The sequence below is a fragment of the Dendrobates tinctorius genome, unplaced genomic scaffold, assembly GCF_039654945.1.
Source record: "Dendrobates tinctorius isolate UK_male_01 unplaced genomic scaffold, ASM3965494v1 ptg000205l, whole genome shotgun sequence".
In the NCBI taxonomy this organism is placed as follows: domain Eukaryota; kingdom Metazoa; phylum Chordata; class Amphibia; order Anura; family Dendrobatidae; genus Dendrobates; species Dendrobates tinctorius.
Window position 1 is genome coordinate 1,970,721 of NW_027361872.1, and position 144,179 is coordinate 2,114,899.

At 43.1% G+C, this 144,179-nt stretch overlaps 2 protein-coding genes across 2 annotated transcripts; both read right to left on the bottom strand.

Annotated features, from left to right (window-relative positions):
* Nucleotides 1–2,589: 2,589 nt before the first annotated feature.
* On the bottom strand, nt 2,590–75,881 carry STPG4 (sperm-tail PG-rich repeat containing 4). The gene is made up of 7 exons (XM_073554058.1): nt 75,867–75,881; nt 61,541–61,606; nt 59,740–59,991; nt 55,791–55,855; nt 49,070–49,124; nt 25,096–25,200; nt 2,590–2,770 (listed from the first exon to the last, which is right to left on the bottom strand). The coding sequence occupies exons 1-7, from the start codon at nt 75,879–75,881 to the stop codon at nt 2,654–2,656; spliced, it is 675 nt and encodes a 224-aa protein (XP_073410159.1). The 3' UTR covers nt 2,590–2,653.
* A 7,036-nt stretch (nt 75,882–82,917) lies between these two features.
* CALM2 (calmodulin 2) lies at nt 82,918–104,078 on the bottom strand. Its single transcript, XM_073554005.1, has 6 exons — nt 103,930–104,078; nt 90,832–90,862; nt 90,371–90,514; nt 90,184–90,290; nt 87,097–87,232; nt 82,918–83,694 (listed from the first exon to the last, which is right to left on the bottom strand). Exons 1-6 carry the CDS (start codon nt 103,930–103,932, stop codon nt 83,666–83,668), a joined length of 450 nt encoding a protein of 149 aa, XP_073410106.1. The 5' UTR covers nt 103,933–104,078; the 3' UTR covers nt 82,918–83,665.
* Between the last annotated feature and the right edge of the window lie 40,101 nt (nt 104,079–144,179).

A 144,179-nucleotide genomic window follows, 5' to 3' on the forward strand; every position in this document is an offset into this window, starting at 1 on the left:
AACACTGCACACAGATACAGGGATATAGCCTTATTATGTATAGCACAGCCCCTTAGTATATAGTGTGCAGTACTCACTTATTATGTATAACCCAGTCCCTTAGTATATAGTGTACTCACACAGTCCCTTAGTATACAGTGTACAGTCATGGCCAAAAGTTTAGAGATTGACACAAATATTATATTTTCACATGATCTGCTGCCCTCTGGTTTTTATGTGTGTTTGTCAGATGTTTTTATCACATACAGAAATATAATTGCAATCATTATGAGTAACAAAAGGTTATATTGACAGTTAGAATGAGTTAATGCAGCAAGTCAATATTTGCAGTGTTGACCCTTCTTCTTCAGGACCTCAGCACTTCTCCCTGGCATGCTCTCAATCAACTTCTGGATCAAATCCTGACTGATAGCAGTCCATTCTTGCAAAATCAATGCTTTTATTTTGTCTGAATTTGAAGGTTTATGTTTGTCCACCCGTCTCTTGATGATTGACCACAAGTTCTCAATGGGATTAAGATCTGGGGAGTTTCCAGGCCATGGTCCCAAAATCTCTATGTTTTGTTCCCTGAGCCATTTAGTTATCACCTTTGCTTTATGGCAAGGTGCTCCATCATGTTGAAAAAGGCATTGTTGATCGCCAAACTGCTCTTGGACGGTTGGGAGAAGTTGCTCTCGGAGGACATTCTGGTACCATTCTTTATTCATGGCTGTGTTTTTTTGGCAAGACTGAGAGAGAGCCCATTCCCTTGGCTGAGAAGCAACCCCACACATGAATGGTTTCAGGATGCTTGACAGTTGGCATGAGACAAGACTGGTGGTAGCGCTCACCTGGTCTTCTCCGAATAAGCCGTTTTCCAGATGTCCCAAACAATCGAAAAGGGGATTCATCAGAGAAAATGACTTTACCCCAGTCCTCAGCAGTCCACTCCCTGTACCTCTTGCAGAATATCAGTCTGTCCATGATGTTTTTTCTGGAGAGAAGTGGCTTCTTTGCTGCCCTCCTTGAGACCAGGCCTTGCTCCAAGAGTCTCTGCCTCACAGTGCATGCAGATGCACTCACACCTGCCTGCTACCATTCCTGAGCAAGCTCTGCACTGCTGGTAGCCCGATCCTGCAGCTGAAACACTTTTAAGAGACGTCCTGGCGCTTGTTGGTCTTTCTTGGCCGCCCTGGAGCCTTTTTGGCAACAAGGGAACCTCTCTCCTTGAAGTTCTTGATGATGCGATAGATTGTTGACTGAGGTGCAATCTTTCTTGCTGCGATACTCTTCCCTGTTAGGCCATTTTTGTGCAGTGCAATGATGACTGCACGTGTTTCTTTAGAGATAACCATGGTTAACAGAAGAGAAACAATGATGCCAAGCACCAGCCTTCTTTTAAAGTGTCCAGTGGTGTCATTCTTACTTAATCATGACAGATTGATCTTCAGCCCTGTCCTCATCAACACCCACACCTGTGTTAATGGAGCAATCACTGAAATGATGTTAGCTGGTCCTTTTAAGGCAGGGCTGCAATGATGTTGAAATGTGTTTTGGGGGATAAAGTTAATTTTCTAGGCAAATATTGACTTTGCAAGTAATTGCTGTTAAGCTGATCACTCTTTATAACATTCTGTAGTATATGCAAATTGCCATTAGAAAAAATGAAGCAGTAGACTCTGTAAAAATTAATATTTGTGTCATTCTCTAAACTTTTGGCCATGACTGTACTCACTTATGTACAACACTGTCCTTAGTTACATAGTTTCCTCTTTTATTATGTATCACACCATCCCATCCCTTATTGCATACTGTCCTCTCTTGTTATATATGATGCCGTCCCTAATTATATATTTTCCTCTGCTGTTATGTACAGTGTTGTCACTTACATAGTTTATTGTTTTTTTTGTTATTCACAGTGCCCTCTCTTATTAGATATAAAATGACTGCTGATGGAGCAGTTGGTGACCAGATGACCAGTCCATCAGCTCCTCCATTAGAAAAGAAGCTTTCCCACGCTCTATCAGCCATCATTGCATTATACATCTAAGAAGAAAGGACGGTGAATATAGTCCGATATGTAAAGGACAGTGCTGTACATAACAAGAGGGGCACTGTGTAATAAGGGACGACAATATACATAACAAAGCAGACCATGTAATATATATATATATATATATATATATATATATATATATAGCTTTGTCGCCATAAAAGGATAAAGGGGGGGCGGACACATTTCTTGCACAGGGGCCCCAAGCTGTTAGTGTCCACCCCTGGTGTATGGCCATGTTCGCACATTCTGTATTTGGTCAGTATTTCACATCAGTATTTGTAGCCAAAACCAGGAGTGGGTGATAAATACAGAAGTGGTGACGTGTTTCTATTATACTTTTCCTCTGATTGTTCCTCTCCTGGTTTTATCTTACAAATACCGATGTAACATACTGACCAAATACTGAACAAGTGAGCGTTGCTGAAGGCCATGAGTTGCATCCATAATACAGGTACACAAATGCACCCACAATACATTTATGTGACCAAATACATTAGAAATGACTTGTGTGCTGCTGCCAGCTATAGGCTGGTATATACAAAGCATCTTAGCATTTTAGAAGCAAAATCCGTTTAATAGAAAGAAGCAGATCTCTAATTATGTTCCATGATTCACAGTTTAAAAGTCAAATGAATTACGGAAGAAGATGCCGTGCATACGACCCATTTTGGCAACGGTGGGTGGCTGTTTTGGTAACTGTCTCGTCGGATCATATGTTCCTGGGCCGGGAGTTTTCTAAAATAAGAAGAAAGAAAATTGGAGTTAAGTGATCCGAACCGAAGCACAAACGCTTGAGAAAGCACAGGGATCTGAAGAACATGTGGCTCTATCCAGGCTAAATTAAGTGACTGGAGATGAGTTTCATTAGTTTCCATGATAGAATACATTGTTTCCTCTCTGGCTTTTAACGTTTTGCTGCAGGCTTGGCAGCAGTGGTCCTCGCCTTATGTACTCTTAGGCAGGAACACCTAGACAGAAGCTTTTCCATCATGTTATATAATCCAGATTTTTGCTGTGTGTCAGGGTTTGTGGAGAAAGAATAGATTATATATCAATATTTTTCAGTTATTTCCATTTTGTATTTTTCCAATAGTACGATATATTCCATAGTAAATAGTAAGCATATTTAATATTTGCTTATATATTACACACTCAGGCTGGTTTCACACTTGTGTTTTTTAGCGCTGCGCCTGGTGCGCTATCGTGCGCATGCGCATTGCTCCCCTATCTTTAACATGGCGGGCCCATGGTATAGCGCTTGTACACGTTCATGTGCGCTTTCGTGCGTTGCGCTTTTTCCAGGTGTGCGCCCAGGCGCGCCAGATGCAACATGTTGCATTTTTCTGTGCGCACAACTGCTGCCAAAATCGCATGCGCACGTTAGCGCACGGAATGTGCAAAAAAACATTACAGTCTATGGGATCGCACGCATGCGTTTAAAATCGCATGCGTTTTTAGAGTTAACATGGCGACAAACTGGTTAAAATCGCATGTGCAAAAAAAAACAGCAAACGCATGCAGAACGCTAAATGCGTTTTTTGCATGCGTTTGGAATGCGCACGAGGCGCTACGCAAAAAAACGCTAGTGTGAAAGTCGCCTTACACAGATGGAAAGTGAACCAGGCAGCTCTCCTCACATGCCCGTCTTAAGAATTCCAGATGACTCAACTATGGTGGCCTTTTCTCTGCTCTTCCTCTTGGAAATGTATAAATCAGTTGAATTAGTTGACAACTGGGCATTACCATACCCCAAGGAAGTCTAGGAATCAGTATTGACAGCGTTTTTTTTCGCGTTTTTTTGTGGATTTACCAAAAAATCTGCTTAAAATAAGCTTCCCATTCATTTTAATGCATTTTGCACTTTTTGTGCATATTGATGCGTTTTTTTCCGCGAAAAAAAATGCTTTGCGGTAAAAAACGCAGCATGCTCATTAATTTCAGGGAAAATTCCGCATTTCTGGCTATTTTCTATGTGTCTGGGGACACGCGGAAAAAATCGCGGCAAAAACGTGCAGGAAAAAAACGCGCGTTTTCTGCGAAGGAGTCCTGATTTTATGCAGAAATTTTCTGCCTACGTGTGCGCATAGCCTAAGGGTTGCCAACCTGAAACGTGTCAGTTTAAGGATCCTTAGGCTGTGTGCACACGTAGATTTCGGTCCTGCGGATTTGGAAAAATCCACAGGTAAAATCTCAGGTCAAAAGACCTGCGGTTTATCTGCGGATTAGCCTGTGGTTTAGCCCTGCGGTTTCACACCTCTACAATGGAGAAGGTGTGAAACTGCAGCGGAATCCGCACAAAGAATTGACATGCTGCGGATCTGAACCCGCAGCAAATCCGCACGGAAAAATCCGCAGCATGTGCACTGCGTTTTTCAGTTTACCATTGAAAACAATGGTACTGTACAACACACCTAAATCTGCTGCAGACCCGCAGAGCCTGAAACACAGCAGATCCGCAGCAGAATCCGCACCGTGTGCACATAGCCTTAATCTTTTTTATCTTTTCTGTCACATTTTTAAATTGTATGGTAAAAGTTATGCTTTAACATTTTCTCATTGGTGCTGGAGCTCATTCCTCATGGACCCTTCTTTTATTTGTAGGGACACAAATAAATAGGGTGTGCCCTAGTTACACACCCAGTTGCCATTTTTTTATTTATAGATTTCAAAGAGGCATGGCTTCACGCAGAGTTTATTAGACATGTCAGGAGCGCCTACTGGCCCTCTTTTAGTTGCTTCTCCTTACTAAAGGCTACAACTTACTAGCCCTTTTTATTGTAGCTTCCCCTTACTACAGGCCTCTGGTACAAATTAAAGGGGTTTTCTAGTACTTTTATATCGATCGTGTACTTAGGTCATCAATATCAGATGGGCGGAGGTGCAACACCTGGCACCCCCGCCTATCAGCTGTTTTTCGGTGCCACCGGCAGCTAAACATGATCAGTTGCAGAACTGCACAGCATTGGGTGCGGCCAAGTACTATGCATCCTATGATATTGGAAGGATAAGCAAACAGTCTGACGTGCATGGAGACCATATGGCTGTCTTCCAACAGCAGAGAGAAGGATCCAACCAATGGAATAATTCCTTTGTTTGACGGATGGCTAAGTCTCTACTAAAGATATCTGGCAGTGGCACTCTCACAGAGAACACAGGAGCATTTTGCCGAGCCATGCATTCCTGTACATAGGGACATCAGGAGAGGTAAATGTTGGTCAACAGCTATCTAATGTGTTTGTGGGTCAAAAGGTTCATTTTCATCAATATATGTGAGACCATTAACTGATATTTTTCGTTTTCTCACTTATTTTTTAGTAATCTGTACTTTATAATAATTCTTCCGCCCTTGCAGCGAAATCAGCTGTGCATGCATCAGACCTCATGGTGAGCCTTTGAGGGGCTTGCGCTTATACACCGGAGACAATGTAAAGAGGCAGAGCAGCAGGGAAGAGGAAGATAGCAGGAGCTTGAACCAATGATTAGGCAGGGGGCATGTCTCAGACTACCTCAGGCTTCCTGTAGGCACTGGAGCTAAACTGTAGTCACAGGCTAATAGAAGTGAGATAGAAAGCAACAAGCACAGAAAATAAATATCATGTCCGGTGGGTCTTCAGAATTATTTTGACTGGTGAAGCAAAGAAACCCTAGTCTAAGTTAATTGCCCAAACTGAAATAGCTGGTAACATAATAAAATATTGCATTCAATTTTATTGATCTACAGAAGATAAAGTATTTACTGCCTTATATTGTGGTGTTTAGTTGATAGTCTGTCTAAGAATGCCTATTACTAACATGACTTTCACTAATATATCTGTACACACCCTTGCACTGAAGTTTACATGTTATTCACCATTACTGTTAACATTTTCCTGGCTCTCTCCACATGTTTAATGTGACACATGAAAAGTGGAACTTCAGCTTTCCTATAAGTAACTAATGATACACAGGAGAATGAGTCACCAAAGAAAGAAGTCTATATTTGGCTCTGTCTCTTGTACTACTATGTAATAACAACTAATACTAAGGGCAATGAAGCCGCACGCTGGAAATAAATTCCCTTTGAGAAATCCAGCTCCTTTGCTGACACCGGCGGAGATGATCAGAGGTAAAATAAAAATAGCAACTTTTCCCCTTTGTCTTCATAATGTGATAAAGAGAATGTTGTCACTGGGTTATACGAGTTGCAGTTTGCTACATTTTCTCTCTATATCTATGGAAATGATAATAAAAGCATTGGTAAAATTGTTGTTTTTGGACTTTAGGTCCAAAAATTATTTTTCATATTTATTTATAACTGATATTTTTTTGTATAAATATTTATGTTGTGGATTTTATTCCAATATTTTTTTTATTAGCCTTAAAAGTGGTTGTCCAAGTTCAACTCGTTTCTTCTTCCAAAGGTCCTACACGATAAGCTGATTATAATGGTGCACACTGCTCTATTATCACTTTAAAAGGTATTTGATCATGGATTTTCTAATTCCATTAACCCATTACAACAAAAATACAACATCCCTAGTGACTACAACTATGGATATTCCATATCACTTTATAATACAGAGGTAACAAGTACAAACAATATCAGACATGACAAAGCAACTCATAATTCAGTGTATCAACCAAGAGGAGTGAGGGTCCTGCTCAATAGAGCTCTCAATCTATGACTAAATTGGGATGACACTAATGGTAATAAGTGCCTGTATTGTATGGTTCAATCATTAGTATAATGAATAAGGTTATACAGTATATAAGCTGCATGAACCGGTATCTGTATATGTTCAGATACAAAGTGCATGATATGTGTCTAAGGAACGTTTGGGAACGTTTGGGAACAGATGAAGGAAGGGAACAGATTCTGGGGAAACAGAGTAGTTAGATTAGTAAGGTGATTAAACCAATCTGGGAATTAACTTGATCGTCTTAGGTGGTGCATTCAAGAGAACAGGTACAGTATGACAAAAGTCTTGGCAAACAGGAGTGGGAGGATCGGATTAGGGAAGGTGCTAGTGGGTCGCCCTCCCAGGGCTGTGGGGTACTCGGGACCGGGCTGGTGTCAGGGGAAGGTGTCACAGCAGCGGTGACCCAGTTCGTGGCCCTGGGCGCCCAAATCAATTGTGGTTTGTGATATAGTTTATGTGATAGTTTGTGACGCCACCTGTGGTGTTTGGCAAGTGAGATGTTAAGCCAACACTGCGTGCAGATCCTCTGGGGCTGGTGGTGTGTTGCAGCATAGATGGTGTAGCTCCCCACAGGTGAAGCTGTAACCCAAGGGCAGTGTAATTGCAATAGATGAGGAATGCTGGTACCCAAATGTAGCGGTGCTGACGGTGTTAGCGCACAAATGAATGGAAGACACCAGGGCTTGCAGTTCCAAAGCTTTACTCACAGTCCGTGGTACACACTGGTGCCTGCCTCTGTGCCGTGTCCTCCGGGGCAGAGACTCAATCAACCTCCCGGGCAAGTCAGGATTCTCCTCTCCAACACTCCGCCAACATGTACCTTTCCTGAACGACTCCTCTATTGCGCCTTAAGGTGTGAAGAGCTCCAGTACCGTGGTACTCTGGAGTTCCTCCTGTCAGATGTTCCTAACAACTCTACTCGTATGGCAGACAGCTGTAGCCTCTCTCGGGGACTCCCTTCTCCCGAGTCCTGGCTCTCTATTCAGCTGCTGTTGTGCCCCAAGTCTTAGATGGGAGTAGTGCATTTACAGCCAACTACTCCACCGGTGTCTGCTGCAGAACCATAAGTGTCCATACAACCTCGGGGACCAGGCCCCGGCCTTGCGCTGAGAACCTATAGGCAGGGTTCCTCTTCCAACCCACGTCTCCTCTCTGTTCTCCTACTCCTTCGTTCCGCACTATTCTTTCTCTCTCTTATGGAAGCTTAGGTTGCAGTTCTACATCTTTCTCCTTCTATTCCTTTCCCGTGCCAGCTGGCTCAGATCACTGAGGCAGCTGCAGCACTCCTTCTTCTCTCGGACCCGTCCTCAGACTCTCCTGACTGACTGTCCTTCTCCCGCCTGACCTCCCATCAGACTGACCTCAGACTCATCTCTAGACTGACCTGTAATTCTAAACCTTCCCAACCTTTTATATGGATCTCAACTCCACCTACCTCCCAGCACATCCAGTGTTCCAAGCAGGGAACCACCAGAGGTGCTCTGCTACTCTCTAAGCACTGAGCCGTAATGTGGTTGTGCAGAACTACCCTGTTGTGTGGGGTGCGAGTGCTGGAGTGTGGAAAGGAGCTCCAAACTTACCTAGGTGGTGGGGAACTACACAATAAGAGAAGGTGCAGTACCTCTGTGGCGACTGAGCCTCAGGGACGCCACACTAGTCTTAGAAAATTAGCAAAATGGAGAGGAGGGATAAGTTGGTAGACAGAGATTAAGGACAGTTCAGAGCTGTGGAGAGTTTTATGGGTGACTGTGGTGTTTACGTAGTACTGTGTAGCGGATGGGCAACCAGTGCAATGACTGGCACAGGATGGAAGCGCTAGTGTAACAGCTGGACAAAAATATGATCCTGGCTGCTGCATTCTGCATAAACTGGAGATAGCAGAGTTTAGTGAGAGGAAGACCAATTAGCAGTGAGTTGCAGTAATCAAAATGAGATTGAATCAGAGCAACAGTAAGAGTTTTCTAGCCAGACAAGGACAGATTCTAGCACCAGAGATGATGAAATTATGCATAAGAATCTCATTTGTTAAGAATTTTTTGAAAAATGTCGTACTCTGATGAATATGGACATTTTTGGTATTCAATTTGTACAAATCTAGCAAATTGACAGTCAGCTGGCTGCCAGTTTTTAAGAGCTGGAAGAGGTTAAAATAATATAATACTCACCTGTCCTAAGCTCTCACCTCTCCTTATGTAGACACCACAATTCCCAATCCTTTGCAATGATCTTCTGTTTTTCCAGTGCACAGACCTGTGATTAGCCTCACACAGTCACTGGACTCAGAATCATGACGTGTATTGCCCTCCATATGACCTTGTAAGGCCAATCTTTGGCTTAAGTGCTCGAAGAACGGAAGACCGACATGGAGGACCTCGAAGCTGCAGCTATGTCATTAAGAGAGGTAAGGACTGAAGACAGTTGAGTAAAATGTATTTTATCTTTTATCAACCCTTTCTTTCCTTACTGATTATCATGCTATGGAGGCTGGAAAAATAAACCTCCAGAGTACAATAAACGATTTTTCATGTCAATCATGGCACTATGATTTGAACTGATTTCATTAAGACTGAATGGATTCTGTCAGCCGCATCAAACAAATCTTCCCAAATTGAATTTCGGGAGATTCACTCATCTATAAGTGACACTATTTTGGGTACATATACACTGTCGCCAATATACAAACATATATGTATTCTCTATGCGCAGCGCACTGCAGTCAATGAATGCATGAATTCAAATAATGCTACAAAAAAATATAAATGAGTTAGTCAGATGACTGTTTTTATGGATATGTTCTCTCCTTATTTTTCATAGATAGAAATCCATATCCATTACAGTCTATGTAGCTGTTCAGATGCATGCGTTCTTTTGCGGAACGAGTGGTTCACAAAACAAAATCAAAGACAAGTCCAATTTTTATCAAAGTCATGGATCATGCTCACCAATGCAGGTTATTTAGTCCATAACTGAACAATGATGAAAAATGGATCCAAAGCACTGATGAAAATCGGTCTATTTTTTGTGTATAAAAAAACATCAGTGAACAGCGACAAGGTGACCTCTAGTAGACTGAAACTAAACTCTAATGACTCACCTCGCTATATGCCCAACAAGGTGTAAAATAAACTGGGAAAGCAATATGATCCAGCTTAGTTCTAATTAAAACCTGTTCGGGAAAGATGGGTGGATAAGGGTGTAGGGCCCAGGGAGCCGACTAGACCCCCAATGCACAATGCAATAAAATAGCACATAGAGAGGTGAGTCATTAGAGCTTAGGGTCCGTCCTTTTGAGGTCACCTTGTCGCTGGTGTACTGCTTATAAATTTTTTTTTACCTCACTTTCTACGTGTCTAGTAATAGTGGAATTCCTTAGAAATGAGTGGATCGCTCTGCAGAGGATTGAAATAGAGTTGAATTTTCTGAAATCCAGTTCCACTCGAATTCAAATAATCTACGATACGATTATCAATGATCAGCATAAAAAATTAGGAAAAATACCCAAAGCCATTTTCCTCATGTTGCACACTCAGTGAGCAGGTTAGTGGCATATGGCGTAGCAGTGTGGGTTTCCCCATAATTCCCCGCAGCAATCCGATCACGTGGTAGTAGAATATCGGAGGGGCTTTCACAGTCAGTAAAAAAAAATAGGGGCCAACCAAGGAAAGCCATTTTATGTTTGTACAGTGTAGGGATAGGAGCGCTCAGAGCACACAGAAAAGAGATAGAAAAAGATACAATGTGATTGTGGTGTCCTACTTCAGTGCTAATGTACCAGATTGAAAATGAGGCCGAGATCACACATGTGAGAAACTCGGACGAGTCTCGCATGTTAATGCCCGGCACTGCTGCTGGCACTCGGAACGGAGAATGCGGCCGCATAGCAATACATGCAGCCGCAGGCTCCGCTCCCGAGTGCAAGCGGCAGTGCCGGGTATTAAGGTGCGAGACTCGTCCGAGTTTATTGCATGTGTGATCCCGGCCTGAGAGTGATAGTCTCAGGATGTGATTGTGATACACAGCAACAACAGCACCCTAATATCTATTGTTGTTTTTTTTTTGCTTTCACACAGTGCAAGCGAGCAAAGTTAGTATTAAACCACTCATTGCAGATTTTGCAACTAAATCAAAATTCTGAATTCAAGACTTGTTTCTGTTTGTAAATCAAAGTGTAATCCCTGTTTTAAAATGCTTCACTTTTTTTAAAAACAGAAATCGCCCTAATCTTGAAACTTAAACACAATTGTTGACCTACTACTGTGTGCTCAATGTTTAAACAATTTTTTGAACCGCTTCATAGCTCCAATGGTCTAACATAGACAAGTACACACACTACCTGAATACAGTAGCCAGTGGCAGGTGCTGATGTGCTGCAGCAACGTGCTGGCAAAAATGTATCAAACGCAAGTCACATTTGGTCTATATTGCCTCTGACATGCACAATAGCGAGAAGGAAGAAGGTGTAATGAGGTTTATGTACCATCCCTCAAATCAATCACATCAGGATGGTGTTCACCTCTGACAGCGACACCATGAGTTGGAGTTAGCGTTCTGCTCGGTCCACCTTTTCCACCGCCATAATGGTTAATGCTGCATATAGCATAATTTCCAATCCATCAATGATACCTCTTTCTATTAGCCTGACTGGTGCCAGGCTAACCATTTAGAACTCAACGTAAAGAAAACCAGGGAGCTGGTGTTGAGTTATGGAAGGTGCATGAAGGATTGCTTACCTATCACTATTGATGGTCAGGATGTGGAGATGGTGGAGAATTTCAAATATTTGGGGGTTCACCTGGACAGCAAGCTTGATTGGAGGTGCCATATGGAGAAGGTTTGCAAGAAAGGGATGAGTAGACTTTACTTCCTAAGGAAGTTAAGGTCGTTTAATGTGTGTAGCAAAATGCTTGAAATGTTCTACCAATCCATTGTGGCGAGTGCAATCTTTGATGCAATTATATGCTGGGGTAGTAGTGTGCGCACAGCTGACGCGAATAAGCTGAATAAACTTATCAAGAAGGCTAGTGCGGCGGTGGGTCTACAACTCAGGACTTTCGAGGAGGTATTAGAGGATAGAATTACTAAGAAATGCAAGGCTATAATGAGCAACAATACACACCCGCTCTATGAACTGTTTGCGAAGCAAAAGAGCACATTCAGCAAGCGTCTACTCCAACTAATGTGTAAAAAGGAAAGATATAGAAAATCGTTTGTTCCGACAGCTGTGGGGATGTTTAACAAATGTATAAGTGTAAAGCATCCCAAGACTAAATGAAGTTCAAAGTGTATGGGGGGGAATTGGTGAGTTACAAGTACCAGTCTATCCGCATCTGCTGTCCATATAGACTTATTTTGTAAAGTGTGTATTGTTCTTGTAATGTTCTTGATCTTTGTTCTGCTGCTGTAATACTGTAATTTCCTCCGGGATCAATAAAGTTTATCTAATCTAATCTAATCTAATCTAATCTATTATGCCCAGAAGTCCCCTAACCAACAGCACCCAACAGGAGCCAAGGAACATACTACACCATAAAATTTTCTTCCAGTTGATATTTTGCAAGACATGAACAGTCAGCCTCTGATCTCAGAAAACATCATGCCAGAGGAGATGGACAACACAATTTTTGTTGAAATTATCAAACCAAAATTCTTTGACTTCCATGACCAAAATTGGTAATACATTTTGAGGGTGGGGAATGAATTCACGTATTACCAGGAGAACTTGTGTTCCCTAATTGTTCAAGCCTTTGCCAAATGGACAGTCGCTGAACGCATATTTTACCAAGGGACCAGTATTCACTCCCTTCAGAGTCAACACTATCCCGCGTGTGCAACCCCTGTGCAGAACAGGTCAGAAAGGACTAAATTGTTTAAATCATCAAACCAAACTTAACTTGTCTTCTACAAATGCAATTTTCTTTATCAAAATTTTAATTTTTTTTTCAAAATTGTTAATACATGTTTGGGGTAGGAGAACTGGCATACTACCAGGAAGATTTGTGTTCCCTAATCCGTGAAGCTTGGAAAAAAGCAGTTGCCAGTCACATGAATCATCATGTAACTACTATCTGTTCTTACAGAGTCAACACTTCCCCGCTTCTATGGCTCCTATGCAGGTAAGTAAGGGAAAAGTTGTTTAAAATTATCAACCAAAATTCTTTAAAATTCCATAGGAGAAATTTTCTTTAACAAAATAAAAAAATTAAAATTAACCACAGCAGCAGTACCAAATATAATAGATATGACATGATGGGCGAAATGGTTTATCACAGCAAACAGAGTTGCAGTGTTCAACCAGCTAGGTTAAGTCATACTGGAAGGTGGATACCCTTAACTCTGATCCAATGGACGCCTGGCACAAATGATTGGATCAGTGAAAAGAAGTGAAATGAATCAGGTATGGATGTGTCGACTTTCATTCACCAATGGCTGATGCCAATTATATCAGCCATACCATCTGTGTTCCTGACTGTCCATTTGTCTTCTACACCATTCTGTTTCCGCCAGTGCCTGTGGCCCATGCTCCGATAACCATCTACACTTTGTCCATCAATACAGTACTTCTGCTGCCAGGGCTACTGTTGCTGGCCCTGCACTTCCAGACATCTCCCGGAATGCCCATCATAATTCTCTACAGTAGCCACTGGTCCACCACACACCTCCTGATTGTCCAGTATGTTTTCCAGTGCTAGACTGTACTGCTTCTGCTGAGCCTATAGATGCTGGTCTTAAACTACCAAAATTCACCTTACCTATCCTGTCCCAATTTTCTACCATGCTGCTCCTGCTGCAGCCACTGTTCAGTCACACATCTCCTGACTGCCCACTTTGTATTATAGTGTTAGATGGTATAGTACTACTGATGTTGGGAAACAAGCTCTCATATTTTTGTACCCTCAAAAAGACAGCTCTCAAAACAGGGCAAGTTTTTGAAATAGCTTGGTGACAACAAATCATAACGTCTTCATGTTAAAAACAATTCTCCTGGTTTAACTGCAGAAATTAAAGCAGTATTTTTTGGAAGGCTTGAGAAAAAAATCCTTTGTAATTGCCTAATAATTTTGTACAGTAATTAGCAAACCAGTTGGAGACACCTAAAAAGCGGTAATTTTTTTCCACTTCTTCACACTCAAAACACTACACCTGTTTTGTCTCCCTAATTAAGGGGATAATTTTTGGACAGATTATGAAAACGCTATTGCTTCTTTATTTAGGAAAGTGCAAAGCTCTTTATTCTCCCTAAACAGGAATAACTGTTGCACCCAAATGCCATGGCTTCTGTTTACATGACCAGTCTATAAACATCAGAAATGATTGCATGTGTCCCATGCCCACCAAAAGTGATAATTTTTATACTGTTTTCACAATTTAAGTAGCCTAAAAAGTCTGATATTGCAGTGTTTTGTTCAATATGCTACTGGTTACCTTTGGATACCATCTGTTTTCCTCTAGCTGGATAGGTTATAGTCATTTGGACATTAAAAAGGCTGTGTTTGCATTACAGAGCTCAAAACTCACTGTGTTCTACACATGTTTCAGATAATTAAGGCTTTTTAAATTATGTGATTCATCAGCATTTAATTGCTGCAACTCAAATTTTGGGGGAAAATTTGGTAAAGCCAGTGAATTCGAATTTTAAACAATCAACTCATCTCTAGGAGTCATGCAATCATTGATTGCAGAGTGTTGCTGCATAGTGTATGCATAATGGAGTACTTATTATATATTGGAAAACTTGCTGAAAATGCTGAAAAATAAACACCAATTTGTCAGTTTAATTTTTATGAAATTTACTGTGCGTTATAATTTACATATCAATTTTATTTTGTGGGTCAGTAATGGTGGTGTTGGCAATTTTTTTTTTCAGCAAGCTGACAGTGTGTAATATAGTCAACGCCTGCATGTCTAGATTGTAAGTGCCATCACTGTGATGTACATCAATTAAAGGAAACATCCTACTTACCATGGAGTAAATGGACATCGTGAAGTGGAATGGGTTTTAAAGGGGTTGTCCATTGAAAACAAGTTATCACCTATCTATGGTATTGGTGATAGCTTGCTGATCAAAGGGAATTCCACCTGTGCGACTCAGATGGGTAAAACGTTACTTTTATTCCCAATGGGCAATTTTTATCCTCATTGTAAAATGAAGTGTCAGGTCGGATGCCCAACTGCCGCTCCATTCACTCTCTATGGAGTTGCCAAAAAAAGTTGCGTGCAGACTAGTGATGAGCGAACGTGCTTGGATAACATCCTATCCGAGCATGCTCCTGTGTTTTCTGACTATTTCGGGCGTGCCGGTATATTATGTTTGAGTCCACGAGGCTGCATGATTTGCGGCTGGTAGACAGCCTGAACACGTGGGAATTGACTATTTGTTAGGGAATCCCTACGTGTTCAGGCTGTTTAACAACTGCAAATCATGCAGCCGCGAGGACTTGAACATAATATACCGGCACGCCTGAGATACCCAGATAACACCTGAGCATGCTCGGATAAGACGTTATTCGAGCACGTTCACCCATCACTAGCGCAGACCCATAGAGAATGAACAGAGCAACGTTAGAGCACATAAACTGCTGCCGAACAGGGATAAAAGTTCCCTGCTCTACCGATTGATGCGGGACCCAACAGTGGTAGAAGTGATAACTTATTTTCACCGGACAACCCCTTCAGTGCTCCAATCCAACCAATGTGCCATCATTCTGTTTTTTCTAATGCAAATTCATGGCCGCCCTATTTTCTACTTTGTGTCCTTTTCGAGAATAAAAAAAAAAAAAGCATACATTTCAATTGCTAAGATATTCTGGAAATGTGATTTTTTTTGGAGGATGCTTTATTAATTTTTCCTTTTTTACTTTAGGCTTTTTTATGCTCCTTTTATTTGGGTTCCATTTACTTTTTAGCATAAACCTTTCTCTTATGTTGTTCTCCCAGAACATTTAATAATGATGTCGTTCTCTTGTCAGATTGCTCGTACACATTGCTGCTGGTTGTTGCTAAGATTTTAGACAGCTGAGGGATTAACATGTTGGCCTCTGTGCTGCCTGAATACCCATCTGCTAATGAGGAGGAACTTATTATTGCTGCGCCAGAGTGAAATCACTGGCTGGTTCCATGCCAGCTCGTAAGCAGAAAAATCACTGCCCGGCTCCTCGCTCAATGGAGATGATCGGTACAGAACCTGCATTCAGAGCTCTATTTGGACCGCCCTGGGCAATGTCTCTTTAGAGCAGGCCTTCAGTTATCTTTGTCTCTTAGGACATTTTCTCCAAAGGCTTTATGTTTATGTTTAGTGGCTCAAGAGACATTACGTTCGCAGGTTCAATCTGTGGGTCAAGCGTATTCTGGTTATTTAAGTCACTGTTATCCGCAGCAAGTAGAATCCGTATCTGATGACTAAAGGCCTAAGACTGATTAACTCCTTCCTGTCATAGCCAATTTTAGGGATTTTTTTTACCTTTGTACTTTCCTCCACTTTTCCAAAGAGCTGTAACTTTTTATTTTTGCATCCCAAAAAACTATTTTTAGCTATTTTTTTTAGGGACAAGTCATTATTTTGAATGACACCTTTCATTTTCCACAAAATGTGCAGGAAATCAGGAAAAAAAAATCCAACCATAGTGAAATTGTGGAAAAAGACTACAATTTAGCCATTGTTTTTTGAGTGTTTTTACATTGTTTTTTTCATTGCATTCTAAAAATGCGCTCTATATACATATCATATATATATTATATATATACACTGCTCAAAAAAATAAAGGGAACACTTAAACAACAGAATATAACTCCAAGTAAATCAAACTTCTGTGAAATCAAACTGTCCACTAAAGGTACTGTCACACTTAGCGATGTACCAGCGATCCCGACCAGCGATATGACGCGGTCAGGATCGCTGGTACATCTCTAAGTGGTCGCTAGTGAGCTGCCACATAGGCAGATCTCACTAGCGACATCGCTGGGGACGGGGATCGTTACTTGCCTGTCACACCAGGCGATCCTGCGTCCTCCCGCCCGGCTCCACGCGTCGCTCGTCCTCACAGCAGGAAGCGCCACAGGAAGCTGACGACGAGAAACAGTCCTGAACGTTCTCGCGCGATCAGCGATAACCAGCGGGGGAGCCGGTCGCTGGTAAGTATCAGACACAGAGATATCGCTAGCAATATCGCTATAACGTCACTAGTTATAGCGATATTGCTAGCGATATCTCTTAGTGTGACATGCCCTTTAGGAAGCAACACTGATTGATAATCAATTTCACATGCTGTTGTGCAAATGGAATAGACAACAGATGGAAATTATTGGCAATTATCAAGACACACTCAATAAAGGAGCGGTTCTGCAGGTGGGGACCACAGACCACATCTCAGTACCAATGCTTTATGGCTGATGTTTTGGTCACTTTTGAATGTTGGTTGTGCTTTCACGCGCGTGGTAGCATGAGACGGACTCTACAACCCACACAAGTGGCTCAGGTAGTGCAGCTCATCCAGGATGGCACATCAATGCGAGCTGTGGCAAGAAGGTTTGCTGTGTCTGTCAGCGTAGTGTCCAGAGGCTGGAGGCGCTACCAGGAGACAGGCCAGTACACCAGGAGACGTGGAGGGGGCCGTAGGTGGGCAACAACTCAGCAGCAGGACCGCTACCTCAGCCTTTGTGCAGGGAGGAACAGGAGGAGCACTGCCAGAGCCCTGCAAAATGACCTCCAGCAGGCCACAAATGTGCATGTGTCTGCACAAACAGTTAGAAACCGACTCCATGAGGATGGTCTGAGTGCCCGAAGTCCACAGATGGGGGTTGTGCTTTTATCAGTTTCAAGATATTTTAATGATCGCTGTGTTTTTTTTTCTTACTTTAACAGAAGGGAATTATCACTTTTGTCCATGTGTGTATGGGGCTGTCAAGTTCAGTTTGGGACACAAGCTGCCAGCCAATGCCTTGTGGTCCATACTTGGACCACGTTTGATGGACCTCTGAATAAGGTTTCATTGACATCGGCATAAAAATGGTTAGAAAGCAAAAATCAGTTCACTGCAGGATCCGTCGCATATGGTGAGGGCTTAGCTCCTGAGCCTGCTCCTAACATTCAGACTCTATGGCTGATGTTCAGTGATGTCCATATGGTTTATGTCTCTGAGCATCACCCATCATCATTACAATGATAAATTCTCTGCTTGCTAAGCCTAGTGACCTGCTCAAAACTATTTAATAGCCAGGAAAATTCCCTATTTTCTTATTACATGATGCATATTCATCCAGTGTATATCTCATACCAATTGTGCCAACTCTGAAAACCACTAACAATTATCTGACGCATTAGTATATTCTGTGCACAGCCCCAGGTGACCATTAAAATCCATTGTTTTAAAACCCAGGTAACCCAGGAATCCACCAGCCATTTGTTATAAAAGGTGCAAATTTATCCGACCTGTATAAAAGTAAACTTTCTTTGTTGCCCATAGCAACCAATCACAGTGGAGTTTTCATTTTACTTGAGCTGTTTACAAAATTAAAGCTGAGCTCTGATTGGTTACTTACAACTGTCAACAAAGAGTTTTTGTTTAGCTTTTTTCCCGCTAAATCTGCCCCATATGTTAGGGTAGTAGATGGAGATGATGTGATTTCATTCACAGGACCCAGTCCGTCAGCTGTGTTAGGAATCTGTGGCCGCTAGACTGGAGCCCTGAGAACCACCTCTTACCTGTTGGGATTTGCTGCTTGTCTTTCTATTAGCTAGCCTGGTGTGACGCCACATGTGCATGCGTCATGCCGCATGATGACGTTGCTGCGGGCCTACAAATCAGAAGAGGAGCTGGGGAGTCTGGCAGGTTGGAGGCAGTTCACAGGACCCCAATCTGGCGGCCATGGACTACTGACGTGGACACGGCACCTGGGTCCTGGTAATTGATTTGCTCATCTATAATATATAGTTTTTTTTTAGCCAACTGGGTATGGTCCTCTTCTCATATAGCAGAATTGTGGACCACACCCTCTGGTCTAAATAGACTAGATTTATACACAGGGAAGAAGGAGCGGAGAAAAAAACAACATCAGATCCAGGAGGACAACAGTATTTATACTTGGTTAAGAAAAAATTACCAATCACTTCAAATGGCAGGCTTGTCTCTAATAGCGCAACAAAATCTCACACCTGCGCAGTAGCATCGCCGGCCCGCACAGGTGCACTTTGCTCTGCAAAAGATGATCCTGCGCATGCGCCAAATGACGTTATTTAGTTTCCGGCGAAAATACGCCTGCTCTGGCCTGCTATGCTACTGCGCAGGCTGCAATGGCTATGGGTATGATGCTGGATATGTCAACCACATCAATTAGAGCTGGAGGACGGCGATTGGGGGCAGAGAGAAGTGACACCGCAGCAATGACGCCCATCTGACAAGACCATCCTCATTTAAAGGGAATCTGTCACCATTTTTGGCCTATAAACTGCGGCCACCGCCATCAGGGGCTTATCTTCATTATTCTGTAATGCTGTAGATAAGCCCCCGATGTAACCTGAAAGAGAAGAGAAACACGTTAGATTATATTCACCGGGGGGAGGGGGTGTCGCGGTCCGGTGCCTCCCATCTTCTAGCGATGATGTCCTCCTCCTTACTTCTGCCGCGGCTCCTGCATAGGCGTACTTTATCTGCCCTGTTGAGGGCATCGTAAAGTACTGCAGTGCGCAGGCGACGGGAAAGGTCAGAGAGGTCCGGCGCCTGCGCACTGCAGTACTTTACTGGGCAGAGCAGATAAAGTACGCCTGCGCAGGAGCCGTGGCAGAAGTAAGAAGGACGGCATCACTAGAGGATGGGAGACGCCGGACTGGACCGGAACCCCAGGTGAGTATAATCTAACTTGTTTTTCTTATCTTTCAGGTTACATCGGGGGCTTATCTACAGCATTACAGAATGCAGTAGATAAGCCCCTGGTGGCGGTGGCCGCAGTTTATAGGCCAAAAATTGGGTGACAGATTCCCTTTAAATACAGCTCAGGAGTATTTCACATGTTATTTTTGGGGTATACAGGAGGAGTCAGGAGACGCTATACACGTTGGTAGAAAGCCGTACAGTAACAGATAAAGGTGGTGGCATTTGTTGAGAGAGTCAATAACTGGTAACAGGTTGCCTTTAATTACATGTAATTGGGGCTAACATTTATTGAAAACTTTGCATCTTTTGGCTTTTACAGGCATTTTGTTACACTGCAGATTCAATTTCGTCTATGGCCATAAATCAGCTGAGAGGAACTCAGAAATAGACAGATTAAATAGTTGCAAACGCTTCTATCAGAATGGGTTCACTGACGGATTCTCAGATAACTCATTCTGTAGCCTGCAATAGAAGCTGGAGAAGAAAATCAGTGCAAAAATTTTGATGAAACCCATTGGCAAAAAATTATTTTTAGTTCCATATACATGCATTTAAGTATATACATGTATATAAAAAAAAAAGGCCCCCAAAGGTGGGCAAGCATAACATCATGCTAATAGAATCCCCTGGAGAACAACCAAATGTCCAGGGTAACCTAAAAACAGCAGGTAATACAACGACTACATGACAAACTCAGCTCTGCTGCATCAGTACACATTACAGAGGATAGAAGCGTCAGTCTTGTGTTGCCAAGATCCTTCTCTTAGGACAATAAGAGCCCAGGGCGAACTTCCCACAATTCCTCTTACCAGACCTTCCCTTCCAATAAAGACAACCTATGATTAAAGCTGAATGAAATAGATGTTTCCATTCCCTCACATTCACCGACACTTTACATGCCGCGTAATTAATGTTTTCACTTTTTTGCAGCCATTAAAATGTAAAAAAAAGCCATTTAAAGAGTCATATTGTTCATTCTACACACCAAACAATCCTACACAAAAATATGATACAATAAGCGCCAACTAGAGACAGGTTAATTAACCAGTAATTAGCGCACTGAACAATAATTAACTCACAAATTACCTCTGAGTCCTTCATCTAGAGGTAATGTTTATAGCTGTGGGTAATAATTTGATGCTGCACCTTAGTTTTGCCTCCGCTGACTATTGTGCCAAGTACTGCGGAGAGACGAGAGGAGTAGTAGTGCGCGGCGGCGGCGCTGTGTTTACATTAGTCATATCAGATACATAAATCCATTTGTACTTGACTTTGTGCACACCTCTTGCCCAAATTGCTGCTGCACCTGTCTTTGAATCGTAGATGACTCATGGGGCGTTGGTTTAGGTTTTCTGTTTGCAGGTTGAATAAGATTTTAAGATTAGAATCAATTTTAAATGTTATCTGGATAAAATGACAGCGGCAGCGCCCAAAAGGGACCTGACAATTTGGCCTCAGGCACATGGCATAGAAGCTGGATCATAGGGGACATGCCACATACAACGCTACTCCTCGTGTATGCGATATTTAACACATGTGACATATGACAGAACACAACGATAAACCTTCGCATGTCTCTGTCTGAATATGGAGGCATAGAGAGGTACGATAAGAGCCAGTTCACCAAGGCGCCAAGTCTGGTTGTCATCACTTCTTTGTCACTGTTAATTACCCTGTTGGGCACTTCCAACTAAATCTATGCTAGAACGATGGACATAGCCTATAAGTAGGTCGAACGGGATCCAAAATTTCATATTTTGGCTTCCATTTGCTTAAACGAAGTCAACGGACCCATTGAGCGCACATCTATACTTTGGTATTTGGGGATACAGATTGAAGCTCACAACAAAGCAAACAGGGACAAAGCCAAAACATGAATATGGTCTTACAAAACCAAATGATGTCCAAGTGGATGATCCCACAGGCCTCATGAGATGACTCAATCTGTGCACATGTCAAAAAACGCCATAGTTTCCCGAGTTGTCTTATGCTTGAAAAACTCTTTGGGATGGGTATGTGGGGTCTGTCAGAGTTTAAAAGATGTTGTGTGCACATACCCTTACCAATGCACTGCCCTCAATCAGTGATCTTAAGACTCACAGCCTTAGACCATCAGGGAACAGTGCCTCATGAGCCTCAGGCTATTTTCATATACAGTATTAGCGTGTCACAGTCCGAGCCCTGACCATGATGCACTGACTATCCGCGGGTTTTCTTACCCGAACTTTACAGCCTTATAACAGCCAACCTTACTAACTGCAGAAGCTACAACTGAAATGTTTAGGAACATTGCCAGCAATTAAGCAGGAAGATACTATGTGGACTGTGGATGTGAAATGAATTTGCAAGTCTATTTACAGTGCCATGTAAAAAGTTTGGGCGCCCCTGGTCAAAATTACTGTTATTCTGAACAGTTAAGAAAGTTGAAGATGAAACGATTTCTAAAAGGCCTAAAGTTAAAAGATGACACATTTCATTAGTATTTTAGGCAAAATATATACATATTTTCAACTTTTACATTTAAAGAATTACAAAAAAAAAAATGCAAAAGATTGGACACCCTGCATGGTTAGGACCTAGTAGAACCCCATTTTGCAAGTGTCACAGCTTGAAAACAATTTTTGGAGCTAGACAAGAGTCTTTCAGTACTTTTTTGAGGGATTTCCATCCATTCTTTCTTTGAAAATTCTTCCAGTTCCGTGAGATTCCTGGGTCCTCTTGAGATCTAGCCACAGATTTTCAATGATGTTCAGATCAGAGGACTGTGAGGGCCATTGTAGAACCTTCATGCCTTTTGAGCTTGTCTATTGTGGATTCTAACATGTGTTTAGGATCATTATCCATTTGTAGAAGCCATACTCTTTTCACCTTCAGCTTTTTTTTTTACAGATGTTGTTCTGTTTGTATCAAGAATTTGTTGAAATTTTGTTGAATCCATTCTTTCCTCTACCCGTGAAATGTTCCCTGTGCCATTGGCTGCAATACAACCCCAAAGCATTCTGTGCAATTTTTTCTCCACACATACCTTATTTTATGGGTTTTTTTATGTTCTTACTTATTTTTTGCTATGTTCACTGTTTTAAGTAGGATTTTGTAGTTTCCAGATATTTTCGATTGATCTTGCACAAATGTTCTATAGACACCCAAATTAGAGTGATTTTATTTGCACAAATTTTGTAACTTTTTAGCAGAACCTTCCACTTTTTGTGCTAAAAAGTTACAGAAAAAAAAGTTAAAGGAAAAAAAAATAAGAGCATTCTTGATTTTGCATAAAATTCTTGAATCAGGTGCGGCATTTGAAGAATTTGATGCAAAAAAAATGTCAAAGAATGACACAAGGAAAAACAAAGAAAAGTGACTTCAAAGAAAATGAAACTGATGAATCAGACCCAAAGGTTATCTCTGTCATCTTCGTCTCTCTCTAACAAGGAATGTTAAGGGTAATTCATACTAAGCGAGATCGCTGATGCATCACCTATTTTGTGACACATCAGCATTCTCGCTGTGTGTGGCACGCATCAGCGACTGGCCCCCTCGCCGGGTATCGCTGATCGTGCAGGAATGTCCTGGGCCATTTTTTGATCGTTGGTCTCCCGCTGGCCAGCAAGCATCGCTGCGTGTGGCAGCGGGAGACTAACGATCCGCGAGCTCCCAGCGCTGTAAGCAGACGCTGGGAGCTGGTATCCAAGGTAAATAGCGGGTAACTAAACGCGCGCGTGGCACAGTTACTCGCTGTGTACCATGGATACCAGCTCCCAGCGCGAGCATGCTGGTATCCAGTGTACACAGCGGGTAACTAAGCCACGCGCATGCTTAGTTACCCGCTATTTACCTTGGATACCAGCATCCTCGCTGGTGCTGATTGCTGGTGAAGCTGCCTGTTTGAGACCTCACCAGCGATCATGTAGCGACGCACCAGCAATCCTGACCAGGTCGTATCGTTGTTGGGATCACTGGTGCGTCGTTTAGTGTAACGGAACCTTTAGAAAACAACCAACTTGTTCTTTACAAAATAATGTAGGGGAAATAGCAAATAAGATGATCTGAAATAATAAAATTAAGGAAAAATGGAAGGAAAAAAAAGAATGCAGGTATAGAAAGAGGCAAGCAACAGAACCTAAGGCTGTGTGCAGCAGGAGAAGGCCAGAAGTCGCTGTGCGAGTATATCACTTTTATGAGACCATACAACTTGTTTGCTTGTCGGCAGTCAGAGAAAATGAGTAATTTGCAGCTGCTCCAATGGCTTAGCACCTGATAATAAAACAGCTGTCAGCCTCCAGTGCCACTAAACGGTGCACAGCATAAAGGCCACTCCATGAAAACTAGTCCTGAAATGTTGGCATCCCACCAAGTGCACTTCCTCAGATCCAAGCGACTTCCAGTCATGTCACTGTATAAGTTACACAGCCTGGTTCTAACAATGCGCTGACTTTAGTTCTGGAGCAATCACAAAGCGCTTCACAGGAGGAAAACCGGATAGGTTATTATTACAAATTGTATACCTATGGCGCAATATAGTTAGACGACTGTCTTGTATTTGCAGGTTTCCAATATACAGATTTCAAATTGCACTTAAAGGGGACCACTCACTGGATTTTTTTCTTTACACTGAGCACCTCCTCCAATTGCTGATGCTCCACTGATTTTGAAACAGTTTTTTTCTTTCTTCTGTGCCCTTCCATTCCAAACTTATGCCCAAAGGTAATAATGGTGCAAATTTTCCATTTAACCAACTGGACGTCAACCACCGACATTATCTGTGGGCATGGACAAGTTTTGATTGGCCAAAATCTGATGCAAAAAAGCACACGCCCACAGGGAAGTGCTATGGTATACACCCAGTTGGTGAAAAGGAAAATTTACACCAGATGGGACACAGAAGTAAAAGAAAAACTGTTCCAGAATTAGTGGAGCAGCAGAATTTGAAGAAGGTGCTCAGTTTAAATTAAAATTCCAGTGAAAGGTCTTCTTCAAGGAGTCTATTATTAGATGAGGGGTCTACCATTCAGGACCTTTATTTTCTAGTGAGCGCAAAGAGCGGCCATACAGTGACTGCTGCAAAGACTAAATTCTTCATAGAATGTAAATCACCAGAATAGTCCCTCCTCGGACACTGAAGAATCTAGGAATGTTCTGAAGCATCTAGAATTATCAATTAAGTCCTCCTTAAGTGTAAAAAATGAAAACCTATGTTTATAAAGATTCTCAGTGGATTCCCGGTGGCTCAGTGGTTAGCACTGCAGCCTTGCAGCGCTGGAGTCCTGGGTTCGAATCCCACCAAGGACAACATCTGCAAAGAGTTTGTATGTTCTCCCCGTGTTTGCGTGGGTTTCCTCTGGGTTCTCTGGTTTCCTCCCACATTCCAAAGACATACTGATAGGGAATTTAGATTGTGAGCCCCATCGGGGACAGTGATGATAATGTGTGGAATATGTTAGCGCTATATAAAAATAAAGATTATTATTCCGTTGATTACTTTATCTTTAAACCATATATACACATTTTCCAAACTTACACTTATTATTGAGCGGAATCTGGGCACACCAGACTTGAAGCTTGATGAAATGCTGGTAGTGGAGATGTTTCTCAGATTGTAGTCTCCAGGTCCTGGACCTTCTCGCTAGAATACAAAAGAAAATCCTCACTGTTTCGCGAACATGATATTAAACAGTAATTAAAGGTGGCCACATTAAAAGGAGCCTGACAATGAAGTTATGCTGTACGACCTGCTGGCAGCATAATCGAACGCTAGCTGCATTATTCCAGCCATGCATGTTGTACTCAAACGCTGCGGCAGAGACAACTTACATTGAAAAATAGGTTGGGAACTATGCGTCTTACGTGACTAGTCCACAAGACAGGTTACCGGTGGCTTCTCCCTCTTCCCGCTCCCATGACTGACAGTTCTCTCTCTATATGAGTGTATATGGAGAGATGTGCCAGACTATAGTAACGAAGTAGGGAGAAGCTGTCCAAGACCTGCCCCTGACTAGTCAACCAAGACGCATGGTTCCCAGCCGGCTTCTCAACATACGTTGTTTCTGAAACACAGCAGTTTTAAGACTGAAATAATGCAGCCAGTATTTAAATAATGCTCCCTATGCTATCGGCAGAATGAATCTATTGTAAGTTTCCCGTTAAACCGTACCTGTCTTTTCTGGGTGACATTTCAGAATAAGCTGTCATTTGTGTTTATTTGAGGAATAACATTTTTTCTGCCCATTATTTGACTTGTATCCTGCATTTATCACCAGTTTTCCCCTCTGCAGGAACTTTCTATAATTTTCAGTTGTCTCTGAGCTAGTGGGTAAAGATTCTAGCTGTTATGCTTTCTTCCATACACAGTACAGGACATACAGGCATGAGGTATTCCTGCTCTCCTGTCTCTAAATTGCGCGCAAAAAAAGCAGCAGCATCATGGCGGGTATTATACATCATCACTGAGCTGTGTTGCTGTGAGTTCTGGAAGGAAGTGAGATAAATCACTTAGGAGAAGTTGCAGCACCATCTACTTTCATATACTGTGCTGAATGCTCCTCCTCCTCTGCCCTCTATGTAGACTTTATTAGGAGCCGTAATCTGATATCTCAGTGTGCAGGCAGTTCATTTTGCTTTGACCAAGTAGAATTTTATCCGTTTCTGAATATTTTGGTGAATGATTTTTTTTTTCTAGTTGAGGATGTGGATTCATCTGCTATCTTTTTTACTGCCAAGTTGACAGTGATACACATTGTACCCAATATAATTACTGTTAAAGAGCAGCTAATTACAGAGTGGTATTTAACACATCACATCATCAAACTGTTTAGAAAGGAATATTTATGAATGTTCCACACAAATCCTGAATATTTTACAAGTAGAATTACATTTGGACAGTCATACAAATATACTAAGGAATAGCTTAAATGTCACGCTTCCCCCACAATTTTAGCTTTCTTCATGATTTTATCACACACCCTTTCTTTTAAGATTATTTTTTTGTTGAAGTTTGATGGTCTGATTGTTTTTTGTTTTTTTTTATTCTTTTCTTTCATAGATTATTATGGGGGCAGCTATTCTGCCTGAGCTGCTGCTCTGATATCAGCCTTCAGAGACATGCTTTACAGCAGCTGCATGGACCAGAAGAAACTATAGACAGGACCTGACTCATTATCTTCTATGGGAAAGCTTTCCAGGCTTGCTCTGTGACCTGTGCAGAGGTCATTATGCAGGGAGGGGATAAACTTCAACATCAACTATTGTGAATGGTAAATCCTTTGACATGATGACATCCATATATTTATTCTACCCAGCATTGTAATCCTATCTATGATTATCATGAAAAGATTGTTAAGAAGTGATCTCTACAGGACCGGATGAATCAGTTTATTATATTGTAAGGCCTCAGTGGTTAGAGAGAAAACTGCAAGGTTTCAGGATTTTGTGGCTATAGATAGTGACGTGGACATTTTTTTTAAAAATGCTAAATTCTTAAAAAATATGGTTAATATAAAACATTTATTTAAACAGTAGTTAATTTTTTTGATGACACAGACATCACTAGTGTATCACTAGGGTGATGAGCTGCCCCTCTGATGTGACCATCAGTGATCAGCAATTGTCTGCGGTTAAGACTAGGGTCACACCAATGTATTTTCTCTGGTTTGAGAGAATTCGATCCATCACTCTCTGATCATTCTCAGACCGAAATTACGGAGATCTGTACCTGCACTGAATCGGAGAACAGGGTTGAGTCACTGCCAAATTATTTTATCGCATCGCGCTCGGACCGAAATTACGGCTGTCTGTACGAGCACTGAATCGGGGAACAGTGTTGAGTCACCGCCAAAGTGGAAATAAATGGAATTTCCTCATAATTCATTAAAGATTGACGACGTCTTTGAAGCATTTCTGCTATACTAATGAAGTCCCCTGCACGTCCCCAGCCAGGTGTTCTGAGATCAGAATAACTTCACCTGTTTATTCGAGTCACCTTAGTAAGTGCAAAGTTCTCCCGACACACACCGTATCCAGCGTGTAACCATACTCACAGTGCTAGACAACACGGAAGTTCCAGTCTGTTGCTGAGCAACAATTCAGGAAGGAACAAATTCTATTATGTGTCGGAGGATTTGAGAAAAACAAGCCCAGTTACTATCAGCACATCCCACATCCCAAGTTAATGTATAGCTGTAACATTACAATATACTGTATCAGTTTATTAAAGGGGCAAAATGAAAATAAGGAGCGGAGCGCAATTATTGCGTGGGATTGTGGTGCTACACAAAACAAAAAATGCCAAGATAATAAAATGGGTTAAGCTAAATGCCAAATTTAGCTCTATGTCTCCAGAGATGTCCATAGTTAAATAACCAATACATTTCCGTGAGTTAGACATATGCCAGTGACCACTGAGCAGGGCTCTTCTCTGGTGACCATGAAGAAGGGCTTTCCAGTGGTGATAAATAAGCAAGGTTCTTGTTTGGTGACCATTGAGCTGGCCTCTTCTTTGTAGACCCTTGAGTTAAGGTCTTCTTTGGTGACCCTTGAGCAAGGTCCTCTGGTGACCATTGAGCTGGGCTCTTCTCTGGTGACCACCAAACAGGGTTGTTTTCGGTGACAACTGGGCAAGGCTCTTCTCTAGTCACCATTGTGCAGGGCTTTTCTCTGGTGACCACTGAGTGGGGCTTTTCCCTGGTGACCATTGAGAAGGGTTTTTCTATGATGGCCATTGAGCAGGTCTCTTCTCTGATGACAATTGGGTAAGGCTCTTATCTAGTTACCATTGAGAAGAGCTATTCTAAGGTGACTATCAATTTGGGCTTTTCTCTGGTGACCATTGAGTAGCACTTTACATAGGTGAACGTTGAGCAGGGTTATCCTTCGATGACCATTGAGTAGGGCTTTTCACTGGTGACCAATAAGCAGAGCTATACTTAGGTAACTGTTAATTGTGGCTTTACATACAGTAGATGACCAGTGATTAGAGTTCTTCTTTGGTGACTACCAGGCATGGCTTTACTTTTGTGACAATGCAGCAGAGTGCGAGTCTTCCCTGGTGACCAGTGAGCAGGGTTCTTTTTAGACGACCATCGAGCATCGAGCAGGGTTTTCCTTGGGTGTTCATTGAGTAAGAGTGTTCTTTGATTACCATTGAGTAGGACTCTTTTTAAGTAATCATTGAGCTTGTTCTCCTTGGGTGACCATTGAGTAGGTGACTTTTAGGCTTATCATTAAATTTATCCTACTTCTATTTCCACTACATGGAAGTATGATGAGTTATTTGCTAAAATATCAGCTTAAAATGTGGTATCTTCCCTAATGTATCTCAAAAGCCTCCTATAAGCCAATTGTAAAGGTTTGACTCAAGCAGCACGAGTCCCAACGTCTGCATTAATCCCGGGGATCTCTGACTCTGTAATAAGCAGTACTCTGGAGCCTAAAGGGTGTCCTGCTTAAATCATATATAAATTCCCACTCCACATAACTAGAATAACATGGAGTGAAGTGGAGTAAGATGAGTCATACAACCTATTATTTAGCTAAGCCCCTACTTAGTGGGATCCCCAGTTGTAAATCTATTGCACAGTGTTAATGGGAAGCCGAGCTTGGCCTTTCCCACAAGAACAGGATTAGAAATTTACAGTAACTGCTTGTTCTATTCCTTATAGATATCCCTAGAATCCATCTGCGTGAAATATTCACAAAAAAATATGAAGCAAGATGGGAATATGAAATATATCTCTTATTTTATGCTTCAAATTAGGTGCAACACTTTTGTGTCCTAAAATATAGAAGTTTTATATTGGCAAAACTGAAAAATTATATGTGCAAGATTTAGGGGAACAGAGTGGGGAAAAAAATTTGCATTAAGTACAGATTAGTGGTGGATTTTGCTGCACATCTGCCATGGATAGGCATTGCAAATGGAGAGATTGGCAACTTTAATACATCATTAAGAAAAGCTAAAGCAACTGGTCTTATTATAAATTGATGGGCAATGGAGGTGATGGCCTGGGAGGTCAGAGATCTGGAGTCAGTCTGGTACCGGGTTGTGCAGTAGTGATGAGTGAGTGTACTAGGATAAGGTGTCATCCGTGCACGCTCGTGTCCTAATCAAGTATTTTTGGCGTGCTTGAAAAAGATGCTCGAGTCCCCGCAGTTGCATGTGTCGCAGCTGTTCGACAGCTGCAACACACGCAGGGAATGCCTAGTTTAGTGAAGGCTTCAGGTGGTCCATGCTGAGTGATTTAGGAAAACAATTATACAGCAAAGTTCTGCACTATGATCGTTTTTCTTGTGATCGTGGACGTAGGCTTTACATATTTCTTACTGAGACTGTTCCACATGGGTACTAAAAAGGCAAACCGTACATTTTCCCTTTCTTTCAAACACAGAATGTCTTCTTTTAATCTTTGAGAAAGTTATATAACTACGATGTGCAAAAAAAAAAAATATTATTTTGAGCTCTTTTGGAAAGAAAATGTGATTATGACTGCTGCTAGGAATTTATATACGACTTAAGCGAAACACACCTTAGGCTTCATTGTGCGGATTACTTTAGAGTCAGAGATCCCCGGGATTAATACAGGAGTTAAGACTCGTGTGCTGCTTATGTCAAACCTTTACAATTAGCTTACAACAGGCTTTACTACTATCACTATTAATTACAAGAATATCCACGTTAGTCAATTAAAATGGGAAAGTCTAAGCAATCTTTACCATGCTCGTCACATACTGTACTGTCTATTGGACTGTAAAATGTTATGATGATCATACTGTATACTAGATTTGTTTGTACTTACCGTTGATATTCACTCCAATTTCCCCTTTGAGGGTATTTGGTGATCACTACTATCCATATAGAGGTCAAGTTCTTTTGCACCAGTGATGGTCCAACAGTGACATGAACAATATTGGATCAAGAATAGGAAGGACAATGACAACACCAGGTTTCTAAATCTGTTACTTTACAATCACAAACGGAAAAATGACCATAATTAACTACCATATATAATGGGCCATGTGGCCTCCAGGAATAGAGTCATATTAGTGGGCATAGTGATAAAGGTTGGGATAGCCTGGAATAGGGGTATCTTTCTGCAAAAGAGAGTTGGTAGGGTTAGGTTGTAGTGGAGCTAAATGTACAGTTAATTGGGCAATGAGATTAAGGGTGAATTTGTATGGGAGGGGGACTGATATGACACAGCTCTCAGGTGACCAGGGGCTCCTTCCCTGTCCCTGACACTAGGGGGCGACCTAGCTCGCCCTGCTCCCCGGGATACTTCTGAAGGTGAAGATGCCGGGGCCTCCGACCTTGTCTTAGATTGTGAGCCCCATCGGGGACAGTGCCGATAATGTCTGTAAAGCGCTGAGGAATATAATGCCACTATATAAGCAAAAGTACATAAATTCTTCATAACATGAATAGTCACTTCTGGGTGTTTTGACTTTTTTTTTTTCACTAGTGAGAGAGGATTAGATACCCATGGCACAACTAATCCGAATAATAGGATTGGGCTAATTGATGTGATATTAAGGTACTGTCACACTAAGCGATATCGCTAGCAATATCGCTATAACTTGTGACGTTATAGCGATATTGCTAGCGATATCGCTGTGTCTGATACTTACCTCCGACCGGCTCCCCCGCTGGTTATCGCTCATCGCGCGAGAACGTCCTGGACTGTTTCTCGTCGTCAGCTTCCTGCGGTGCTTCCTGCTGTGACGACGAGCGACGCGTGGAGCCGGGCGGGAGGACGCAGGATCGCCTGGTGTGACAGGTAAGTAGCGACCCCCGACCCCAGCGATGCCTGTGTGGCAGCTCACTAGCGGCCACTTAGCGATGTACCAGCGATCCTGACCGCGTCATATCGCTGGTCGGGATCGCTGGTACATCGCTAAGTGTGACAGTACCTTTAGTCTAAACTTTAATTTACGTAAACTGGACACACTACCGTTAATATTCTGTAATCTGATTGTTTGCCTCATTTCCTTTACCCGTTTTGTCCTTACAACAGATATTTCTATTAGGATGGAGATAGATGCCCAGGAACAAGGTTACTAGATTAGACCAACCCCTCGGTATTTATCTGTCTTCATGGTTGTCACTGATAACTAGAAAAAATCCAGTTATCCATAAAAACGATACAGCACTAAAATGACAATTCACAGATTAAAGTAAACTTCTCCTTCCAGAAAATGCGCATTTCTAATCACATTACGATATCACTTGGTTAAATGTCAGCTCTGATGAGAACGTGTGATGTGAAGTGCGGCACAAAAAAATAGAAACCGTCTTCTTCCAAAGTAAGAACGAAGAAAAAAATAACTAGAATTAATTTCAAAGACATTACAGAAGGGAATAGAGGAAGCTTTGTACCTTGAATGCAGGAATGAATTGTGAGAAAAGCAATAATCCAGAAGAGATTTGTGTTCTACTTGAATAAAGAGCATCACTTGCGGATGGTAAAAGTTACAGGAGATTGTGCTGCATGAGTATTAGCAGCAGAAACTCATCGTGCTATATCCTAGGCCGCTGGAGACGTAATATCATATCATGGACACTTTCTACCATATAAATAACAACTTGGAGAAATGACAGAGAATCAGACACAGGCGGCCATTAGGAGAGAGAAAGATGCATGCTGAAAAAGTAGGGAACACCCAAAATTTTTGTAAAAGTAGGTTTTATTAATGCGTACAACAACACATGCAACGAAACAGACTGATAAAAACAATTGAAAACAAACAAACAAAAAAAATGGTTCAATGTCTGATTACACCCGTAATATGGCAATAACCAACCTCCACTCATGGTAATTCAACTGGCAATATATCAATATATGGCTCCAGTAGAAAAGTATAAATATATAGGAAACAGAACATTTATATGCAATCTTATTATATGGTTAAACCAATAGACCTATAGATATACAGGAACGCACAACATAAAACAACCAAAAGGCTAAATGCCCCTACTCACAGCATCATGTTATAACTCAGCAAGTAAAATAAACAGATAGTAGTACAGCAAATTGTACTAAAGTGCAAAAGTGCTGCTGGTTATAGGCTGTATGAAGGTTAACCCGAAGAGTTAATGTCCCAAACACAGAAAAATTTGTGGAAAACGTAGAAAATGTTGTATGCAAGAAAACATTGCATGGAACTAGATAATATAGGTAGGGAGCGTTCAGGGTCCAAACCTGCTGGTGTAAGGATGTAAAATTCCTGTCTTGTGCCATATTGGCCAAAGAGAAGTTTAGGGAGGAGCAGACCCCACGCTTATCACCACCAACATCTGTGGCTTCTTCAGGGTAAGTGACACTTTTCCATTTGTGGAAACCATCCTCTTTTCATCTTCAGCTTTTTTACAGATGGTATTCTGTTTGCATCAAGAATTTGTTGAAATTTTACTGAATCCATTCTTCCCTCTACCCGTGAAATGTTCCCCATGCTATTGGCTGCAACCCAACCCCAAAGCATGATTGATGCATCCCCATGCTTAATGGTAGGCAAGATATTCTTTTCCTGAAATTCTGTGCCCTTTTTTCTCCACACATGTCTTTGATCATTGTGGCCAAAGAGTTCTATTTTAACCTCATCGGTCCACAGGACTTGTTTACAAAATGCATCAGGCTTATTTAGACGTTCTTTTGCATACTTCTGATGCTGAATTTTATGATGAGGATGCAGGAGAGGTTTTCTTCTGATGACTCTTCCATGAAGGCCATATTTGCGCAAGTGTCTCTAAATAGTAGAACAATCTACAACAAATCCAAAATCTGCTAAATCTTTCTGAAGGGAATTTGTAGTCAAGCGGGGGTTCTTATTTACTTCTCAAGCAATCCAACAAGCAGCTTTCACTGAAATTTTGCTTGGTCTTCCAAACCTTATCTTTGACCTCCACTGTTCCTGTTAACTGCCATTTCTTAATCACATTTCAAACTGATGAAAGGGCGACTTAAAAATGCTTTACTATCTTCTTATTGCCTTCTCCTGCTTTGTGGGCCTGCACCATATCCATTTTCAGAGTGCTAGGCAGCTGCTTAGAAAACTCATGGCTGCTGTTTTTTGGCACGAGGTTAGAGGAGGCTGGGATTTTATAAAACTGGGAAATTTGCATCACCTGGCCTTTCCTAATGAGGATAGTGAACAAGCCATAACCCTAACAGGCTAATTAAGGTCTGAAACCTTTGTCAAAGTTATCTGAGCACACAAATCTCCAAGAATGCCCACATTTTTGCAGTGGCCCATTTTCCATTTTGTAATTTTTAAAAAGAAAAAAATGCCAGTATATATGTTATTTTTGCCTAAAATGAAATGTGTCATTTTTAATTTTAGACCTTTTAGAGATCATTTCATCTTCAACTTTCCTAACTGTTCACAATAATAGTAATTTTAACCAGGGGTGCCCAAACTTTTACATACCAGTCTAAATGAGCGGTTAAAATCTATGGGCCGGACATAAATCTCGCTGAGAATCTGCCACCAAAGCTTATTTTAATTGAAAGGAGGCATTAGAATCATATAATGTTACAGTTGGAATGGACCCTCCAGAGTCCTCATGTTCAACCCGATGTTCAACGCAGGATTAATTAAACTGGTTGAAGACTTCCTTTGATGGAGAACTCACCACCTCTCATGGCAGCCTGTTCCACTTATTGATCACCCTCACTGTCAAAAAGTTTTTTCTAATATCTAAGGCTAGTTTCACATTTGCGCTTTTGAGCGCAGTGACAGCCTGCGCACGGCCGCCGCTAAGCCCCGCCCCTGCCACGCCTCCGCCGGTAGCTCCGCCTACCTGCACATGATGCTGCATGCGTCCCCTATCTTTATCACTGGGGGCGCAGGCCGTGCGCAGTATGCGTTTGGCGGCGCATGCGTCCTTTTGACGGTGCACCGACCAGAGCCAAACACAACCTGCTGCAGTTTGCAGCGGCCGTGCGCAGGCCGTCACTGCGTTCAAAAGCGCAAATGTGAAACTAGCCTAATCTGCATCTTCTCCCTTTCAGTTTCATGCCATTGCCTCTCGTTCTTCCATGTGCAAATGAGAATAAGGATGATCCCTCTACACTGTGACAAGCCTTCAGATTTTATTCTCAGAACTTACTCCAATTTTTCATTGCATTTTTTAAAATGTGGGGCCCAGAACTGGACACAGTATTCCAGATGAGGCCTGACCAAGGAGGAGTAGAGCGGGATAATTATTTCATGTAATCTAGACTCTATGGTTCTCTTAATACATCCTGGAACTGTGCTTGCCTTTTTGCTGCTGCATCACACTGTTGACTCATGTGCAGCCTGTGATCTATTTGTATACCCAAGTCTTTTTCACACGTGCTGTTGCTTATTTCTTTTCCTCCCATTCTGTAGATGTCCTTTTCATTTTTCTTGCCCAGATGTAGAATCTTGCATTTCTCCGTTAAATACCATTCTATTAGACACTGCCCATTGTTCAAGCTTATCTGGATCCTTCTGAATCCTTTCTCTGATTTCTCTAGTGCTAGCTATCCCTTCTATCTTTGCATTGTTTGCAAATTTTATTAGTTTACCTTCAGTTCCCTGGTCTAGATCATTTATAAAACGTTGAGCAATACTGGGGCCAGGACACAGCTTTGTGGTACCCCAGTGTAAGACATGTAATGAATGATAGTCTGTTCTCATGGTCTACATGTCTGTCACTGGTATCGTTCCCTTTAATTTAAAATAAGCTCTAGTGGCAGATTCTCAAGGAGAGCAGTATCCCACCCATAGTCTGAAACAGCTCATAATTTACAATTGGGAAAAATGTGGATTTCTCTGGGATAAGACATCATATCTCAGAAATCAAGGTATTGTTTTATTCAGCTTCCTATAACCTGCATGCCCATAGAGACGAATTAGGAGGGTTGACCCTACTATCAGATTCCCTTTAAACTAATACCCATAGTTAGTGCAGTGCCTGAGTGCATGAAATATGGATTTCCTTGGGGCGTGCCTATGCGGTGGTGAGGAAAGGACGCGCGCTTCGAGGGCTCCTGCTTATCCTATATATATCCTGAGCATACCTCCTGCATATTGCTTTGGATCCGGCAGCGCTGGGTGCCCGCTGGTGTTGGGACCCCCCCCCGGGGGCTCCGAGAAGAGGCGCAGGACGACTCCGGTGAGCAGAAGAGGCTTGAGAGGTCGGGGTGGACGGCGGGGCCCGCGGTGAGCGGCGGCCATCTTGGATGCGCGCTCTATCAGAGTGAGCGTGGCGTCCAGCTTCAAACGCTGCAGTGTCGCAGGGACAGCGACCTGTGTCCTGGAGGAACTGAGGGGTATGCAGTGAGTGCCCTGAAAGACGGGCCCTGCATTATTCCCTCTTCTGTACTGACTCGTTGACCTGCTGGCGCCATTATTGTAGGGGAACCTGCTCTCCCTCCCATCGCTGCTGTCTCTGAGGGTGGATTCCCCTCCCCCTCCCCCCTGCCATAGGAGCCTTAGTGATCTTCTGTCTGCACAGAATCTGCTCCCGAGCTATAATAATAAATAAACCTAACACCTGCTGTATATATAATAAAAACGGGAGGATTTCTGAACTGTACAATCTCAGCTCTACTGACGTATTTCACTGCTTTTCACAATGAATCGATCTAAAGGATCAACGGCAGCAGAAAAATTAAAGGAATTCGTCAGACCCGACCCTTCTGAGAGTGCACGTTCTCTGCGGAATGCCCCCTCACAAGCTCAGCGTAAAAATCGCCCCTCAGAGGGTGGAGAGGAGGCAGAGCGGGAAGAAATGACCCTTAAACAGGCATCTGATGCAGGCTCTCTCCCTCACTAGGACATCCCTGACGGAGAAAATAAAGGATGTCTATACTGAGGTGGGGAGACTCCGTCAGGATATGCAGGCCATGAGGGGGCGCATCACGGAGGTGGAGACGAGAGTGTCCCAGGTGGAAGACACCATTACGTCTATGGAGGCTCAGTTAACCAAGGTAGCGGGGTCTATGAACGCCTGGAGGCAAAAAGCAGATGACCTAGAAAACAGAATGCGCCGGAATAACATCCGTGTCATCGGTCTGCCTGAACGCTCTGAAGGTCAGCAGAGCAATTCCTAGAGGGCTGGCTTAAGGCCTCTCTGGGAGATGAATTCTCCTCGGTGTTCACGGTTGAGAGAGCCCACAGGGTCCCCACCAAGCCTTTACCTCTGGGAGCCCCACCTAGACCCTTCCTGGCACGTCTCCTCAATTGTAAAGATAGAGACACCATTCTACGCCTTGCACGACAAAAGAGTCCCCTCAAGTTCAACAACGCTGTGATCTCAATCTTCCCGGATTTCTCCATGGAACTCCAGAAGCAACGTGTGCAATTCATCGACATCAAGAAGCGGCTCAGGGAAAGGAACATTGTATACTCCATGATCTATCCAACTCGGCTTCGGGTTGTCCACGGGGGTTCCTCCGTGTTTTTCACGGATCCAGCGGAGGCTACCGAGTGGCTGTGGTCCCATAGAGGATCTCCTGCAAAGGAATCCTAGAGTGTCTACTTTCATATGGATCCTTTCATTGCAGGCCTAATTGGAGCTCTCCTGGCGGGCACACAGATATCTACAATACCGGACACTGCGATCAGTGATGGTATCCCCTTGTTTATTTTCTAATGGGAGCGCGGGACTTTGCTCCTATGTTACAAGGTTTATATCTTTTCTTTTATTCAAAAGCTTTAGTTTTAGCTTTAAATGTTATTTAGGTAGAAGCTGCAGCCAATGGAAGTCCTGCTATTTGTGTGATGTCTCTGAGTTCTACTTGGGCGCTGATATGCAACATGTCCAGATAGGTGAGGATGGGTTCTGAATTAATATGCATGACATGGAATGTGAGGGGTATCAAAACCCCCCGGAAAAAGGTTAAAGTATTTTCACATATCATGCACTATCACCCTCACATTGTGGCTCTGGTTGAGACGCACTTGACTAGAGATACAGTTGGAGTGTACAAAAACCATGGGTTCAGTGGTCTATACACGCATTTCACACCAGTTACTCCAGGGGGGTCTCATTACTAATACATAGGGACATTAGATGGGAGGTTCGGGAGGCTCGGAGGGACTCTGAAGGGCGCTTCATATTTGTGTATGCACTGATCAAGTCTAGGAAATATGTTATTTTGTGTGTTTATAATCCCCCTCCAGCGGGTACGTCAATTCTCCAAAAAGCGTTGAGTTTTGCTCTGAATTACCCAGACGTAGATGTCCTCTGTATGGGGGACTTTAATTTGGTTATGAATAATCGCCTTGACAGATTGAGACTAGATGATGGGACACAAGGTGGGACCCCGGCAGCGGCTGTGTCCCAATTATCACAGTCTATAGAAAGTAGTGGATGGTTGGACCTATGGAGAACGCGCCACCCAGAGATGAGAATATACTTGTCATTCATCCACTAAGCGTTCATTATCCCGCATAGATTACATTTTTGGTTCTAGTGGTTTAGCAATGTGGGTGGATAGTATTGAGCATGGGAGTAGAGGGATTTCAGATCATAGCCCAATCATTCTTAAACTGAAATATGGCCCACCAGGTAGTAGGATGACATGGAAATTAAACCATTTCTGGTTGAAATTGGTTAAGTCACCTGATAGAACAATTGACCAATTACATGATTTCGTGTCCTCCCACCCCGAACCCCGGAATGTTAATTTATTTTGGGACACCCTTAAGGCGTACTTGAGGGGTTGCTTATCTTCCACGATCTCCTACATCAAACGGGTGACGTCGAGGGAGGATGACGAAAAGAGCAACGATTGAAAGATTCTGAGGCAGCTTACATATCCGATCAAACTAGTGGTAATAGAGTGGAGTGGTTGACTGCCCAAAGATTATATACTCAACATATAGACTCTAAGTCCAAACGTAAATTATTCTTCACTCGCCAGTCCTATTTTGAATTAGGGAACCTATCTAGTAAATTTTTGGCCTATTTAGTGCGGCAGCACAATACAACTAACACAATATTACAGATCCACAGTCTAGACGGTACATTGGTATCATCAACCGACGAAATAATGGGATTTTTCCATGATTATTATAGTTCACTATACAGCTCAAAAAGTGACATTGATAGCCAGGGATGTCTACACTATCTATCAGATATAACGTTTCCCACATTGAGTACTTCTCAGCGAGCCTTTATGGACGCTGAATTCACTTTGGAAGAGATAGAAGATGCCATGAGGGATATGGCCTCTGGGAAAGCCCCTGGGCCAGATGGGTTTCCTATCGAGCTGTACAGGAAATACCGGGAGATTTTGGCGCCACTTTTGTTATCGTTATTCCGGGGGGGTTTGGGGGGGGGGGGTCATGCCGGAGACCTTTTATGAAGCTAATATAATGGTGCTTAAGAAAGAGGGGAAGGACCCTCTGGACTGTGGATCTTATCGCCTAAGGCCCGTGTCATTGTAAATGGTTCCATATCTGAGTCCTTTTCTCTGCACAGGTGGACTCGTCAGGGGTGTCCCCTTTCCCCGGCCCTCTTTGCTCTTGCAATAGAGGCTCTGGCAATTCGCATGAGAACTTCCCCTAACATTATGGGTATAGAGATAGCAGATTGGGTGGATACCATAGGCCTATATGCTGATGACATGGTAATATTTATGGATAGGGCGGAGGAGACGCTGGCGGGGGTGATTGCTACTATAAACAAATTCAGTAAATATTCCGGCCTGTTTATAAATTGGGAGAAGTCTGCTCTGATGCCACTCTCTCATACCCCGATGCCGCGACTTGAGACTCTCTCCTTGCTGCCTATTGTACCACATTTTAAATATCTGGGTGTTCATATTTCTCAATCCAGCACGCTTGATCTGCAACTTAAAATATATACATTACTAGAGATGGTTAAAGTCAAATTTGCGGTCAGGATTAAACTCCCGTTGTCTGTAGCTGGACGCATTAACTTAATTAAAATATTACTCCCCAAGATCAGCTATTTTCTCCAACATAGTGCTGTGGTGGTGCCTAGGTCCTTTTTTGCCAATTTGAGCTCCCAGATTACATCTTTTGTATGGGGTAAGGCCAGGCCAACGCTTAGGCTGTCCACCTTGCAGAGGCCATGAAAAGGGGGGGGGGGGGGGGGCAGCACTGCCGGACTTTTATCTGTATTATTTGGCGGGACAGGCCAGAGCTATAAATAAGTGGATGCCCGGTAATCATCTCCCTAACTCTGAGAGCCATCTGCTTCATGCCGCGCGTGCTGATTGCCCACTGGGGTTTTTGGAATTGGAGAAGGCAAATGTCCCACGTTTGTTACCCATGCTTCATCTGGCAAGATTAGTGTGGAGGCAGATTAAGAGGGTGGTTGGATTTAGAGATATCATAGCTGAAATGCCCTTATGGAACAATAGTTATTTTCCGACGCTGTTTGTCCACGTGTCTGCCGGATTCTGGTCTCAGTACAGTGTTTCTACGATAGGAGATATGTATGACTCCGGTACACTATTATCTTTTGCACAATTACAGGCTAAGTGCAATGTCCCGAGGTCACAATTCTTCCGATATTTGCAATTGAGATCGGCCTTACAATCGTACGTGAGATATGTCGGTATGAATAATGCTATTTCGTCTCTACCCCTGATAGGCATTCTTGAATCACAGGGTCCCCAGGGTCTCGTCTCCTCTCTGTATACACACATGTTATCAGTGGGGATGGAATCTGCCATATGCTTGGTTAGGGGGAAATGGGAAAGGCTCATCCCTGACACACAGGGAGAGGAGTGGGAGGAAATCATGGAGTCACCAGCTAAGGTGTCTCCGTCAATTGACAACAGAATGATGCAACTTTACATTATAAGCTAGTCATATTTGACTCCGACTCGACTTTTTGAGATGGGCCGTTTCCAGTCTTCGGAGTGTCTGGGATGTCGTGTATCAGATGCAGATTTTGTTCACGTGATTTGGCGATGTCCAGTTGTGAGACATTGTTGGAGAGAGGTGACATCATTGTTGGCCTCCCTGACACAAATTCCTATTCCCCTTGAGCCATTGGTGTGTCTGTTTGGGGTGTGGGATGATGAGACGTAGGGACATTATACGGGGATTTTCTTGCGGGAGACATTGTTCGTGGCAGGGAGGGTGCTGGCACTGCGGTGGATGGGGGGTTCGGATCCCTCCCTTGGGGCCTGGATTGAATTGGTGAATTCGATTGTGCCTTACGGGCGTACACTGTATCGGGATGGGGGGTGCCCGGGTGAATTCGGGGAGATATGGGAGAGGTGGAGTTCCCTCATCTCACGTTGTGGGACGGAAATGTCGCATGGTATGGAGCTGATTATGTGGACACAGGCTGCAAATGGTTGTTATGTTGTAGTAGTGGTAGTGATAGTTTGGAGGTTTGACAGGCTTTACTGTTTGAATAATGGCACGCAGACTAATGTGAGGTGGTTGACAGTGTGTTTTGTTCTGCGGGCAACTGGTATACATACATTGTTCGACATTGGTGCTTTGTGGAACATGTATTTGTTGTACGGTGTTTTCATCGTTGTCGGTTTGTATGTTGTATGCCCTGTCTATGGTTTAATAAACGAATTTAAAATATGGATTTCCTTAAAATATAGTGTCATGCACCATGACTCTTCTCCTAACGGTTCTTTTTGACTTGGTCACGATGGCCATACTCCTTTCCGTGGACCACTAATGATTGGACCTTGGTCATGTATGGTCAAGAATATCTAATATTATCTTCAAGAAAGTGTTCATTGTGAATTTTCCTGATGATCTGGCAAACTTTGCCATTTTAAGTGCTGTCACCTGTTACTCTGAGTGACTGATGGGAATCCAAAAGTGATGGCACTTCTCAATCACCTTTTTTAGTGGGGAATCCCCTTTAGGAAATTATGGATCACTGTAACACGACAGAAGTTGTAGATGCCTCCCACTGACCTAATGAAAGCGAGTTGTACCATATCAGCAAGATGGCAGGCAAGTCATATCCATGTGTTTAGTTTGGATGTCATAGCTCACCTAATCTTACACAAAATGCATGATGAGGCACATGCCTTTAGGGTCCACCGGCTTAACTTTCCTTCACTGCTACAAAATGCTTGTTAGGAGTGGACATATGCATACCAGGGACAGCATAGGGCTCTTGTGCAAGAACAGTATATGGGCCCTTTGCCATCCAATAATGTGCATGTGAGAAAAGCTGTTTAGTGCTTTGGAGATGGAAGTGGGCCACCTTTACTCCTGCATTGTGCGGCTGCATAGGTTGCACCAATGGTATGTCCATCTCTGGTGCACACAATGACTTTTTCAGATGGATTCCACCTTGAACCCACTTAAAAAAGCACTAAAAAAATGCTAAAAAGAATCTGTAGAGCGATATAATAACGACTAGCTGTGCACAAGTTTAGTCTTTTGTAACTTTTTTTTTTTTACAAAATCCGTGAAGTGGCTAAAAGTTGTGACCTGGCCACTTTTCTGGTAGTTTCCGCTTGAAAACGGCTCACTAGTAATACGTACAATTTGTTAAATAAAATGCCGGCAGCTAAGTCGCTGCAAAAGGCATAAAAAGAATGTTAAATAAGGAAAAGCTCAGACAGTGTGTGAGCGTATATAAGCCAATGTGTTCACAAGCTCTCATATGTCATTACGGCAATATTCTCCGCTGGCTATAGGTCTACACCGGAGGTAAACCATAGTTCTCCTATACCGTGGTCCTTTAGTTCTGCTATAACACAGGTATGATGGGCGTTCTGCTTGATTTTAGGTGTTATAAATGTATAGCAGAGTATAAATAATACTTGGCGGTTACACCATTGACTTTTCCCTCCGAGTAAGTTAAAATGGTGACAATAGGGACGCCCAGACCTAATCCTCCCTGAGCTCACAAACAGCAGGTTGTGGAAAAGGGAACCATGGATACCCCGCGCGCATATCAAGCAGATGTAACCTAAACCGTGTAAGGCAAACAAATCTAAAATTTCAATGCATTATTTACCTAATCCCTGCGTGTACGAGGCAGGACTGGGCTTGACGGCAGACATAAAAAGTGTGTTTACCGTACAGCATATTGCGACATGTTCTGTATGTTTGACTGTATGTATGCGTGTACGGCCTGCATGTATGTATGTAGTTGTGTGTGTGTGTACTAGCCACTTAATGTAGTATGGCCATTTGTCCAGAACAAATTAATCTGGCCATACATAATGAATGTCCTGATTTTAATAGGACCGAACAGCTCTCCGTTGTGTATAGGGGTCTCCAAACTCTCCCCCATTAACATACGTAGGGGAGAAGAGGATCAGGCAGATGGATTTTAATAGCCCAATCATTTTGCTTTACAAGGGAATCCCGTGCACCACTAAATGACTAGTCTCGGGCTACTCGGTTTAGCGTCCCGCCAAGTTGATTCAGATAATCATATTTCAAAAGATCCGAGGCACCAGATTCTTTTCTGCCTGGAAACTTACATTTTATTTGATTAAAAAAAAATACATACCTAAGTATTGTTAAAAAGAATAAGAGTAAAAAGGATCTGGGCTTCGGATCTTTTGGAATATGATTAGGAAATCCTTTTATTCACAGAGATATGAGCCGCTCTCACAAGGGTTTGACAGCGTCTTCTTCCCTCGTTTTGCTAAGGGCAGCATTTGGCACATATACTATATATCTAATGTGTATGGCCAGTCTTAATTTTTAGGGTTTTTTTCTTATTGAGTCTGCACAAAACGATTGTGAAAACTAAGCACAGACACTAGGTACACCCTTGGCATTATTGCACCTTCCCACCTACTTGGTTTCCATCTCTGTCCATTCTTTTCTGACGCTTGTAAAGCCGGAGCTGTCAATCAAGGCACGATAGACTAATGATAGATGCAGAACAAGTAGATGGGAAGATGCCCCAAACAGCTCAGCCACTCAAAGAGTGCACGGAGTGCCTGTGCTTGGTTGGAACAGTCATTTTGTGCTGACAGACAGACTTCCTATAAATACCAGCATTTTTTTGACATTACATTGACTTGACAAATGCTTACAATGTGATAAGTATATGGCATATGGTCAGTATCCACATATTAGGGTGGCCCATTACATATGACATAAATCACATAGAGGGACATAATAGGTAAAAATTAGTCAGGCACAATTCCTATGAATAAAATCATCATTCCATGACAGAGGTGCACAACATTTTTTGGTCCAAGGGCCGCAATGCCACTCTGAACCAATCTGAAGGGCTGCAAAAAAAATGAAACGGCACATCAATACATCACCAGAACCAAGTTTTAAACATTTGAGGAGGATTTGAAGAGATTCTGCTCAGTTTCTGCAAAAAAAAAAAAAAAAAAACAAGTATGAGCAGACGCTAGCTTCCACTGAGTCTTTAAAGCAGAAACTCGCCAAATACTCCTCATAATCTCAAAACTCTAAATTTTGAGAGTTTTTAAGTTTTAACATAGCCATGAATTACGTTTTGGATTTCTATATGTGTAAAAGATCAGAACCACAGTCAGTACATGAATAAATCACTCAGCTCAGTACAGTGATCAAATGCAATGTCAGTTCAGCCCCATGTACAATTGTATCACATGAGCCTACAACTCACAGTATGTCTTTAGCAATGGTAAGGAGATACTGAGAGTTGTTAACAATCATCAGAATGCAGACCATACAAGAACCACAGCCCTGATGAGACATTGTCAGGATCCCAACTAAAAATTTACCTCCAGGTACCTTATATTTGACATCTTCTCTGATTGAAGTTATTCCCATCCCTTTTGTGTCCATGCAGCCCAGACGCCATGATGAGATTTCATGCCCAGAGCTAGTCTCTCTGCAGACTTCCCTCTTCTCCAGTCTTCCGGAGCACTTCCCGGCATGATTCCCTTAAAAATAAAGATATCATTATACTGCCCAATAAATGAAAAATATCTATTGTGCTGTGTCCCTGAATAAATAATTGCCCCTCAATGTGCTTCCTGCATAAAATATCAACCCCCACACTGCCCTTCTCCAAAATATCCCCCCCACTGATCCTTTCTGTAATATTCCCCCCACACTACCTCTGTCCAAAATATCCACTGCATACTGCCCCTGTGCAAGATATCCCCCATACTGTCCCTCTCCAAAATATCCCCCACACTGCCCCACTCCAAAATATCCCCCAACAATGCCCCTCTCCAAAATATCCCCTCCACACACACACGCTGCCCCACTGCAAAAAATCCTACACACACACATACACACACTGCTCCTATGCAAAATATACTCCCACACACTGACCCTCTGCAAACTATCCCCCTCACACACAAAAACACACTGCCATTGCCATTCTGTAAAATATCCCTCCACCAACACAGCCCCTCTCAAAACTGTGCACCCTTTCACAATTGTCCCCCATTATGTGCCCTGACATCAACATTAGCTCCTCTGCCCCTCATCCACCCCATTAATGATATGACATTAATTTACCAGTCGTGACTTGTATTGTTTAAGATTACTGTACTTGTTGTACAGTGGGGAAAAAAAGTATTTAGTCAGTCAGCCATAGTGCAAGTTCCACCACTTAAAAAGATGAGAGGCGTCTGTAATTTACATCATAGGTAGACCTCAACTATGGGAGACAAACTGAGAAAAAAAAATCCAGAAAATCACATTGTCTGTTTTTTTTTTCATTTTCTTTGCATATTATGGTGGCACATCCCGAACAGCTCCGCGGGCTGCACAACATCCTTCGGCGGGCCGCATGTCACCCGCAGGCCGTATGTTGTGCAGGCCTGTTCTATGACAATCATAAAATCAATTAGGGAACTGCAGAGGTCAAGATTTAGCCCAGATATTGATAAGAAATAAATACAGTATTTTTAATTCTGCATGAATTACTTTAAGTAGCTTTACCATATACCAGCCTTATGAAAAAAAAAAATATATATATATATACGGTCTGTATATACAGTGTATATATATATATATATATATATATATATATATATATATATATATATACACAGTTGTGGCAAAAAGTATTGACACCCCTGCAATTCTGTCAGATAATACTCAGCTTCTTCCTGAAAATGATTGCAAACACAAATTCTTTGGTATTATTATCTTCATTTAATTTGTCTTAAATGAAAAAACACAAAAGAGAGAATGAAGCAAAAAATTGATCATTTCACACAAAACTCCAAAAATGGGCCAGACAAAAGTATTGGCACCCTCAGCCTAATACTTGGTTGCACAACCTTTAGCCAAAATAACTGCGACCAACCGCTTCGGTAACCATCAATGAGTTTCTTACAATGCTCTGCTGGAATTTTAGACCATTCTTCTTTGGCAAACTGCTCCAGGTCCCTGATATTTGAAGGGTGCCTTCTCCAAACTGCCATTTGTAGATCTCTCCACAGGTGTTCTATGGGATTCATGTCTGGACTCATTGCTGGCCACCTTAGAAGTCTCCAGCGCTTTCTCTCAAACCATTTTCTAGTGCTTTTTGAAGTGTGTTTTGGGTCATTTTCCTGCTGGAAGACCCATGACCTCTGAGGGAGACCCAGCTTTCTCACACTGGGCCCTACATTATGGTGCAAAATTTGTTGGTAGTCTTCAGACTTCATAATGCCATGCACACGGTCAAGCAGTCCAGTGCCAGAGGCAGCAAAGCAACCCCAAAACATCAGGGAACCTCCGCCATGTTTGACTGTAGGGACCATGCTCTTTTCTTTGAATGCCTCTTTTTTTCTCCTGTAAACTCTATGTTGATGCCTTTGCCCAGAAAGCTCTACTTTTGTCTCATCTGACCACAGAACATTCTTCCAACATGTTTTAGGCTTTTTCAGGTAAGTTTTGGCAAACTCCAGCCTGGCTTTTTTATGTCTCGGGGTAAGAAGTGGGGTCTTCCTGGGTCTCCTACCATAGAGTCCATTTTCATTCAGACGCCGACGGATAGTACGGGTTGACACTGTTGTACCCTCGGACTGCAGGGCAGCTTGAACTTGTTTGGATGTTTGTCGAGGTTCTTTAGCCAACATCCGCACAATCTTGTGTTGAACTCTCTTGTCAATTTTTCTTTTCCGTCCACATCTAGGGAGGTTAGCCACAGTGCCATGGGCTTTAAACTTCTTGATGACACTGTGCACGGTAGACACAGGAACATTCAGGTCTTTGGAGATGGACTTGTAGCCTTGAGATTGCTCATGCTTCCTCACAATTTGGTTTCTCAAGTCCTCAGACAGTTCTTTGGTCTTCTTTCTTTTCTCCATGCTCAATGTGGTACACACAAGTAAAAAGGACAGAGGTTGAGTCAACTTTAATCCATGTCAACTGGCTGCAAGTGTGATTTAGTTATTGCCAACACCTGTTAGGTGCCACAGGTAAGTTACAGGTGCTGTTAATTACACAAATTAGAGAAGCATCACATGATTTTTCGAACAGTGCCAATACTTTTGTCCACCCTCTTTTTTATGTTTGGTGTGGAATTATATCCAACTAGCTGAAGAGCCCGGCGTTGCCCGGGCATAGTAACCAACTGTGGTAAGTTATAACAAATTATAATGATTATATTGCACATAAAAACCGTGCATCTAATCCTATCCTGTGTGATACTGTCTGCTGAGCCGTGTATCTATTCCTATCCTGTGTGATACTGACTGCTGAGCGTGTATCTAATACTATCCTGTGTGATACTGACTGCTCAGCCGTGTATCTATTCCTATCCTGTGTGATACTGACTGCTGAGCCGTGCATCTAATCCTACTCTGCGTGATACTGTGTGCTGAGCTGCATATCTAATCCTATCCTGTGTGATACTGTGTGCTGAGCAATGTGTCTAATCCTCTGCTGTGTGATACTGACTGCTGAGCTGTGTATCTAATCCTATCCTGTGTGATACTGCAGTCCCCTGCAGTCTGTGTCAGAGGGTGGTCTGTGTTGGCACGGTAATAAATTGTGTTATTTCCAGCTTTACAGACGGACGATAAGAAAAATGATAAGAATAATAGGCCTCAGTTACCACAACTGTCTACAAAGAAAACTGTTGCTGATAGCGACCAATCACAGCTCATTTTTCATCTTTTAAACAGCTCTGGGACACGCACACACTTTTTCCCCCAGTATGTAGATAGGGGCAAAATTGTTTGGAACGCGCAGGGTTAAAATTTCTCCTCACAACATAGCTTCGGACGCACACACATACACACACACTTTGAGCTTTATATATTAGATATATATATATATATATATATATATATACACATACACACTCACACACAAAGTACTGCGGTATTCATATAGAATAGATAAAGAGAGGTTATGCACAAGTTCTACAAATTCTAAACTTTACACCTGGAAAAGCTGACACTCAGAAGAACTTGGGGTTATTTGTAGACAGTAAACAGTAAACTTAACTTTAGCAATCAGTGCCAGGCAGCTGCTGCCAAAGCAGATTACACTGTCATAAAATGTACTGCGTTTCCCTTCCCTCACATCCGAAGCTCACTCCCCCCCCCCGAAAAACGGGATTTGGACTTATGTGCCGACAGGGCCATAGACTATAATGGTGCTGGCAGAGTGAATGTATGCCTGCTGTGCATCATTTTCGAGCGTGTACGTCTACTGGGGGCAGACACTCAGACGTAGTGGACTGTGTCTGAGCGTCACATCCAGTAGGCGTATACGCTCAAAAATTATGAACGGCAGATAGCACGTTCGCTCTGCCGGCACAAATATAGTCTACGGCCCTGTCGGTGCATACCTCCAAATCCCTTTTGTAGGGGGTGTTTGGACATAAGCCCCGACGGGGGTCTCCGAACGAGTGCCTGAACGTAAAGTGAAAACACCTTTAGAAACATATTTTTAAGTGACTATTGATATCAAAAACTGAACTGTTCCAGTTGAAAACACACTAACCTTTCCAGCTTTGCTGTGTAGACAGGGAAGAATCAGCAGAGTAACTTCAGTATCATTTGAGGTTGGGGACAGATCTGTTGTATTGAGGCCTGGAGAAGGCACGGTAGTGACACTACACACACGGATAAGATTCTGTTTATATCATTCATTAGTCTCTGATAGAGGGGCTCAACCCCATCGCTTCCTGGAGATGGTATTGACCCTCTTCTGACCAATAATTCCCACTCACTTCTCTGTTATATGCTGATGAGGGGTAAACCCCCAAACTGCTATCTGTAGAGGGGTGCCTGGACTTTGCTTTGCCAAGATTTGTTACATTTCCAGACACTGGCTTAGAGAATAGCTGCCGCCACTAGTTTTCTGGGAGAGAGCTAATTTGCATAGGTGTCCCCCAAAACAGCTGTCTGTATAGAGGCATCAATTTCTTTTACAATTAGTGCACGTTTTGGGCAGTTAGAGGGCCCCGGGAAAAGGGATCTTATAGGTTGATATCAGCTTCTTTATTTAATGAGAGAGGGGAATCTTCAGAGTTTCCTTCTCTGCGGCCACAGCAAGTTCTGGGGAATCGACCCAAGACTAATGGAAGGGGGTGGATGAAGGCCAACAACCTATTGTCCCAGACATTCAATGGCAGCTAAGAAAATATTACTTACAGGAATAAAGTGAGTTGTGGGAAATCTCTGTACTGCGGATCGAAACATAAAATGCCTGCAGGGATAAAGCAGAAAATGCCAGCTTGATATGATTAGCAAACACACAGGTGCAAAACAATAGATGCACAAAGACAACGACGATGCACAGGTGAATTGTCTTCATGTCTTACCCTACATTCCTCTCTGTGAAAAGCACAAGCTACACCTGGCAATAATTCTAGGCTACAAGGTCGGTGATGGCAGCAATAAAAATAGATTTCATTAATCAATGAGTCAGTGTAGGACTTGATGCAGAAGAAGCAGTTAATATTAGAGAGGATGCACCAGAAATATTGTGGGGGGGGAGCCACAGGGGCTACTAGGACCCCTAATAATCAGCTGTCACCTGTGGCGGAACCTGGCAGCAAGAGCCAAGTTTCCCTGCAGCACCCCCGCAGGAACAATGAAGCATTGCACCATGCTCATTGAAATCAATAAGTTATGCATGTATTGTATAACGATCATGCCAGGTCCTTCAAGGTTCATCCACATGTCCGCTTTTTCCACGTTTGAGAAAAACGTACAGATTGTTCTGATCAGAGTTTGATCAGAGTGTTTTCCGAGTGTCATTCTCGTATGCAGAGAAATAAAAAAATAAAATCCGCACTCAGATATCATCCGCTTTTTTTCATGTGCCCATTGACTAGTATTGTCATTTTTGATCCACTGCAGTTCCACTCCAATAATCAAAGTGCTGAAAATGCTGCAATACATCACATAACCTGCAGACAGGTGTGGCGCTGTCTGCTGTTAGACGACAACAGCCATGTTTTTCTAGTACTGCACAATCCTATTAAGTATTTATTTCAAAAACGGAGATTTATTGCAACTAGAAAAATGCAAAAATTGAACAGCTACTTAGAGCAACCAGTTAAGGTTGAGCAAAATTTGGATTAAAATTAATTTTCCAAAAGACCCCAAAACTGAGCTCTTTAATGTGATTGATTGCTAAACTTCTATGTTAAAGGATCCTACAGGTTTTGAAAAAACATGGCCGCTCTGCTCCAAAAAACGGGGACACTTGAATAGAGCTGAGCTGCAATACCAGACACAACCTGTGGACAGGTGTGGTGCTGTTTTTGTAAGAACTCAGGTATGTTTTTCTAATCCTGTGCAAAACGGAACATGAAATACATTAGCGGCTTTCTTTATTGACCTGCTGTGATAATTGGTTTTAACTTTATTTTTTGGGGCTTTAAACTTCGGCTTAATATTAGAGCGGAGGCCGGCAATGAACAACAGCTGGAGAACGGCAGGAAGCCTAAAATCACTTCTAGGGTGTTTCATTATATTTCAGGAGAACTGCATTTCTGTATAATACTTCACAGCAAACATCAATTAAAGTACAGGGCCTGGAAGCTGGAACTTTATCTTAAACCACTTTTTTTCCCAAATATTTTGCACACTTTGGTTCATTTGATGTGGATTTTACCTGCAGAAAAATCTGCAAATCTCAAACAGAACGTGCGTGAAACCCCCCCCCAAAAAAAAAGACCATTGCTGTTTTGTTCACAAAAGCTAAGAATTTTTAATAGCCAGTTTGATAACCCCAGAGGCTCTTGACTTCTGTGGGACCCGGGAGCCTCACGCCCGGGTTACGGCTGCGACATGAAGACCATGGTCTCCGGTGTATAAGAAAGACATAGTTGAACTGGAGCGGGTGCAGAGAAGAGCGACCAAGGTTATTAGAGCACTGGGGGGTCTGCAATACCAAGACAGGTTATTACACTTGGGGTAATTTAGTTTGGAGAATCGAAGGCTTAGGGGTGATCTTATTACAATGTATAAATATATGCGGGGACAATACCAAGACCTTTCTAATGATCTTTTTACTCTTAGACCTGTGATGGGGACAAGGGGGCATCCTCTACGTCTGGAGGAAAGAAGGTTTAAGCATACTCACAGACGCGGATTCTTTACTGTAAGAGCAGAGAGACTATGGAACTCTCTGCCATATGATGTTGTAATGAGTGATTCCCTACTAAAATTTAAGAAGGGACTGGATGCCTTTCTTGAAAAGTATAATATTACAGGGTATATACACTAGTTTCCTTAGTGTTGCGTTGATCCAGGGAGCTAGTCTGATTGCCGTATGTGGAGTCGGGAAGGAATTTTTTTCCCCAATGTGAAGCTTACTGTTTGCCACATGGGTTTTTTTGCCTTCCTCTGGATCAACATGTTAGGGCAAGTTAGGATAGGATATGGGTTGAACTAGATGGACTTAAAGTCTCCCTTCAACCTTAATAACTATGTTACTATGTTTGCCTTTACTCTTGCAACATTTCGAAAATGAGGTGTCCAAAAAAAATAAAATGGCACCTTGTACTTTTTCCCTAAGGCCGGGGTCACACTAACCAACGCAAAATACGGTCCGTAGTTTACAGGCGTAATACGGATGAATGACCCCTAAACAGTACTCCGTATGTCATCCATAAGCAAGGTGTGGTTGCGTATTTTGCGCATGTCAGCATCCGTATGCAATCCGTATGGCCGCCTTGCAAAATGGACATATAATGGAGCCCAATGACAGGGTTTATAACAGAAACGAAATAATAGATATAGACACATAGAATGCATATATATATATATATATATATATATATATATATATACACACACACAAGTCATTGAGATAAACATATATAAATATATATATTTATATTTCACAGAGTTCTTCATAGCAGAATAGCCGCTAATTAAATTGCCGGCTTCTATCAAATCATTCCCCTACCCAACATGAAATGACACATGGTTTACATACAGTAAACCATTTCATTTCATGTTTTTTTATATGTCCCTGACTAATAATTAGATGAGGGTTTGTGTGCAAAATTTGGAACTTGTAGTTGTTATTTTAAGGGGTTAATTCGTTTATAAAAAATGCGTGGGCTTCCCATTGCCCTGTAGCGGTGGCGAATGGGTTAATCTAGCAAAGGGTTAATGTCACCTTACAATCGAATGGTGACATTTACCCTTTGTTAGATTAACCCACTCACCACCAATATAGGGCAAAGGGAAACCCACGCATTTTTTAACAACAAATTAACCCCTTAAAATAACAACTACAACTCCCAAATTTTGCACACAAACCCTCATCTAATTATTAGTCAGGGACATATAAAAAAAACTTGAAATGAAATGCTTTACTGAATGTAAACCATGTGTCATTTCATGTCGGGTTGGGGAATGATTTCATAGAAGCCGGCAATTTAATTAGCGGCTATTCTGCTATGAAGAACTCTGTGAAATATAAATATATATATATATATGTTTGTCACAATGACATGTATGTATGTATATATGTATTCTATGTGTATATATCTATTCTTTCTTTCTTTATTAAACCTGTCAGTGTGAGTTTACTGTATAGCACACTGAATTGCCGGCTTTTCTAAAAGACACCGGGTGCGTATTTCTCGCAAGTCACATGTGTGGTCCGTGTGTAATCCGTATTTTTTGCGCACCCATAGACTTGCATTGGCGTATTACGGGCGTAGTACGCTGACAACTGCAGCAGGCTGCGATTGGTACGGGCCGTAGAATACGCCCGAGAAATATACGGCTGTTGGGAGCAAACCCATAGAGAATAATTTGTCCGTGTCTAATGCGTGCTTTTAACGCCTCTCACTCGTCCGTATTCCTCGCCAGTGTGACCGCGGCCTAAGGACGCGCCAACTACACATGGGTGGAGAAGCTTGTAAGACAAGTGAACATTCATACAAATATTTGTTTTGCGCCGAGTAGGCAACGCACCACATTCGGTCAGCACATGGACCAATGTTAGCTTATGTGCCTGTGCACAAGGGAAATTACCCTCGTTGACCATCGGTACGTGTGGGAGAAACACAACATGTGCCAGTCTGGTCTAATTTATGGACAAGACTAGAGTATGTAAATAGCAGGCAGATCATGCATCATGTGGATGGGCACACGGAGCGGCGCACGGGGCCAGTCATGTTTGCATTTTGTGGATGTGATAGCTCCACAATGTTTAGCACTTGTCTGAAAAAAAAGGCAAACTCACAAATTCAAGTCAATTCACCGGACCGTAAAATTAGTTAAAATTGGATGCAACGCTCTGAAGAAAAATTGTCCTTTTTTCCTATTACGGACCCCTGAATGTGCATTGTAGTTTGTCACATGGCTTAGGCTCATTCAAATATATTTTTTATTGTATTTTCCATGTACGAGAAAAAATGACCTATTATTATAATCAGACTTTCAGCAGCGTTTTATCGGAGTGTCATCAGTTTTTCTTGAATGTGGAGCGGAAATTTTTATTTTCTCCCCCTTCTTCTGTGAAAATCGGACCACGCAGATGTCATCCAAGTGTGGTGCAAATTTTTCTCGGACCGATAGACTTGCATTGTTGATGGTGATCGGACCCTTGAATCAAAATTAAACTTGTCTCTGTTATTTTCTGCGGACAACTTGGTCTGAGAAAAAAATTGGACATGTACACAGCCCCATAGACTGTCACAAGCACGAGTGTTGTCCGTAAAAACTACGGATTGTGCTCGTATGAGAAAATCAGACTTGTGAGCGAGTACCTAATAGTGATGAGCGAGCCTGCTCAGATAGGGTGCTATCCGAGAATGCTTGTGTCCTAATCGAGTATTTTCGGCGTGCTCGAATAATATGCTTCCGTCCCTGTCTCGCGGATGTTCGAAAGACATGTAGGGATTGCCTGTTTGTCGGGCCAAACAACCGCGAGACTTGCAGCCACCGCGACTCAAGCATATTTTTCGAGCACACCGAAAATACTCACTTAGGACACGAGCAGGCTGGGATAACGCCTTATCTAAGCACGCGTGCTCTTCACTAGAACCTAAGGATCATTAGTAGCAGGACAGGTGATAGTGACGAAGAATTGAATTTGCAAATAGCATAGTGGAAGGGAAGCTCATCTATCCTTTCTACTTCTTTTGCTCTAGGTGTCCTGCGGTCAGCCTTATTAAGAAAATAAATAATTTTATTTTTAGATTTAGGGAAGGGTGAAACATAGCGGACTGCACGCGACTAATGCGCAGCAGAGGTGGAGCCATGATTCGGTCACTTCCTGACAGTTGCATCAGTCAACAAACAGAATAAAAATTGATTGATGATGTACTGTTTGTGTAAAAACCATGCAAACATTAACAATAAATATTCATAATCTATTTGACAACCTCTGATCTGATTTTTTTGGCCTGCGCACAAATAGACGTGGCGAGTCTCATCTGAAATACGGAAGACACTAGAGCATGCTGCAATTTTTTTCACACCGACACTCAGTCCGTATGGAAAATGGTCATCTAAACAGCCATATTCAATAACATTAGTGATGTCAGTTTTTTCCCCGGACTGCAGTCGGACCAAAAATATGGCTGTGTGAATATAGTCTAAGAGCTCATGCCGACGAATGTATAAAATCGGACTTCTGCTGTGATGGACAACACACTGACTCATGTTATTCCATTGGGCTATCCATGATTTTCCTTCAGTCTGAATGTCCGGGAGAAAAAAAAAATGCACTCTTTTTCTTGGCTTGATAAAGGCCCTGCATGGCCAAAACGTTGCTATTTTTTGTATACTGGTGTCAATAAAAATATATTTTGTGGAAGGAAGATACCCGTTGCCTTGGAGTCTTGGCGCATGTGCAATTTTTACAACCTAGAGGATGCGCTGTACCAAGTCTGCACGGGACACGGAGTGGTGCATGGGATATACCCTCTATAAATGTCCGTAAAAATAATGTCAGTGTGCCCTACTTTCTAGTGTATATCGGATAAGACTCCGCAGCCGGCCTTAGGCTTCTTTCACACATCAGGTTTTTCCCGACAGGCAGGATCCGGCTATTTTTAAAAAAATCGGATCCGGCGTAAATTGTGGAAAATTGATGAAACGGATCCATTTTTATGCTGGATCCGTCTAGCCTCACTGGCATTGTTTATATCTGTTTCCTGGGGGCTGGACAATTGGATCTGAGCATGCTCAGACTTAAAAAACTGGATCCGGTAGCCGGATCCCTCTTTTTCTGGGTCCAGCACATTCCGGCGCCCATAGACTTGCATTGTAGCAAAAAGCCGGACGCGACGCTGTCCGGTTTTTCGCCGCAGACAAAAAACGTTACTAGAGACTTTTTTTTCCAGACGCCGGAATGAAACATTTAGCCGGATCCGACGGAAACCGGAAGAAACGGAAGGCCATGCGACACGATCCAGCGCTAATACTATTCAATGAGACAAAACCGGATCCAGCGGCAGCTTTCACCGGATCCGGTTTTTTAACAAATAGCCAAATCCTGCCTGTTGGAAAAAACCTGATGTGTGAAAGTAGCCTTAGGCTAGGTGTAGACGACTACATCTTTCGTCTGAGTGAATCGGGTTGATTGTGCTAATCACACTCTGATGAGTGTGATCCGATTTTCTCAGATGCGGAGAAGATGGAAATTTTTTTTCCCAGCTTTTCCATTGTGTCAGTCCATGGAAATCAGACCCCACTCGCATGTCATTCGAGTGTTGTCCGATGGTTTCCATGGACTTGGTGACTTACATGGCCGACATGTGACATGTGCACGGTTTAATAGAATAACATTGGTCCGGGTACGAGCCGATGTTTTGTTGGATTGCACTCGGACTGAAAACATGGTCGTCTGTACAGGCCATTACACAAATTTATCAGTGGGAAATCTCCTACTTACTTGCAATCATGATGGGCCACAGGTGGGGCGATGAGATTATATTGACAGGGATCTGTGTTTATATCCTGCAAATGAGACGAAACAGGAATTATCAAAGAAGAAGAAGAAAAATATAAGGATTTCTTACCATTAGAACAGAGCTGTATGGAGTTATACTATCATATCCAAACACGTCTGGGAGACTGAATCGGGGCCTTTAATTTCATAAAATGCTTTACTGAATATGAATGAGGTTTTTTTAGGATTTTGGAGCAGATATGTTCCAATATCGTCCTCAAAAACGGCTTCAACCTCACTTTGAATGAATACTCTTCCTATTGACTTGAATATAAAATCCACTTTGTTGTTCATATGAGGTTTTCTAATCATTTAATTTCTTTTAAGGTTTCGAAAAATGCCCTGTGGAAAATAAAAGATATTCTCTGAGGTGGAATCTGCTCCAAAATTGACGCCGACAAGTCAAAAGGCTGCAAAAAAAAAACTTCAGAAAAAAAAAAGCTTCTTAATCTCTTCAAAACCCCTTCAGAAACGCTTGGGTTTGGTTCCCAGTTTCAGTGTATTGACGTGGATTTATCTGGTTGAAAAATCCACATCTAAAGAAAGTGTTGAAGCACATGATTTTTGGTTTGGTTTTAGTTTTGATTTTTGTTAAGAACATGTGATTTTTTTATGCATTTTTTATAGTTTTTTTTTTTAGTGTGGTTCTTTTATGTGTTTTTTAACTAAAACATTGACACATTTCTACTGCAAAAAAATCTTTCCAAAAATGTATAAAAAAATGATAAAATATTTATGTGTGATAAAATGCACCAAAGAAGGAACATAAAGCTTTTTTCTAACTCAACAGGTGGACCATAGGTGAGTTTTCTCATTCAAAAGAAAGGAAAGCTTGTTGCAAGCAGATTTCAAGTATTTTTTATATCGATTTTAGCACATTACAGACAAAGGAACAAGTTTAAAAAAAACTTCATTCTAGCATATTCTAAAAAGAAAAAAAAAGAAAAAAAATACCAAAATGTAAAATTTCACTTGAAATACTCTTTGGCTTTTTCCACCTCCAAAAAACTCTGAATTAATATACCGTAATCTAACAGGGGAAGGAAATGAAAAGAAATATCTCCTCAAAACAGTAATGTATAAAAGCACTATAGTAGCATATGATGCTGCCGAAAACTGTACTTGACGTAAAGCTTTACTAAAAATTAATTCATAATGGCTCCTTTGTTATGTGAATAAGGCTGTGTGCACACGGCATCTTTTACACAGCAGCCAACTTTTCACAAACGAAGCTGCTTCAGGAAAGCACCGGCAGTCATTTTCCTGGTATGGTTTAGTCAGCGGTTTTGCCATCGTTCTTGTGATGGGTCGACCACTGGCACGTTTTACTCTATAAGGGTAGTCTCACAAGTCCAGATAATTCCGGTACCGGAAAAAACAGTACCGGAGCTATCCGTGTCCATGTGGATACGTGGTACATCCGTGTGGCAACCGTCTGCCGCACGTGTGCCACATCAGGACCACCCTGACGGCCACCGGGGAAGAAGCGCTACAGTAAGCGCTGTTCCCCGGTGGCTGGTGCTAAACACGGCTGTCATTCTTCTCTCCTGCTCTGTCGGCAACAGCGAGCAGGAGAGAAAGAATGAATGAAAACCTGACATGGGGTCCCCCTCTGTTTGTGAACCAACCAGACGAAACTCACAGCTGGGGGCTGCTATTCTCAGGTTGGTAAGGGGCCATTGATCTTGGCCCCCCCTCAGCCTCAAACAGCAGCCCGAAGCTGCCCAGAAAAGGCGCATCTATTAGATGTTGTTTTTTGTGGTGCTTTTTCTGGTGTATTGCAGGTGGAATTGGCCTGAAAAGACACCATGTGCACATACCCTAAAACTGCTGTTGTGAGGGTTTTTTTTTTTTTTTTTTTTACAGACTATGTAAAAAGGAAAGTCAATATGTCAATGTTTTTCGTCCACCTGTCCTTACACCAGTGACACAGAACCTTTCACAAATGTGTCATAGTAACTGACTGCACCTTATTTTAATATACGGCAAGTATAGCCTATACCTATAGGCAATACTTACCGTATAGAAAAATAAGGTGTAGTCAGTTACTATGACACCTATACCTATAGAGTTTACCTGTATAGTTGTTACCGTGGGCAAGAATGACTTCAAGCTGCAAAAACTAGAACAGAGCCCCCACCATCACCACCAACCATGTGCCATTTTTTAATATTGCTACCATGTTTGAGCCCCTGCCTGTATTTGGGCATGGGTGCCTCTGTTACCTCTGCCACCACTACAACTAATATGTATATAAATAATAATCTCCTAGTGGGATAAATGTAAGGTAGTATATCTGAAGAATACAGGCAGTGCTCAATAAAACAGGATTGCTGGCACTCAACATGTTGCATCTGATATTTGTAGCTTTGCCTGGGGGAAAAAGTGACATTAAATATGTCTGTATTTTATTCACCAAGTGAAGGGAGAAATAGGACACAGGAATCCAGCACTAAGGAAAGGTGAAAAGGTTTACTCGCTAATATGGCTCCAGTTGACAACCGGACTCCCAGCAATATAAAATAGCCCTTGGCTACAAAACTCTATAATTCATGAAGGGTACCGCACCGTCCAGCCGGTAATTCACCGAGGAGCTGCAATGTGTGCGGCTTCTTCTAAGCTACAGAAGTGTAGGGCAGATACGTTTTGATCCCAGGGACACCTATCCATTAGTGGAATATGTCTAGTATAATATCTATAGGATAAAATGAAATTTATTTTTTTTATAGCAATCTATTATGTAACAGAAGATTTGGTCCAATACTAAACCCACTGCCCCCCAAACAAAGGTCATTGCAAGGCAAAAACCATGACCTGGCCTTACAGCATTGTTTTTCTGATGTTATTTGCATGTTTTATTTTACCATATAAGTTTGTATTCTGCAATGTTTGACTTCATACATTTGGTGCACCTTAGCACAGAGGTTACAGTCTCTTAATGGGTGTGATGGCTATAATGGCACTGAGCATCATGGTTGCATGACACATGACGACACAATGCTTGGTGGTTATACTTCGGGTTTAGGCACGGAGCTTTTCTCTTTACACTTGCTCATAATCTCTGTAGACATCACAGAGTAGTCTGCAACCACTAGCAGAAGTGGTGTACCTTTAACCTCTTGGACCCAACAGCATTAATCTCCAAAAGAGACCCCAACTGTCATGGGTATTTAACAGTACCGGTCTTTTCATATGGGCCAAAGGGACTTTTTTTTACCCCTTCCTAGACTCAAGGGCCCGTGTGTGACTGATGTCAGAGGGCAGTAGTCAAGGGCGAACTGTTACTCCATGTCGCCCATGCACTTTACATGATAATCGTGCCCCAGTCCCAATGTGCTGTCACATGTATGGTGCGTTATACTCACTTGCAGGCCGCAGGCCTCAGCTGTCTCTAGGTCTTGAACTTCAGGTACTGCCGCACATGAACCAGGGGACACTCAGTTTGTTTTAATACACAGAAGTTTACTCAACAGTTCAAGTGCATCAGATTGTAACGCAGTATCGGCTATAACACTCTCAGCTTCTTGTTTCCTTAGTTCATTACAGCGGTTTTTCCTGGACTATCCCTATGTTCACTGATACTGTCAGCCCCAGGGATTCCCAGTCCAATTTCGCAGTACACACACGATCCTTTACCTCCAGACTCGAACCTATGGTCTTATAGGTATTCAGGAAGCTATATGTTTGAAATGGGAGACCCACGGCCAGTTGGTGAATGGATAGATGTGCAGTGGCATTGCTGTCACCCACTTGCTACCTAGCTAACTCACCCTGACCACCAGCATCTGAATATCTATGTAGACTGGACACTCGATAACAGAAAATACTAAGAGTTGTCACCTAAATAGCAAAAAGCAGTGTATATACAATGCTAGTTACCAGTTCATCTTACCTTATCCTTCACCCCGAGGAGGACAGCACTTCTGGATGTGCTGCGGAATGAAGAAGGACGTGGAAGTTGTTCCACCAGATCACTAAATTCGCAAAACTTGTAGCAGCCGGGTAATAAAGCTTCTCCAGATCCAGCTGCGCTCAAGGGCTTTTTCCGTCCTTGCCCTTTGAAGCTGTATGTTTGCTGAACAGGATTAAGTTTTGCATCTTGGAGAAAATCACGGACATTATAAGTCCCCGGACGGGGGGATTCCTGATGACACAAAGCAATTAAAGAGTTTTCAATACATTTATGATATATGATCATATATAACTTTTTTCTTTAATATAAAACCTTATATGTACTAATATTAACATCTATGTCTATACATACATACATACAGTGAGGGAAATAAGTATTTGATCCCTTGCTGATTTTGTAAGTTTGTCCACTGACAAAGACATGAACAGTCTATAATTTTAAGGGTAGGGTTATTTGACACTTTTTTTTTGCTTCTGATTACGCATTACTTTCCCGATTTCATTTTGTGATAAAGGGAAGTGTTGAAAAGCCCTGGATCACTGAAGTTAGAAATCAGATTTAGGAATTTTAGTCTCCAAAGTAAAAGCCACTAAATGTCTCTTTTCTGTCAACCTTGCTCTATCTGTCCACTGTGAGCTGTTCCTGTGTATAGCAGCAGAGATACCCCAGTCATATTATAGTAGGTGGGGGTGAGTCATATTATAGTAAGTGGGGGTGAGTATCTCTCTACAGGAAGAGGAATCTTTATCTCTCCTCTCTTGTTAGGTATTAACAGAAAGGTGGACTTTCAGTTCAGTTCAGGCAAGTCATTGGACAGTAGCAGAAGCAATATAGGGAAGGGAGGCATAGAAAGTTCCAGAACCTTATGGACTGGCAGAATACTGGAGAAGAGGGGAAAGAAAGAAGAGTGGATGGCAAGTTACAGCGCATAGGAATCTATATGGTTCTTGGACAAATAGACTGGTATGTGCCCCAAAAGCAGTTTTAAAATGTTGGGGATGGAGGGGGGGGCGAAAGCAGCTAGGCAATGCTTTTCTGCAGGTTTTGTGTGAAAGAACAATAAAATGTCCTTGATGTGTCTGTCTTAGGCTGGTTTCACATTCGCGCTTTTTAAGCGCACGCACGGCCGGGGGTAGCTCCGCCCCCGAGCCGGCTCTCTGCCCGGCGTGCCCGCCCCTTCCTTGTAGCGCCGCCTCCTAGCGCACAGCGGCGCCTGCGATCGTCGCACCCTATCTTTAGCATAGGGTGCGCAGATCGTGCGCAGGCCGTGCGCTAGTTGCGCTTTGACCTGCGCTGCGCACTTTTGACGGTGCGCCGTGCGCGCCAAAATCAAACTTTTCGGATTTTGGCGCGCACGGCGCACCGTCAAAAGTGCGCAGCGCAGGTCAAAGCGCAACTAGCGCACGGCCTGCGCACGATCTGCGCACCCTATGCTAAAGATAGGGTGCGCCGATCGCAGGCGCCGCTGTGCGCTAGGAGGCGGCGCTACAAGGAAGGGGCGGGCACGCCGGGCAGAGAGCCGGCTCGGGGGCGGAGCTGCCCCCGGCCGTGCGTGCGCTTAAAAAGCGCGAATGTGAAACCAGCCTTTTTCTCTACATGTTGAGGTGAACTTGCTGCACTAGGGTGAATGACCTGGATATTACCTGAATGCATGAATGTGTGCTGCTGCACATTGTGGCAGCTATATGACTGTGACATTTACAGTACAGACATGCATAGCCGAGTGACGGGAAGACCCGGACCCTCGCCCTGCACTCTAATATATGACTTGCATGCTTACCCTGAATGAATATAACCACCATGCATCCCTCTCTGTAAAAAGCTTTTCCTGCTCACTGTCTGGATCCTGTTAAGAAGAACAAATCCACAATTAGCTGCAATAAATATTAATTATTTCCATAGATAAATATTTATTTATTCCATAGATAACATTAGCATGTGAACTAAACTACTAAAAGTGTCTACTAAATAAAAAGCATGTCACTAATAGTGACAGTCATGATCCAGTGGTTTCCATAATAACTGTGATAAAGATAACTAGCGAGTATATATGACCACTTGTGGACTCAGACGGAAAAGGACAAGAACATTATAAGAAATCTTTGCACTCTAATAGCTCATCATAATACTCAATTCCACCTGCTTTAGAGCTAGAAACGGTCCCCCTTACATCTTGGGGCCCCATGCAGCTGCACAGTTTGCACCAATGGTATGTCCGCCCCTGAGTACGAACATACATGTTCTGCTTGCTGCAAGAAATTCAAATGTTCCATAACATTTACACCCAGAGCTGCAAACACTTTACACATAAATACCTAATAATTGACACAAGTGCAACATCTCCTGTATATGTTTAATAGGAATATTCCGAAGATGTGATATACAATGGTGCCATACATACCAGTTTCTTGTCTTAAAGGGGTGATCCAACGTGAAAAGTAATTTTCATTCTAAATCTATATCCATTTAGTGTCATAATCTAAACTATTTTCTAATATACTTAAATTAAAAATGTCCTATTCTTCTTCATTTGAGAATACCAGTGCATGCTGGGATATTCAAAGAGTCATCAGGTGGTAGAGGCTGCATTCACTGCCGCAGCCCCTGCCCCATCCTTGAAACATCATCTGCATTCGTTTCAGGTGCCGGGCAATGTGCACAATGACAGTGCGCTCTCTGTTTCCAGCTCAGATCAGCAGTAACGAGTGCTTTTAGTGTGCGGTGTCAGAATACCCAGTGTGCAGAGACCAGTGATATCACTTGAAGGGCGGACTGGACACTGCATGATGGTTTGTCTGACAATTCATTCTGTTGCAGGCTTATTACTGCTGATCTGAGATGGAGAGAGAGTGCACTGTCATTGTGCATATTGCACAGGGCACATAGCGCAATGATTAGCCCAGCATTTGAAACAACCATCACTGATGACGCTTCATTTCATGGAGGGGGCAAAGGCTGCGGCAGTGATAGCAGCCTTTAACCCCTGCTGATGCATTGTATGAGTATCCCAGCATTCATTGATATTCTCAAAGTGTCATAAAAGAAGAAGTAGGGGTAGAAAAGAGAAGCCGTTATTATTGTGAGGCAAGGGTAGGGAATGTTTAATTCAAGTATGTTAGAAAATAGTTTATATGCAATTAAATAGGTTGGGATTTCAAACAAAAATTAGTTTGAACTTCAAACCACTTCTTTATCCCCTTCCTGACATGCACTATATATGTAACTGTGTTCCCGCAAACCGCCATATATATCATAGATTCGTAGAGTTGGAAGGGACCTCCTGGGCCATCTGGTCCATCCCCCTGCTCAAAGCAGGATTCGCTAAATCATCCCAGACAGATGTCCAGCCTCTGCTTGAAGACTTCCATTGAAGGAGAACTCACCACCTCTCGTGGCAGCCTGTTCCACTCATTAATCACTCTGTCAAAAAGTTTTTTCTAATATCTAATCTGTGCCTCCTCCCATTCAGTTTCATCCCATTGCTTCTGGTCGTTCCTTGTGCAAATGAGAATAAAGATGATCCTTCTGCAATGTGATATTTGTAGACAGTTATTAAGTCTCCTCTCAGTATATATATATATATATATATATATAGTGCTATGATCGCGCGGGCTCACGCTGAGAATTGCTGCGATCAACTGCGCGGGTGTCAGCACTATACGAGAGCTGATACTCTGCAGCAACACCCACAATCAAGGCTAGCACCGATCACAGGCATTTAGCCCCTCTGATGCCACTGTCAACAGTGACAGCAACATCGCAGGGCATCACAGAGGGAGGGAGCTCCCATGATGACCCCGGGCTGAAAGATACTCAAAGCACAAGTGGACGCCTCCTCATCTGCTTGTCAGACGCTGATCTAATGCTCTACAATGCAGAAGCATTGCAGAGTATTAGATCAGCAATCTGTCACTGGGACAATGTCGAAAAGTTAAAAATAAAGTTAATAAAGATTGTAAAAATATTTTTAACAAAATCACAAAATAAAGAAGAAAAAAAGAAAGAATATTAATCTAAAAAATACATTTATTTATGTAACAAAAAAATTACACATTTTGTATTGCTGCATCTGGAATGAACCAACCTATAAAACAATCCCACTAGTTAACCCCTTCAGTCAACATTAAAAAATAAAGAAAGGCAAAAAACTATGCTTTATCATCAAACCGCTAAACAAAAAGTGGAATAAAATGCGATCAAAACGAAAACATCATCTTGTCCTGCAAAAAACAAGCCGCCATACAACTCCGTCAGTGGAAAAATAAAAAATATATAGTTCTCAAAAAAAAGCGATGCAAAAACAATTCTTTTTTCTATAAACTAGTTTTCATTGTGTAAAAGCGCCAAAACATAAAACAAAGACATAAATGTTGTATCGCTGTAATTGTACTGACCCGAAGAATAAATATACCTTATCAATTTTACTACATGCAGAACGGAATAAAAAACTCCCATAAAACAATTCCTGAATTGCAGTTTTTTTTGTTCATTCTGCCTCCCAAAGTTGAAACAGAAAGCGATCAAAAAATGTCATGTGCCTAAAAATGGTACCAACAAAGACGACAACTTGTCCTGCAAAATAGCACGCCCTCATATGACTGTCAGCCAAAATATGGAAAAATTATAGCTCTCAAAATATGGGGATGGAAAAACTATTTTTTGCAATAACAAGATAACAAGAGACTTTTAGTGTGTGACAGCAGCCAAACATAAAAAACTGTATAAATCTGGTATCGTTGTAATTGCTCCAACCCAAAGAATAAAATTGTCTAATTGCTTGTACTGCACGAGGAACGGTGTAAAATATAAAGAAAAACAAATTCTTCACCTGCTGTTGATTTGTTCATTCCGCCTCCCAAAGATCACAGTAAGGTTCGGCTCACATTATCTGCGCTGAACGCTTACACCGGGGTTTCTGTATAAATCTTTGAAATATGTGATTTAGATGGAAGATTCCCTATAATGAGGCAGATGTAGGCAACGTGGATGTCGTCTGGCCACCTATGATCTGGCCGTGTCCATCTTTTTAGGCGTGCATAAAAGCGTGGTCTGGCACAGTTTTGTGCATTTCTGAAAAGAAGGACAACGCTGAACAATGGCCAGAGTCCAGAGTAACTCTGATGCTGCGTTATAGTGAATGGATCCCTTGGGGGTTTCATCCGAAGCCCGTCACTCGGAGTGTAGAGTGCCGGATAAATGTGATCCCAAAGCAACACCCTACTCAGGTCAGTCATCTGTCAATGGAAAAATAGGGGGCTTGTACAAATGCTCTGGAAAAGCACTATAGCTCCTTGTCCCCCAAAAGAAATTAAGAAAATTCTGCATTCCCAAATCCATGTGCCCCCTTCCTTCTGAGCCCAAGTGTGCATAAACCACCTTTAGCACCCACATGCTTGACATTTCTGTAGCGATGACAGCCCGCCTAATTTAAAGGTGCGTGTCTCCAGAAGCATGAGCCGGGGCACTACAACATACTGGTGACTGCAATGTACTGGGTACTACTACAATGGCATATACAAAAGAAGTTGCACTCTGTCATGCTAAAGCATGTAGAAATGGAATATATGAAATATGAATAGCAATACTGCTCTGGATTTATTCATATGTCATATATTCCATGTCTACATGCTTTAGCATGACAGAGTGCAACTTACTGAATGGTGCATTTTCTCTTGTTACTCTGGCAAAAATAAAAATAATGGGGCTAAAAGAACATTTTTTATTTTCATAGCTTAGTGTTATAAACTTCTGTGAAGTACCTGGGGGTTAGAGGTACTCAGCACACATCAAGATAAGTTCCCTAAGGGGTCAAGTTTCCAAAATGGTGTCACTTAGAAACATCAGAGGCTCTCCAAACGTGACATATTGTCCCCCAATTATTCCAGCAAATTTTACAATTTTACATTCAAAAAGTCAAATGGCACTTCTTCCATTCTGAGCCCTGCCGTGCGCCAGAACAGTAGTTTTCCCCCACATATGGGGTATCGGCGTACTTAGCAGAAATTGAACAACAAATTGTATGGTGCAATTTCTCCTGTTACCCTTGTGAAAATGGAAAATATGGGGCTAAAAAACATTTGTGTGAGAAAATGTGATTTTCTTTGGCTCAAAGTTATACACTTATGTGAAGCGCCTGGGGGTTCATGGTGCTCACCACACATCTAGATAAGTTCCCTGAGGTGTCTAGCATGGAACACACATACATCTCCTTTTTTGCTCCCCTTATTAAGCTATGGGTGATAATGTTAATTTCGCCACTATGGTAGTGGCCTCATATAACGTAAAGGGCTTACGTTCCCCGTGTAAGAGAAGCCAGGTAATAAACCTTTTGCATTCAAAAAAGTCTAGTATAGTCTTCCTGCAGGAGACACATTTTAAAAAGGGGAGAGACCCAGACATGTCTAGATCCCGTTACCCGACCTGGTACCATAGTACGGGTGGTTCGGCGTCTAGAGGAGTGAGCATTGCTATTAAAAAAAATGTTCCTTTTGTCTTACGCGATTGCCTATCAGACTCAGAAGGCAGATACATCATAATAAAGGGCCTTTTGGCGAACACTAAGGTTACCCTGTGTAACCTATATGCCCCAAATAGGAACCAGATTGGATGGCTGTGCAAAACAATGAATACCCTAAAGCTATTTACTGAGGGTTTGTTGCTGGTGGGGGGGGGATTTTAACGTATCACTTAATCCATCCTTAGACACCTCAACGGGCAGCTCGGCCCTTTCTCAAAGGGCGTTGAGAAAATTACACCTTTCTTTACAAAAAATGCATTTGATAGATCCCTGGAGAACACTCTTTCCCTCGGGCAGAGATTACACTTTTTATTCCCACCTGTACAGTAGCTATCACAGAATTGACTATTTATTGACACAAACAGCCAATCTCCCATTAGTCAAAAATGCGACTATAGACATAATCTCTCTCTTGGACCACGCTCCTATTTTTCTCGACATAGGCATAGTAACTCTACCGCGGCCAGCCAAGTCATGATCACTTAACGAGACATTATTAGACTCTGATTCCCACATTACGAAACTGACGGGCACTCTTGATTTCTTTTTCCTAACTAATTTACACTCAGTCCCGCCCCTACCTGTGGTGTGGGAATCTCATAAAGCAGTAATGAGGGGGGAATTTATAGCGTTGAGTTCCCATCTCAAAAAAGAAAGAACAAAACAGATTGTGTCTATATTACACCAAATTAATTCCCTTGAAAGATTACACAAGAGATCTCAAGTAAATAAGATACAAACTGAACTGACTGATCTAAGGAATTCACTAAAGAATCTTTTAAATATTCAATCGGCCAAAACTTATATGAGAAGTAAACAGAGGTTCTATCTCCATGGCAATAAAAGTAGTATGCTTATGTCTTCACTACTTAAGAAGCAGCAAGACAAGACATTTATTAGACAACTTAAAGCTTAGACGGCTCTTCAATTTTTGAGACCGCAGATATTGCCGAGGAGTTTAGATCCTTTTACGACAGTTTATACAATTTAAACATACCGTATAGCATGCAAGAACCAATAACGGCTATAGGAAAAATCAAAGAGTTCCTGACCCCACTAAATCTACCTAAAATAACCCCTGAAGGCCAATCCCCTACTGACAGCTCCAGTTACTCCTAAAGAAATTTTAGATACTCTTTCTACCATCCCAAACGGAAAGGCCCCAGGCCCAGATGGTCTCCCCATTGTATATTATAAAAAGTTCATAAAATCATTATTACCCCACCTGGTGTCTTTGTTTAATTCCTATTTGGAGGGCCAGCTCCCCCCTAAGCAATCCTAGGAGGCTTATATCACAGTTCTCCCGAAGGAAGGTAAGGACCCCAATTTGTGCGCCAGCTACAGACCGATATCACTGCTTTACGCAGACATCAAAATGTGGGCTAAATTATTAGCAGGCAGAATAAGCAATTTTTTACCCAAACTAATCCATGCTGATCAAGCGGGCTTTGTGAGGGGCAGGGAAGGGAAGGACAACTACACTAAGGCCATACAGTCTATAATGTTTGCCAAGACCCGAAATGTTCCCTTAGTTCTCCTGTCAACGGATGCCGAGAAGGGTTTTGACAGAGTGAGCTGGAGGTTCATGGAACAGGTAATGATTAAGTTTGGCTTCCCTCCTCAGTATATAACAGCAGTTCTCTCTCTCTATTCTCAACCGACGGCCAAGGTCAGGATCAACGGCACCCTGTCAAACAGTTTTGAGATTAACAACGGGGCTAGGCAGGGATGCCCTTTGTCGCCATCCTTGTTCATTTTAGTTATAGAAACTTTGATACAAAGCATCAGACAAGAACAACGCATAGAGGGGTTGTCAGTGGGTCGGGGAGTCACTCAAAACACTAGCTTTCGCAGATGATCTGCTTTTCCTTATTTCCAACCCGTCTCAGGCATTCCCGATCATCCTTCAAACTTTTCACCAATTTGGCCTCCTCTCTAATTTTAAAATTAATTTAACAAAATCTGAAGCGTTGAACATTACTCTCCCCCACTCTCAAATCTCCATCATTTGTACACAGATTCCATTCTCTTGGGCTAATAACTCTATTTAATATTTGGGAATATTAATAACTAGAGACCCCACTAACTTATTTCAAAGTAACTTCATTCCTTTAATTAAAAAGGTCAAAAACCTGATGCATAAATATAACCTACCCACATTATCCTGGATGGGTCGCATTAATGTGTTCAGGGCGTATATCATGCCTATCGTATTGTACGCCATGAACATGGTTCCGATTCAGATACCCCTGACCCCTGACCTTCTTCGGATCGTTAAAATCATTAATAGGAAAATTTATCTGGAAATCAAAACCGGCTAGGTTGCCATATAGGCTTCTTTCTTACCCTGTCTCCTCTGGGAGATTGGGGGTCCCGGATCCCCTTTTATACTATAAGGCTATTCATCTAAAAAAAAAAGCCTTTAAACCCTCGTTTATTTACTCCTGGGAAATGGAACTTAACACTACGTTCACTGAGGACCAAATTTCTAAAATGCTATCCAGTGCTCGGGGCTTTTCCAGGTGTGTACTCTTGCAGGAAAATTCCTATAAAATATTAACCAGGTGGCATTTGACTCCAGCAAGGCTCTTTCAGACGGGTCTAGCTGACAATGTTGATTGCTGGAGATGCCTCCACTCTGGAAGACACCACTCACATATATTCTGGGACTGTCCTAAACTGAGAAATTTTTGGGATGGCGTTGAGTTAGTTCTCAAAAAATTACACCTAATAAAGGCTAATCTTAGGGCTACGGAAGTTCTCCTTTCATGCCTGTGAAAAGATTTCTTACCAAAAAAGCGCGGTGTTCTCCCATTGATGCTAAGCGCTGCGAAACAGCTAATAGTTGCACATTGGAAAGATGTAGCACACCCCCACCATGATGGAGGAATGGTGCGTTAAGATAAATCAAATCTCTCGTCTGAGGAGCTGTCTAGCTGGGAGGTTTTTAATCATAGATCTTATGTGTCGACCTGGGCCCAGTGGACTAAATATCTAGAAGACAATCCTCCTTGAGAGAAATTTAGTGTCATTTGAAGTCTTCCTTGACCTGACAGCCTTTATACTAGTGTACCTGGCCCCACTGCTCCAACATGAAAGTTCACCCATGTTATTTTCTAAAGTACACTCATTGAACGCTCGTGCCCATGCCATCAGCTACATTCTGTTGATATTGATGATACTGTTCATTATTATGTATTCCCTTCTCCCCTTCCCTTCCTTCCCCCTTCTTTCTCCCCTACCCACATTTCCCTCCGGTCTTTCGTCCCCTTCCATCCTAAACCAACCCCTAATCAATACTTCGCCAGATATATCTGTGAAATGGTGTTGTGTTTAATGGTGCGATTTAAATTTGAAAATAAAGAATTAAAAAAAATAAATAAATTGTTTTGTAAATTTTGTTGGAAAAAGGCTGGTCGACTTTCAACCCTTATATCTTCCTAACAAAAAAAAGATTTTGTTTAAAAAATTGTGCTGATATAAAGTAGACATGTTGGAAATGTTATTTATTAACTATGTTGTATAATATAACTCCCTGATTTAAGGGAAATAAAAATTAAAAGTTTGAAAATTGCCGAATTTTCCAAATTTTTCCCAAATTTCCAAAACTTTCACAAATAAATACAAGTCATATCAAAAATTTTTTACAAGCATCATGAAGTACAATATGTCACGAGAAAGTATTCTCAGAATTGGTGGGATCTGTTGAAGCGTTGTAGAGTTAAAGTGACACTGGTCAGAATTGTAGAATTTGGCCTGGTCATGAGAGTACAAAACAGGCTTTGGGGTGAAGAAGTTAAGGTACCTCTAAGGGCTCATACCCACTTGCGAGAGACTCGCACGATTGTGATGCTTCGGAGAGCGCACAGTTCTCATGTCAATCAAGCAGGCCAGCATTGCTCCAGAGCCAGCAGGAAGCCGGAGGCTCAACAAGATGAGAAAACCATTTAAGGTGTAAATTAATATCCCACCCAATAAAGAGCCCCTGAAACTGACTATGGATAGCAGCTAAACCACAAATATCCATCTGTAGACAGCTGTTTCAGAAATCTTGTTCTTCATCAGTACAAAGCAGGGTACTGGTTGGTTGGGTGAGATGTAGTTGATGCAGCTCAAAGGGAAGTACTATTGAAATCCAGCTGGTGTTAGGAGTCTTACAAACAATTGTCCTGGGGAATATTATGCAAATTAACTCCACTTCCAAAAGGAAAAAAATAAACATATTGAAAATAACTATAATTATACCACATGTGAATATTAAGGAAATCCAGGTTTTTAAAGAGGCTGATCAGGGTTAAAATGTTAAGGGGTTTGCCCAGTCTAAAATAAAAAATCTGCAGTCACTCTGATTTCAGACTTGTGAATGCTCCCAGGGCACACACTGTGCGCTACGAGGATTCGTCATTGTCTGCTCCGGGAACGCCAGTGTCACTATCTACCTGCCCTCCATGTATAGTGCAGGGTTCTGTTACTCCCTACCTGCCCTCCATGTGTATTGCAGGGTCTGTCACTATCTACCTGCCCTCCATGTGTAATGGAGTGATCTGTCACTAACTACCCTTCATGTGTATTGCAGGGTCTGTCACTATCTACCTGCCCTCCATGTGTAATGGAGTGATCAGTCACTAACTGCCCTTCATGTGTAGTGTGGGGTCTGTCACTCTCTACCTGCCCTCCATGTGTAATGAAGTGATCTGTCACTAACTGCCCTCCATGTGTAGTGTGGGTTCTGTCACTCTCTACCTGCCCTCCCTGTTCAGTGCAGGGGTCTGTCACTCTCTACCTTCCCTCCCTGTGTAGTGCTGGGGTCTTTCAGTAGTGCAAGGGTCTGTCACTCTCTACCTGCCCTCCCTGTGTGATGCAGGGGTCTGTCATTCTCTACCTGCCCTCAATGTGTAGTGTGGAGTCTGTCACTCTCTACCTGCCCTCCATGTGTAGTGCCAGCTTCTGTCACTCTCTATCTGTCCTCCATGTGTAGTGCACGGGTCTGTCATGCTCTACCTACCCTCCATGTGTAGTGCGGGGTTGAAAACTATTTATCCCCCAGACATGGATTACAACGTGGGACGGAATGACAGACAGTTGAGAGATATTGTTGTTTTTTTTATTTTTTTATTTTTATTTTACAGGAGACGAGGGATTCAATGGAATGGGCATTAGGTCAGTATAACTGTTTGTCATGAACTCATTTTCTGCTCCACCAGTTGAGAGTTCCCGTTCCGTTCTCCCTCTGGTGGTGACAGGAGGTAGTGAGGTTGGTATTAGTGGTAGTGATCTGCCACCTGAAGAGGAAGATAACGATTGGATCTCTGGAGTATCAGACTGGATATAAGACAGCCGATGCCCTATCCTGGTGCTGGTGATTCAGTCTGCTTCTCTGGTCCTGGACTTCAGCTCTCTTCCAGTCTTCTCAAGTTAAGTTTGTTTTTTGCTATTGTTCACACTTGTGCTTGTTGGTCAATTCAGTTTTTTGTGTAATCAGCCTGCCCCTGCTGGGGTTATGCTGAATTCCCACTCCTATTTATCAGTATTTGCCAATCTGCTTTTTGTCCTTTATCAGATTGGCCTCTTTTTTGCTCTGTCTCAGAATATTTCAGAGTGCTGATATAGGTTTAGAAGTCGTGACTTCAGGGTTAATTTTGCTATCAGAAGTGTTGAACAATATTTTTGTAGTTTTTTTTTGGCAGATTGCAAACAGTGCCTTTCCTTTCCTGTCCTTTTTAGTTATCCGGGCCCCATCGTTTGCTCAGCCTATTTTCCTGCCTTTGTTTGTATTTTCATCTTGTTTCACCATCAATACATGTGGGGGGCTGACTTTCCTTTGGGGTCTGCTCTGGGGCAGTTAGTTTTCCTCTTTTCCTGCTTTAGGCTTATGTAGCTCTCCGGTTGTGACGAGGCGTCTAGGACCATCGTAGGAACGCTCCGAGACTGCTGCTAGTTGTGCGGTTAAGATCAGGGATCTGCAATCTGCATAGTTACCAACTTCTCTGGTTTTCTGAGACTTAGCTTGTTGTCTTTTTTCCCTCCTCGGTTACCCATTCATAACAACTGTTATTTTTAAATAAAAATGGAAACACGTGTTTTGTTTTATTTCAAATAAAGAACTTTATATTGTGTGTTTATTTATCATAAAAATATAGGATTAGTAATGGATAGGTGTCTTACCAATGCCTCTCCATTACTAAGCCTTGGGCTTGATGTCACCAGACAATACAAAGGTGACATCAACCCCAAAAATATGAACCCCACTTAACACCGCTAAAGGGCAAGTGGGAAGAGCCAGGCAAAGAACCAGAATTAGCGCATCTAATAAATGTGCCTTTTTTTGGTGGCTGCAGGCTGCTATTTTTAGGCTGGGGGGGTCAATATCCGTGGCCCCTTACCAGCCTGAAAATATCAGCCCCCAGCTGTCAGCTTTAGCTTGGCTAGTTGTCAAAATTATTTAAAATTATTTAAATAATTAAAAAAAAAAAAAAACAGCGTGGGGACCCCTGTATTCTTGATAACCAGCCTTGCTGACAGCTGAGGGTTGCAGCCCACAGCTTTCAGTTTATGCCTGGCTGGTTATCAAAAATACAGGGGGACCCAAGCTGTTTTATTTATTTATAGCGCCGGCTGATGAATACTCACATCGCCTGGTCTCACTGTTATTAATAGCAGCCAGTGTAGGCTGATGGAAGTAGTAGTCCCATCAGCCGCCATCTGCTCTCACTTGAATATAACTCTCATCATTCTCCCCTGCTCGCGCTGATAACAGCCAGAGCAGGGGAGAATGATGCGAGCCATGTTCAGCAGAACTGGTTTTATTTATTTTTTTATATCGTTCCTCATGTAATTAAAAGCTGTTAATGGGTCACGTCACTCTCACTTTCTTCAGATGTAACTGACATTCAGTGGAGGTCAGAGAGCAGCAGCAGCTCTCGCTTCTTCCAGTTGCCATTTTCATATGAAGGAAGTGAGAGTGAAGCAATCCATTAGCGGTTACTGATTGGCTGCAGTACTCACGTGACATAATGTCAAGCAAGTCTTGGGAGACCCAGCATCAATATCACTGGAATGGTGCCGGCCCTGGAAGTGAATACAGGCTCTTTTTATTCTACGTGAAGGAATGCTTTAATTGAGAAGGGGTTTCCCGACTAGTGGACAACCCCTTTATACACATATTTTGGGCTAAAAAGCAATTTTCCAATTGAGTTTCCATTAATATTTTGCAATCTTTACATGCTCATTTGTTTCCCTGCACATTGCTGGCTGTAGAATGAGTTAACTGAGAATTTGGCAGTGAGATTGTCCGGCCTTTTGTGATTTTTTTTGCAGCTGATTTACATTAGGGCTACTAGGTGACATGTGTAAAAATTGGTGCACACATTGTAACGCGGGCTCTGCGCATCTGTGCAGAGGAATAATGCGTGCACATAGTGTGCAAATAATCTCAGGGCACAAAGCCGGGAAAGCATCTCCAGTGACTCCCTTCATACTTGTACGGGCTTTCTCATCAGGCGGGAGGGCCATTTACCTGTCTCGATATCACATATTTTAGCTGGCAGGACTGATACCAACACAAAAACAAAACCCAGGTTCCTTCTGTAGCCTCTGTATGTTGCATCGTTTGCTTTCTGCAGCCTCTGTATGTTGCATCGTTTGCCTTCTGTAGCCTCTGTATGTTGCATCGTTTGCTTTCTGCAGCCTCTGTATGTTGCATCGTTTGCCTTCTGCAGCCTCTGTATGTTGCATCGTTTGCTTTCTGCAGCCTCTGTATGTTGCATTGTTTGCTTTCTGCAGCCTCTGTATGTTGCATCCTTTGCTTTCTGCAGCCTCTGTATGTTGCATCGTTTGCCTTCTGTAGCCTCTGTATGTTGCATCGTTTGCCTTCTGTAGCCTCTGTATGTTGCACTGTTTGCTTTCTGCAGCCTCTGTATGTTGCATTGTTTGCCTTCTGTAGCCTCTGCATGTTGCATCGTTTGCCTTCTGCAGCCTCTGTATGTTGCATCCTTTGCTTTCTGCAGCCTCTGTATGTTGCATCCTTTGCTTTCTGCAGCCTCTGTATGTTGCATCCTTTGCCTTCTGCAGCCTCTGTATGTTGCATCCTTTGCTTTCTGCAGCCTCTGTATGTTGCATCCTTTGCTTTCTGCAGCCTCTGTATGTTGCATCCTTTGCCTTCTGCAGCCTCTGTATGTTGCATCCTTTGCTTTCTGCAGCCTCTGTATGTTGCATCCTTTGCTTTCTGCAGCCTCTGTATGTTGCATCCTTTGCCTTCTGCAGCCTCTGTATGTTGCATCCTTTGCTTTCTGCAGCCTCTGCATGTTGCATTGTTTGCCTTCTGTAGCCTCTGCATGTTGCATTGTTTGCCTTCTGTAGCCTCTGTATGTTGCACTGTTTGCTTTCTGCAGCCTCTGTATGTTGCATTGTTTGCCTTCTGTAGCCTCTGCATGTTGCATCGTTCGCCTTCTGCAGCCTCTGTATGTTGCATCCTTTGCTTTCTGCAGCCTCTGTATGTTGCATCCTTTGCCTTCTGCAGCCTCTGTATGTTGCATCCTTTGCTTTCTGCAGCCTCTGTATGTTGCATTGTTTGCCTTCTGTAGCCTCTGCATGTTGCATCGTTTGCCTTCTGTAGCCTCTGTATGTTGCACTGTTTGCTTTCTGCAGCCTCTGTATGTTGCATTGTTTGCCTTCTGTAGCCTCTGCATGTTGCATCGTTTGCCTTCTGCAGCCTCTGTATGTTGCATCCTTTGCTTTCTGCAGCCTCTGTATGCTGCATCCTTTGCCTTCTGCAGCCTCTGTATGTTGCATCCTTTGCTTTCTGCAGCCTCTGTATGTTGCATCCTTTGCCTTCTGCAGCCTCTGTATGTTGCATTATCTATTGCTGGCTGCAGGTTAAGCTGGGTATGAGCTGGTTCTGACGATCTGGTTGGAGAGTTTGTAACGCTTTTATCTGTCTCTTTCTGACTTGCTTTCAGCTGATTTATAACCATAGACCACATCAAAGATGAATGTGCATGGATACAAAGAAACTAAGAATCAAGCGGTGCAAATTTTTTTTAATGAAACCTACATGCAAAATGATTTCTAGCCCCAAATATATGGACTTAAAAAGTCCCCGAAAGTGGACAACCCTATTAAGGCTCCCATGCCCATTTAGTTTATGGTCACCCAAAACCGCTGATTTTGATAGGACTGTGGGCATCTGATGCGTTTGAGAGCTTCGCAAAAATTGCAGCTCTGAGAATGGTCCATTGAAGAAACCTCTACGTATGATATAGATACTTTCATGTTGAGCACGGACCTGACATGAGACACTTAATCGAATGCCAAAAAGTTGACATAAACATGAAAATCAATAATCAATTATATTAAAAAACAACTTGAAAATATACAATATCCATGCAATGTAACCAGTCTAAACTTTCCTGCTGTCTAAACTTTCCTTTCTCATCAATCTCAACAAATATGCTCCCTCTGGGGCTCACACTGATCCAGAAGTTTATGTCATTCATTGTAGAAAATAAATGACCACCATATACGAAGAAAATGAGACAGATGGGGATGTTACCTTCTTCTGTCGCTTGATCGGCGGATTTCTCCCTCTTACCTTCACTTCTGCCATTTTACTAATTCTTGGTAACCAAAACAATGTATTATATGTTTCGCTGACATGTGGCCCAACCGGACAATCGAGACAATATCCCCAGCAGCTTCCTCATACCGGTAGTGCAATTGTTCGCCATGACACCTGCTTGCAGGCTATACAGAGCAGCTCAACCAGAGTGCTGGAGACCTGCTACGTGTAGCAGAAGAGATCAGAAGATGGCAGCTTCTAGTCTCCTCAGTTTAGAGGAGAAATCAAAACGCCAAAATTAATTTTTTTTTGCAACATTGCAAGAAAATGCAACAATGGGCGATCAAAACAATGTTTCTACCCCCAAATGGTATCAATAAAAATGACAGCTCGGCGCACAAAAATAAGTCCTCACCCTGCCCCAGATCTCAAAAAACTGTAAAAAAAAAAAAAAACTTTTTTTTTTTTTTTTTTTACAAATTTTGGATTTTTTTCACCACTTAAAAATTAACCAATACATGTTTAGTGTCTACGAACTCGTAATGATCGGGAGAATCATAATGTCAGGTCAGTTTTAGCATTTAGTGAACATGGAAAAAGAAAAAAAAAAAAAAAAACTGTTGTGGAATTGCACTTTTTTTTTTTTGCATTTTCACTGCAGTTGGAATTTTTTTTTCCCGTTTTCCAGTACACTGTATGGTAAAATCAATAGTGTTGTTAAAAAGTACAACTCGTCCCACAAAAAAAAAAAAAAAAAGCCATGGCACGGCTATATTGACGGGAAAATAAAAGAGTTATGGCTTTGGGAAGAAAGGGAACAAAAAACGCAAAATCCCAAGGTAGTGAAGGGGTTGAAGGTTCAGCGCTGTGCACAAACCAACTCCACAACGGGATGGTAGTACACCAGCAGGATGACCTCACGCCTCACAGCACCCAGACCGAGTCTCCTTGACTCCAGATCACAACAACAAGCACAAAATCACAGCAACAATGGCGGCCATGCAGCACCAACACCAAGTGAATAGATCTAAAAACAACAAAAAAACAAACAAACAATTCTCACCTTCCACATGATCTCAGACTTCGATTGGGAGCAAATATAAGCAATACCATGCTTTCGGATCAGATTGCTAAACTAAGAAACTCATGTTCAGGTTCGTAAATTTTTGCCTAACGGCGTTAGATTACTGTATGATTTTTGGATTTGTGGCCCATGTCTTTCTCTACAGCTATGGCATATTGCATGATCTGTCCCTTTTTTTTTTTTTTTTTACTTTGACAAGCACTCCTCCAATTACCGGTAGGTTCCAAATAGGCCCAGGTGGTTTTAATTAGCAGGATTCCCCAAGACGGGTTCTGCCTATTTTTTGATCCGATTTCTCAATCTGAGAACATGTGGAAGGTGAGTTTTTACGCCACTCACTAGGTGTTGGTGCGGTGTCTCTGGGGTGGGGAGGCCTGGAATCACACCTTGCAGCATGGGTGCTGTGAGGCACCAGGTCACCCGGACTGCTGGTGCCCCGTGCCACACCTTTAGTCTGTGTTCACACAGAGCGTTTTTTTTTCGCGTTTTTCCTGCGGATTTACCAAAAAATCCGCTAAAAAACCACCTAAAAGAAGCTTCCCATTCATTTTAATGCATTTTGCACTTTTTGTGCATATTGATGCGCTTTTTACCGCGAAAAAAAAAAACCCCGCTTCGTGGTGAAAAAAAAAAACGCAGCATGCTCATTAATTTCGCGGTAAATTCCTCATTTCTGGCTATTTTCTATGTGTCTGGAGATGCTCCGGAAAAAAACGCACGTCTTCTGGGAAGGAGTCAGGTTTTCATGCAGAAATTTTCTGCATACGTGTGCACATAGCCTTAAGGCTAAGAATAGGTTAGTGAGCCACTGAGAAGTTCACCATGACATGGCAGTATTCTTCATACAGTCTAATCAGAATGTTAAACTAAACCTCATGTTCCGTTTTATAAATTTTTGCCTAGCCCCATTATTTTTGCCTTTGCACTTTAGTGTAAATGAACATTGTATTTTTTTTTTTTTTTAAATAGTGTCATTCTTCTTTGTTTTGTAATAAGTACCAAAGGTTAGAGGTGTATTAGTTTCTCTACTTCGAGGTGGTTGTTCATCACAATCTTGATCATCCAATATGGAAGTGAGCGGCGCCTATCTATCCTTTCAATGTCCTTATGACAACTCTCCTGGCTTGAGCAGTTTGGTCTTATTGAAGACTAAGGCACCAAATCATCAAAGCGTAAAACACTTTGAAAAGTCAAAAAACTTTTACACATCTCAAAGTTTTGTACAAATGTTGCAATTTTTGGCATTTTTCACTCCACTTTTAGGTAGGGCACGGGCGGGACGTGGCAAAACTTTGCTAACAAATTCTTGCAAAATCACACCACTCAAGGGCAGTTTCACACGTCAGTGTCTCCGGTACGTGTAGCGACAGTTTTCTCACGTATCGGAGCACTGACACACGTAGACACATTCGAATGAATGGGTCTATGCACATATCAGCGTGTTTTCACGGACCGTGTATCCGTGTGCAAAATACGCTGACATGTCCGTTTTGTGCAACAGCACGGATCACACGGACCCATACAAGTCAATGGGTCCGTGTGTGATCCGTGTGCATCAAAAGCTTTGTGAGCGATACGTATTCACACGGACAGCACATGGATGTCACACGGATGGCCTACGTATCCACACGGATAGCTCCGGGACAGTTTTCTCCAGTACCGGAATTATCTGGACGTGTGAGACCGGCCTAAAGGTGAGGCGCAGGCCAGTGTTAAGATGCGCCCAATTCATTCGGTGACGCATTTTACTCCTAAACACCCATCAATAAGACTGGGGAACACGCCCACCAGGAGATAAATCTCAATACATACAATTTTTAGTATTCTGGTTATTGTCAAAGTAGATGAAGATTTGGATGGCTCCATATAATGCCCTTATTCAAAGGTTACAGGATTAGGGAGAGGAGAGTGTAGAGGACACTAGAGAAAGTAAGATGCGGCTCGTCACTTACAAATGGCACAGACCATGTGCTCTAGGAATGACTGTTAATCCGGGAGATTAGCGTAAAACAAAAAGGAAGTTCTGGATACTTGTGCCAAATTATGCAAATTGGTCATAATCCCAAACTGGAAGAAGCCCCAGAAAGTATAACTATATAAGCCACAGAAAATAAAGATCCTGTGATCAATGTAATTACAACACACAAGACGCGCCAATGCTCACTTGCTGCTAATACATGTGCGACAGTCATTTCTAACAAGAAGTAATCCCCTTAAGGGATCAACAACTAGAGGCAGTCCCCGGGGGAATCCTAGTGTTTCCTTAAGCTTTGTAATCACTTATCCTTTAAATGAAATGTCTGTATATTGACCTTTTGGCTAAGACCAAGTGTACCATCTTTCGAAAAAAACAACTCCAGTCCGGTCACCTTTTTGGATACATCATGCACTCTGGGTTTCGTCCGCTGGCTAGTAGACCAGGTGGCTTACGTAGTCATCCGGTGGGAAATCTGCTAACCCCGCCAACCCACTTCCACCCAGGATTGACACTATTAGACTAAAGCCCCCTTCACACATAGCAAGATCACTAGCAATCTCGCTACATGTGACACTTACATCCGAAGCAACACAGGGGCATGATGGATGGCTGGGAGGCAGCTGATACAGGGGGACACACCATACCTATGGGACTCAATACAGGTATGGGAGGCAATTTATAAAAGTCAATATTTCAGTGTTACTAGGGATCAGAAACAGAAGAGCCACCTTCACAGAGTTCAGCCTTCATGCTGCTGAAGGTGGCTCTAACTTAAAACCACCTGTTCCCTTTAAGCTAAACTTTTTTTGTGAAGGAAAAAAAAAAATACATTTGAAAGGTGTGACCAGATCTCAGCTGATGAGCACCCTAGGTGTCATCATTTACCAGGCACAGCCAAGTTCTTTAATCGACATCTGCAGTGCGCAGGCACCACACCAGGTCAGAGGTCCGAGAGGGCAGAGCAGTACACCTGCATCGGGAAGCAAAGAACGTCATCGCTACAAGAGGGGAGGCGTCGGACCCAGACCGTGACACCCCATTGGCCCCCCCGTGAGTATAATCTAACTTGTTTTTCATCTTTCAGGTTACATTGGGGGCTGCATCTTACATGCCAAGGGGAAAAAAAAAAAAAAAAAAAAAAAAGATTTCCTTTAAAAGCTCCATCATTGGTGTACAGTTGTGAAAGTAGTGCAGTAATTAGCCTTCATGGTGATCAGTTTCACAAAAAAACAAAAACACTATCACAATGTGCCATGTGATCTGAAGGTCAAACATTGTGATGCTGGAAATGTGAGCAGGCCTAAGGCCACACCTCATAGGAGTCAATGGCTATGGAGGGTTCAAGCCTGGGGAGACAGGGGTGGGGGAAGATCTGGATGTTTTGATGAAGATTGAGCCACCCTTGGACATAATTTTGTCAGTAGCCACTTTAATCAGGTGCTATAATGCAGTCCAACATGTTTTGGGACCCGACTCAAAAACAAAAAGCTGCTGAAAGCATTGATGGCAAAACACTTCATTGATGAATGTGACCCACCACCAAAATCCAAACCAGTTTCCCCCACCCCAGAATTCATTATGCAACCCAACAGAGTCACTGACTAGGATATCATGCATTACAATTATACCTTAAAAACAAAGCTTGGAAGTACTGTATGTTGTCAGGCTGCCACCTAAAAGTAGGAGTTGATGGAAACATTTACACACCATAGTAAGATTCATGTCAATGGTGTTGTCTACGCAAGACATTGGCAGAAGGCATGGCCATGTAGAGGGCGTTGTCCAGGGTTTTCATACTGGCCTAGCCTCACACCAAGATAGTTGAGAAGTGTCATTAACACTAGTTTGTCATCTTGTTTTAACAGGCTGCCAATCGATATGCTTGTTCATTGGGAGAGATGATTTTTTTTGCATCAAGTTCTTGGTGTTAACGGGACTCAAGTTCCTGCTGGTCCTCAGCAGAGCATGTGCATAGACATCTCAGGTGTAGCTCAGCCTATTAAGTGACTAATGACCAGTCAGCTTATCAATAGTGCATCATGCCACCAGTTGGCTAGGTCAGCCATACTTGCTTTGTGTTGCTCCCCTAGGTGCTGGGGAGCTATGAGCTGTGCAATATGAACTGATCACATGTGGTTCCTGGGTACTGCACATCTACCCTGTACCCATTTAACTTGGTCAGATCTACAGTACCCTGCTGGATCTGCGCTACAAACCACCACATCTGACCACTGCTAACTGAACAGTGAAGTGCACCTGGCACCCCCACACTGGTAAGGACATAAATATAAGAGTAATGGATAATCCCTTTAAGTTGATTAAAGTAACTGGCATATTAGAGCATGTAATGTAAAGTTACTGCTAAATGTAGAATTACACAAGATGAAAAGTTGTGCTTCATGCTGTGCTCACAGGGAAACGACACTTCTAGGCATTGATTACTGTGGTTGTTGGGAGTGATTTCAGAAAATAGGGCAGAGTTTAATGCACTCCAGTCAGCCCTTTATGAAGAGGCACATCCTCAGTGACTTAACATTTCTGGCATAGAGGACACTGGTACAAGCATGGTTGTACCATCTCCAGCTCTGACCATTGTTGCCAAGCTGCAAACTTTAGATTGGGGGTGTTAATTGAGACCTTGGGGCAAGTGCAAATGTTAGGTGCAGAAATGTTTTTATCTCTTGGCAGGAAACAGCTTAAAATAAGTGCATTGTTGCTGAAGATTCCCCTTTTCATTTATATGGGTGAAAACTGCTGCAAGAAACTCTGAAAGTTAAAGGGAATCTGTCACCACGTTTTTTGGGATATCAGATCATTGAATTCCGTGTCCCCTATGCATTATACAAGTACTTTTGATACTGCACCTATGATCCATAAATACTGTTTTTCATCCCACGGTGTATGTAAATATGCTTGGTCTGGTCCAATGGGCGTTGCTTGTTGCCCGTCTCCACCCCACTCCTCGGCTTGCTCTACGTATCCTTTTCTGTGATTAACAGATCGCGTATAGTTTTGGCACGTGTGCAGTATGCTTTGCACAACTGTGGGCAAAGTACTAAATTATTGTGCATGCGCTGGAATACACCATAGAACACAACTGTGTATGCCAGAGCAATACTTTTTTTGCTTTGCCCACACTTGGGCAGAGCATACTGCACATGCACAAGAGGCCATTTAAATGTGCACGCGCCAAAACTATACATGATCTGTGTTATTCACACAAAAGGATATGTAGAGCAAGCTGAAAGAGGGTGGAGACAGACAATAAGCAACTCCCATCAGACCGGACTGAGCATATTTACATACACTGCGGGAGGAATAAAAACAGTATTTATGGATCATAGGTGGAGAGTCAAGGGTTATCAAAAGTACTTGTATAATGCACAGGGGACATAGAATTCAATGATATTTTTATGTGATCTAAAAAGTGGTGACAGATTCCCTTGAACATGCTGCAGATGTAATCTGCAAGTTAAAAATAAGTTGTGTGGGCATGAGACTTCAGGATTTTTTGCTTTGCTGGCATCAGGAATCTGCATAAGCTCTTCCTGTGCTTTACACCAGTTTTCTGGATACTGATTTGCTTTAGGGTATGTTTCCACGTGCTGTTAGATTACATCAGGATTTGCTGCAGATTGAATGCTGTGTACAGCCGCAGCGTCCAGATGTTACAGCACAGTGGAAGGGGATTTTATGAAATCCTGTCTCCACTATGCATGCAGGGATGTGGGTGACTTGAAATTATGCACATGTGGCATGTCTTTATGGACTGCAGCATGACTATCTTGCGGAGATGCTCCCATCTCCACAAGATAAAAAGCCCTGTTCTATGAATAGAATCCGGTGATTCCGCATGTGTTATCACCGTGTGTACAAAAGGGGGGCAGCGCTTTGGGCAAAGCAGGGTTTCCACTGTCCAAAGCACAGGGATTACACCCCATGGAAACCTACCCTTAGCGTTTTAGGTACTCTTATCCCTTTACTTGCCATATATCCACACATACAAGACACAGCCACCAAGATTGACTTTTTTGTTTTTATTGGAAAACAAATATACAACTTGGAATGGATTTGAGGCAAATTGTGCCATAAGCAGGTTCTTCTGTAAAGTGGCTAAACCAAAGTAAACCTTAGTCTGGTGAAGGAGCTTACAACTCACTGCTGGGTAATGCTATGCAGACCCCTCACATCAGTAATTCAAAGATAAAAAGAAACATTGTAGTAGTAAGCATGTGAAAATGTTCCAGGTCTGGAGCAAACAATACAAGTAGGAAAGGCAGGAAGGGTGGAAGGAGAAAAGACATGTATCTGGATATACCAGCTTTGCATTAGTGCAACATAAGTTCAATATTGTTAACTATCTGTAGTTTAGAGTTGTTTACTCCACATTCCAACAAGCAGACAAGTTACTTGAAGAAATCCAACTTGAGGGGGAAAAGGAAAAAAAAAGTTTTGTTTTTAAAACTGAAGAGCCTGGATGTTCCCGTGTGACCAAATTCATCAAGGTCTTCCATGTGCACAAAGGGCTTTGATAAAAATCCAGAGTAAGCCACATGCAGCATTTGTTACTTGATCAACTCTTTCCATGGAAACCGAAATAAAAAGTTTAAGAAAAGACAGTGACAGGAATATGGGAAACATGAATGGAATTCTAAATTACTATACATGCATTTTCTGACAGTAAGGGGGAACATTTTACAGATAAGTTACAAACAAAGAAAGGCAAATAAACATCTTTGTACAAGAAATTTAACACATTCTGTACAATCTTCACTTTGCTGTCATCATTTGTACAAACTCTGCAAGAAAAGAGACAAAGAAGTCACAGGTTACAATAAAGTTTAAGTCAGTGCAATAAACCTACCTAGAATCCTTAGAGGGTTTCTATACAGGACAGAGGTAGATCATGCAAAGATACTGAGTCAAGGGGAGGGCACTGTACATTTCCTCACCAAGAGTTGGGCACGCTTTTTGCTTGGTCTTAGGAAATATTCATGTGGCAGAAGCATCTCACTTTTACTTAGGGTATGTGCTCACGATCAGGAATTGCAGTGGGTGATGCTGCACATTTGTGCAGCGTCAAAACCGCAGTGGCCAGATGTTACAGCTAAGTGGATGGGAATTCTAGAAATCCTGTGTTTACTATGTGCATGTGCCTGCGGACCACCTGCAGAAACTGAAATGCGGTATGTCTTTCAGGACCGCAGCATGTCAATTTCTCACCAACAGAATTTATTGAATGTGACAAATCCACATGGTTCAGTGAATGCATGCGGCTTAACCTACGTTTAAGAGAAGGCAGCAAAACTACACAGCTACTTCTGGATCGTGAGCATGTAGGCTGGTTTCACATTTGGGGATGGAGGTGCTGCGGAGGGATCTGTTGTTCCTCTGAAGCTCTGCACCTCCTCCGATCAGCTCTGCCCATGTCTGTATGTGGCCTGAGTACCTTTACCATAGGTACGCAGGGCCATGCAGATGCCTCCGAACACGTCGTTTTGACAGTGCGGCGACCGCAACAAAATGCAACATGTTGTGTTCTGCGCAAGTCGCCGCACTGTCAAAACGATGCTTGCGGAGGCATCCGCATGGCCCTGCGTACCCATTTTAAATATAGGTACTTGGGCTGCATGCAGACATAGGCGGAGCTGACGGGAGGTGTGGTGGTGGGTGGAGCTTCACAGAAGAACGCATCCCTCCACAGCACCTCCATCTGCAAATGTGAAACCAGCCTTAAGGGCATGTGCATACGTTGCAGATTCAGCGGATTTGGCCCTGCGGATCCACAGCAGTTTCTGCTGTGTTGTACAGTACCATTATTTTCTATGGAAAATAAATGCAGTGCACATGCTACAGGTTCTGTGCGGATTTGCTGCGGTTACAAATCCGCAGCATGTCACTTTGTGCGGAATCCGCAGCGGTTTTACACCTGCTCCATTGTACAGATGTCAAACCGCAGGTCTTTTGACCTGTGGATTTTGCAGACTCCATGCAGAAAAATCTGCAGCACAATCCACAGTGTGTGCACTTACCCTAACTGTTTTAGGCCAAGATTAGAACATAATAGAGATTTACACTAGTTACTGATCAAAGTCTATAAAGCATTAATTGGCTTTGACCAATTGTAGCCAACAAGTCTTGTTGCTATGGAAATAAGTATAAGTTTTAACAAACGTTTTTGCAAAGTTAGCAGAAGAGGTTATCACTGCAGTTGTAGTTTTGCAGTTTAAAGATTTGAACTTCTGTACAACACTGAAAGTTTTGCACGATAAGTCGCCTGCTTCCAAGTCTTGCTCTACATAAATCTCAAGGAAATCTGTTGATCTGCTGCCTAAAGCTCTGTGCACACGTAGATTCTGCTGTGGATCTGGCCCTGCAGCAGATTCTCCTGTGGTGTACAGTACCATTATATTCTATGTAAAGCCAAAGACGCTGTGCGCACATGTGGCAGAAAAATCTGCACAGATTTGCTGCTTATATGAATCTGCAGCATGTCAATTTTGTGCAGATTCCATTGCGTTTTTACACCTCTTCCATTATAGGAATCTGCAGGTGTAAAAATGCAGGTGAAATCTGCACTAAATCTGCAGTTAAAATGCAGGTCATTTTACCTGTGGATTTAGTAAAATCTGTGCAGAAAAATCCACAGTGTGGGCACATACCCTTATCTTAATTATCCCTTTGCAAGCCTGTTGTGCCAACTACAGCATTTGATTTTAAGTTTTGCAATGTATCCACTTAGGGACTGGAATTACCTTTTTCATCAATGCATTTAACAGAGTGGAAAGGTAATGACAAAGACAGTATTCATTTGCCAACTAGGAAGTCAACAAAATTCTTTTGTCCATAATGAACAGCAGTTTATGGACATTGAATATTGGAGCAGTGCCCAGCATCTGCTGACTTAGAATTGCTTACGTGGCTTCTGAAAAGTAAGTGACCACCACTTCACTCATTAGGGCTCAGAAGAAACCTGCATATAGTGACTATGTATGGCCAAACTGAGGCTACAGCACATTTTTAATTATAACCTAGATGGAGAGCCGATGCTATTGCATTGGGTGGGCAGTAATGTCACAAGGGGGGGGGGATGCAGGCTTTGCAGCATTGAGAATCCCCCCCCCCCCCCATGCGCTCACCCACCTATCCACTCTATTTCCCCAGGTGCTGGCTTCTCCTGACTGTGCCCTTTTACCTGTCTACCCCATGTGCTACCCCCCCCCCTTGCCTGCTGTCTATCCTTCCTGTGCCTTCTCCCCTCATGTGCAGTCCTATTTGAGCAGTCTCCACCTTGTGTGCCCTCTCCCATCTGCAGTGTGCACGTGTTGCGTGTATAGTGTCTACAGAGTGTGTGTATGGCGTATACAGTGTTGAGACGGTGTTCTGCTGGTGGTACCGTGCAAGAGGCTGGTACCACGAGAAGTTTCCATATTGAGACACCCATCACTTGTATGTCCCAATATGGCGTTCGGTGAACTTCTGCCGCTTGCTATTCTGGGATCTGGGCACATCTGGACGTAACAGGATGTGAAGACATTTACAAGGCAAGCCTGTAACAGTGAAGAGCTGACAATAAGGAGCAAACTGAAAGTGGCCAAGAGGACCTGAATGGGGCTATGCAGAAAGACTGACATTTAAGCATCTGGTGAACAACATTTCAGACTTGCAGTGGAGATGGGTGCTTAACCATCTAACGATGGTGCTCAGAAGTAAATAGATACAATAAGATTAGGTATAGACTTGGCACTCAAATGTTTGCAATAGAGCGTTTGACAATATTAACCCAAAAAAAAAAATAATTTCGGCCTAACAACTGGCCTTTGTCAAGAGGCATCTGCATTAGATTAGAAAGTAAAAAATTAAAGCATGAATTTTTATGAGACATATGCCTATATTTACAACCTATATAACCATGAACAATAAATTGTATCTTGACTGGTGCAATATGATCAAGACATATGTGGTATATTAGGGCCTAGGAATGGGAGAGGGAAAGGGGAAATTAGCATATATTGCCGTACTTACAAAATTGAAGGGATATACTAAAGCTATACCGAAGCGATTTTTTTTCGATTATCTGGAACCCATTTGGGTTAATCTTGTCAATAAATGCTCTATTGCAAAACATTTGACTGCTGAAGTCTATACCTAATCTTCATGGCTTTGCTGAAAGTAAGTCCAAGTATTAGACTGGAACCCACCTTCATAATTTACTTGGCCGTCTCCATCAATATCTGCTTCCCTGATCATTTCATCGACCTCTTCGTCCGTTAACTTCTCACCCAGATTTGTCATCACATGGCGGAGCTCAGCAGCGCTAATGTAGCCGTTTCCATCCTGTAGGAAGTAAGAAGACTCAGAGCGTGTCCTGTAGATACAGACCCAGAATGGCAGCACCCCAGGTCACAACTGCATGCGGTCATACTATTCAGCAACCTGGATTATTATAAGCATGTTGAGATATTTCTTTACTCCCACTGTATAAACATGATAGCAGCTTAACCTGTTTATGTGGAAAGTTACAGCAGAGTCTGAGCCAAGAGAAACATGCTTACAGAGGCAGGATACACTATAGTCACATTAAAACAGCAGTAGTCCTGACCATACAAGCCACCAGTCTGGTTAAGGAGTGACTGCACTCACAGCCTGAATTTCTGGAGTAGACATTTTCTTTAAAATTTTACTATTTGGTGGAAGCACCTGTCTACATTGTGATTGTGCTGTATGCAAACTAAAATGCCGCATGATGTGTCAATCCTGGCCAGCAGAATAAACCATATGCAAATCTGTGCTTGGAGTCCAGGGCACTTCCTACAACCAGTGACTACAGTGGAAAGAAAGTAATAAGCCTGTGATCTAGCCTAAAGCTGGAGTTACACATAGCGACTTACCAGCGATCCCGACAACGATATCAACGTGTCAGGATTGCTGGTAAGTCGCTATGTGATCACTGGTGAGCTGTCACACAGACAGCTTCACCAGTGATCAGCACGCCGAGGTGAGGAGTGAGCCTGGGAGCAGTGGACAAGTGTGCTTGCTGTTCTAGTCCTCCACCAGCAGATGGCGCACCTGCATCCCCAGCCTCTCCTGGTGGCATTCTGCTGCCTCCTGGTCCCCAGCGTGAGGCGGTGGCACCTGTAACTCGCTGGTAACTAACGTACACATTGGGTATCCAAGGGACACGCGTCCCTTGGATACCCCATGTGTACGTTAGTTACCAGCTGATCGCTGGTCTCCTGCCCGTCACACAGCGATGTGTGCTGGCCAGTGGGAGATAAACGACGAAAAAAAAAAAAAAAAAAAAAAAAAGTCCAGAGGTTTCTTGCAGCGATCAGTGATAGTGGCAGGGGGGGCCCCCCCGATTGCTGTCACAGCGATCTCGCTGGCGAGATTGCTGTTGTGTCACAAAACTTGTGACTCAGCAGCGATCTCGCTAGCGAGATCGCCATATGTGATGGGGCCCTAAGGCCGGGATCACACTACTGTGAGATGCAAGAAACTTGCAGGAGTCTCACGTCAACACCAGGCACTCAGGACCGAAGCTGCGGCTGCATGCATTTCTATGCAGCTGCAGCTCCAGTCCTGAGCGCCGGCGGCAGTGCCAGGTGTTGATGCGAGGAACTTGTGCGAGTTTCTCACATTACACAGTAATGTGATCCCAGCCTTACAGATAATATGAAGGGTTTGGCAGCTAAAAGCTAACCATTGCTAAGATTTAAAACCCTTAACCTTAAAGAGGCAACTAAACAATATGCATTAGGCTGGGTTCACACATGGCTTTTTTTTGCGTTTCCGTGGCAGTTTTTACTGTGCGATTTTGCTGCGAAAAAGCACCCCATGCATTCCTATGGAATTCCACAATGCTGTGCTAATGCTGCAGTGGAATTGCTTCATGGTAAAAAACGCAGCATGCTCATTTTGCGGAATCGCGGCGATCCCGCACCCATAGGAATGCATTGTTCTGCATGTGGCTGTGCACACCATGCGAAAAGTAAGCAGAACATTTGCGGATGGTACCCATGGTCCGGAGGAGAGGAGACTGTCCTCCGGGCTCTGGGTACAGAGTTTAAAATAAAATATTGTTATTCTCACCTTCGACGTCCCACGCAGCCTTAACGCCTCTCTCCACGCTCCCGGTCCCAGTAAGCCTCTGCGAGCGATGACTTCCGTTCTCATGGGATCTCAACATTTCGCGGTCATTGCGAATGACCGCAAGATGTCGCGATCCCGTGAGAACGAATGTCATCGCAGTAGTTGTTGCAAAGGATTACTGGGACCGGGAGCGTGGAGAGAGGTGGGAAGGCTGCGCGGGATGTCGGAAGGGGAGAATAATAACTTTTTATGGTTTACATGCTCTATTTTACTATTGATGCCACATAGGTGGCCTCAATAGTAAAGAGTTGGTCACACTCATCAAACACTATGTTTGACGAGTGTGACCAACCTGTCAATCAGTTCTCCAAGCGATGCTACAGATCGCTTGGATAACGCTAGCAATTCTGCAAGCTAATTATGCTTGCAAAATGCTAGTTTTTCCATGGGAAAATTGTGGGAATTTAAAATGAGATTTTCCCGCAGAATGGAATTCTCATGGTAATTTTCACGAGAGTTCCGCTACGTGTGAAACCAGCCTTATAGTTAGCAGTTCCAAGTGCTGATGCAGTGAAGCATGTGTGGTTGTATGCCAGGCCTACAAAAAACACAATCTACAGCAAATAAATCCAGGATACCCATTCATCTTGGATCGTTAAGAGTTCTAATGTGAAATGCAGTACGAGTCCTGCAATAAGCTACACAGTTATCTTAAACTGGTATGTACACTGCCTAAGAGGAGTCCCATATAGATTGCTATGGGTGCTTGTTAACATTCAGTTTAATAACTACCTGTAGGCCAAGTCATTATTTCCACACATTTATCATTTCAATCTGCTAAAGTGTAGCTAGGCCAGCAGGTACCCTATAAAACACTGCAAGACTGCCAAGAGACTGAGTGAAGTACTGATTTGATCACTTTAGAAAAGCAGCTGTAGGCAATAAAAGCAGGGTTGCCTATTTTTTTGTGATCAAATTTCCCCAATGACCATCTGATCTTTACTTCCTTTACAGTGTGGAGGGATATGTGACCGATATGGTCAATTACTAACCACAAGCATGAGCTACGTTTCATCAATACCACCTGTGGTTGGCCAGGTGCAGTCACAAATGTGTCCGATAATAGTAGAATGGATGTGAAGTCCTCATTTAGAGTTTTTGAAGTGGTAGGACCACCCCTTTAATTGTAGAAATACCTTGTCAAACACACGGAATGCTTCTCTGATTTCCTCTTCACTATCGGTGTCCTTCATTTTTCTAGCCATCATGGTCAAGAATTCAGGGAAGTCAATTGTTCCATTACCTGTTGGATTAAAGAAAACCAGATAAATAAAGTGGATTGGACACAAATTGCCATCATACAAAGCCAGCAGATAAACAGACCATCAGCATCTACTTCATTGATCATGTCCTGCAGTTCTGCTTCTGTGGGGTTCTGCCCAAGCGACCTCATCACTGTGCCCAACTCCTTTGTTGTAATGGTGCCATCACCATCCTTGTCAAATAGTGAGAAAGCTTCTTTGAACTCTACAAATAGAAAAATGAATCATAAGACTCCTGGAATGACAACTCCCATCCTGCACCACTCATGTATAGACCTGTTTACAGTCACAGCTATACACGCCTTAATGACTGAGGCTCCCATAACAGGTTTATAGGAACAAGAACATTTTATGGCCAAGCAAGTAGCAATTGCTCAGTTAGGCCCTCTGCAAAAGACTGGGCAGTGGCCATCAGGGAGTTTCCTGGGCCATGGGGTGGTATCCAACATGGTTTACAACAGGATGAAGTAGGTCTACTGGGGCACAAGTGATTCGTGCCAATTTAGCATTTGACAAACTTACCAGCGATCTGCTCTTCTGTCAGTTGGTCAGCCTGTAACAAGAAAACACAAATATTACACTCAATGACGATCGGTAATCTTAGACTGTTTGGAACCTTACATCAGTCACATCAAAACCCAAACATGTTGTAAAGTCTGAAGAGTTGAAGACTAGAGCATGGCACTGCCATGTTGTGATCACTCCAAAGTCACTGAGGCAAGCGCAAAGTCATAAGAAGTCTTTCAGCCCCACTGTTGCAGCTTGTACTAAGCAACATAAGGTTTTACCAGGGAGGAAGTACACTGAGGAGCTGTCAACCTGTCTTTGTATGCAGACAACAGGGTTCAAACCTGTACTGTCATTCTGACACTTAACCTGGTGACAGGTCTGCCTTAAAGTGGTTGTCCACTACTAGGACTCCCCTTTCTTAAACTAAAGTGTTTGCCCCCAATCACAAGCATGTAGTCACATCCTGTGTCTGCTCCATTCCAGCAGGTCAGCAACTTGTGTTCCTGGGGTTGTGATGCAGTGGAATGACATGATGCCCAATCAGCACTGGTGTCATTGTCTTATGTGTTCAGACAGACTGAACATGAAGAGGATGTCTGGTCTGCAGCCGATCCCTGGCTTCATGTTGATTTTGAATGAAGGTGGAGACCGTGAGGCCAGTGCTGATTAAGCGTCACGTGTCATCCCACTGCATCACAACCCCAGGACCACGAGTGCGGACACTGCTGGAACAGCGCTGGCATGAGAGGAGAGTATAGGGTTTATGTTATCAGAGCACAACATTTATTTTAATAAGGGGTTGTCCCAATAGTGGATAACTTTAATCACCACAACATGGTTGTAGGGTTAACCTGCAACTCCGACATGCAGACTGCAATTTCACCTGATCTAGCGTGGAAGCCATGACAAGCATGTGCAATGAAAGAGGTAGGATAGCATCTGTCTCCCTTCCAAGGCCAGATTTAGTCTAACATCCCATAGCATCATACAGATGAACCGTGTCCACCCTTTAAGTGAGCCTGCCATGTAGAAAGTAAATTTATGCTTCCTGCTGAGCAAAAGCAATCAGAAGCTTACATTTGAGGGAAAAGTTTCAGTAAAGCATTTCATTTGGTATTGGTATGTCTAGAAGTCCAGTTAGTGGCATTATACAGAATAAGTCATATCAAGTCTTCCCAGCATGACTTCACACAACTGGCGACTAGAACAGCCCATTAGCCTCATGTATACACAGACACCAAGGATCAATAAGAGGCTTTACTGAAGCCTTTTCCTGCAAAGATGCACAAGTCCAGTGGGCAGTCCTAGTCCCTGACTAACAGTCTTCCCTGTATAACTGCAGGCAGCTAGTCACCGAGTAGGGCCATGCACTGGGCATAACACCAGGAATATCAGCCATTATGATACAGATTAGGCTATGTGTACACATTGCATCCAAAAGAGATAGGGAAGCATATGGCCATAAAAAAAAAAAAAAAAAAAAAAAAAAAAGTCAAAGCTTTAATAAAGTCCATACAAAGAAGACAGACAATTTAAAAATGAGATATATATCCAATATGACACTGCAGAGTATATATGTCATAAGCAATGAAATACATGTAGTTGGAAGTTACATGCTGTACAAACAGCCATATGAAAAGTGAATGAAACTGCAACACCTCTGGATCAATGTTGAACACTAATACTGTAGTAGATTACCAATTATTCTCCCATTTAAACTGTTCCTACAGTTGTGTATCAATATTACTCGGCAGATATAACCAACTAAGTAATGACAGAACAAATATAAATCAAATGAAGTAAAGTACATATACAGATTATATTGTCTCAGAAGGATTAACCACCACATATGTCAGGTATGCTACCTGCAAATGTGAACAGCTCTAATGCAAAAATGTACAGGTGTACACAGTACATATACAACCTTGCAATGTCCCTGTACATTTTTACAATAGTGCTGTTGACATTTGCATCAGGAGTGGTAGTGGTACTTTTTGGAGTCCTATGGACCATACATATGGGCATTATGCATATATTTAGTTAGCCTACCATTCGTTGTTGTATACGTGTTATTGTTGCTATGTCTTAGGCATTATACTTACATGGAAGTGTCTCATTGTTACAACATGATAGTCATTAATCTTGTTAAAACATTAGCACTGTCTTTTCCATTTGGCAATAGTGCAGACTTCATCTTTGGATATATATGAGCACTGCTAACTGATTTATTTGTATTTACCAGTGTGATTTTTTGAGTCCATGGCTGACAGTTCACATTTAGCAGGACTACCAGGACTCCTGAGGCAGCATACCTGACATATGGGGCAATTAATCCTTCTGAGACAATATAATCTGTATATGTGTACTTTACTTCACTTGATGATTTATATTTGTTCTGTCATTACTTAGTTGGAGGTTATATCTGCTGAGTAATGTTGAATATATATATATATATATATATATATATATATATATATATATATATATATATATATATATAGTCGACTCATAACAGTTTAAATGGGAGAATTGGTAATCTACTACAGTATTACTGTGCTCAACATGGATCCAGAGGTGTTACTGTTTCATTCACTTTTCATATGGCTCTATGTTTGTGCAGCATGTAACTTGCAACTATGTGTATTTCATTGCTTATGACATACACTCTGCAGTGTTGTATTGGATATATCTCATTTTTAAATTGTCTATGTCTTTTTTGTATGGACTTTAATAAAACTTTGTGATTTTTATGGCCATATGCTTCCCCATCTTTTTTGGAAGTGCCATTTTTCTAGGCCCATTAATGTGGATTTACGTGTAAACATTGCATTCTCTGCAGTTTCACAGGACCAGCAAAGTGAGTGATGTTTCTGTAGTCATACCCAGATTACTTTCCTTGCAGACTTGCAGTAAAGTCTTCAGCATGTCCATTCATGCAGTGCATCTTCACTGATACTGGTGTGGAAATACACTGCAAATAAGCAACAATTTTCCCCACCAACTTATCAGGAATTGGAGCAGTATTTTTTCTGCTACAAATCCTGTAAAAGGTGTGCACATTCCCTCAGCAAATACACAGTCTCATGATGCAATCTGATCTATGGACAGTATGGTATCTACAATATGACATGTTCCCATTAAATCTACATTTTCCGCATACTCTCACTTGACCAGTGAAAAACAAGTCAGGGAATAACTTGTCCATAGGATAGCAGTCAGACCTATGTCAGCAAGTCATCACTTAATGCTGCCTAAACCAGCATTATTGTAAAATAATCCAAATTATGAGCAGGATTTGACACCAAAAGATCGTGATGTTTATGAACCAAACTACAGATGATCGTGGAGAGAATAGATTCTTGCAAGTAAAGATTTACAGAAGTGGTCACATTAGTCTGCAAACAGATGAACTGAGCTCACTACAATGTCTATAACCTTGGATGATTTCTATTCATACAGTGGATGGAAGGCTGAAATCCTGGGTCAGACACTTGACAAGATGTCAGGGTCCAATTTATTCATCAAGACCAAGAGGCATATGCCTGGTATAATGCAAATATAAAGCACAGTTTATACTCAAGTCATCCAGGCCTTAGCTTTTTATATAAACTCATGAGGACTGGTGCTAAAGTGGTTGCCTGTGTGAATATGAACTGTTCTGGAACACAGGAGTAAGTTGCCATGAACAGCAGTTACACAGGCTCATGTTAAACAAGGGAAGGTGGGATTCATCAGGACAGGCATTTTACATTCTAGTCTTGATCAAAGGTCTACAGAAGCAAGATGTAGCAACATCACATCTTTTGATCTGCCCATGTGCTGCAATACATTCATGCTATAGCTTGCACCACTTTTTGGCTTAAAAAGGGAACCTGTCATTTGAGTCATGCTGCATACAGTTTGGAAAGCATGGATTCAATGAAGGCCACGATAGCAGCCAGGTTTATTTTTCTCCAAAATGCTGGCATGTGAGGAAGTACACTTTGAGCACCATCTCCAGCTGGATCTTTAGAGGAGAGTTCTGCCTCCAGTTAGCTCTACCCAGTGCTGCCAGGACTAGATCTACATAGCTGCAGTTGTGCTACACTACTATTGACACAAATTAGTTGTCTAGTTCAAAATGATAAGTCGGCAGACTTCTGACTCAAACAGCATTCACTGGGGATTCATGACAGGAGTTATATATACACTCCTGGCCAGGAACTGTCTAGTGAGTGTAGCCTCACTCCATACTGGTGTATGTAAAAGAGGCAGTGCCCACTAGCTTGAGTATGTATAGCCAAATCATATCCATTGGTCACTGCTCAAACTGGTGCCCTGCAGGCACAGTGACTGCAGGCTTATCAATATGGACCAGGCAACACCTTTAAAGAAAAATCAGCAACATGTAAGGTAAAAATGAAAGAAAGTAGATTATGCCATGAACTGAAGGAGGCATTACAGACTCAAGTACCCTGACACACATCCCCTCCTTGTCCAGTATGGAGTTTCCACCATGTCAGCACCACAACAATCAGAGCTCAGAGGCTTTAAAGGGGTTGTCTGGGCTTTTCACATAATCGCACTACATATCTGGGCTGCAGAATTATGACAAGTAATTTACTTTGTCACTAGTTTGCACGGTTTTCTAGATATTCTGAACAGAACATCCAAGGGGGGGGCAGTGGGGTTAGGTAGGTGTTATGGCATTGAAATGAGAACTAGTTGTAACTCCAAACATGCCCTCTATAGCAGCAACCCCACCCTCCAATGCTATAGGCCCTCCCCGTCCACATGAAGAAGCCCTCACACAGCAAGTCCTCCCCCTCTAGCAGCCTCACTGCAGAGAGCAGCTGCTCCTCCCCCAGACCCATGCTGTACAGTGTTCTATGGAAAGTGAAACTAGTGAGGGAAAATCGTCCTGTATTCTGAGACAGGCTGCTCCCATCAGTATTTGTGTCATTAGAGACAAAGCTCACACATACACTGTACCAAATCTGCTGCTGTGTGAAGACAGTGATACAGAGCTGTCTCATTCACACAGCAGAGGCTGTGTCAGAACAGATTACATCAGTGACTGCCAACCCCTGTGCAGATTAGAAGCTGCAGACCACCCCATCACAAACAGACTGTTCTCACTGCTGCCAGCAGCCTGGGACAGTGAGGGAAGGAATTACTGATAATGAGTTATGTCATGTGGATGGGGAGGGCCTGTAGCTATAGAGGGCATGTTTGGAGTAGAGTAGGAGGTTATGACTAGTTCTCATTTCAATGCCATGACACCTCCCCTTGGACATTCTGTTCAGAATATCTAGAAAACTGTGCAAACTAGTGACAGAAAGTAAACTTATTGTCATAATTCTGCAGCCCTGATATGTACTGAGATTATGTGAAAAGCCTGGACAACCCCTTCAAGTTGGGTGCTCTGTGCATAGACAGAGCCTCAACTCAGTTGGTTGCAGTGAAGCCTATGCATTTTGCAGTTAGTTATATTTTGATTTCCACACATGAGTAGCTCATGAAGATACCACCTGAAGAATACCATGAAGGAAAAAAAAGCTTAAGCTGTATAAACTACAAGAGGCTTCATCAACTGTGCCAGGGCATATCAAGTGCAGTTCTCCCACCAAATTGGTGGGAATTGAGTATACCAGTTACTCAGGCATTACTACAAACCATAAAGAAAAAAAAAAAAAAAAAAAAGAAAGAAAAACCCACAATGGGCCACTACCCAAGCCACAGCCCAAGCAAACCAGACACATCCAGTACAGAGTCTAGAGGGGTGGAGCATGACAACCAAATGCGAATTGTGCTCCACCCTCTCAGAAATGGCACAAGACATGAGCCTGCCGTCAAATTCTTATTCAGGGCACTATTTGACCTCAATTTGTAAATACACTTCTAGAAGCAGCACCAACTACAGCCCCAGCCATCCTCACCTGTACATTTGACAAGTTAAAATCAATATGCATCTGTAAAATTCTGAGTGTGATGCTATGCAGATATTGCAAAAATCTAACAGGTCCAATATGAACTCCCTTCTCACCCAGATTAATGTAGGAAAACTGTATGTGGCAGTATGCCCTACACCAAGTGATACTGCAACAAGAAACTGAGTTTACTGCATTTATAGAGATAACAAGGCCTTTGGCAATGCCACCATTTGTTAAGCAGTCACTCCTAATGGCCATAGATAAGAAACTCAAGTGTATTGGGACAGACTCCGGTGTTAAGATATTCAGTCTCCAGCCTGATTTATCGTAGCATTTGCACAGCTTTTTTGGGTGGTGTTTTTCAAAATCACAGAATTTGTTGCAACTTCACTCAGCACCCTTGAGGTATTTGAGTACCCCAGAGTCTTTTTGAAAAATGCAACAAAAAGGAACTTAAAACAGTTCATGAACAAGGGCCTAGAGTTGTTAAAGATGTACTGACATAGTAACACCAACATGACTGTTGGAAGCCTTATAAGGGAACCTGGCATGTCCTCACTCTACCCCTCCACCAGACCTATCCATCAATGTCAATGGCTGCTCTTTCCCCAGTCCCGTACGCTCAGTGCCTTGGGGCGATCCTCGACTGTGCTCTTTCAAACCACATATCCAAGCCCTCGCCTCCTCCTACTGCCTCAAATGCAAAAATTTCCTGGATCCGCTCATTCCTCAACCATGAACCCACAAAAAACACTAGTGCATGCTCTTATCTCCCACCTCGACTACTGCAACCTCCTACTCTCTGGCCTCCCCTCTAGCACTCTGGCTCCGCTCCAGTCCATCCTACACTCTGCTGCCCGACTAATCCACCTGTCTCCCCATTATGCCCCGGCCTCCCCCCTATGCCAGGCCCTTCACTGGCCTCCTATCGCCCAGAGGCTCCAATTCAAAACCCTAACCACGACATACAAATCCATCCACAACCTGTCTCCTCCATACATCTGTGACATGGTCTCTAGATACCTACCCACACGAAACCTTCGATCATCTCAAGATCTCCTTCTCTACTCCCCCTTATCTCTTCTTCCCACAACCGCATACATGACTTCTCCTGTGCTTCCCCCATACTCTGGAACTCCCTGCTGCAACACATCAGACTCACCATCAGAGACCTTCAAGAAGAACCTGAAGACCCACCTGATCCAACAAGCCTACAGCCTGCAATGATCTCGGTCTACTGAACCACCGCCCGACCTGCTCTACCCTCTCCTACTGTATCCTCACCCACCCCTGTGGACTGAGCCCCTGCAGGCAGGGTCCCCTCTCCTTATGTACTTGTGTCCCTTGTCTTACACATGTTTACTATACTTGTGCACCAAGTACCAACTCCCCCCCCCCCCCCCCCCCCCCCTTTTAAAAACAGTGGTATGATCATACGTAAAAGGCACTTTATATAGTAAGGCTGGTTTCACATTAGCGCTTTTTAAGCGCACGCATGGCCAGGGGTAGCTCCGCCCCCGAGCCGGCTCTCTGCCCGGCGTGCCTGCCCCTTGCTTGTAGCGCCGCCTCCTAGCGGACAGCAGCGCCTGCGATCGGCGCACCCTATCTTTAGCATAGGGTGCGCAGGCCGTGCGCTAGTTGCGCTTTGACCTGCGCACTTTTGACGGTGCGCACCAAAATCCGAAAAGTTCGATTTTGGCACGCACGGCGCACCGTCAAAAGTGCACAGCGCAGGTCAAAGCGCAACTAGCGCACGACCTGCGCACCCTATGCTAAAGATAGGGTGCGCTGATCGCAGGCGCCGCTGTCCGCTAGGAGGCGGCGCTACAAGCAAGGGGCGGGCACGCTGGGCAGAGAGCCGGCTCAGGGGCGGAGCTACCCCCGGCCGTGCGCTTAAAAAGCGCTAATGTGAAACCAGCCTTAGATAGTACCTGCTCATTTAGTCATAAGTGTGTGCTTCATTTCATTCGAGGATGGGGAGCTGCTCATTGCAGCGCATGCATAGCTCCCAGATAAGACACTGTGCAAGCATGGATTTTAGTGATGTCATCAAAAACCAGAGATCATTCAAATTGCACGAGTGGCGAAAACTGACTGAATGAAATGAAGCACACCCCTATGACTAAGTGATCAGGTACTGCATCACTAGAGGCACTGGGGACAGTTTACATGCTAAAAAGGACCAGGACTGGTTCCCTTTAAAGGAGAGAATCTGTTCACACAATTTTGTAACTTAAAGTGAAGAAATAACTAATGTAATTTTAATCTATACATTTGGTGAAGAATTTGTGCAAGTTAGATTTTGGTGCACTGGGTCTTCTCCCTGGCCTTTCATCTGAATGAGCTTTCCCCCTCTGGTTGACATTTTAGCAGTGATCCATCATCAAGAGACAGGCACATGGATCAGGGAATTAAAGATGAAGGGGAGACAGAGTTAGCATTTGAAGTTTTCTACTAACAGAAGAACAAATTTGATTTCTTCAAATCAATTTAACCTGCATTACAGCCATGTCCACATTACAGAATCGTGCTGATGGGTCCAAGGAAAACAAGCCAGTAGAAGATGTTATGTCACCCACTGCCAATTTGTTGCAAATGATCACGTGGATGCTTCTTAGGCCATGTTTGCCCAGCATCTTCACTGTAGCATTTTGCACTGCAGACTAGCTGCAAAGAAAGTTTTAACACCTACATCCATAGCATTAAAGTAGAAGTTCAAAACTTTAACATATGCTTTCCATTAGGTTGATGACATCACATGATTAAAGTATATCCGAGACTGAAAAACAAAGTGTGCTTCTAAGCATTAACACGCAGGTTAGTTGCTCCCAGGCCACTGCTGCCTCTGCTGACATCACGTCAGCTTGTTTTCCAGTCCGCTCTGTTGACAGGGCAGGACTGATTCCATTCAGACAGGCAGCAGGATTCCAGCAGTCAAACTAGGGGAGTCTGTTGTAAATCAGAACAATGTCAGAAGACACATAGATAGAAAAGGGCAGAGAAGAAGCTGCCATTCTAATCGACATGTCAGAGGCAACTGAATCCCCAGCAGGCTGTCTTACTACAGAGCCAGCAACTAATGGTGCTAGGCACAATAGGCAAGCAGGTAGTAACTACCTGCCTGTTAGTGCTTAGGCAGATTTTTTGTTTTTCCACAAAGTCCCAGATACCCCTCCTATAATCACTGACTAGCTGAACCCGTCTAAGCTCAATGTATAGACAGGTCAATGAATCACTGCAGAAGTCTGTGGCAGGGAGGTATGGAGCAGTGGGTCAGGAGTTGGCAGGGAATTATGTAAAACTACAGAGAAGAATTTGCTGGATAGAAAGGCAAAGTGAGCAATTGTAAGTACAGTGCTATATAATGATTACTGTAACATAAAGACGCACTTGTATAAAGTTTTTAACAATCACTGAATCTCAGGTCTGCAGCTCCTGTCAATGTATGCTGTGGCTATATTTTGCAGCAAGTGCATGACATATTTCTGCATTGTGCTGGTACTTTAGCCTAAGGCAACTGTCATGGATGTGGTCAATATTTTATACAATTACTTAATTTTAAGCTTCTACCAAGAGACAATACAACTAGTAATGTGACTTATGTTGCCATACAGAAGCCGGCATAGCAACAGTAAGTCACTGGGTTTCTTGATGAAGACAAAATATGCCATCAGAATGACTGTCCCTATTGTCAGTGCCACTTCAAAGTGGTGGCTTGGCTTTTCCCTAAAGACAACAGGCTTGTCCATTGAAGATGACCGGTCAGCAGGTTGAAGTTGGCCAGTGTTTGCGCTCCTACAGCTCCCAAGTACTCCATTTTTATGGCTTTTACCATAGGGGTGGTGCTAACATGGTACTAATGAAGAGCAGCCTAAATGGCCATCCCCTAGAGAATTTGAGCCACGCCCTATTAGTGTAAAAAAAAAAAAAAAAAAAAAAAAAAAAAAGATAATGAAGTCCATCTCTGGAACCACGTAACATCTATCTATACATCCAGGTAAACAGTAATAAAAAAAAAAGCCACACATGGTGCAAGTCATGTCAAGTTTCTCATCTTAGCTTCTTTGTTCAAGTACTTGGTTGGACACTCGCCAGTGAAAGAATGTCACAGTCCTTCGATTTTACACTGAAAAGGTGAATCCATTGCCATTTTTGGCTGCAAAGACATGCCACGTGTGACTACACCCTTACATGTAAGCCTCCTAACTATCCTAGCAGTCCTTAATACAAAAAGTTGAAGCAAGCAAATGTTCAGTTCCATGTAACCAAAATTGGATAAAATGAGTGCAATATAGTGAGTCTACAATAGTCAATGCATAATACAAAGTGATACATCAGTACCTAAACATTTCTTACCAAACACACCAAGTGCCAGGGGATTGCCTTATTACTCCAAGTGGAGAAGGTCAATTTAACAAAAACTTAAATTACTAATGATCCTCTCATGAATAAGCTATGAATGGATGGAGACTGGGGGGGGGGGGGGGCATTCACTGATTAAGCCAATCCCGAGCAGCCCTGCCCAACCCAGTAATTCATAAAACACCTATAAATGAAGATTTGTACAGTTCATCAGCACATGTTAAAACAGCTCTATTTATAAGCTGGCTAAGCAGACGATGCATGTACACCATCAGCACATTACAGGCTGCTATAAACAGCAACCTGCATTCTGCCATCTAATGTGCACGACTATGAAAGGCAATATGAATTTTCACTGCTGACAGGTGTGAATCTGATCTCAGAGCTAAAGGGGAGGTAGGAATTGTCTTTTAGGCAAGAGACTACATTCTTCCTTACTGACTCAAAAAGTTACATGGTATCCTGGGCCTCACAAAGTCAGTGTCAGATAGTAATTGCAAAAGTCTGAGTCTTCTTGTTCCAGATCAGCTGCACTTTCAGGAGCATATGGGCAAGACAGTCTGTGCCCTGGTCAAAATAGGAGTTGTATTGTTCCTACAAGTTGTGACAAAGCATCTGTTCATGCACCATTACTCAGAAGAGGATATATACTATGCTTCCTGGAAGTTGGCATTTTCCATATGTACTCATGTCTTAGGCATCAGATGTTAGACTATAGCCCAAGTGTCTTGATAAGACTAAACAAATAGAATCTTCCCAACATTGAGTTATCATGCAGATAAATTATTGCTGTGCAAGAAATATTACTTTCAGAACAAGAGGCAATGACAGAGGTAAAAGCACAGAACTTTAATTTGTCAGCTTGAAAGTCTTGAGTTAGTGGATGTACAGAGGATGATTTGACGAGAACCACGAAATTCAAGCAGAATGTTACTGTATTTCAGGATGCAGGCTGTTGTATAAACAAAGCAGCAATTTCCATTCTTGTTGCCATGGTTACATCCATGTACACATTTGTGTTTAAATAGCATTTCCAGCAATACAAAAGCCCATCAGTGTTCACATTACTGGCCTCATTCAGAGGCGAACATAACATAATGAGCCTCTTACAATCTGCCATTATTTTAGCATGAAGCACCAGTTGCTAATTTCAACTGACTAGAGGTTAAAAAGTTAGTACACACTAGCTGGTCATGACCCAGCTTCAAGTCATCCTAGTGTCTCAGCTCATCAGTCAGGGGAGGGAAGGGGATAAAACCTACATTTCATGACTAATCAGTCTTTGTGACCTCATGCCCATTCTATATCCAAACTGGGGGGATGCAAGTCAATGTAATTTTAGGGAAGTCGGCAAAGACATACTAACCACAATTGGAGGCCTGGTAAAATAGCTCATATTACGTCAAATAAGGGAATACCGGGCTTTGACATTCTGATCATAGCTGTGCCACGCCTAACGAGAACAACATCGCCACCATACACATCAGTGCAAGGATAGGAAAAGCCACAGACGAGAGTGAACAGTGTAAACAAGGCTCAACCACCCCATGTCACACTGCACTGAGGAATGGCGGCAACTCTTGACTACGCCGTCACTACAGATTGTGTCTTATAGAAAGGGGGATAGTCAAAATGTACAAAAAAAAAGTTAAATAGAAAGCTAATATAAAAGCATTTCCCTGGGGGACATCTGCAAGTCAGAACTAGCAGGACTCGAGCCCTTCCTTCCGGAAACTGCAGCACAATGCAGCTGGACCCACCCTGATCTAGGGAGGAGAAGACTACTCCTTCCACTGGGTGACATTTCTCCGCCAACTCCCTAAACGGAGGGGAAAGGGGGCGGGCACCTCCGTGCTGAACTTTAGCCAAGGGGCATCTGGGAACATAGGTATTTTATGGGGGGGTGGCAATTTACACAGGCCATAGTACACGCCAAATAAAGAAACGTGTGCAATTAATGCACAGGACGGGAGCGGCAACCCAGCAGGAGGCTGCCACATCACCACAAGGGGGGGGGGGGGGCTAGCAACTGCACATACCCCCCTGCCTTATTAGTGCACGACCCAGTTGTACAGGGGTTATGGCGGATTATGTAACACCACTCCAGAGCCTCTTCAGGATACAAAGAGCCTGTCAGTCAGCCAGCGGCAGGGCGTGGGAGGAGAGCTGCATGCGGCAGCCCTGGCTATACTCAGCAGCCCTGTGCAAACCGGATTAGACGAGGCAATGAATGAACGCTTTACAAGCAGCCCAATGTGCAACCCTCTGCATTAACAAAAAGCCTTTGACAGCCCCAGGAGGCTGGACATACAGCCTCATAAAAAGGAGTTTGACAGCCACCACCCAAGATGATCAGCAGCATCTGCAACCCATCCTTTAGTACTGACAGCTCCAAAGCAAGATGTTCTGCAGCAGCCACAACACAATAACCAGACTAACAGATCTGCAGCACCTGTGCTACAGAACTTCCAACATGCATGAGGGTCTGCAGCAGCCAAGCACTTTGATTGACAGGTCTACCTGCAGCAAACGAAGCACATGGGTTGAATGGGCACCACTCACATACAAGAGATTCTGCAGCAGCTGTAGACTATCAGATTCACTACTGAACAGACTGGCAACAGTGCCTGACAGCCAAGAGGCAAAATGACATGAGCCGCCATGTCCGTCAGAGCCGCCATTGGAAGACACGTTCCGCAGTGATGGAGCCTAATGCAAGTGCGCAGAGCAAGGACCGGGAAAAGCGAGAGACATTGCTATCCTCTAAAAGGAGGAACAGCCTAAAGAAAGCGAGAAGCCCGCGGAGAGGCAGAGGCGGCCACTGGGCGTTACTCACCATTTCCAATGGATGCAATTAGCGAGCAGCTCAGCAGTCACAACCTCACCCCTCACAGGCTCGACTCGGACTAATTTCCAACCGCCGCCAACCGCTCTTCATAAACACCTCCCTCCGCCCTAGATTCCTCCGCCAGCGCGCTAATCCCGCCCCCTAACGAAGAAAGTGATGGCGCGGCTTCTCCGCACACACGAGCCGCACTATAACTGCCCGTACTGGAGGTACAAGCAGTAACGGCGGGTGCAAATCACATCATGCGGTATCGGAAGTAACGACTATCATACTATTCCAGAAGTTATCGGTAAAAGGCTAAGCGCTCCGCTGTAGGAAGGGGACTGTTTTTCCAACGCGCAGGCATACTAAAGACTGAGAGGACTTGGTGTGATTGGTCAGAGCTGAACGCTGATTGGACGTTTGGTACCTGCAATGCGTCACTCGGACATGCACACTTGTGGTCGCAGTGACGCCTGCGCACTGAGGGCTGCTGATAAACGCAGCAGCAATAGGGAGGAGACTGGAAGCAAATAGGACTAATAAACCGAGGAGGCGACATGGCCATGAGGTGTCAGGGGCGACCAAATGTGGCAGGCGACTGGGCTCTGCGCAGCCTACGTGCCACAGGCGGGGCAGGGCAGGTGCACGGTGTGTGCCTGCACCCTAAACACACAGTGCGATAGGAAGCGGCAGCCTTCATGGTGCAGACAGGGCTCAAAAGTGCAGGACCGTAATAATGGTGATTGATACACGCCTGCCGCAGTCTGCATTACACAGCAATTAAAACATCTGCAGCGTGTATATATATATATATATGGCTATATACAGTGACCGTATAAAAGCAGCATATATAGACTATATACTGGGCCTGCCACAGGATCCGCCGCGGACCGAGCATGTATGGCACTCTAACCATATGACCAAATGCAAATCTTAATTTTGCCGTCTGCCTGAAGCTGCCAACCTCGGCTATGGGGCGTGCTGACTTTCAACATGTCCGATCCTTTGTTTCTAAGGGCAGATAAGGAGGTGTCCTGCCCCTGCTTACTCACATCTCCTTCAGGAAACAACAACTATTCAAAGGATAATACCAACTTTTCCCTCACCCTGCCCTTTTTTTTTAAATCAGGACATCTTCGGGTGCTTAAAAAGAAAATCGAAAAACATACTATATTTGCCCGCAGGCACTGAGAATATGGATACAAGATCTGACCACAGTGCACGGACTGGACGGCGGCCCTCCCCACCCGAGCATGACAGCTTTATTTCTATGCAGCTGTCACGCTCGGGTCAGGAGAGCCACCGGTCAGTCCATGCACTGCGGTCAGTTCAGGGTCTGATTTATACACCCACCTGACTCTGCTCTTAGGCCGGGGTCACACTTGCAAGAAACTCGCACGAGTCTCGCGTCTCAATACCCGGCACTCGGACTGTATTGTTCAACATCTTTATCAACGATTTAGATGAAGGAATTGAGGGTAAACTGATTAAATTTGCTGATGACACAAAGCTAGGAGGGATAGCTAATACTAGAGAAGAGAAAGAGGATTCAAAAAGGTATAAATAAACTGGAGCAGTGGGCAGCAACTAACAGAATGGTTTTTAACAGGGAGAAATGCAAAGTACTACATCTGGGCAATAAAAATGAAAAAAGCATATACAGAATGGGAGGAATAGGGCTAAGTGACAGCACATGTGAAAAAGACTTGGGTATACTAATAGATCACAGACTGAATATGAGTCAACAGTGTGATGCAGCAGCAAAAAAGGCAAATGCAATTCTAGGATGTATTAACAGAAGCATACAGTCTAGATCACGTGAAGTCATTATTTCCCTCTACTCCTCTTTGGTCAGACCTCATCTGGAATATTGTGTCCAGTTTTGGGCACCACATTTTAAAAAAGACATCAACAAACTGGAGCAAGTTCAGAAAAGAGCGACCAGAATGGTGACCGGTCTGCAAACCCTGTCTTATGAGGAAAGGTTGCAGGATTTGGGAATGTTTAGTTTGCAAAAGAGAAGACTGAGAGGAGACTTAATAGCTGTCTACAAATATCTAAAGGGCTGTCACATTGTAGAAGGATCAACTTTATTCTCATTTGCACAAGGAAAGACTAGAAGCAATGGGATGAAACTGAATGGGAGGAGACACAGATTAGATATTAGAAAAAACTTTTTGACAGAGTGATCAATGAGTGGAACAGGCCGCCACGAGAAGTGGTGAGTTCTCCTTCAATGGAAGTCTTCAAACAGAGGCTGGACAGACATCTGACTGGGATGATTTAGCGAATCCTGCTTTGAGCAGGGGGTTGGACCAGATGGCCCAGGAGGTCCCTTCCAATTCTACGATTCTATGATTCTATGAGCGCTCAGTTGCATAGAAATACATGCAGCCACACACTCCGGTCCCGAGTGCCAGGTATTGAGACGCGAGGTTCGTGCGAGTTTCTCGCAAGTGTGCTCACGGCCTAAAGGCCCTTTTACATTTAGCGATGCACCAGCGATCCGACCCGGTCAGGATCGCTGGTACATCGCTAAATGATTGCTAGTGAGCTGCCACACAGGCAGATCTCACAGTGATGCAGCAGCGACGCAGCGCACGATACTCACCTTTCACACACACTCCCACAGCGATCCTGGCGTCCTCCCGCCCGCCTCCACGCGTCGCTCGTCTCACACAGCAGGAAGCGCCCGACGAGAAATGGAGCCGGACATTCTCGCGCGATCAGCGATGGACAGCGGGGGAGCCGGTCGGAGGTATCACACATAGCGATATCGCTATAACGTCACAAAACCAGTGACGTTTTAGCGATATTGCTAGCGATATCGCTATGTGTAAAACCCCCTTTACTCAAAGTGTGGCTACTGGGAGAGAATGAAGTTATTACCTCCAGGGAGCCGCCGGCTTTCAGTGATTGAGCTGCTACAGTCACTGCTTACCGCACTTCTGATTACTCTGTACGCACGCTCCGACACCTTGATTGCAGCTCGCCCTGCACGGATGCGCTCTAGAGCCGTCCATCAATCAAAGTGAATATAAGCGTCCATGATTTGTATATCTTCATAATCCTATCCTTAACACCATGACTGAAAGCTGGCGGCTTCCAGGAGGATATAAATTAATTTTCTCCCTGTAGCCGCACTTTCAGTAAAGACGACCAGGAAACATTCAAACGCTTTTTACCTGCACACTGACCATATAAATAGCATTTTTCAGGGTGGCAGTTTTCCTGTAATTGGAAGTGATATAATGAAGTTATATCCTCCCTCCTGCCCCTCTCTTTCAGGCATCCGGGTGGCTGCGCTGCTGCAGAGCATGATGTCAGCCAAGGAGCAGAGGGAGTGAGAACATCACTTTGTAATGATCGCTAACTGATCACTGTCCACTGCCCTGCCCGATGTCTGGAAGCGAGCAGCTGCAGGAGGAACATAACGACATATTCTCCCTGCAGCTGTAATTCCAATTAAGCTGCCACATAGGTTTGAATGGTATTTCCCCACAGAATACCTCCGTGGCTGCAGGTAATTACCTTTTTTTTATTTTGCTGACAGGTTCCCTTTAATGCACTGAGCTGGAGGGAGTAACTATTCCATCAGAGGCTTGACACTAGCTGAGAGTATCCACTCTGTTTCTCTACGGATTTCTCTGGGAGTCACTCACAACATAAGTTATTCTATAAAGGAAACCTGTCATGTTTTTTTCCACCTTAACGCTGATCAGTCGCCAGATTTTACAGTGTAAATATCCATTACTAAATAAATGTCTTAAAGGGGACCTGTCATCAGGATTTGATACCCCTGAAACAAGGGCTCGTTTGTAAAGGTCCTTTAATGCTCACTAAATCCTTTCTTTGCATGTAGAATTTAGTTTTGACTTTTTAGAGAAATCCTGCTTTTATGTGTTATGCTAATGAGCCGTAAGTGCAGCAGCGTGGGCGCTGCCCTTACAGCTCTCCTGGACTTTCTCCCTATTTCCCGCTGACCTCTGACTGACAGTTCACTCTTGCTTCAGTGACCTGCGTCCCCTGACCGAGTGCAGTCCTGGCCCGTCGTCATCTCAGGGGGGAAGTCATGGTCGCAGATCGATAGTCCGGGTCTCGCCACGGCGTCAGGACTGTACTGCTATCCAAAGACCGCACTTGTTCAAAATCTGGGGCAGGGGAGGCATTAATGAAACAACAGTGTCCTGTCAATCACAGACTGGAGGCAGATAGCGGGCTGGGAATAGGGAGAGAGGCTGGAGAGCTCTAAGTGCAGTGCCTGCCCCTCCGTTGCATTTGCATCTCATTAGCATAAAGTTTAAATGCTGTATTTCTTTAGAACGGAAAAATAAAATTCTAGACTTAAGATGTTATGATAGAAGACTCAGTATAATCAGTGTTTTATTCATTTAATCCTCTTCTTTTTCTGGGATCTCAGGTCCAGTGGGCGGTCCTATCAGCGACTGTTAGTTTCTGTGTATACATGTACAATGATAGCTGTCAGTCACTGGTAGGACCGCCTACTGGACCAAAAATCTCAGAAAGACCAGAGGATTAAATGCTTAAAGGGATCTTTGACCTTTTCCGGCACATCCACACAAAACACGGAAGGAGGACGGCATCGAAAAAGAAAAGGGGAGGAGCTGGACCAAGACCAGCAATGCCCCTGGGACCTGACCTCCCCGCGGGTGATTATAATAAAAGGTGTTTTTCTTTTATTGCAGGAGGGATCGGGGGCATATATACAGCACATTAGTATGCTGTATATGAGGGCTAAAAGGTGGTGGTCTTATCTCATATGGGGCAAACCTGGTGACAGGTTCCCTTTAAAACACAGGTTATAATAATTTTTTTCTCACAAAATATATATATCAGTCTGCTCTATAACATGGTGCCTACAAATTAAACTGTGCTTACATGGAGACAGGTTCCATTTAAAGGGAACCTGACATTGGGATTTTATACCCCTAACTAATGGCGTGTTAACGGCGCTTTAATGCTTATAAACCCCTGCATTTTCACGTTGACAGCTTCCCTTCAAACCTAAAGAGACTGGCGTACTCAGTTTGAAAACCCCTGTCAAAGTGGCTGTATAATCTTTTCTGAAATTTTAGAAAAACAGTCTCCGCCCACCTAGCTTGAGTGACAGCTCCTCAGTGCCCCTCCACCCTGCTGCTGCTGAGATCTCACACTGCTCGGTATCGGCTGTAGCTGTCAGTCAGGCTGAATGAGGGGAGATTGAATACACTTGGACATATAAGCTATCCTACTCTTTAGCTGGTCTCATCTTAATTTCAAGACTATACCGTCATACCGACATGGATATTTAAAGTAAGTACACCAGTCTCATTTGGTCTAAAATTTATTTCAGAATGCATACAGTTTGTATTGTGAAATTTGGTGCCTGGTGGTGACTACAGTCACCAGGAGGATTTCAACACCCACTTGACTCTTCACAGGTCAGCAGCGTGCAGTGTATAGCTTCTTAAAAAAATGATTTTAATGCTTTTTCTAAGTCTGAAAAAAAAAGCATCATGTTAATAAAGATTGTCATCTATGATGGCTGGGGTAGTAAAATGACCTCACTGATTGCTTTATCATTATTTGCTTATATCATTTATTCATATAGTACGGCGCCACCTGGTGTTCAGAGTGTAAAGCCACCTACTGAGCTGAGTTCTGATGATGATGCATGCGCTGACACCTTCCTCTCCAGAATCAATTCTCTGCATAGATAGCCTCTATTCACTCCAGAGCAGCCAATAGAATATAGCTTTGTGCCCTGTGCTGCAGTAACATGGCAGTTCAGCTGAGCAGACTTCTTTTATTTTGTCAGCTGCCAGAGGGAGAAGTAGATTTACTCTGTCCAGAAAGCCAGTCCCCATTGGTATACTTTATACATTAGCTGCAGAACCAAGGGGGGCACATAAAAGCAAAAACTGATGAAATTGTATTTTTTTTTGTTATTGCTATTCACCTTTCCTGGATCTTGGACCGGGGGATGCGTCTTCCTCCTGCCCCCATCTCGCTTTCTTGCTCTGTATGTATGATTACTTTGGCAATACTGCAACATTACTTCCCCCACCCACAGGTATTATAGGATGGCTTGTATGGAGGTTCGCCACCTGAATATTCAGATAGTTGGCGTCCATGCCACTACTTTGAAATGCTATATTGTTTCTGGTGTACTAGGTACTCTACTGTACCGCTGGTCAGCTCTTCTATACTGAACTCTGTGACAAACCCAGCTCAGCTATACCACTGGCAAGTTTTACTACATTGGATTCTGAGACAAATCCATCTCAGCTATATAATATCGCTGGCCAGTTCTGCTTTACCTGACTCCGTGACAAACTCAGCTCTGCTATGTTGCTTACTCAACGCTGTCTTACCACTTTTCATTGGATTCAGTGACAAACTTAGCTTTGTTATATGACTGAGAATACCCTGCCACACTGCTAGTCCAGTTTTGTATAACTCGGCTTGGCTACACTAGGTCTTCGTCGCTGAGTCTCCACTGCTTCCCTGTGGTTTATGGATCTTTCATGCTTGTTGCCAATTTATCAGCTCATTCGCATGAATCGGAACACTGGCATAGTTTGACAATCCGGTGGGGGATTATGCGTCTCAGATGACTAGTCCGAGCTGAATCCAGGGCTGTGGAGTCGGAGCCCATTTTGGTGGAGTTAGAGTTGGAGTAGGTGTTCATGGAAATTGAGGAGTCGGAGGTTTGGCTTACTGACTCCACAGCCCTGGTATGAGGGAGTTGGAGTCTTGGAGTCAGAGTCGGAGATGGTGTCATGGAAATTGAGGAGTCGGAGCTGGAGTCGGAGATTTGGCTTACCGACTCCACAGCCCTGGCTGAATGCCTGGCTGGCTTGTCCTTGCCTCATTTGAGTTTTTCTGCATTGGAAGAGACCTGTCCATCATGGGAAGCTGGCTGGGGACTCGCCTTGGACTTGTCATCTGAGACACATAGTCCCTAGCTGGATTTTCAAAGTAAGTTTACAGTGCAATGCCCCAGCGGTTCAGAGCCGCCAGTAGTTCGGACAGCATCAATTTGATGACATGTTCCCTGTAACTGGCAGGATATTTGCCCCAAGTTCCAGGCACCATCAATCCACTCTGCCTTATCCAGGCTAGTAATATATATGGTTTCTATATACTGGAACATGGTACACAGTGCATATATGAGACATTAACAACTATTCTGAACCTTCGTCTGTTGCCCATTCACTTGCTATGGAAATAGTGTAAGTATTGCCATTCACAAAAGCCCCAATGTAGATACCGTGATAATATTGCATTGTATCTAACACAATAGGAACATATGGGACAGGTGAACACCGAGGCCATGAATTCATTTGCACTCATCCTCCTCACCTGAAGACAGGAAGACAATGGCGTCAACCTGCTGTGACAAGATCTCGTACAAGGGGGTCACATTACATGCGCTGGGTCTACAAATAGGCGAGGAAATATTAAATGTACCCGTGTCACAACCTGCCGCCGATAAGGATAAGAGTCAAGTATCTAGAGTGTAAGCGCCTGTGGCCTGATAGAAACTATGAAGCAGTCTGTACGCAGAGCTACATAGCAATGTTATAGAATAGTATCATTGTGTTGTGACGCCGCCCTAAAAAGTACGTGTCCTTTATGGCTGACTACACCTAATATTGTATTGTGTTATACAAATACTTTTTTCCCGCACACATAGGACCTGATTCATCATTTGCAATTTTTTTTTTTTTGTAACTCTCCTTTTTTTTTGTTTTTTATTCGTTGACAATTTTTGTTACAAAGGTGCACACAGGGTTCATGAATTTTTTGCAAAATAAAAAAATGTTCTTTATTTTTGCCTTTAACCTCATTTGGGACTTTATAATGCAGTCACGTTACACTTAGGCCTCTTTCACACATCAGGTTTTCGCCGTCAGGCGCGATCCGGCGCTTTTGACAGAAACCGGATCCGGCGAAATGCAATGCCGGATCCGGTTTCCCCCCCATTGACTTGCATTTGCGCCGGATCGCGCCGGATGGCCATGCGTTTCATCCGGTTTTCGCCGGATCCGGCAATGTGTCGCAATGTGTCGCGATCCGGCGTCTGGAAAAAACGTCTACTGTAACGTTTTTTGTCTCCGGCGAAAAAGCCGGACACGCCGGATCCGGCGCGTCCGGCTTTTTCACACAATGAAAGCCTATGAGCGCCGCAATGCGCCTGATCCGGCGAAAGCCGGATCCGGTGGCCGGATCCGTTTTTTTTGGTCTGAGCATGCTCAGTAGCTCTGCCCACAAGACATATATAAAAGCAAGACAGTGGGACCCACAGCCACACCCAACATGCCACCCAAGAAAGCAACCAAGCGAAGCAGGAGAAGGCAGGAGACCACTGCAGCACCATCAGCACCACCACCACCCCAAATGGAGCAGCAAATAGAACATGCTGAGGAGGGGAGGCCAGCAGCAGATGAGAGACGGTAATTATCAAATCCCCCATTCCTCCAAACTAGGGCCATGGAATATCAAGATATTCATTGGCCCTTTGTTTCTCTTTATTCAACAGCCGCCAAAGAGATGCAGCAGCAGCAGAAATGGCATCACTGGCAGCAGCAATACCCACAGCCATGGAGTCTGGCCATCAACAGGACAGCACATCTTCTTCTGGGAGCCCTCCCTCGCATCGTCAGCGTTTGACGGTAAGTTTTTATTTCCAAAATCCATCATCTCTGTAATATATGTCTATTCATTGCCTTTTATTTCAAAACAGGATTCACAAGATGAAGAGGAGCTCCCAGAAGAAGAAGGAAGGGGTGGACAGACGCTTGGAGTGGGCTCACAATTGGTAAGTTTTTTGCATCAAACGCAGAAACACAACATCACACTACACACAACACATAGAAAACAATGTTCTGCAGACCACACACAGCAAACAAATGCCTACATCCAAAGACATAACATTTTTTGTTTTCTTCTCTAGTCTTCCAAATCTGGTGCTCGGCCAAGAGGTCCTTGCAGTGCCTCCCAGGGTCGTCGGCGACAGCAACGCGGCGGTCACCAGCGTGTAAGTATAAATATTTTTGCTTTGTTTTTTTGCACTTTTTATTTCATTTCTTTTGTGGAGGCTAATTATGTTATTTTTGTCTTTTTCTTTAACAGCCTTCACAGCGTGCTCCCGACTCTGACGGTGAGGATGGAGGACTCGATGTGGACCACCTCATCGATCTCGTCAGAGAAAGGGAGCCGCTCTGGAATATGGCTGACCGCCGCCACGCTGACCTTATCGTTACCCGACGACTCTGGGAGGAAATCTGTTCTCTCCTTGTGGGCCGCTGGGAGGACCTCGAAGCTCGGGCCCAGATTAAAGAGCGTAAGTATATACAGTACCGGTTGCTTGATGCAAACCAGTGTTTCCCGAACTCCAGTCCTCGTGGTCCCCACGGATCATGTGTTCAGGATTTCTATTTACTATGGAAATCCTGAAAACATGACCCCTGGGGACCATGAGGACTGGAGTTTGTGAAACACTGATGTTGTATACTAACCACTCCTTTCTCGTTTCAGGGAACAGAATTGTGAATCGGTGGCGGTCTGTGAGGGATCGTTTCAAGAAGGAGTTCAATAAAGAGATGCGGGCCCCGAGTGGATCTGGAGGACGCAGGAGCAAGTACAAGTACGCAGAAGCCCTGTCGTTCCTCCGGGAAACAATGCTCACCAGAAGGTAAATATTACATACCACATGTGAAAAAAATGTTAGATGTAACTTTTTTTTTTCAGCCAGGGCCATACCATGTCAGTATTTTAATTGTTTTTTTTTCTCTTTATTCCACAGCACGGTGAGCAGCACTCGGGAGCCTGCACGATTGGACCCTTCTGAGGCGATCCCTGAGGAGACCGGCACCGAGGGACACTTCGACCGCCCCGGTACATCTGCACCTTCCCAGCCTTCCCACACATTCGACCCATCTGTCCCATCCACCAGCACAGGAGCATCGTGGCCGCCTACATTACATGAAGCTGCTGGTGAGGAGATCGATTTCCCTTTACCCCACCCTTCTGCCCCTGCCACCTCTAGTACACCTGCGGGTACTGGGCGGCAGCGGCAGAGGGGTCAGGAAAAGAGTTATGCGCAAGAGTTCTTGCATCTGAATGCATCTTTCCAGAACTGTCTCAAAGTCTTGTCAGAGCAAATCTCCGCAGGCTTTCAGCAGATCAACTCCAGCATTCTGGAGGTGAAGACACTTCTGCAAACCATGCTTTCAGAAGCAAGATCTTCGCCAAACCACACCTTTTTCAGGTCTGTTGTGGAGCGCATGGAAACGCTATCTCCTACCCAGCAGATGCATGTAATGCATTCGTGCCACGGTGCTCTACAGCAGGTTACCTCCCAACCTCCACCTCCCACCACTGTAGTTCCTCCACCTGCACCCCCTCCAGCCACTTTCCATCCTCCCCCTCCTATTACATCTGCACCCCCTCCAGCCACTTTCCATCCTCCCCCTCCTATTACATCTGCACCCCCTCCAGCCACTTTCCATCCTCCCCCTCCTATTACATACCAGCAACCTCCCCAGTACCAGACATCTCCCCACTTCCAGCAACCTGCCCCGTACCAAACTCCTTCCCCGTACCAAACTCCTTCCCCGTACCAAGCTCCTTCCCCATACAACTTTCCATCAACATCATCTGCTCCTACAGTCCCTGCCCAACCCTCCACTCCACCGCCCACCACCTCTTCTGCCTCCCACATGTCCACCCATTCTGTAGCTTTTTCCACACCTTCACCTCTAACTGTTCCTTCCCCACCACGATCCCAGTCCTCTCTCCACACACCCAGTGTCAAAGTGTCCCGCAGCCCCTCCAGCAGTATTTCCACCCCACAGTACACAGATTTGTAATGTGTGTTTTTTGTAATAAAAATGCCCATTGGGTTTAAAACCTTTATTAAAAAAGTTTTTTGCACTTTAAAAACATAAAAAAAAAAAAATTTAAATAAAAGTTAAATTATCGTTTCACAATGGTTGTCTGTCATTTCTTTCTGCGGCGAACTATGTTTTAAAAAAAGGTTAAATACAGGGTATTTCAAAGGTAAAAAGGTATTCAAAACCAGGTATATAACTGTGGGTAAATTTTAGCTTTGTGCCACAGTTGTGTTCCTGGTTGTGTTTGAAGCAAAGTATTTCACCTAAAAAGTTGTGTTTATTGTTGGTGATTTCCTACCAATGTACACAACTTTTGTTAAAAGGTGAAATACTTTGCATAAAACACAACCAAGTACACACCTGTGGCCTAAAGGTAAAAATAGTAAGACCATGACAAGATAGCCAACTTTGGTTGGCAAAGGTATATACTGTTGGTCCAGAAGGTACACAAGTTTAGGGCACAAATCTTTCACACTCTGTCATCCCAGTGTACTCTGCCTTGAGGTGACATAAAGTATAGTGGAAAATTGTCCCTGAAACCGTCACAGAACTTCTAGTGGTAATATTTCCAATGACAACATCCATCTTCGCCAGTAACTTGCTCTTCTCTCCAACCTGCACTTTCTTCTCTACAACCTGTCAAAGAAGGGCTGTAGGAACATGCTATATCTAGTTTTCCAGTAGCCAATCCCGTTCGGAAGGCCAGAAGGGTCAATTTTAAAAACCGGATCCGGCGTAATCCGTCGAAAAACGGATAGAAAAACGGATAGAAAAACGGATGAACCGGATGAGACGGATCCGGTTTTGTCTGTCAAGAACAAGACGGATCCGGCAGAAAACCGGATCCGGCACTTCAGGTTTTACAAAACATTTGCCGGATCCGGCATTCCGGCACGACGCCGGATCGCGCCTGACGCCGAAAACCTGATGTGTGAAAGTAGCCTTAAACTTTTCCGGTGTAAAATTACTCCATGGGGGGGGGCTACTGGAGTACATTTGCAAAGAAGAAGTAGTACTTTTTAAACTGTTGCAATTGATAAATCGGATGAGAACATCTTGAAATTCCAAACCCTGTCCACCATGGCGAACGTTAAAAAATAAATAAATCAGGGTGACACAGAGAAAATAGACTTTACAAAAAGGCACAAATTCAAAGAAAAAACTTTACAAAAAAGGTGCAATTGAAAAACTGGGGAAAATCACCAAGAACTAAACAAAGGAAAGGTTCAAATGCAACAATGAATTGAGTCCAAAGTGGTAATACTTGGTAATACTAAAGCATGGGCTGTATACATGTACAGCATGTATTTCTTACATAGAAAGTCATGGTCTTGTTTGTAAAGTACTGTAATATCTTGATCTGCCACTAGGGGAGCTTTACAAGCATTAGGCTGTATATAGTGAGCCCCCCCTAGTGATTGCTATAGGTACTACCTTTTATGTTTTCCAGGCACCTTTTTCCCACTCTGTCTGCCATTTTCTGCCCTTTTTTGTCATATTTCTCTGTATCCCTGTCATTTGACAGTTTGTTGTGATCCCACCCATGAATGTTAGGGCTGTCATCCCAGGCAGCATTAAGAACGCCCTTTTAACTTTCCTAAGCTTTCGCTGCGTATGCATGGAGCAGACTGCATCTGTAGCACATATGTGCAGACTTACTCTTACTGATGTCACTGTGTTGTGCATCCAAAGCTGGGAGCTGGAGGAGAAAAACCTCAGAAGGATTGTCACAGGAAGCAAGGGAAAGCAGGGGTCATTGGATCGGAATTACCAGAGTGGGAACTGGGAATGTTAGGAAATAAATTATATTTAGAAAAGTGCTCCGTTTAGCTGTCGGTATGGTACAGCAGAAATTAGAGGACAATCACTTAAATGTAAAGGGTTATTCCCTTTTTTGACAAGCTCTACAGCTCCCTCCAGATGGCTAGGGGACCCCTCTGGGACCCCAGAACTGTCCCCTATTATAATGGAGATAGAACAGCAACACAGGTCTATCTAAAGTCTACTGGAGTGAAGGCAATAGCCAAGTACAGTGCTCGGTCATCTCTATTAGTCCGTCAGGTATGTATGATAATTGATGGTTGGGACCCCTATCGATTCCTACAAAGGGGTCCCCCTAATTGTCCTCTGTATGTAGAGTGGCAATGTGCATCAGTAACCACCACTCTAATCACTTGTATGCAGAGACAGCTATTCTGTCAGTCCCATCTTTTTATTATTATTATTATTATTATTATTAAGCTTTGCTTATATAGCGCCATTAATTCCATAGCGCTTTACAGACATCATCATCACTGTCCCCACTGGGGCTCACAATCCAAATTCCCTATCAGTATGTCTTTGGAGTGTGGGAGGAAACCTGAGAGCCCGGAGGAAACACGGGGAGAACATACAAACGCCTTGCAGATGTTGTCCTTGGTGGGATTTGAACCCAGGACCACAGCGCTGCAAGGCTGCAGTCAGGTACGGACTGGGGCTGGAATCCAGGACTGGCATTTGAAATCACACAGGTCCATGTTTTCCCCATCCCCATGAACCAGATGGAATACATTACTAATATTACCCTGGATGGAGGAAAGGAAGATTTTCTACTAGACCACTATTTCTAATGATACCATTGACCTGCTGGGGTAGGTGACAGAGTCAGAGACTTTGTGCTTTGTCACAACTCTTACCAGTATGCGTGTCTTGAGAACACCAATTCTGTTAACATCGTAACAGACAAGGCAGCCCATGACCAGACCAGCCCTTCTGGCATTTGCCAGAATTGCCAGATGACCAGTCCGGCCCTGGCTGCAGTGCTAACCCCATAGAAGTGAATTTTGCGATGGTTGAATATGGTTCACACAGGACTTTGGTGCGCCTGTCTTTGAGCAATCAGACACACATATTTATCACCTATTGTGTATAGACTAACACAGTACAGGAGGGGAAGTTGGGACCCCATTTTTCACACACCAGGCAATGGCAGGAAAGCCACATACACAGCCTTACTTTTGTGTCTAGCAACATTACAAATGAGTTGTCATTAAATCCCCATTCCTCTGCTGACTCTGTCCCAATCTACACAGCAAAGCTTACAAGTGAACTACAGAAAACAAAACATGTCAGAAGGTTTTTCTGGTGAGATCTGCAGGAATCTGATAGACTAGGGCATACGGTAAGGCTATGTATATCCTGACACATCTTGACTGAAGAATGATTACTTCCTCTGTGTTTTAATGATAGTGCAGCCGTGCATTGATATGTGGTTACCTGGCTGGAGTGACAGCTAAGCTCCTAGCATCCACCATCCCTCCAGTGTCCCGCAGAGCTGGCAGTATCTGCTTGTCAGCGGTGATATATCCTGCAGCCAGTCTCCTGATAGATGGCATGCTGAACCGCAGAACCTTAAAGAAATATTTCTGCATGAGCAAGGAAAAGTTGAAACAGGTCCTGTAGACTTTCCTGATGCAATTACCAGTAGCAGGCAGGGTTAACCCCATCCGCTTGTCCCTCTTGGTATAACCCATGTCACTGAGGTGAGACTGCAGAGAAAGAGTAAAATTCATCACTAGCATCATCATAATTACTCCATTCTAGACGAGGATGAATCATTGAGCAGAATTGATATTTGTCAGACTTGTCCGCTGCACGGTCGCCGCAATACGTTTTCTAATATTGGGGTCTTCACACTGGGATTCTGAATGCAATCTGATTAGTACAGAAATGGAAATGACACCTAGTCATCATTTTCAATGGATAACAGACACTACCTTCAAATCCAAAGTTGCTCTAACATGTTAAAGAACTGTGTTGCCAGACAAGTGAAAATGTGATGATCTCTGCATGGAGTCGTACAGTCATCTGCAGAGGTACCGGCAGCGCTCAATGACAAGACGCCATCAGTGAGCTCAAGAAATTGTTTGCGTCCTATTGAAAAATCGCTGCTTCCGACAACTCAATGTCCTTAGTCAAGTAGCAGTATATGAGCTTTTCATATATTCGCCATTCTATTTGTCAATGTGGTTGCATGCACTAAGTCAAAAACTCAACCAGGAATCAAGATATTGACCAGTATGGGAAGCAGACATCTGGCCTATGAATTATGGGATTGACCCAAGTAAACTTAAACCAAAGAACGAAAAACTCAATATAAAAAAAGTTAATTGGGAATCAGATGATTGCAACTTTATTTAATGTCTCCTGACCTGATAAGGGGAATGTGACGGTGTGACTGTGTAATAGCAAATGAGCTCCTATACTGTTCCTTAGGCTAGGGGTCCCTAGCTATCGTTGTCTCCATTATTACCCCTGATGGTGGGGACGCTTGGGTCTCTTTCCTCACTATGATCCTGTGGAGCACTAATCTGTTAAGTGTATGGGGAGAACACAGACAAGACCGACAGGGCAAAACAGAAGCATTCACACAGTACTATCACAGGGCAAAAAAGCTATAGAAAAAAAAGTGTAGAGCCCATGAGGCAACAAAGTAACAAAGACACCAAGAGAAAAGGAAAGGCTTCACCAAACACTGCTCGCAAAAACTTTGGAATAACCACCAGTTAACCAGAATGCGTTCACCTTTCCTGATCAGGATAGACTAACTAAGCAAGCATATATAGAAGGACTGGTTCTCCCAAAGCATGTGACTAAAGGTACTGTCACACTTAGCGATGCACCAGCGATCCCGACCAGCGATATGACGCAGTCAGGATCGCTGGTGCATCGCTAAGTGGTCGCTAGTGAGCTGCCACACAGGCAGATCTCACCAGCGACATCGCAGGGGTCGGGGGTCACTACTTACCTGTCAGACGAGGCGATCCTGCGTCCTCCCGCCCGCGTCCACGCGTCGCTCGTCTCCACAGCAGGAAGCTGATGACGAGAAACGGTCCAGGACGTTCTCGCGCGATCAGCGATAACCAGCGGGGGAGCGGTCGGAGGTAAGTATCAGACACAGAGATATCGCTAGCAATATCACTATAACGTCACAAAAAACAGTGACGTTATAGCGATATTGCTAGCGATATCGCTATGTGTGACGGGGCCTTAAAGGAGATTAACACACTTAGCCCAGCACAGATTTAACTCTTGCTAGCCTGCCTAGGGGCTGCAGCTCTCTGCGTAGATGCCTGAGTCTCCCTGTGCTGATTATAGCTATCAATGGAGTTAAAAGGAAGAGTGTAAGAATCTGTGGATTGCACAGACCCTGACGCCGCCATCGCAGTTGGTGATACTTGCAAAAACCTCCTTGTGACAGGCAACCTCCGACTCATGAGGAGTCATTCTTAAAGAGGTTGTATACTACTATAACGTTGACGGTCTATCCTTAGCATAGGTCACCAATGTCTGATCGGTGGGAATGCGACACCCGGCACCCCCGCCGGTCATCTGTATCCTGTGTCGTCCGGAGCTGCACAGCTCTGTAGTGTGGCCACTATGCAGTAGACGTAGCTGTGATGTTCAGCTCCATAACTGGGCAGTTTTGTCCGCCGCCAACACCTGCTGGGTGTCGCACCACCACTGATCAGACATTGTTAAAGTAGTGGACAACTGCTTTCAGCATTCAGTAGAGGGGAAAACCATGTGGCAGAAAAGTCCAGAGAACTATTGCTGAAGCATTGCCTTTTCCTTGCATTGTCCACCCTTGAGGACAGTTTTCATGTTTATTGAAATGCATGTATTTCATTACATTTTTACATTGTTTGGCTCCTGTAGGTCCTTTTAATGTCATCTTTGGTCATATATTAGATGAGATAAGCTCAGAAACAGAAGGATAAAAAAAGTTATAAACTGCCTGTCAGACCATCATAGCCGACTGACGGACTCTCCGGTAACACATCCTGCAGCCAGTGCAACACAGAGACTATAGAAGGCAAACTTTGTTAATGAAACTCAATTTTTTATAACTCCCAATTGCTGTATATGCATTAAAGTAGAAGAAAATGTCCTGAAAGGGGCTTTCCAGGATCACCATAATGATTGGCTGTATCGGTCACATGCCGACTATGCCGTAAGAGTAGGTGAGGACAAATCGGGAACGACAGAGAAGCGACAGGCGATCGGAAGTTAAGTATTTGCTTTTTCTTATTTTTTCTATTACACTGGCGCCATGTGTAAAGTTAAAGAGAGTGGCAGAAAACCACTTTAAGGCCACAGTCACACGTTCAGTATTTGGTCAATATTTTACATCAGTATTTGTAAGCCAAAACCAGGAGTGGATGAAAAATGCAGAAGTGGTGACGTGTTTCTATTATACTTTTGCTCTGATTGTTCCTCTCCTGGTTTTGGCTTACCGATACTAACCGTGTGAATGTGGGCTAATGTTTATACTACACTGTATAGTTTATGGTGCGTAGATATAGTATCTACTGTTCTGATGATTGCAGAATTGTCACATCGAAGTGTATATGACCCCACTGCAATACCCTGCACAACACCTGATCAATGGAGGGGCCGAAAGTTGGACTCCATCCGATCTGATCGATATAGATAGGCATCAATATTGTCGACCTGGAATTAATGCCAACCTGTAACTTAGTCTGAATATTATTTGCACACATAAATGACAATATAAGAATCAATGACATATTATAATAATCTAGTTAATGAAATAATCAGTTGTACAACACAAAAAGCAAAAATGTCGCCTCCTCCGCAGGCGACATACGTGAAGCAGCTAGTGCCAGAATTCGTGGGGTGTGATGATTTATGCCTTTCCAAGAGGGTGTGTAGGGTTACGTGTGGTCATAAAGTTCTTCACCTCCCTGAAAGTTTTGCTCCAGGATACTTGATACTGTAGATGCAGGAGCATGGAGGACTTAGGGTCCCGTTACACTAAGCGACGCTCCAGCGATCCTGACAACAATACGACCTGGTAAGGATCGCTGGTGCATCGCTACATGATCGCTAGTAAGCTGACAAACAGGCAGATCTACTCAATGACCAGCAACGATACAGCGATCCGTATAACGACCTCGGCAGACGTTGGTACCTTGTCACACAGCAGCTGTTCTGATGACTCACGCCTGTATCCCTGAGTTCTGTGTCGCCAACGAGGTCACTCGTCGGCGTCAAACACAGCAATGCATGCTGGCCAGTGGGACGCCTACGATCAAAAAATGGCCCAGGACATTTGAGCAAGATCAGCGATATCGCAGCGGGGGCGGTCGCCGCTACGTGTCACACGTAACGAGATCACTGGCGAGGTCGCTGTTGCGTCACAAAATCTGTGACGTTTCAGCGATCTCGCTAATGATCTCGTTATGTGAGACGGGCCCTTTACCCTAAGCTAACGGAAGGCCAATAGTTGATCGTTGCAGGATCTTTTTTATCCTCCGAGGCCTTGGGAATAGATTACGAGCCCTTTTATTTTAGAGAGGACTTTAGATACACCGCATTCTTGCCCTCTTTTGCACATGGATGAGGGCTTGAAATGGGCACCCAACTGTCCCTTTTGACTTAGAATGAGGTCCATTAAAGGGGTTGTCCAGGCATAAAATATTGATGGCCATTCCTTAGGAGAGGTAATCAGTATCAGATCGGCAGGGATCTGACCGATCTGCTGTAATAACAACTTTCTCAATGTGCAGCGGCTGCAGATGATCACTAGAGATCAGATCCTATTTATGTGAATATCCCAAGGGTAGGTCATCAATATTTTATGCCCAGGCAACCCCTTTTAACTTCTGTCGTCAAGAATAGAAATGCATTGCGCACTATTCGTGACTTCAGACCCTGACAGACGGTTTAAAGGAAATCTGTCACCCTTTTTTTGGCCTTTCAGCTGCCGTTATAGACATCGGGGGCTTATCTACGGCATTCTGTAATGCTGTAGATAAGCCTCCGATGTAACCTGAAAGAGAAGAAAAACACGTTAGATTATACTCACCGATGGGTGTCGCCGTCCCGTCCGTCGCCTCCCTTCATGCGATGACGTCCTCTTCTCCCGTCCTGTAATGGCTCCGGCGCAAGCCATTACAGGATGGCAGAGGTCCGGCGCCTGTGCACTGCAGAATTCTGCTCTGCCCTCAACAGGGCAGAGCAATGCGCTGGAGCCATTACAGGACGGGAGAAGAGGACGTCATCACATGAAGAAGAGAGGCGTCGGACCAGACCGCTACACCCATCGGACCGGACCGCCCACCTCGGTGAGTATAATATAGCGTCTTTTTCTTTCAGGTTACATCGGGTGCTTATCTACAGCATTACAGAATGCAGTAGATAAGCCCCTGATGTCTATGCCGGCAGCTAATAGGGCAAAAAAAGGGTGACAGATTCCCTTTAAGGAATAGTTTAGCCATACCCAACTATTATACACTTATACTTGGAAAGTCAATCTTATGTGAAGAACCATATTTTTTCTCCAGATCAAAATATGTAGGGCAGCACGGTGGCTCAGTGGTTAGCACTGCAGCCTTGCAGGGTTTGGGTGCAGGGTTCAAATCCCACCAAGGACAACATCTGCAAGGAGGAGTTGGTATGTTCTCCCCATGTTTGTGCGGGTTTCCTCCGGGTTCTCTGGTTTCTTTCCACATTCCAAAGACATACTGATAGGGAATGTAGATTGTGAGACCCAGTGGGGACGGTGTTGATAATGTCTGTATAGCGCTGTACAATATAATAGCATAATAAATACTCTACGAAGAGCATAAAAACAAAACGTATGCCTTTCACAAAGGTTTTTATGCACAATATTTCTTACTATAAAAGGGAAAATATAGCCGTCCTGAAGTCAGTATCTGCTAAGAAGTGATATTTAATATTCTGTTTGCTGATTGTCTATATGAGAAGAACGTCTATTGCTAAGGAATTTAGTTGGAAATGTCGTGTAGTATAAACTTTTTCTCCACTCAGCAGGTATGTCCATACAAGGAAATTATATAAAATGTGTATTTCTGGTCGACTTTTTCATTGCAAAAAGTGAAATTTAAGAAGAAATAGAAATGAGTGAAAAATCAAGAAAATCCCCAGTAAGTATAAGAGCTTAAAGAGAACCTGCCAGTTCTTATATACTTGTAATTCTCCCAGTACAACACCAATGGTGTTACGGTACACTGCCTCACTGAAAAGATATACCGAACTTGGATATAGCCAAACAAAATTAAACATACATAGGCCAAGGTGGCCATAGACTTGTTAGCCCAACCCTCCAATTTGAGAGCTATCAGCCAATCATATAATGTGTATGGTGGTGTCCGAATTACTCCAAAGGGAAATGTTGGGCAAAATGAAGATCAAGCATGTTGAATTTCAGCATGGGGTTCAAATTGTTTCCAGAAGGGCTCCCACACTCGGTAATTTTCTGTCACCTCGTCTCCTCAGATCCAATAAGCGCACTAAAACAAATTGGCTGACAACCAAGGGTTTTTTCAGATGCGGGTTTTTTCCATGTTATACCTGTTCACACGACTAAAACGCTGTCTTTTTATAATTGTTTAACTAATAAAGTTTTTTTTATTAATGATTATTTGAATTGTAACACAGATCATGTTGTGTATATTATAGAATGCAAACAATGCAATTTAAAATATGTAGGTTCCACCATCAGAAAACTAAAGGAACGTGTCCGAGAACACATCTATGATGTTATTAACCCTACGGTGCTCAGCATATCTAATGATTCCAAACACTTTATTATGTCACACAATAGAGATTTGTCGTTTTTTAATGTTTTTGCTATTGAACAGGTAAAGAGACACATTCAGGGAGGAAATAGAGAAAAACAACTACGGTACAAAGAAGCCTTATGGATTCTTCTTCTAGATGCATGTGTTCCCACTGGATTGAATTTACGGAAAGAACTCATGTTGCATTATTGATTGTATATAATGCAAAAACCTCGGCACACAATCAAATGAAACTCAGATGAATATGAATATAGACCAAAGTTTATTGATTCCAAAATATCATAAAGACCAATATTCCACAGGAAAAAATTCCACAGAAAAAAATTCGACGTTTCGGCTATAGCGCCTTTTTCAAGAACTTATCTGTAGAGTAAATAATACATGCACTCATTACATAAGAGATATAAAGTCAGGTACTAATCATATATAAAAAAATAAATTGTAATTAACACAAAGTAAAGACTCAATACATCGAGTATCATATCCATTGAAATAATCAATATGGACCCAGAATAATACCTGTGGAAATAATAATCCATGGACATCAGAGTCAAATTCATCATACATGTCACTTAGGTGTGGAATGCCTTATGAGAAAAAAAGAAAAATCATATTGAATAATTTTCAATTTGATACCCAAAACATAGTGCGTCACCAGAAAGAATTTACCAGGTGTACAATATAATATATAAAAGAGTAATACACCCCATATAAATGATTGCAAAAAGAATCCTAATCACATTCTTATTCCATGTGAACAATTGCAAAAAATTGCAAAAGGACATCCTGATAGAAATGCATTGTGCGTACCATGAATATACTTTACAATATATGAAAGTGCTATACTCCACGTAAATAGCTGCAAAAAAGTGCAAAAAAAGGAGAATCCTGATCCAAACATGGTGCGCTCTGTAAACATCCCTAATCCCGATATAACCTGATCCATGCATACCTATTTCAAAGTCCGTGGATTGCATGCACGTGCTCCATGGTGACCCGTGCGGTATGGCCTGTCTCTGCCCTGAGAGATCCCGGCTCTCTTATATCGGAGAGGCTAAAGACTTCCGGGGTAAGAGTCAGTGCCAACAAAGAGAACTGCGCATGCGCCGTCGGCGTATACCGGAAAAAGCCGAAGTGAAAAGCCGAATGGTAGTGACGAAAGCAGGCTTACAGGTGAATGCCATACTAGAACAGGGAACTACTATAAAAGAAGAGAGAGTTTGAAGCCGCCACCATCATCCGTCATATCAGGATAAGGATCATTTCCCCCGTGCATTATCAAACTAAAAAAGAAAAGACAAAAAAAGTTTAATTAAGAACATATGAAATAATAAAAGGCATATGGAAAGACTATGATAATTATTTCCACCAGTATTTTAGTACCAAAAGTAGGAAAAAATAAAAGAAAAAGCATAACCAACATTGTATACACTGGAGGAGAACCACAAGTTTTTTAAAAAAACCTTGTAATATAAATAATGTATAATAATACATATAATAGACAGGGTGAGACGGTCATGGACAGTCCAAAAATACTACCCAAATTGAATATAACTAGACTAACATCCGATTTCATATTCTCTATTTAACCCTAATGGTGTTAGGGTCTGTAAAGTATGAATCCAAAAGGATTCTCGCTCCTTCAATCTTTTAATCCTATCACCCCCTCTTCTAGATGTTGGCACCCAGTCAATGACTTGGTACCTCAATTGTGCCACCGAATACCCACATGATATAAAGTGGGCCGGAATCGGTAATAAAGTCCTTCCACATCTAATGGTGGATTTATGTTGGGAAATGCGGTCGCGGATATGTTGGGTGGTCTCCCCAACATATCCGAGACCGCATGGGCACTTAATAAGATATACGACAAAAGAAGAGTCACATGTGAAGTATCCATTGATGGAAAAACGACGTCCTGTACGGGGATGGGTAAAGGTATCTCCTTTCATCACATTTGAACATTGTAAGCATCCCAAACAAGGAAAAGTGCCCTTACGTGATGCAGTCAAAGTTTTCTGGATCATCTCCTTCTTACCAGAGCCGACATCAGCTCTAACTAAAAGATTCCTAATATTATTAGATCTCTTATAACACATAAGGGGTCTAGACATAAACTCAGGGATACTGGGATATGAATTTTTCAATACATCCCAATGTCGTAATACACAACCTTTAATGAGAGTGCTGTAGGGATGGAAAGTGCTAACAAATGCTAACTTAGCGGTCTTCTCTCTTTGGGGAGAGGATAACCTTGATTGTTCTAAAATCTGAACGGGAAAACCCCTTTTACGAAAACGTGTCTCCATTTCTTGATGTCGCAACATTCTAGTAGATGGATCAGAAACGATCCTATCTATTCTTACATGTTGTGATTTTGGTAACGCACGCTTCACATGTCGTGGGTGACTGCTGTCAAAATGAAGTAAACTATTTTTATCTGTGGGTTTTATGTACAAATCCGTACCAATAGAGCCGTCAGAATTAGTGAAAACAAGAGTATCCAGGAAATTAATCGAATGGAAGTCATAATGTAGAGAAAAAGTAAGACCCACAATATGTGTATTGAGTTTATTGAAAAACTCTAAAAGAGTGTCAAAACCCCCCGTCCAAATCATAAAAACGTCGTCGATATAACGCTTCCAATACGTAGCATAAGATATGAATAGAGGATCCCCGTATACGAAGGATTCCTCAAAATGCGACATATAGATATTGGCATAGGGGGGTGCCACATTCGACCCCATGGCCATTCCTCTGTTCTGAATATAAAATTGATCTTCAAAAAGAAAATTTTTTTTTGTCAAAATCAAGGTAAGAAGATCCTTGCAGAATTCAATCTGGTCATCTGAAAAAGCTGTTTTAACAGACAGAAATGTAACCATAGCTGCAATGCCTTCATTATGTGTAATGCTCGTATACAAGCTATTAACATCAAGTGTAACCAATATAGTGTTGGCGGTCAAGGGACCCACAGATTGGATACTAAAAAGAAAATCTGAAGTGTCCTTAATATAGGATTTAATAGAGGGTACATAAGGTGTAAGGATTTTTTCTAAAACAATGGACAATGGTGAGAGCACTGAATCTGTGGAGGCGACTATGGGTCGTCCTGGTGGTTTCATTAGATTCTTATGAACCTTGGGTAAGGTATAAAAAACCGGTATGGTAGGATTGTGATTAACCAAAAACTCTCCCAGCTTCGAATCTATAGTTCCCATTTGACAATAAAAGTCAACAAGATTTTTTATCTTTTTTACAATCTCAAAGGAAGGATTGTTAGAAATGGGAGTGTACGTCTCAGGATCACTCAACTGAGATAAAATCTCCATAACATAATATGAACGGTCCATTATCACAATCGCCCCACCTTTATCAGCAGGCTTTATTATTAAATTCTTATTGTCTTTTAAATTATTAATCGCTCTCTTCTCCTCTGTTGTAAGATTATGTTTAATATGCACAGTGCCCCTATTAACCATCTTAACCACTTCATCAATATCCCTCTGTACCAAATCAATATATGTTTCTACCGGATGATAGGACCGCGGAGGTGTGAACCTGCTAGTAAGTCGTAAATTTAACGACTGTAATGAAAACTTGTTAGAGGAGCAATCAGAACTAGCTTTAGCTGCTATAGTCTGACTAGAGAAATGCACCTTAAGTCGTAATAATCTATAGAACCTATTAAGCTCTTGCTCTAAACAAAATGAATTAAATGTCGGTGTAGGACAAAAAGACAATCCCTTTTGTAAGAGAGTCATCTCAGCTGGAGAGAGACATACAGATGAAATATTGTATACTATACTCTCTTCAAGGTCCGTACCTGGGATCTCGTGGTCATTCTCTGTTGGTCTGTTGCTCCGCCGTTTCCCCCTCCGCGTCTTCCTCTGAAAGTCCGTTCTTGTCGCCTTCCTAAAAAAGTTGTAGTATGAGGGCGTGAGGCTCCATCGCTGTCCGAGCTGGTGGAAAATGAGCTGTATCCTCGTCTGGAGAATCGAGGTGTTCTGTAGATGTTGGAAAAACGCCATTTATAGACCTTATTATTATGATAATCGTCCGTATCACTGAGGAATTTACTCTTTTTCCTTATCTGTAAATTAGTACGGAACTCTTGAATGGTTTTATCCAATTTTTCGTTCAAAGTATTATAATCCTCCGGTGGGATAGTGCTCACTAACTGATCTTTAATACTTGAAATCTTGACATTCAGATCAGAGATTTCCTTCTGCAAGAAATCTATGGTAAGAATAATAATGTCCATAGAACATTTATTCAAAATAGATTCAAATTTAGAACAAAAATCAATATTATCATGAAAAAGAGTTGGTCTCAATGAGACTCTCAAGCCCCGAGGTATACGGTTCACCCTATGGTACTCCGCCAATGTTGTGCAATGCAGGTCAAGAGCCGCCAATCTCCTTAAATCCTTCTCCAGGTTCCTAGTACGTAATTCCTCAGAAGGAGTATGCAAAAAATCTCCAGGAGTCTTCACTTTGGAAAGAATAGTTGAAGTCTCTTCTTCATTAAATGTTAAAGTTGTGAAAGACATTTGTGCTACAGGGGCTACACCCGAAAAAAGAGTAGTATATAAAGATAAACGGGGTGCTCACAGTGAGCACCCCGTTTATCTTTATATGCATTATTGATTGTGTTTGTTTTATTTGGTGGTTTTAAATGTGCATCACATGTTAACTAGTGCCACCTGTGTGTACTAGTTATATTCTCACACCCATTCCCTTGGAGTTATACTGAGTTTAAAAACTTTTTGTCTGAAACGCGTACAGTATCTCCTCAACCTTCCCTCCGGTTTTCCGGTCGGGTATATGCATTATTTGTATTTTGTATACCTATTTTATGGATATCTAAATAAGATATTTTGGATTTTACCCTGTTGAGCTGGACCGTCTTTTCCATATTGAATTTCAGCATGCCCTATTCTTTTGATCTTGAAGGGAATTGGTCATCAATTTTTGATACCCTCCACTTACCAAACAATTTATACTAGTGTCTTACCACGTCAAAGTGACAGGGCGGGTATGCCCTTACTTAGGTAACGCTCACTAATATACAAATTAGGCACACTGAATACAGTTTTATGGTAAAACAATAATGTAACAATTTATTAAGATTACACCAGGATAATGCTGAATTATGAAATGGCAGATATAATATTACCCTGTTTTGTTATTCACATGAAATGAATTCATACAATTAATATGAATTATAGTACATAGAGAAATAAGCATCAATACTATACATTACCAAGTATTGTAACATCACTTCTCCACTGGAGGGACCACAGTGTCAGCGAGAAGGAAATACCCTGGTCTTGTCATCACAGAAACCGTGCATCCATGATACCGTCTGGAAATGTCCCTACCTCGCTGACACAGGGTCGCCTTTTTATACACAACTCCCACATCCTCCCCTATTACATCTGTGCAGTATGTTTAGGCTGAATCATCAGTATTTTGCAAATGCACAGTTGTTTGTTGTCTTGATGACAGCACAAGACTTCAAGGTCTGTTTGTTATAGACTACTACAATCTTAAAGTTTGTTTGCACCAAACCAAGATCTGTTTGCCACTGGCATGTCTCTTAACAATAGCACAATGCTTCAAGGTTGTTTACTACTGATTACAACCCAAGATCTGTTACTGTTCAAAGTTCCCCCCAAATGTTGCTTGTCACAAAGTTAACTCTTCATGATCATAGCATAACGCTCTAAGATGGTAGCATATGGGCAGCATGACTTCCATAATCACCTATTCTGAAAACTGGATACCTATCGTAACCCAGTCACACACTCATACTCGTCTCATTTGTATCACAATCAGTCCTCGATTATTGATGTCATGCATGACCATTGCTACATGAAACCATCAAAACATTTTGGTCTCCCTTGTCTCCGAGCATCATACTATTATTGAACACAAGACTTCCTTGTTCAAGCAGCATAAATATTCATTATCTGTACAGTTGTTATTTTTAACCTTGTCTTACGGTGTTAACAGAGAGCAAACACGTTGTGGCTCAGTATCAATGATATTACACCGTAGTATATTGCAATATATAGTGTTTGGATTCAATCAACCGTATTTGATATTTGCAATACATTCCACCCTTGGTCTAGTGACCACACTATATTAAAGCATATAAACAATATATTACCATATGTAGGCTGTAAGATATCCATATTTTTATTAGCACCACAATTAGCTTGGCCCGTGCAAAATTTTCGCACATTTGTCATCGGGGGGGAAAGGGGGGCACAGGCAATTTCAAAAAAAGCAAGCTGGTCAAATGTAAATGTATTTCATGAGCTGATGAACACAGACTGGTTGTTGTGAATTCTCTTGATCTGACTTCTGAGTCGGGGCTCCCTCTGGTGGTTACTGCGGGTAGTGGAGCTGGCCGGGTTGACAGAAGTCTGCCACCTGACGACGATGATTGGAAGTCAGGGGTAACTGACTGGGAGGATATAAGTGAGCAGGCTTCCCTCAGTTGCTGCTGGTGATTAGTTTCTTTCTGTGCATTTTTAGGTCTGCTGTCTCCTGCCTGATCCTGCATTTTTCAGTTAAGTTGTTCCTTTGCTAATCCTTTGCATCTGCTCTGGTTTTGCCTCTTTCTGCTTTGCTTTGAGGGTTCAGCGTGCTCCCTGCTGGGGCAGTGCTGGACCACGCTCCATATGTTACAGCTTGTGTCAGTTTGTTCAGTCCCCGGTTATATTAGTCTCTTTTGCTTTGCTGCCAGTTCACACCAGCATATAGTGATATAGTGGAGGAGAGGTCATGAGACCTCAGTGTTTTTGTACATCAGACGTGTTGGATTTTTTAGGGTTTTTGCGTGATTGCAGACAGTGTCTTTCCTTTCCTATCTTATCTAGACAGTTTGGGCCTCATCATTTGCTCAGTCTATTTTCTGCCTGTGTTTGTACCTCATCTTGTCTCACCGACAATATATGTTTGGGGGCTATCTATTCCTTTGGGGTTCTACTCCGCAGCAGTTTAGATTTTATCTTTCTTGCTTTAAGCTTAGTTAGTTCTCCGGCTGTGCCGAGGCATCTAGGGCATCATAGGTACACCCCACAGCTACTGCTAGTTGTGTTAGGATTAGGGGTCTGCAATCTGCTAAGTTACCAACCTTTCTTTTTTCCTGGTGGCCTAGCCTATTCCTGCCATCCTCCTCGGTGACCTATTCATAACACTGGTATTTATATATGTAGATTGGTAATACACTAAATTGGTTTGATAAGTAGAGGCCAAAAAGTGTTTTCTGGTTGAGATGCCACCTGCAGGTCATTGTATCTTTATGTAGATTTATGAAAATGAATGTTTCAACTGTATTTAGTGATAAAATCGTGAATGTGTGGTTTGTTTGGCTGTTTTCTTGCTGAAGGGAGAAAGTTTACCTTTCAAATGGTATATCGTGTGTGTGTGTGGAGCAGCTTTGTGGTAGTGTGCTTTGGGGTACTGTGGTGCCACCTGCAGGTCATTTTTCCTTACTGCAGGTTTATGAAAATGAATGTTTAAACTGTATTTTGTGATCAGATCGTGGATGTGTGGTTTGTTTGGCTATTTTCTTGCTGAAGAGGGCAAGTTTACCATTCAAACGGTGTATCATTTGTGTGTGTGGGTGCAGTGTGAACGGGGATACAAAGGAATCACCGAAAAACAGTGTTTAGAAATAATAGAATACGGTAGATGGCTGTGTAGCTCTTTAAAAGAAATTGCATTTTTGAAGGTTTATGTAAATGAGACAGGAAGTCCATTGGGCGGTAACGATGCACTTCCAGAGCTTTGGCTTATCCGTTGTACTCCCTGCTTTGCGCCAATCTCCTTTGGTCAATTAGCAGGGTGTCTTTGTTTATGTGTAGGAAATCTCACGCATGGTCCGTTAGGTCTTTTCCTTGTACTTGCGCAGTGGTTTTTCATCTGTGGGCATCAGGGATCTATTGTGCATGCGCAGCCCACAGCAACATCCTGTCAGTCAAGCAAATGAAGGCGGTACTCGGCTGAGAAGACGTGAGTCAAGGTGCTGGAAGTGCATCATCACACCCCAATACACTTTCAGCCTCAATTGCATATATTGTACTGTTCTCAATATATACTGTACTTTTCTCACTGCTGCAGCAACACTTTGGAAGCATAATGGTATAGATTGTACAGACATTATCATCACTGTCCTGAATGGGCTCACAATCTAAATTCCCTATCAGTATGTCTTTGGAATGTGGGAGGAAACCGGATAACCCGGATGAAACCCACGCAAACACGAGGAGAACATACAAATGTTGTCCTTGGTGGAATTTGAGCCCAGGACCCCAGTGCTGCAAGGCTGCAGTGCTAACCACTGAGCCACCGTGCCGCCATGTATTATTGTAACTTACCCTACAGATCGCTCCCCATGTGCGATGTGCACAGGGGTACAGTAAAGCAACGGAGGTCATTGAGGATTATTATCTATTAATTTTGATAAATCATCCACAAAAGGGTCATCTTGATTTACTTGCAAGATGTAAGGCCAGCTAAAGTACATACATGATATATAACACAATATGCCTCATTCATTTAAACATTCGCCTAAGCTGAAAAAAGAGAAAAAAATCTAAGATATATTTATCAGTAATGATTAATGAGTCCATATCCCTAATATATAATGTATCACACCGGGGTGACCGCTTAGATCTTCAGTGCAGTCACCTATATCTGGTTGCAGGAGAACCTGACTTTGGGCTTGTATGTGCCACAACGGGTCATATATCCCGTACACAGCCCCCAACATGGATGGACAGTGGCTGTAACATTACACTGTAATTCTAGCCTACGCTTACAGAAACATCTCTGGAATGGTCTGTTCTCCGCTAATTTCTGATTTGGACACAGTATAGAAAATGGACATGACGCGTGTTGTTTGAAGCCTTTGTGAGCAACTTTTTTGTTTGTACAGTGTGAGCTAAGTGATGTATCATTAGATGTATTGGTCCTCATCAAATCAGAAAGTTCAACATTTTCAACCATGATCAAATAGTATCAGAGGCTTCAGTGCCACTGCATTATTGATATCATCCATAGTTAGTTACCTGTTACATGGTTATAATGCTCCACCATTCTGCCCTACGGGGAACGTGCGGGACCCATTCGGCCAGTAGCTTCTATCAAGGTGTGGGAGCCCCATCATCAATGGATTTTTTACTAATGGTCACAGAGTGTCACAGATGTGTCAGAAGCTGCAGATCGTTGCACTGCCATCTGGCTGCAGAGGGTCTCAGCAGTTTGCTTTGCAGACTTCTGCCTGGTCCTTCTGACGCTAGGACCCAGTGGCCACCTCCCCCGGCTCTAATGGTCATACCTGGATCTGGGTTTTTATAACTCCTAACTTCCTGTTGGTAGCTGCGGGTGATATTTTTTATTTACACTTCCCTGTTGAGGCTTGGAGATGCAGCAGTCGGCTAGCATCCTCTTTGGAATTTGTAGGACAGTGTTTCTCTTTGAGTCTATTCAATCTAAGTGTTCCACTTGTTTTGTGTATCCTAGCTGTCTTCAGCAGTAGTGGGTATTGACTAATGCTCATCCTGTCCTTCATGGAGCAGGGCTTATCACTGAGGTCAGGCAGGGATTAGGTATCCTGCGTAGGGATTAGGTATCCTGCTCGGCGATAGGTGCGGAACCTATATAGGGACGATAGAGCAGACAGGGTTACGTTAGATCTCCACTCCTTGCTTCTCTAGTGTTGGCCCCCCCTTTCTCTTATCCCTTTGTGTTGCATTTAGTCTGCCCTACACCTTGCGTGACACAGACACAGAGAAAGCAAAGGCAGCAAAAAGTGATTTTCCATGCTGTTATTTGGGAAAATAGAACCATCAGTGTTCTGACATTGCGATGTATTTCATTCATATCCAGCACGGTCCTAATATATAGCTTTTACTTTTTACCAAATGGAATTACTTACATGTTATGGGTAAGTGCCAATGTTTCTTCATTCAGAGTCCATTGTGAGAAGAAGCCTCTATAATGTCCCAAGGCAGAGTGGTGGGCGAGCAGTCAGAGGGAATATCTATGCTCTGCTGCCTTGTTGCTTTTTTGCCTAAATCATTCCCACTCCATAATGCAATGTCATATTTTATAATATAAAGTAGTGGCAGAGCTCCTGATTCCAGCACTGCATTAAAGGGTTATTCTCAACACAAATCTTCAGGAACGTACCAACTCCTCTGCCTCCTGACTATCAGTTTGCCAGGAGTGGTGTGCTTCCGCTGATTGATAGTTCAGACCAGAGGGCATGGCTTCTGGCCCAAACTGTGCGCTCTCTGGTACTGCACGGGGTGATTTGTTCAGCTTCAGACCAGTCCTGTTAACTGTGCAGCATTATTAAAAGGAGGCACAATGATGGAGTCATTAATATAAGGAGGCACAATGAGGGGCATTAATATAAGGAGGCACAATGATGTGGTCATTATTATAAGGAAGCACAATGATGTGGTCATTATTATAAGGAAGCACAATGATGTGGTCATTATTATAAGGAAGCACAATGAGTATCTTTATTATCAGGAGGCACAATGAGGGGAATTATTAATAGGAGGCACAAAAAGGGTCATCATTAAAAGAAGGTACAATGACGGGCATTGGTATAAGGAGGCACAATGAGGGGCATTATTATAAGGAGACACAATGATGGGGTCATAAGGAGGCACTGTGAGTGGCATTATTATAAGGAGGCACAATGAAGGTCATTATTATAAGGCGGTACAATGGGGTTATTAATATAAGGGGGTACAATTATGGGGTCATTATTAAAAGGAGGCACAATAGGGGTCATTATTAAAAGGAGGCACAATGGGGGTCATTATTAAAAGGAGGCACAATGGGGGTCATTATTAAAAGGAGGCACAATGGGGGGTCGTTATTAAAGGAAGGGACGCTGCTGGTCAATATAATGGGGGGCATTATTATAACAAAAATCAAAAACAGAAACATAATGATTAAATACCCTTCTGTACATAAATAAATAGCATAGTGCATGAAAATAATATACGATATTTAGTTCACATGTTTTTTGATCAAAAAAATGCGAACGCCATCCCACCTTGATATCTGTGATACAATATCTTATTCCAGAAAAAGCCACTTTTTTATTAATATGTAAATGAGCTTTTAAGATGTAGGTGCCGGACCTAGCTGTCCCTGAGAATCTGCCTCCACAGATTATTTTATATGAAAGGGTTGAGTTACTAGTGTGAGACATGTAATGACTGACAGTCTGATCTCCTGATGTACATGTCTCACACTGGTACAGCCTCCTTTCATTTAAAATAAGCTCTGGAGGCAGATTCTCTGGGAGATCTATGTCCAGCCCATAGTCCTGAACAGCTCATTTACATATTAAGAAAAATGTGGATGTTTCTGGAATAAAACATCAGATTACAGATATCAAAGTATTGTTTTATTAAACTTTATATGACGTACATGACAATATAGACGGCTAAGGAGGGTTGCTTATACTAACAGATTCCATTGAAAGCCGAGTTCAGAGATTGTATTCAAAATTGTCTGTATTTCAGCCACAAAAAAATGATGATTCTTCACCCATATGTCCTCATTTATATACATACCAGCGTCGGACTAGAGCACCTTGGGGCCACCAGAGAAAATCATTCTTGGGGCCCACTATGTAGCTACATAGAAATAAATACAAGATGTCCAATTGTGCGGTAAAACACACTAATATCAAGGTATAATATAAGGTAGTAAATGTCTTAATTTTGTAGCAGAGGTTGGGGTAGCCCACCTCATAGAATATAAAGCAGCCCCCCCTCATAGAATATAATGCAGCCCTCATATAGTATAATGCAGCCCCCTCACAGAAGATAATGTAGCCCCCTCATAGAATATAATGTAGCCCCCCTCATAGAATATAATGCAGCCTTCATATAGTATAATGCAGCCCCCTCACATAAGATAATGTAGCCCCCTCATAGAATATAATGCAGCCCCCCTCATAGAATATAAAGTAGCCCCCTTATAGAATATAATGCAGCCCTCATATAGTATAATGCAGCCCCCCTCATAGAATATAATGCAGCCCCCCATAGAGTATAATGTAGCCCCCTCATTGGTATAATGTAGCCCCTTCAGAGTATAATGCACCCCTATAAGGTATAATGTAGCCCCCCAAAGAATATAATGTAGCCCCCCATAGAATATAATGCAGCCCCTCATAGAATATAATGTAGCCCCCTCATAGACTATAATGTATCCCCCCTCATAGAATATAAAGTAGCCCCCTCATAGAATATAATGCAGCCTCATATAGTATAATGCAGCCCCCCTTATAGAATATAATGCAGCCCCCCATAGAGTATAATGTAGCCCCCTCATAGGTATAATGTAGCCCCTTCAGAGTATAATGCACCCCCCTCATAAGGTATAATGTAGCCCCCCATAGAATATAATGTAGCCCCCCCCATAGAATATAATGTAGCCCCTCATAGGGTATAATATAGTATAAAGCAGCCCCTCTACAGAATATAATGTAGCCCCATAGGGTATAATGCAGCCCCCTCATAAGGTATAATGTAGCCCCCATAGAATATAATGTAGCACCCCATAGGGTATAATGCAGCCCCTTTCATATTGTATAGTGTAGCCCCACATAATATAATGTAGCCCCCTCATAGAGTATAATGCAGCCTCCTCATATACACTGCTCAAAAAAATAAAGGGAACACTTAAACAACAGAATATAACTCCAAGTTAATCAAACTTCTGTGAAATCAAACTGTCCACTTAGAAAGCAACACTGATTAACAATCAATTTCACATGCTGTTGTGCAAATGGAATAGCCAACAGATGGAAATTATTGGCAATTATCAAGACACCCTCAATAAAGGAGTGGTTCTGCAGGTGGGGACCACAGACTGCATCTCAGTACCAATGCATTCTGGCTGATGTTTTGGTCACTTTTGAATGTTGGTTGTGCTTTCACAATCGTGGTAGCATGAGATGGACTCTACAACCTACACAAGTGGCTCAGGTAGTGCAGCTCATCCAGGATGGCACATCAATGCGAGCTATGGCAAGAAGGTTTGCTGTGCCTGTCAGCGTAGTGTCCAGAGGCTGGAGGCGCTACCAGGAGACAGGCCAGTACACTAGGAGATGTGGAGGGGGCCGTAGGAGCGCAACAACTCAACAGCAGGACCGCTACCTCAGCCTTTGTGCAAGGAAGAACAGGAGGAGCACTGCCAAATCCCTGCAAAATGACCTCCAGCAGGCCACAAATGTACATGTGTCTGCACAAATGGTTAGAAACCGACTCCATGAGGATGGTCTGAGTGCCCGACGTCCACAGATGGGGGTTGTGCTCACAGCCCAACACCGTGCAGGACGCTTGGCATTTGCCACAGAACACCAGGATTGGCAAATTCGCCACTGGCGTCCTGTGCTCTTCGCAGATGAAAGCAGGTTCACACTGAGCACATGTGACAGACGTGACAGAGTCTGGAGATGCCGTGGAGAGCGATCTGCTGCCTGCAACATCCTCCAGCATGACCAGTTTGGCAGTGGGTTAGTAATGGTGTGGGGTGGCATTTCTTTGGAGGGCCGCACAGCCCTCCATGTGCTCGCCAGAAGTAGCCTGACTGCCATTAGGTACCGAGAAGAGATCCTCAGACCCCTTGTGAGACCATATGCTGGTGCGGTTGGCCCTGGGTTCCTCCTAATGCAGGACAATGCCAGACCTCATGTGGCTGGAGTGTGTCAGCAGTTCCTGCAAGATGAAGGCATTGAAGCTATGGACTGGCCCGCCCGTTCTCCAGACCTGAATCCGATTGAGCACATCTGGAACATCATGTCTCGCTCCATCCACCAATGTCACCTTGCACTACAGACGTCCAAGAGTTGGCGGATGCTATAGTCCAGGTCTGGGAGGAGATCCCTCATGACAACATCCGCCGCCTCATCAGGAGCATACCCAGGTGTCGTAGGGAGGTCAAACAGGCACATGGAGGCAACACACACTACTGAGCATCATTTCCTCATCTTGAGGCATTTCCACTGAAGTTGGATCAGCCTGTAATTTGATTTTCCACTTTGATTTTGAGTATCCTTCCAAATCCAGATCTCCATGGGATATTAATTTTGATTTACATTGATCATTTGTATGTTTTCTTGTTCTCAACGCATGCCACTATGTAATGAATAAAGATTTGCAGCTGCGATATTTCATTCAGTGATATTTACGATGTGGTATCTTAGTGTTCCCTTTATTTTTTTGAGCAGTGTATAATGCATTCCACTCATAGGATATAATGCAGCCCCTCATAGGGTATAATGAGGCCCCCTCCACAGGGTATAATGCAGCCCCCTCATAGGATATAATGCAGCCCCCCTCATAGGGTATAATAATATTGCAACCCCTCTCATATGTAGCCCCCCTCATAGGGTATAATGCAGCCCCCTCATAGGGTATAATAATGCAGCCCCCTTTATATGGTATAATGCAGCCCTCCTCCTCATAGGGTATAATGCAACCCCCTCATAGGGTATAATGCAGCCCTCTTCATAGGGTATAATGCAGCCCCCCTCCTGAGTATAATGCATCCCCCCTCATAGGGTATAATGCAGTCCCCTCATAGGGTATAATGCAACCCCCCTCATAGGGTATAATGCAGCCCCCCTCATAGGGTATAATGCAGCCCCCTCATAGGATTTAATGTAGCTCCCCATAGGGTAAAATGCAGGCCCCTCAAGAGTATAATGTAGCCCCCTCATAGTATAATGTTGCCTCATCATAGGGTATAATGCAGCCCCACTCAAAGGGTATACTGTAATGCAGCATACCGCTAGTTACATTTCCGTGTCTCTTAGGCCTGTTTCACACCAGTTTTTTCTGTCAGTATAAATCCGCCAAAATAGCGGAAAACGGATCCGCAGGCGGACTGACAGAAACGGGGGACAGCGGATCGGCGGATGTACGGATCCGCCAATGGTAAAAATTTAAAGGAACCGCGGTAGGGAAAAAAAAAACAAAAAAAAACCAATACCGGTCATCTCGCTCGATGATGAGGCTGGAGATCGCGCGATGATGGGGCTGGAGATCGCGCGATGATGGGGATGGTGATCGCGCGATGATGGGGATGGTGATCGCGCGATGATGGGGATGGTGATCGCGCGATGATGGGGATGGTGATCGCGCGATGATGGGGATGGTGATCGCGCGATGATGGGGATGGTGATCGCGCGATGATGGGGATGGAGATCGCGCGATGATGGGGATGGTGATCGCGCGATGATGGGGATGGTGATCGCGCGATGATGGGGATGGTGATCGCGCGATGATGGGGATGGTAATCGCGCGATGATGGGGATGGTGATCGCGCGATGATGGGGATGGTGATCGCGCGATGATGGGGATGGTGATCGCGCGATGATGGGGATGGTGATCGCGCGATTATAGGGATGGTGATGGCGTGGGGATGGTGATCACGCGATGATGGGGATGGTGATCGCGCGATGATGGGGATGGTGATCGCGCGATGATGGGGATGGTGATCGCGCGATGATGGGGATGGTGATCGCGCGATGATGGGGGTGGTGATCGCGCGATGATGGGGGTGGTGATCGCGCGATGATGGGGGTGGTGATCGCGCGATGATGGGGGTGGTGATCGCGCGATGATGGGGATGGTGATCGCGCGATGATGGGGATGGTGATCGCGCGATGATGGGGATGGTGATCGCGCGATGATGAGGGTGGTGATCGCGCGATGATGGGGATGGTGATCGCGCGATGATGGGGATGGTGATCGCGCGATGATGGGGATGGTGATCGCGCGATGATGGGGATGGAGATCAAGGAATGGAGGTTGCGGCGGGGAGAGAGAGAGAGAGAGTTTTCAACCAGCAGCGACATTTGATTCAGGGTTTAAAGCCAAAACTGTGGGTCTGGACTGCAAAAAAAATTGCATGGTCCGTTCGGTGATCTTTGCGGACGCCAAAATTTTGGCGGATCCGCAGAAATACGGACGCAACGGACAGTCATCAGTCAAAATCCGCCGATAATGAAAATCAATGGGGAAAAAAACGGATCCGCAAGGAAAATTGGCGGATCCGTTTTTTTCACAAAACGGCGGATCTTGACTGATTGAGAAAAACTGATGTGTGAAACAGGCTTTGGCTGCTCAGGCATTTGAGCCTTGGCATTTTGTTCATGAACTAGAGATATCTGGATGAGCAGATTTAAGACTCCACAGAAACCAGTGTTGCAATGGATGGAAAACACATAAAAAGGTGAATTTAAGAATGGTAAAGAATACTGTATATGCTGTGCTATTCACTTTTGGAAGACATGAGTATCTGCTTGAGGGTTCTTTTAAACAGTAACTTCCAATCTGCCAGCAAGAAACATATTTCCTGACCTTGCTTCCATAAAGCTATGTTTAGCTCGAGTGACTCCTTTCTCACCACCCACGTATATCCATACATACTAACTGCATGAGTAGGTGGAACAGTCACCTTTTACATCTGCAACCATTTGGCCAATATTTCCACAGCTCTGATTCCTTCTAGATCTTTTGCAATTAGATCAACACTTAATTTTCCTTTTATGTTACATTGTTTATTCTGGATGCAGACATAGAATTCTGCAACATTTTTATGGCTTTTTCATTTTTTATTTTTTTTTACATACATTTTTTAATAAAAAACTATTTTATGCTGCTTTACGATCTATACCAAATTATTGAAAAATGTATAGACAGTGTTTTTAATTTTGGCCATTTTCAGATTTTTTTAAATGCAGAATGGTATGGGTGTAGAGTTTTACTTGAATTTTTACCTATATTGGATCTAAAAATTGCTAGAGAAGCCTATAGTAAAAGAAAAGAAAAAAAAAAGACATGTTCTTAATGTAAAAAAACCCCCGCAAAACATTAAAAATGCTATGAAAAATACTTAAAATTAGTGGTGTTTTTGTACGAGTGTTAAGATTTTCCATGCATCTGCTGTTTATTACATAGAACCTTAGAGAAAAGCAAAATGAGCAAATACCCTGCATTAAGCAAATAAATAGCAGTAGTACATGTAAATAACATTGGGAAATTAGCACTGTTTTTATTAAACAGCGTAAATGCCAATTCCCCGCGACAAGGTGTACCCAATCGGGGCATTACTTGACTCTTGTAGTTCACCTCACTATGCGTCAACAGATGTAACATAGTTAATGTCCTGGACCGTTGAACTTTCTGGCGCTCCAGGAGGCCTGGCATGCTTCCATGTGGTGGACTTCTGGGGCCTATTTAAGGGCTTCCAAGATGCACACCCGGGGCTTGGTATTGAATCTGAGACTAGACTTGCAGTTTGTGCATGCACAGCAACCTGATTGCAGCTGCAGGACGTCCCCTGTAGATCAGCAGCTTCTAGTGCTTCTTTCTACTTGTCTGTGTCTTCTACAGTAGTGACTCTGGAATCCTGTCGGCTACCTGTTCTCAATGTCCGCCTGTGGTTTTCAGAAGGTCTTCCTGGCTGTGTGTGGCTTCTTTGATTGCTGATTCTCCCTTTACTCCGGAGTGTTATCGGCTTGCCTGTGGTTTCCTAACGTCCTCTGCCTGCATGCAGTTTCCTACACCGCACCTCCTTGCCTGCGGTTTCCTGACGTCCTCTGCTGCATGAGGTTTCCTGTACCCCACCTTACAAGTCTTACACTGGTGACTCCCCCTTCATGTAAAATAAGCTCTGCAGATAGAGTCTCAGGGAGATCTATGTCCTGCCCATAGATCTGAACAGCTGATTTGCATATTAAGAAAAACATGGATTTTTCTGAAAAAGACTTCGGGTTGCAGATATCATGGTATCATTTTATTCAGCTTCTCCATCGTCTCTATTGACTCTGTGTGAGTACAGCGGACTTCACTCGTATCCATATGACACCCTTCGGTTGAACAGAGGGATGGGAAGGGATAAGAGGAATGGGGTATAACTACCTTCATAATCCAGTCTACTCTAAAAAAGCGAATTTTTTGCTCCTGATACTGAGTGTTGATCATTCGAATCAAAATTCAGAGCAATAAATATCTATGTTATTTTCTTCTAAAATAAAGCATCTAAGCCTTTTTCTAAACCCTCGACAGTTCCCGCTGTGACCGGCTTTTGAGGTCTGCTGTTCCACATTTATTCTCATGGTAAAGAGGGCTTGTCTGCTCCTGAGATTTAACCCTTTTTCCTCCAGACGGAGGAAGTGCCCTCTTGTCGTTTGAGGGAGTTTTACATGAAACAGCTTTTCACCATAATGTTTGTATGAGTCATTTATGTTCTTGTACAAGTTATTCATGCTCTTTATCATTTTTCTAGCTTTTCTTTTTACCTTTTTTATTTTTTTACTACATGGCATCCTTTCTAATTTATATAGCTTCCCATGGGCAGATGTCTGAGACAGTTGGGTCCCGGCGGCGCTGCTCTGCCCCATCTACATTAAGGTCATCTGACACAAGGTAAGGGTTTAATATAAGAGGATAGGACCATCCCTATTTGGGTACACCTTGTGGCGGTGGGATGGCTTTTATGCTTTTTTTCATTAAAAACAGTGTTTATTAAGTGCCCTATGTTATTTACATATATGTACTATTACTATTTCCTTACTTACTCAGGGTATATGCTCATTTTGTTTCTATCTCAGGTTTTGTCCTTTTTATGTACTGCTGCCCATAGGCAAACTTCATATTCCAGATGAGGTTGCGCTAACGCTTTGTAAGGTGGTAGTATTACATACTAATATAAGATAATATTTTGCTCACTTTAAGAGCCGCTGATTGAAATTGTGCTGTTATTTGACCTATGACAAATTCACGCAGATCCTTCTCTTCAAGTGACTTTCCTAGTTTTACTAGAACATGTGATGACTGCATATTATTAGCTGCCAGGTCCAATCATGTACTGAATTGAACTTCATCTGCTTGTAACAGCAGGCCACCCTGCTGCGTCTCTTGCTTCACCTTAACCCCTTCCTGACCTGTGACGCCACGTAGGCGTCATGAAAGTCGGTGCCAATCCGACCTGTGACGCCTATGTGGCGCTATGTCGAGATCGCGTTCCTGCAGGCCGGGTGACTGGGATCACTGAAAAGTCACCCGACCCGCAGGTATAGGAGGACTTGTACTTGACCTCAGGGGGGGGGTTACCCCCCCATAGCCACGATCGCTCTGATTGGCTGTTGAAAGTGAAACAGCCAATCAGAGCAATTGTAATATTTCACCAATGAAACTTGGTGAAATATTACAATCCAGCCATGGCCGATGCTGCAATATCATCGGCCACGGCTGGAGACCGCGATCTGCTGCCTACACCAACTGACGGCGGTGATCTGCCACCGCCGTCAGTATTTCCTCCCTTCTTCTGCCCTCCGCTCCCCCCTTCTGTCCTCCAGTCCCTCGCCGTCTGATTCCACCCCCTCCTCCCCCCTGGTACCTCCTGGTGTCGCTCCTGGTGATCCTCCCATCTCCAGGCCTTCCCCCATGGGCGCTGCCATCTTCTTCTAGTAAAAAAAATGGCGGGCTCATGCGCAGTGCGCCTGCTGAGATCTGCCGGCCGGCACCCGGCAGATACCATTCATTCATTCCAGGTACATTTTGATCACTGTGATAGGGTCTATCACAGTGATCAAAATAAAAAAAATAGTAAATAAATCCCCCCTTTATCACCCCCTTAGATAGAGAAAAATAATAAAATAAAAAAAGTTTTTATTTTCATTT

Bases quoted from the DNA above. Each gene is read 5' to 3' on its own strand.
- STPG4 (XM_073554058.1), bottom strand. The intron at 59,992-61,540 runs GTAAGCATGCAA...TTGTGTCATCAG, and splicing joins GGTGGTTATATTCATTCAGG to GAATCCCCCCGTCCGGGGAC. The intron at 49,125-55,790 runs GTAAGTAGGAGA...TTATCCCTGCAG, and splicing joins GTGGCCCATCATGATTGCAA to GCATTTTATGTTTCGATCCG.
- CALM2 (XM_073554005.1), bottom strand. The intron at 90,291-90,370 runs GTCTGTTTATCT...TTAATCCAACAG, and splicing joins CAATGAAGTAGATGCTGATG to GTAATGGAACAATTGACTTC. The intron at 83,695-87,096 runs GTGGGTTCCAGT...CTTTTCTTGCAG, and splicing joins CGGCCAAGTAAATTATGAAG to AGTTTGTACAAATGATGACA.